Here is a 113,793-nt window from a genome sequence, read left to right as displayed (position 1 = left end):
TTGCTACCTGAGGTCGGCCACAGATGCGCCGCTAAACTTTTAAACTTTTAAATCTCTCAGTCCTGAAGATTACACTGGAACGCCTCGGAAAAGTATGTCTCCCTAACCACACCCAGAAGACACCAGAAGACAGCAGCGCTTAACGCTGCTGTTATGAGGCAGAAATAGGTGTTTTGTATTTTTATAAGATTGAAATAGTATAAAGTGTATCTCAGATTTCTGTGACTATCTGACACCAACTCCAAATAGAACAGTTCGTAAATTAAGCTGATCACAGACGTGTTGCTACTCCTGAGATAATCGCCTGATATGTAAGTTAGCCAGGTATATTTTCCGTACCACGCGTGAATATATTAATATGTCCATCTATTGTAAATACATTTATGTAGATTATTTTGTTTTAGTCATCATAATAAACATTAGGATTGTTTAATAATTTTTAACCGACTTCAAAAAGGAGGTGGTTATCAAATCGGCCGGTATCTTTTTTTTTTATGTATGTACACGAATTACTCCGCCGTTAGTGGACCGATTTTAATAATTCTTTTTTTATTGTGTATATATAGTCGGCGCTCATATTAGACACGCTGTTTACATCGTTATCCAACTAAATATATTGAGCGCCGACTTCACAAATATGTACTAAACCAACATTTATTTCAATTATTTTTTACTTTGTAGTGACATAGAAGTCGGTTGTATTTTTTGTTAAAAAAAAAATTAATTTATATCACGGCGTGCGTAAATGGACGTTTTACGCACGCTTTGCGTGCGCAAAACCCCCATTTCCGACCCCGTAATATAAAATTTTATACAACACGCGGACGAAAAATGTTTTTCTGACTCGTGTGATTGCAGTCCTCGCCTGCGGCTCGGCCTGCAAACTCACACTTGTCAGAAAAAAATTTTTCGTCCTCGTATTGTAATGTACTATTATAGGGTGAATAAGTAAGTTAACGGGTCTTAATTACCGTACATACACAACTTGTCAAATTTTAAAATAACCCTCTCACCAAAGAGTAAACATAGCTGCAATGAACATTGTGCATTTTCGACTTATTAACTTATTCACGCGTGGTACGGTTTTATAAAGGATAGGTCGGGTCTCGAAATCGTTTTAGCACCATTACCTAGCACTGCTATGACCTAAACGAATAAAAGATAGCAATGCTCCTTTGTACTTGAAATCAAACTCCGACACTATTTGGGTCAGTTAAAATATTCATACGCCATAATGACCACTTAAAATGCAGAGTATAAAATATGGATTGCATACTTGTACACGTATTATGCTTCTGTTATAAAAAAAGTTACTATTGCTACTTACTATATCACCTATCAATCAGCTTACATTCGATAAGAGAAGCGAACTCTTTGTCATCAACAAGTACACTTAAAAAGTACACACTCTTGCACTGTTCGATTTTTCACTTCGAATTAGTCCGAAAATTAGGGAAAACATGTAATGAAAGCTTACAACTGGCACTGAGACAACGTAACTTCACTAATAAAAAAATATATTAACTAATTGTTTACAAAAAAAATTTCGGCCCCACTCCATCCATCCACGAATTAATTATCATTTCCAATAACCGCGTCCATTGGCACTAATTAACACACATAATCCCGAGATTAAAATATAATTACCTTTTTAATTGTTTTACTAATTAAGAATATTAATAAACTTATGAATCATATCATTTAGGTCTTTTTCTTATCACGCGGATGTCTCTAATGATGCCTTGTGTCCGCGTGCCATTCTGACCTAAATGTTTAGCACTCGCATCTTATCATATCAAAGGTTTCTTTTTCCGTGGTCTCGGAACCAAAATAGTACATCGGTATTCCTTGCCTTATCCCTGTAGTTCCGGGACAAGAATAGGGCTACGGTATCCCCTGCCTGTCGTAAGAGGCGACTAAAAGGGGGCTTCTGGGGTCGTGGGTGGCAAGAGTGGGAGCTCGAACCACCCAGCCAACGGCCCCGGGAAGGACGGCGGTATGTGTGGTCGCATACCGTCGTATGCACCAGCACCGGTGCGGTGAGCGATAAGCTCACCTGGGCGGAGCCCGACGGGGCAATGCGCTAAGAGGACTCCGGTTGCGTTCCTTTGGAGATCCCGGAGTCCTCTACGCAGCGCTGAGGACGGCCACCGGGGGGGTTTTAGTGCGGTAAGAGTCCCACATAACCCTGTGTCGCTCCCAAGGCATCGGGTACCTTTTGAAGGTTTCCCCCTCGTCAACAAAAAAAAAAAAAAAAAAAAAAAAAAAAAAAAAAAAAAAAAAAAAAAAAAAAAAAAAAAAAAAAAAAAAAATTCCTTGCCTGTCGTAAGTGGCGACTAAAAGGGGGATTTCGGGATTACGGGCGGCAAGAGTGGGAACTCGAACAACAAAGCCAGCAACCCCGGGAAGGACGACGATAATATGTGCGGTGCACATCGTTGCAGTCACACGAAGGTGTGATGAACATAAATGCTCACTATGGCTAAACTCGACCCGGGCATCGCGCTCGCAGGGTTCCGGTTATGTCCGGTTAGGGATCACGAAGTCCTCCACCTAAACCTGAGCACGGCTACCCTATGGGGAGGGATGTTTAGTGGGTAAAAAACACCACATAACCGAATATCGTTTCCATGGTGTCGGACATCTTTTGAAAAAATCCCCTTGTCAAATATAAAGGGATATTCCTTAGAAATTCTATAAATAGTAATGGTAGGTACTCATAATATTCTCTAACTGTATAATAATTTTTCCGAGATATATAGATTATTTCAAGCCGGAATAAACCTGTTAAATCATCCAAATTTACATTTGCTTGCGATGGGTGTTAAATGTTAGAAATAGTTACGCCTACGTTGCTTAATCTCTTTTTCAATCCGTATTATTTATTCAGATTCGAGCATTTTTTATGAAAATCATAAATGACTTCATAGTACCACATATTCACATGATACGATCATCTGTACGCACACTTTTTACCCGACTGTCAAGGAAGGGTTTTGTTTTTCGCACGTATCTTGTATGTTCGTCTTTCTTTATTTGGTCGGATCTAACAAACGTCTAAATGAATGTCGACAATTAAGGTGACATTATATTCATCTCAACGACCCGAGTGTCCTTAGATAGGTGTTAGAAAAAAAATCAAAATGGCGGATTATTGGCACGAAATACTAAAACATTTAAAATTCTACCGCCCTTTTGAAAATTCTACCGCTGAGAGGGTAAAATAGGGAATGACAGTTTTTTTAAATCCTTTAATTTTGAATGAAACTACTATAAAATTAAGTATTTGGCTTTCTGGATAGGAACGAGGATACACCTATTTATTCCCTACCGAAAAATCAACCCCGTAGAGGTTAAAATAAGGGTTAAACGTTCATTTGAACAACCGTCAATTTTGAAGCAAACACTATGAAATTTCGTATCAGGCTTGTTGGATAAAAATAATGTAATTCTACCCCTAACGAGGTAAAGTAATTACTGGAACTTTGATTAACCGAAGTTATATATTTTAAATAGAGCGTAAATGGTGGATTTTTTTTGCGAAATAGTAACACGTTTTAAAAAAAGTTAAACAAACCTATCGAGGAGGGTATCAAAACAATCATTATATATACAAATATATAACACATCGAGATGACTGTCTGACTAAATGAGTAAGTTGCTGTGCCAGAGATCAACGCAAAGGGAAACCGCTGAACTTTAGTGTGCTGGAATTTTACACATAGGATCTTTATATAGCGTAAATGAGCTACGAGGATAAAATAGAATAACATTGTTTGAACATATTTTGTTTTTGAAGCCGATACCTACTGTGAACCTTTGTATCTAGCTTTCTGAATAAAAATACTGAAACGCCTATTTCACTGTTTTTTGAAATTCTACTTCAGCCTTTTTAGTGCAGTCGTATTTTTGATTGTTTTAATCAAATTACTTGTTGTAGCAACATATGACTTTATAGTATCACACATTCATATGATACGATCATCTGTACGCATACTATGTGTTCGAACTCGGAGAGAGGTGAGAGGGTTGAGGGGTTGTTACTAACCACACTTGAATAAAAAACACACTTTATGTTCTATTGAAAATATTTTAATAAATTTACAAGGGACCTCTTATAGTATCTACGAAAGGTTCTCAACAGCTGGATTCAACGGCTGTTTTCTCAGCGCCATGTAGCTTAATGTTACGGAACTATCATATACAAATTATTTGAATATTGAACATAAATTTGAATATTGAACACTATGTGTAGCTACATAGGTACATGTGTACTAAATGCGTGTCTCAGCCCAGGTAACCACTTGACATAAAAATGTAATCAAATATTATTCTTTGGTCAAGTTACTCGAGTGCCACGAAGTATGTTTAGGCGTAGTTTATTCAAAAAATAATTTACCTTTAAAGCTTATTCGATCTAATTTCAAACAATACTCGTATATGTTATCGTAGAAACAGTTAACAGTCAGTTTTTAATTTTCAAAAAACTAAAATTTAAGCCTAAAACTCTGAGCGTCATCTGAGCATAAGTATTTTTCAGTCATCATCATCCCCATTACTGTTCCACTGCTGGGCACGGGTCTCCTCTCATAATGAGAAGGATTAGGCCATATTCCACCGCACTGGCCAAGTGCGTATTGGTAGAATTCCCATACCTTTGAGATATTTTTTTTATAAATCTCTCAGGTATGCAGGTTTCCTCACGCTGTTTACCTTCACCGTTTAGCAAGTGATAATTAATTTCTAATACGCACATAACTTTGAAAAATCAGAGGTGTGTGCCTGGGATTTGAACCACGAACCCCTCGATCGAGAGGCCAAGTTTCTTAACCACTAGGCTATTACTGCTTATATATTTTTCAGTACTTGCTAGTTGCTAGTAATACTTTAATACTATAAACATGAATAAATAACTGAAAAGGGTCTTTCTTACAACATTCACGGGAATAAAGAGAATAAAGAGTAGCGCTGAATAACTTTCATTCAACAAACCTTTGCTGTGATGTAGGCATGTTTTTGGGCAAAAGTGCGAAAATTTGTAAGTATAAAATACATTTTATATTAGTAGCATAGCGCGGGTTCACACCTTTGGTGGGGGTTCAGTCTGCTACATTGAGGATTTAGTCGACAAAAAATAAGGTCACAAAAACAACATACAATAGTATCTAAAATTGTATCAGAGTTATATTTATGTAAATAGGATATACTATGCGTGTTCTTTGGGACACGGACACAAAGTAACTGAAATTGGGACAGTCCCATTAAGTTGATATATTTTTTGATGTTGATTAGATTTGTTTAAATCGTCTCCAAATTAAGTATGTAGTTATTTTATTAAATCAAGTAATTTAGCTTCGTAAATTAACTTCAAAGTACATATAATAAACATAAATTATGGAAAATGACATCCAAGCAGGTACCGAATTTAACTTAAACATTCAGATTTTTTCAGAAATCACAAGCAGAACGGCCAGATGGGGCAATCTGATTGGGAAATCTGGGCAATTGTTTTCTGTACCTTATGTGGAGCCTTAAAAACAATAATTAAGTATATTTAATAGAGGGTCTTCAAAAAAATGTGCAAAAAGAGCTCTCCTTCAAAGCCGGCGATGCATTGGCGACTCCTCTAGTGTTGCATATGTTGGCGTTCCTTAGGCGACGTTGACTACTTTCGATCAGTAGTACCCTTAGTATGAGATTTTATATTTTGACAAAAATGACTGTTTTTGTTTTTGTTTACGTATTTCCCACATATATTTCCAATCAGTTCTGATACAATCCGATAGGGGCGCTGATTTTTTTTTTATAATATAGGAGCAGCAGACGAGCATGCAGTCCACCTGATGGTAAGTGGCTACTGCCGCCCATGGATATCTGTAATCAACCCCAGATAGGATCAGATATTCCTACCTGAGGTCGGCCACAGATGCGCCGCTACCCCTGAGGACTAAGTTGGAACGCCTCGGAAAAGTATGCCTCCCTTACCACACCCTTCAAAACGGAACACAGCAGCGCCTAACACTGCTGTTATTAGGCAGAAATAGGTGTGGCGGTGGTGCCGCCGGAGTCGAACCACAAAGGGTTCTACCACCTTAGAAATGTATGGGCAAATACGTAAACAAATACCAAAACAGTTTCTTTTGTAAAATAATAGTTAAAAAAAACTAAAAAATACGCTTTTATAAAAATTTCGACCAAAAAATGAAAAATAAATAATAGTTTAAAAAAACTAAAAAAATACACTTTTTATAGAAATTCCAACTAAAAAGTAGAAAATATATTTTTTTAAATTTGAATTAAGAATAGTGTAAATAAGATAAAAATATTTTTTATTGTAAAAAGAGCGTGGGGTGCATGCATGGTGTCAATAGTTATAAATATTTTATTGATAGATATTGAGTAGAAGGATTATCATTTTGATAATATCTTAAAAAGCACCCCACGCTTTTTTTACAATAAAAAATATTTTTATCTTATTTACACTATTCTTAATTCAAATTTAAAAAAATATATTTTCTACTTTTTAGTTGGATTTTCTATAAAAAGTGTATTTTTTTAGTTTTTTTAAACTATTATTTATTTTTCATTTTTTGGTCGAAATTTTTATAAAAGCGTATTTTTTAGTTTTTTTTAACTATTATTTATTTTTCATTTTTAGTGATTATTTTAGCGATTATTTTAACGATTATTACGTAGCGTATTATCAAGTTTATCTTTCGAATCAGCATCAGCACCTTTGCTTAGCAGTGCAAAAATGAATATTGGGTCATTGTTTAACACAGCTCTATGAAGTGGTTTTTTACATTGGTGTTTATTTTTATTGTTAACGTGAAAATCCCAGAGGAGTTGTTGAATGACATCCGAATTGCCAATGCTAACTGCTTTCTTTCATAATTTATACCATATCCCAGGTCCTCTATCTTGGATAAAAGTAATCACGGAAAAAGGATGATGGAGCATCTTTTAAAAACAGGCGCTGATGGCAATACTCAAGAGAAAAACGGTCAACTGCTTTACATCTAGCCATTTCAAAAGGACGTCGTCCAATCATCGATTTAATATTACAGCATGATGATGTTAATATCAAAAATAATTCTAGAATTTTTTCTCTTTGTGTTGCTGCTGCCTGCAGAGATTTTAAAACTGTTAGTAGTTTAATTAATTTTTCAGCTCGAGTTAATAATATAAGTTGTGACTATGACGATGAGCTGAAATCATATATGCCTTTACATTTGGCAGCAAGAAATGGGAACAATGAAATAGTGGAAATCTTGTTAAAGGAAGGTGCAGATGTTGAAGTGCTGAATGAATAAGGATGATGAGACACCGCTTCATGATGCTATTAACAACGGACGCGTCGAAGTTGAGGTCAGGTCAGGTCAGGTCAGGTCAGGTCAGGTCAGGCCAGGCCAGGCCAGGCCAGGTCAGGTCAGGTCAGGTCAGATCAGGTCAGGTCAGGTCAGGTCAAAATATTGAATTGTCATCGGTCCTTAATAAGTATGCCAAATTTCAAGTTAATCCGACGTTTTGAAGGGGGTTAAAATCATGTTCAAAGATTCCGTTACATACTAACATACCAACATACATACGTCTGAAGCTAATAAAAGCGTATTAAAAACGTAAGAACTCATACTAAGGGTACAGGTAGCACGTCTGCTTTATCGTTAGGTTCAACGATAAAGCCTACAAAAATAATACACAAAAGAATTACATTAATGAACAAATGATTGATAAATAACGAATAATTGGAAAGAACAAATTTTATTTCCAATGTAGGTACACAACAATGGAAATAAAATTTGTCAACAGTATTAATTATCTCCGATTCCAGTCGAATCTGGTTTGATCATGTTTATTAATTTTCCGTTTTCCTTTTAGTATTCAGTTAATAAAATTTTGGTAAGGGAAATATACTTATCCCAGGTGTTCCCACTTAGTCCTCAGGGGTAACAAGAAATTTGTGTGACCTCAGGTAGGATTCCTATTTGGGGTTGATTACACATGTCCATGGGCACAAGCCACTTGCAACCAGGTGGACTTTCCAAACTCAATTATATAAAAAATACAGTTAGGTACATATAATAGTAACACTATATATATTATTTTTGTATTTTTTATTAGATTAATATTGTAAATAATTTAATATGTAATTAAAAATAGAAAAGAAATGGATTTAACATTAAAGTAACACTATTAGCTAATATTTATTTATTTTTTAACTAACATTTGCCTTTTATTGCTTACGACTTAAATATATTTCGAGCTGTGAGTGAAAGTTAATATTTATTAACAAATTGATAACATCTTCAGAAAGTGTTTTTCGTTTTTTATCGTGTCACTAATGTACCTACAAAGTTACAAGGGTATACACCCGCCATGCATAGTTCATGAAGCGATACGTAGGTGCTTTATTTTTTTACCTAATGGTCGCTACACACGTGATCGTAAGCCTGACAAACATTTCTGTCATATCAACTAACTATTTTTTTTAATTTTTATTAGCCGACTTTAAGAAAGAAGGTTCTGTATTCGAACGTTATGTATGTAGATATGTGGTAGAACCCTTTGTAGTTTGACTCCGGTGGCACCATCGCCACAACTATTTCTGCCTCAAAACAGCAGTGCTAAACGCTGCTGTGTTCTGGTTCGAAGGGTGTGGTAAGGGAGACATACTTTTCCGAGGCCTTCCAGCTTAGTCCTCATGGGTAGCGGCGTATCTGTGGCCGACCATGGTCCACGGGCAGCAATAGCCACTTACCATCAAGTGGATTGCATGCTCGTCTGCTACTTCTACATTACAAAAAAATGTATGCATGTTTGTATGCCCGCGATTTTCTCAAAAACTACACATCTAATTTAGATGGGGTTTTGATTATATTGCTTGTGTTTACAATTATTATAATTAGGTTAAAATTAAAATACAAGGTGGAAGACAAACAGGTCAAGCAGACAAAAAATAAAGAAGTCACGTGCGTTTAAGTAAATACCTACATTGTTGAGTGTAGACGATTTTAATTATTTCGTTATTATTACCCGACTGCCAAGGAAGGGTTATATTTTTCGCGCGTATCTTGTATGTTTGACTTTTTTTATTTGGTCGGATCTAACAAACGGCTGTATGAATTTCGACAATTAAGGTGTCATTATATTCGTCTCAATGACCCGAGTGTCCTTAGATAGGTGTTAAAAAAAAATTTAAATGTCGGAATTTTGGCGCGAAATAGTAACACATTTAAAAAAAGTTAACCTTACTCGATAGATTCAGAGTATCAAATGAAAGGAAATTAAACGGAGTTTTTAAAAACATATTTTTATATATGTAAAACAGCAAGGTTACTGACTGACTGACTAACTAAATGACTTTTTGATTTTTCAGAAATGTGCAGCCAAAATCGTCAGCCAAAAAAATAAGTACTAAGAAAGGCCTTTTGGAAATTTTACCCCTAAGAAGGTTTTTTTTTATAATATAGGAGTAGCAGACGAACATGCAGTCCACCTGATGGTAAGTGGCTACTGCCGCCCATGGACATCTGTAATCAACCCCAGATAGGTAGATATTCCTATCTGAGGTCGGCCACAGATGCGCCGCTACCCCTGAGGACTAAGATGGAACGCCTCTGAAAAGTCTGTCTCCCTTACCACATCCTTCAAACCGGAACACAGCAGTGCCTAACACTGAAGGTAGGAATAGGTAGAAATAGGTGTGGCGGTGGTGCCGCCGGAGTCGAACCACAAAGGGTTCTACCACCTTCAAAATAGGGGATGACAGTTTTTTGAAGATCCTTTAATTTTGAAGCAACTACCTACTATAAAATTTTGTATTTGGCTTTCTACATAGGAACAAAGACACACCTATTTATCCCATTCCGAAAAATCAACCCCGTAGAGGACAAAATAAGGGTTAAAAGTTCATTTGAACATCCGTGAATTTTGAAGCAAACACTATGAAATTTTTTATCTGGCTTGTTGGATAAAAATAATGAAATTATATCCCTAACGAGGTAAACTAACGACTGGAACTTTGAATTACTCTTACAGTTACAGTTATATCTTTTATAGAGCGTTAATAGTGGAGTTTTTTTTGCGAAATAGTAACTCGTCTTAAAAAAGTTAACCAAACCTATCGAGTAGGGTATCAAAAGAAAGGAAATTAAAAGGACACAGAAAATATATACGAGTATTTCAATTAATGTTTAGGCGATGATAGCAGTGCCCTAATCAAAAAACATATAAATATACTAGCTGACCCGGCAAACGTTGTGTTGCCATATAAATAAAAAAATGTTAAGGGTGAACAACCCTTATCACTTGGGGATATTAAAATAGATAGTAGATTCCCAGACCTACTGAATATGCATATAAAATTTGGTAAAAATCGGTAAAACCATTTCGGAGGAATACGGTAACTAACATTGTGACACGAGAATTTTATATATAAGATGTAGTCAGCAATGGACTTTATATTACTTATTTACCGTAGCTTTTTTTTGTGCAAAAGTTTGAAAATATATTCGTAAGTCTATATTTCCAAAAATATTCTTCTTATCAAATTGTTCCCTCATATGCTTGTCAAACCTATAATGGCATGTGTAATCGCTGTACTATACCAAAAATGTATAGCAATGACAGCTCCATTGCTGTGACCCCATTACTGCCTCGTGCCCGAGAAGACGCCTTGAAATTCAAATTCGTTTGTATCAAGTTAAAGAGAGAAGCAAAATTGTATGTGCTAGCAAGAAAAACTTTGTGATATGAGATAGGAATGTCTGAATCACACATTACACATTCACTGACATCTATATTCAATCTAACGAATAATTTTGAGTCATTGTAATTTAAATTTATATATACAGAGGCCTCGAATAAAAAACTACTGTAATGTTGTCTACTAAAGTTCGATATATAACCATTTCTGCCTAATAGAATTGTCAAATTTAGAACTTTAGTAATTAAATCTTATCTATTGCCACAAAATTTAACCCTAAAAATACAACGCAAGTAAATAAATAGGTATATATGATACGGAAATAGGTATATATGGACTGCTGTTTTTTGGCACAATTTAATCACTTAATTTTATTCTATATTTCCCTCATTTACGACTCTATTCTATTTAACGAATCGAACACAATACAAATTTACATAATTCACATTCACATCACGGCGGTTAAATGTAATTGAAAAATGATAAAATAATTTAAAAACCCTCGACTTAAATAATTTATGTGATGAGAGATAATAAACGTAAAAATAACGTAAAAAAAATTGTGAGCCGTCACGGGACGCCTGGCAGATGTGAAACATCGACATTATTTTGTAAAAGTAATATGCAGAAAAGAACATATTGTGATAGGAACTAAATATGTCAATATGATAAAATAAAATATTACGATGTTTTTCCAGATAACGATGACTATTTATTGAATAAACATTTATTTTCATTAAATAAAAAAAATTACGAATTTATTTCAAATCGTGACTACTTAATTCGTTTAATCAGTGACGCATGCGTCGCCACGCCAGAAATCGGATTTACGTGCGGCTATAGATGTTTCACATCAAAAACAGAGTATTCGTTTTCATAGCACGTCCCTAGCTTCTTACCTATTCGGTTCTCGATTATAAAGATGTAGCAATAACTTAGGTAGGTATTCAACTCCGTATGAACCTAATGAAAAACGCAATAAAATCCGTCAAGTGAGTTTCGATTACGAATTTTGATGGCAGTCTCAAAATTCTTAACCGAAACTGTCGAATAATCCCGTATAATTACACATCTTTAAGCGTACTCGAAACTAATATAGGTAATATTTTTAATGACTCCATATCCAGATACAAAATTTCATTTTATCATATTTTAACAATTTTAGAAAGTGTTTTTTTCCATAATGCTCTTAATGACACACTAATGGTAATTTGTCAAGCTTCCATTCCAGCTTACTAACGCCCAACAATCAGTCTACTACATTTCTGCCTACTAGAAATAGTAAAATTTCGATACTTGGTAAGCAAAAATTACACGGTGCAAAAAGAGCTCTCCACCATAGCCGGCGATGCATTAGCGACTCCTCTGGTAGCTATAGCAAATGTCTATAGGCGATGGTGACTGCTTTCCGTCAGGTAGCCCGTCTGCCTCATCGTTTAGGTATAAATATAAAAAGAAACATTTTACCTGTTTCATATGAGGGGTAAATACCTTTTCAATTCTAAAGGAAGTTGACTTACTTATACGATACCTTGAACTGTAATCCGATATGTGCCAGGAACAAATATTAGTTCTGCACTACAGTTCTTATAAAACGAAGCCCAAATGCAGAAGGAACGTTTGTTTACACATTTGTGTAAATATATTTATCACCACCACATGTTATTTATTATGTGAAAATGACCTCGTGTGAATGAATGTGGTGCATTTGGCAAGGATTTGTATTCTAGAAGGACATAAAATACATTTTTGTTTCATGATCATCATCAACTTATTACTGCCCCAATGCTAGGCACGGGTCTCCTGTCAGAATGTGAAGGATTAGGCCGTAGTACATCGCGCTAGCCAACCTACCTTTGAAAACTTTTTTTTTGACGACCCCCGTGTCGGAGCGGTTACCAAACCGGTCTGACGCGTAGAGGGCTCCGGGCTCAATACCCGTCTGACCGGGTATCTACCTAAATAATACCTACCTAAATGTCTAAATATCTACCTAAATGATGAAATTCTGTATGGGTCAGGTTAGTGTGTCAGTTTTGTTTTGTCACTTTGTTTGTGTCACGGCAACCACGGCACAGGAAAGCCTAGTGGGGCTATGAGTGTAGAAAGCGTTTATTTACGTCTTTATTTGCTTTGATTATGCCATTTTATATTATTATAAAATGGCATTATTATTGCTCGCGCACTTTTCATAATAAACTTTAGTGGCAATATTTTTGTTTCATAACAACTTTTTTGTAACAACAATTGCGCATATACAAATGTCAGGCGTTGTCTTATTGTCCAAACTTTAGGTAAATGTCACTTCAATGCGCCTGCGAAAAGATATCAACCTTTTAGGACAAGATTATTGGTGACAATGACATCGTTATTACCTTTTATTCCCCTTCTAATGGCGCCACGCCTTAAGCGTACTGTTTTATTGTCCATTTTAATCTATTAAGTATATTGTGTGAGTAATTATGTACACACAAAAGTATGATCTATGGTGTATTTTATTGTCTGAGGCGTCTACAAATTGTTTAATTATGTGTTTTAGCTCTTATTTTTCGGAACGTAAAATGGTTTAGAGTATATAACCACAATATTTACATTACATAAATATGCTAAGGGCTTGTTTACACCGGGTAGTATCGCCTGCAGCAAACTTCTTCGTCTGCTGAAGGTTAGTCTGAGCGACATTAAGTCGACTGTCACTTCCAACGAGCGACTGTACTGTTGCCTGCCTTAAAGGAAGTTCGGTTGACTGTCACTCACTACATCGCTCGACTAGTTGAAGGTAGTTGACGGTCGATTTTCGACTGAATTAAGGCCTCAAACGTCTGGATTACACTGGATTGCTAGGCATCTTCTGCGAGGAAGCGAATTTCCTGACGACCTGGTATACATACGTAAGCCCTAAATATTTCTAAGCTCGATATGATACGCGATACTAATATTAATATGCAGAAAAGCACAAACAACACAAAACCAAAGATACTATCGATAGATAGGTTTTTAACAGTCGGTTTTTTCACAATAATTCCTTATTTGTGAGATTGGTGTAACAAATGTCACTGCTGCTTTTTCCATCTTTCATTTGTTCTTATAGATGTCACAGTTGGACATTATGTACGGAGCTTTACACTTGTCGAGTTTTTTCAATTGAAACTGGTTTATTCTTGGCGAATATTTTTTAGATCGGGTAATTCTGATGATGCGTAATGCAAATTACATGGTGACCTACTTTTTATCATTTGTACTGCATCTTTATTTTTATAATACCTACTTGACCAACGGAATGTTACACTACATTGTCAGGGTTACCGATATAGATCTGGCTTCTGCTAAATACACACGAATTTGGCTCTTGTAATCTTGATACATCAAGATCTCGATTTTAAGATAAACAAGTTAATTCTTCTTATTTACGGAGTGAAGATTTTCGTGTTTCCAAAACAATGAAATTCGTCGTCCGTTGCGCAAAATTACACACATTCTTGTGATGTACGTATTCGCATACTCGTCTACAATTTATCTCGTGTTCACAGTCGGAATACCGCATATCTCTTGAATTTAATATTTACGATTCTGTTTGTTATAGATTCAACGTGCGGTGGTCCTACCTAGACAAATATTTGGTGACATCATATTGAGCCAACGGCTCCTCATCGGGAAATCAAGCATGCGCGACAAGATATTTGTACAAAGAGATGTTACCCTTAAAACGTAATAAATCTGGATTTTATTAAAAGTCTGCACTACGTGCTACTGTAGGACGTGCTGGCGTCATTCTGCCTTTTCGCTGAAACCTATAAATGGTAATCGGTCTAACCAATGTTTCGAAGGTCGAAATATAACTATGGAAGATGACATTTTGATTGATTTATACTTTACATTAAATAATACAAATCTAATCTATGCCGGCATTAATTTGTATATTTATTTTCACCCCTTCATGAGTTAAATTTAAAAATATTCCTGCAATTTCGCATATATTTTCACTTTAAAAATAGCAAAGCTATGAAATACCAAGGAATACGGCGGGGCCGCAAAAGAAGATAGGTAATAAAAACTAGTGATCATAAAAATGAGTGCATGTTATTCATATGAACTATGTTTAAATGTTTGTTATTTTGAACTAGACACGTGCCGCGTGAAAATTGTGTGTCCGACACAAGTATTATGCGACACAATTATAGAGATTTTACTAGCACCACTAGGTTTTGTTTTGTTTTGGGATAATTTCGTTACGTTAAAACGTTTGGTAAAGTATCGTAAATGTACTTAGTGCACCTCTTCTTCAGTATGTCAAGTTTTTTTTGAGGATTCTTATTTAGACGATGAAAGAACCACTTTACAAAATAATGCAAAATTCGTTATACCTATACGTTTATCAGCCCCCTAAACAAAACTCCTTCTACACTTTATTTGCGTGTCGAGTGTCAGAAGTACTATACGCATAGATAAATAGGCACCTCCTCAATAACATGATGTTTAATAAGTACATAATTATTGTTGTTCAGTTACAAAATAAAATTACCTTTTAAGCGTCTATTACTGCTTACACTATATAACATGACCTGAGTTCTAATACTATTTCGTTTTTACACCTTTTTCGATAGTGAATTGTATACATAATTATATGGATTATCTACACATAAGAATAAACCGGGATAAACTGTTCGCTGCTACGGCTTTGAAAACACGTGTATCCATTGCTAACACTATAATAAAATGATCAGTAATCTGTATATAACAAACTACCGAGCAGTAGCTACTTACGGCATATTACCGAGTTCTTCAACATTCCTTTAGAGTAGAGCTATAAATTTTATGGCTCCCTTAGAAAGTGGTATTACGCCGTGTCGTTACGTACACGTAACTGTGCTTGTTGTTGTCTGTCACAATTTAGTATATCTCGAGAATTATGCTCTTGCCCACTCACCCATGAAAAAAACGCTGTTACCCGCTCTCGGATTTAATCTCTTACTCGCCTCTAAGACGACCGCGTGGCGGAGCGGTCACCATGCCGGTCTGACGCGCAGAGGGTCCCGGGATCGATCCCTGGCCAGACCAATTTCTAAATGATGAATTTAGATTTCTGTTTCTGGGTCTGGGTGTTTCTGTATTTGTCTGTGTGTGTCCATGGCACCCACGATACAGGGAATACTAGTGTGGGGCTGTGAGTGTAGAAAGCGTAAAAAAAAGACATCCACAGAAACAAATAATTCTTCTGTGAACTCCGTGTTCGCCCATAAGCGTGTCTATTGTTCAATAACTATTACATAAATTAAATAACTTTCAATAACTAATAACTATTACCGAAACGGCACTAACCCGAAGTGCGTGGGTCGTCGCCACGCCGCCGCCGCGATGACGCATCGTCTCCACACATTGACACGTCAATACACAATATATCCCACGATGGCATACTTACATTTAAGTATGTAGTTTTCTCCTATTTTCCCGAATTAAATGGTATGTACCTATTATTTGTTTGAGTTCTATTTGCTCATTAAATATCAACTTACTCGTTATGAGATAACGTAAATAAATATATTATTTTACAACATTGTACATTTATACACAGAATTTCCTTTTATGTTGGCATAAGTCTTATGCCAACATAACGTCACTAGGTAACCTACAAATAACCAATTATTTTTCCGCTTTGTAATTTTATATCGACGCTATATAATTATAATGTCAACATAATAATGACATATACCTATCTACATTTTTTTGTATTTCGTTTATAATGTCAACATAATAATGACAATTATACCTATCTACATTTTTTTGTATTTCGTTTATCCAATTCATTCTATATATATAAAAATGAATGTTTGTCTGTATGTCCTTTATAGAATCGTAAACTATGCGTTTGATCATATGATGATCTTTAGCAAAGTTGTTGTGGATGAGCCCACGAAGGTAAGTTGGTACGACTAATTTTCGACAGATGACGCCACTGCCATTTCAATGAAGGTACAAATTTTCAAATGCATGTTATTTTTTTAAAAAACGCGGGTAAAGCCGCGGGCACTACTAGTCAATATTATCGAAATTGAAACACGAAACTCTTTCTTGTAACTTTGGAAGGTATTTTATCTACGGAAATGAAGACGCATAAAACCTTCACAGTACCTACATAACGACAAACATCTCGATTACGTAAGAATCCATTCAGATAACTGTTCGCATCGCAAGTTGAAGCTATGAATCCGTAGGCTTCGGAGGCAGTGTCGATGTCGCAAGACGTTCGTGTAGGTAGTATGCAACTTGAACTAGGGCTGCCGACCGTTCCTACAACACCTACCTACTTACTTTACATTTGTAAAAGAAATATAGAGCCGATACTTTAGAGTATTTTCAAATCAGATCGTTTTATTCGTAAATTTAAATTGTTTGCTTTATTTTTAGATATTTTTTTTAACTTTTAATTCAACAAAATTTATTATTTTACTGATAATAGTGGTAACCTGTAGCAGTATTATTTAACATAGCAACATAATAACATAATTTTTATACTATTTAACATAATGTTATTTTCACAGTTAAGACTTTCATGTTTGCGAACAACAATATTTTTGTAAGTAATTGGGAACCCTAGTATGGACGGCCGCGACCCCATCCCATCAGCCGGCTGTAATGAACAAGCAGACCACCACACTAGTAGTTCACCATAGAACGTCGCGCGCACTGCCGGCCGCTTTCCGCTAAGCGATCCCATGACTAATCCTCGTAGTTTTCCGATGTTAAATTTCATGGTACATCACGACAAGGCCTCTCGAGTATAATATTGTGTAAAGTTTGTTTTGTAATCGGTTGACGCCGCTGAATTTCAAGTTTGAACACAATGTACCTACGTTTGTGTGCGCGAAGAATTCATTAAGTAAATCGATCGTCGGATAGCCAAATCATCATTTTTGTTCAGTTTTCGTGTCAAGGGTACTGAATGACAATAGATTGTTTAGTTCTAATGACCTGCGTATGATTTTTGATCGGAAATTCATAAACTTGTGCGATACGCTCAATAAGTAAGTAACAATATTTTTTTGATTATCCAAAGTGTAATTGGAATTTTATAAAACATATAGGTATTATATTTAACGAGCTTTCATTGTGAATCTGCTGCGTGAACTCCCGCGCATAACACTTCAATTTAGTAATTTCCAAGAGTATTTATTAGAATCTAGGTACCAAAAATACTGGTCATTTATATTTTGATATCATTTAAATAAGTGTAAAATATGAAATAAATATAAGTTACATAACGATACTTTGTAAACACAATAATTGTGTTTACTAAATTATTTAGATATTTGTCGATATTATCTACACTAATATTATAAAGGGGAAAACTTTGTTTGTTTGGTTGTAATGAATAGGCTCAAAAACTACTGGACCGATTTTTAAAAAATTCTTTCACCATTCGAAAACTACATTATCCACGAGTAACATAGGCTATATTTTATATGAAATATATTTGATAAATAGATTGATTGAGGCGGTACAAAGATTGCCGGGTCAGCTAGTAATTATATAAAAAGAAATAAAATGATCACACTTTACATGTGAAACGTGAATGAACAAAAAATATTCTAGCCTATATATCCAAAACTGAAATGAACCACAATTAAATTAAATTAACAAAAAATAAATTTAACGTTTACAAATAGGTGCCTAATAGGATTCTTATATTCGCTTAGTGCTCGAAATTAGACCTTAAACAACAAATACCTATGTTTCCTCTTTTACTGATAACACTACATAGTAAATAAAAAAATGGTTACAAAATAAAAACATAAAATGAATAAACTGTTTTGTTTTCGCCTATTTATTTTATATTATTAGGTATATCCGAATACATGAGCAGGTAAAAAGATATAATTAATAATTCCTATTAATAATTAATTAATTAGAGGCAGACATAGATTAGTAAAGATTAGTAAAGATTACTCACTCCTAACAAGAAAATGTACCCAGTTTTGAGAATTGAAATAGTTACGTAAAAAAGTTTTGCCACGTCTCCGTGCTAAAATGTCCCTAAAATATTTGAAATAATTATTTATGTATTATGTAAATTACGCAGTATTACTTATTCATTCGTAAATTTTCTGTAAAAATGTTTTTATTTGTCAAGAATTAAAAAAAAGAACTTACTAATAAACCGTTTTTGGCTTCATTCAATTTCAAGGCGGCGAAGTATCTTTACTAATCTATGGAGGCAGACTATGAACAGACAGATTTGTTTTTGTTACATTGGAATTTGTAAATCATAAATTATAATCTTATACTTACCTACATGGCATAGTATCTATAATTACTGTCATGCCTCAATAATTATACCATATTAATACATAATATTAATTATTTATACGTAATCATGCATGTTGTTGTTTATATTTATAGAACTATGACGAGTTTACCCGATATCCGAATGACAATATTCATTAATTCATTCATTATGACCTCTTACGCTGGTGACTCATATTCGATTCCCATGTTGATAAATTATCACTTGCTTCAATCAGGAAACCTTATGAATTCAAAATCGTCGTATACTTATTATAGTAGAATACATAGTCTTAGATTTTTAACACGCTTTTATTAGCTTGGGTTGTATGTATGTATGTACATACCTACATAATAAATAGTATAATTGTGGAAAAAGTGTGGGGCGCTTTTCGAAAACCGATAAATGGAGTACCCCACGCTTTTTCACAATTATACTATTTACTGTTCCTTAATTGATTCCTAGATTGAAAATTATTTTCTACTTTTTAGTTGATTTTATTACAAAAGCGTGTTTTTTAGTTTTTTGAACTATATTTTTATATTTGAGCCAGAGCAGAGATCGTTAGGCAGACGTGCTATCTGATGGAAAGTAGTCAATATTTGCAACACCAGAAGAGTTGCAAATGCATAGTCGGCGTTGAAGGGGTTCTCTGTTTGCCCCTTTTTTAATAGTCCCATATCACAGTGAGGATACCTCAAAAGGAAGTTCATTCCACATCTTGCACGTTCGTAGCAAAAACGTCCCATTTATGTGTTCAGTAATCGAATTTTTCAGACGCACACCGAGACTAAACCGAGACCGAGACAGACACAATAATATTTTCTTACACAACCTGTTTTACTCATTTATATTTGCCTTAACACGATCGCGCCGACATGGGCCGTGCCTGTCAATAATATTAAATAGAAAAATATTATATTTCCTGCCACCGCCCATGTCTGGCACGTATGAACCTTAATCCTGACTTACCCCCGATACTTACATAATTTATTTCTACAAACGTTCAAAATTTGTCAATTTCTATTGTAATTTTATCTGTGGTATACAAAAATTGACTAAGATTAGTAACGGGTCCCAGTCAGCGCAATCTATGACTAACTCTCATTAATAATTTTAGCGGATTATGACGGAATATTCATCAATATATAAAAGTATTAATTTATGGACATTCGTTCATTACTTTATTGCCTTTAACATAACATAACAATAGTAGAATAATTTAATATAATATGCCACTTTGTTATAACTCTTTCAAACATACGACTTATTTAGTTTTTACATAACTTACACATGTTTCTATTAGCATCTTAATGGGTTTTAATTTAAATACAGTTTGAAGAAACCATTATTTTTAATATAACTCGTGCTTTTATGATAATTTACCGATAAGGTGTGAAGTCCTTAAAGAAAATAGAAGCGATTTAATTTATGTATTATATAAAAATATATAATTAAGAATGTATTTCTGTCGAATGTCTGTCTGTTTGTCATTTATGTCATTTATTACAGCATCATCACATCACCAGATCGCCATGAAACTTGCAGTCTTAAGTTTTAGAAAGTTTGTTAAATACACTCACGCGAAGGTTTCAGATTAAATGGTGCCTTATTATCGAATTCACACTAATTAAAAACAAAAAAAACCCTTCAGTTCATAAAAGACGTAACCCGATTTTATATCCGATAGGTGTCACTTTTGACAAGTTGTTTTTTTGTACTCCTGTACTAATTTAGATACTTAAAAGTTTCTATAGATACTAATGATCTGTGCTGTCATAATATTAATAATAAAATAATATATCGGATTGAATATAAAAATCCCTTTAATTTCCTGCTACGGCCTTGAGTGCGTGACACAAGCTAGGCATGATATCATCTTAGTTGCCGAGTACACAATAAATTATAGCGTAGTGCACATGAACACTCGAGAGACATTACGTAATAATAGCAAATAGCTATTTCATATAACTTTATTAGAGTAAGGAAAAAGTGAAGTCTTACTCATCGCTTCGTTTTGAACTTCCTTAATGTGGCTACGATAAATGTTAAATACAAATGTCACGTAAGGAAAGATTTGTTTTTTATAATATTGGAGTAGCAGACGAGCATGCAGTCCACCTGATGGTAAGTGGTCCCTGCCGCCCATGGACATCTGTAATCAACCCCAGATATAATTAGATATTCCTACCTGAGGTTGGCCACAGAGGCGCCGCTACCCCTGAGGACTACCACACCCTTCAAAACGTACACAGCAGCGCGTAACACTGCTTTTATTAGGCAGAGGTGTGGCGATGGTGCCACCGGAGTCGAACCACAAAGGGATCTACCCCTTTCATTTTCAATTTCCTTCATTCTTCAGTTATGCACTATCCATCAGACTTATCTCTGTGTTTACTTCTACCATAGACAAGTGTACGTGTGTGTATCGAGATTCGAGCAGACAAGCATCATGCGCGGCCGATTGTATAATCTCAACGAATGAACGGCGTGGACTATTCGTTCAAACTTAAATCAAATTTGATTTGAAAACTTACTTGATACTTGTTTGTGTTTAGTCGTAGTCTTACAATTTTAAATAAGGATTAAGGTATTAGTGATCCTGGTGGGATCCCATACGTATTTATATTGACGTTCAAAAAGAGTTCTGTAAAGAATCTACTTCGAGTAATTTAATTTATTTTATTTATTTATTTATTTATGCACACAAAATATAACATATAATAGAACTTATAATTAAAATTTAGTGCAAAGGCACTGCTTATGTCTTAAGAAATCTCTTCCAGCAGGCCTGCGATTGGAGATTGGTTAACGCCTGGTAGTAATGCGTGCACTTTCATATAATACATTATATGACTACTAATAAAATACATGAAAATATACCTATACGTTTATATTTTTAATTATATATATTTTTAATTCGATTTGATGAAATAATTACCCACGATACCGTCAGATTAAAAGTTTTAAACATTTATCTAGAATCGATGAGCAACACAATTTTAATAATTAACGAGGATTAATGATTTTCCTTGTGCTATTTTAGCGTGGTTTTTAGTTTTGAAATTATAATATCATTTTAGTATTTCATTTCAAATATCAGCTGTTGTCTAATCTCATCTCTTCAATACAACCTGCTTATTTATTTTATGTTCACGCAATAATGTAATTTGTGAGTCTATGTAAAGGTTGCTAACTAAATCCAACTGCTTTTTAAATGTCAAATCAAAAGAATGTTTTTCGGCAACTTTCCATTCTGCGATTGAGGTCAAATTTCCCAAGAGCCCAGAGCCCAAGCCTACCTAAACCTATGATTTAGTAAAGCATCGTAATAATTTACACTACCATTTATCTATTAAAATATAGTCAAATGAGGGAAACATGTAGCATTTGATTAATAAATTTGTATAATTTATTTTCGATACACATTTTCACAATTTCAATTAGACGTGATATACTATGAGTAAGTAGATGCTAAATGATACGAAATGAGGGAATAATTGGCTGAAAATGAATATAATATAGAATTTATTACAATTATGCGTGTATTATACCTACACGCCAGTTTTTCAGTTCATATAAATGTTATCGTTATATAATTATCCTAATGTACATAATTACATAGAGTGTATCTCAATTTTGCGCCCTTTATTAATATTCGATCCATCATCCGTTTTTCACTACCTAGGATCGATTTTTTTTTCAAATTGTATTGTATTGTATTGTATTGTGTATCTAATATGAAGGAAATGTCAAATTGTTAAACGATAGGCAACATATTTAATAAATTGAGATTGATTTTCAATAACGAGCGTAACAGTTCAATTGATTCGTGTTGACAACCAAAGTTAGATAGATGACGTCTGGAAAATATAGTAGGATAGAAGGTAGTATATTATAGTAGAAGGATATGTTTCGAACAATGCAATATAAGTATTAAATAAAGAGTGAGCTCATATAGATTCCAAAATAATATTAAATGTATTTTTGAACAGGCGATATTTTTGTGTTCTGAATTTTTATTTTAACTTACTTTTTTGCAAGGTGTTGAAATTAAAATAACAACCTTTTCAATCATACAAAATCATACCCTAGACAAATTGCATCCGTTCGTCAATTTCATAATTAAAATATTGAAAATTCTAAGCAAGTTGTTTTTCAAAATGAACAAATACGTTAAAACTACTTTCATTATCACTAAAATAAATTATACAACAAGCTTATCAAATACATAAATATGTAGGTAACTAAAGAAGGCAATTCTATTATCTGAAATGTAATTTGGTTAGTAGATGAGTACTCAGAATTCAAAGTATATAATTTTAAATTAAGTTGTTGTAATATGACAGAAATAATATACATGCAAACAGGCATATTTACCACGCTTTAATCAGCTTGACCTGTATGTATGTATGTATATAACGGAATCTTCTAACTCAATTTTGACCCACTTTGAACGGTCCGATTAATTTAAAAATTTAAACAATTATCAAGAACCGATGACAATACACGATTTAAATAATTTTATCTCATAGACCTCATTAGGATAGTCAGTATTCAGGATTAATGATTTTCCTTGTGCGAATTGAGCGTGGTTTTTAGTTCTTAAACTATAATTATTATTTATTATATAGGGGTAGCAAACTGAACACGGTAATAGATGCGTAGACCTCTAAGGGCTAAATCGGAATGCCTCGGGTAGGTATGTCGCCCTTACCCCACCTTCGAAACTGTTGCTACGAGTATGAGGCAGAAATAGTGTTGACGGTGGAGCCTCCAGAGTTAAACCACAAAGGGTTCAACCACCTTCCCTACATTGTGTGAAATAGCCACAACTGCCTATGGAGATTAAAGTTAAATAAAGTGAGCGATTTTATCCATCATCATGGAAGATTGTCAAGAAAAGACTAAAAATTATGAAAAAATCTCAGAAGACAGGCCTGGTCGTAAAAAATAGAAATAGCCAATGGAAATACGCAACGACTGCGAATCTTCGCTAGTCGAAGAGTAACCGTCAGAAGGAGTTTAGAACGCATTGAGTCCATGTAACCATGAACTTAAAACCAAAACACAGCAGTACATCACTGCAACGCAGAAAGGTGTGGCTATGAAGCCTTCTTTCGTAAAACACTATCTATCAATCATTGTCTCGGATCGTAATCAATATTGTATTATTAGCAATGAAATCCTACACGTATGAACCAAGTTCATTTTTTGTAATCTTCGAAACATGGGTACACAATTTCTGTAAATGGCTAGATAGATAGATAAATTATCATTTAAGTTTCTGGGTCAGGATGTTTGCGTATCTGCCTGTGTGTGTCCATACTCCATAGTACCGACTATACAGGGAATATTGTGTAGGGCTGTGTGTAGAAAACTTTTATAAAAAATCTTAATTAAGACCAGAGAAATAGGAAATATAACAAAACATGGACAGATGTAAGTCAAGAGGCTTTGTAGATTTGAATTTTGCGCTGTCGAGTTTAAAAGTTTTGATAACCCTTTTTCAAAAATTATAAATAATAATATTTGTATGACGATCTCTTTTCTCTTTATACTACTGATTAAATAGTTTACTTAGGGGTATGAAAAATAGATATTATCCGATTCTCGGACCTACTGAATATGCATATAAATTTTGGTGAAAATCGGCAAATCCGTTTCGGAGGAGTACGGTAACTAACATTGTGACACGAGAATTTTATATATAAGATTTCTCTTATGTTGTCGACAAAATGCACTCCCTCAGATGGCTACGAAGCTGATGTTAGGAAATACAACAGTCGTATACATGTATGTAATACATTTTTTAAATAGAGCCATTGCATTCACTTATTTCATTGGACAAATAGGATTTACAAATAGGCATAGGCTATACATATTTGTAAGTATCACACAAGTACGATTTTTTGTGTAGAATATTCGTGTAAGTATATTATTATGTATGTATGTATGTATTTTAAGTATTTATTATGAGATCAATAAACTCCAACACCGTTTGACGACACCATGAAAGTAAGCAGTTTTCAACGTTTTTTCAAGTAATACATATGGCTTAAAATGTGTTAATAATGTTAGTGATGTAACTAAATAAATGTCCATGCAATTGGTAAATTTTATTAATTTATTGTTCTAATCAAATACTTCAACAGAAGAAAACTTATTAGCACCTCTACATTTTCTTATTGATTTAAAGTATGTAATGTGAACACACCGTACACGTTAATAACATAATTTTGCCGAAAGATGTCATTGAAGTGAAAAATAATGTATGAACATAGTATGTTATCGTAATTAAAAATTACAATGACGTAAGTGCAAATACCAAGTAAAATAAAGAACATTTAAATTAGGCAACAAATCTTCAATTTCCAATCCGACATTGACATTACTTCGATGTGTAATGCATTATGCAATACGTGTGTTCGTGTGTAATCGTCTATCTTTTTGCGATGTTCCATCCGAAACACATCAATAGTATATAAGATAAGTCCGTATGATAAGACTGAAATAACAAACGAACATGCAGTCCACCTGGTGGTAAGAATGACTTCTTTGGAGTGACCTCCCATTTATGGATATTTTAATCAAATCCATATAGAACCGTATAAAAAAGGGACGCTGATTTGAAATGTATGGCCAAATACGTAAACAAATACAATAACAGTCATTTTTGTAAAAATATAAAAACTCATACTAACGCCACTTGTCCTCTGCACGTCCGTCACCCGAGCACCGTCATCCCGGCCGCCGATATTTCGAGTCGATCGGCGTGACCGGCACCGAGATTTTAACGGGCCGATATGCCGGCAATATAAAACACATTGGAACTTGTCCATACACTGCCGTCACACGCGTGACAGCTGCAACAAAATAAACCGCCGATATCGGTCGCAGTGGACAAACTATCGCCGTCACGACATATTAAAATCGGCCCGAAATAATCGCGTTCTTCACTGGTTTATAGAACTACATCTGAAGATACATAAGGATTATTCAGATTAGTACCGTTCTGTGCCTGACAATTTATGTATTTAACATAATTACAATTAAAACATTGTAACAATTATCTCAGTCACGAACTCACGAGTGTAACTGAAGATAAGATAATTAGTTTCTAGAGATCAAATACGTTATTAGGCCTTTTGAATTGTATGTTACATAACCTCAAACCTATAACGCCGGTTAGTAACAGGGAGATCAAACATATGTAACGTATGCCTACCATAAGTTAGTTATGATTAATTTTCGAAATTTGATAGTTTAGACAAAAATGACGAAAGAACAGAAAAGCTAAACTCGGATAAATTTGATTAAAAAGGGACGTAAATAAATAGAAAAAGATGAAACAGTTGAGTAAACTCTTCTCTTATATTTGACAACCATTTTGTTTTGTTTTAAACTTCAACGAATCCCAGGGCCAATTTACGCTCGTTAGTAATAATCAAGCTTAGCCAATTTTTGCCTAGAGAAGTTGAAAAATTGACAATTATTGCCTAAATAAATTGACATATTTCGAACTTTAGTAGGAAAGGTCTAACCAAATAGTACATAGAGTTTCGAAGTAATTCTTCTTCCAACTGTGTGTCTTACTTCTTTTAATTCCTTACTGCGATAATGCGTCAGAGGCGTTAAAAAGTACGACTATTTGAATAAGAATGCAGATAAGCGATAAAAGATAAGAATAAACTGTAAATATTTAACGTACGCTCAATGCAATCTTGGGCCAAACGGTTTCTAGCAATTGTTAACAAAAACAAATTGGTCGTGACGCTTCAGTAAGCGCAGATAAAACGTCAAGGTTGTATAAAAAATTATGACTTCTTAGATATAATTTAATAACATCGTATTGTCACAAAATAAAGTATTGTTGTGGTGAAATGAAACTATTCCATACCCTCATAACCTAATACAAAAATTGACAAAATTTGTCGAAAATGGATCAGTTATATCCCAGTTCTATTATTTATGTTTCAAAATTTGTCAAAGATGGATTATGACCCAGTTCTATTATTTATGTTTTTTATACTTATTCGAGTATTTTAAAAAGTTTTTAAGGGCGTGTGATGACGAAAATTCGCACCAGCACGGTGGACTAAGGCCTAAAAACTTATTCTGAAAGGAGACCCATGCCTAGCAGTGCGACAATAATGGGTTGACAATGATTTTTACGTCAAGAATGTACCTTCTGTATTTTAAAACGCCTCCATCCTCAAATTTAATTGTGAAGCTGATAAGTACTACGTGGTGGTTTTTCCATAAGTAGCAGAAGTAGTTCAAAATTTCAAAGAGCTACGTTCAAATTTAACCACTACTTTGAAATTATGAAGACAAACATTTTACAAATAAAATTCAATAATGATTCAAACATCTAATTTGTTTCAGAAAGTTGTTATTTCTGAGAAATACGACCAAATACCAATTATTATAAAATTCTGACTTAACAACATAGTTTATGTCATTCCCACAATTCAGACGAATCCATCGACACCTTATAATATGTTAAAATCCGTCAAGCCGGATATGGTGTGCCAAAAATGACACATACACACATACAAACAGCAGCATACTCTGCAGTCGGTTGAAAAAGTAATTCTACGTCTTATAATTGGTTATACCGTTATAGCGATGCACTATGGCAGTTCTCGTCTGAGAGGAAACCAGTGTGGAGACAGTAATGGATTACTAACGATGACACATCGATAGATACCATATCTTTTCTCATAAAAACACCTGGCTGTTCAATGAATACTCATATAGATAACTTATATCGATAACAAATAGTATTGATAAGAATATCGCGGCGCGCCCTCCAGAGTCCTTAAGTGTGTTTTTGTTCAGAACACCCTCATCTTTAGAGTAAAATTGTGATACATTACTCCCTATGTACTCGACTACCGCCCGTTTTATTTTAAGCAGAAATTGTCACATGTCGATCGTTGCTAAGAAAAGAATTGGGTAGAATTACTTCATTACTTACGAACCTGATTTACGTAAAATTCTGTCCAAATTTGGTGAGATATCGTCAAATTCATCATCACCAACTTATTACTGTCCCACTGCTGGGCACGGGTCTCCTCTCAAAATGAGAAGGATTAGGCCATAGTCCACCGCGCTGGCCAAGTACGTATTGGTAGACTTCACATACCTTTGAGATTATTTTTTTAATTTTTTAATCTCTCAGGTACGCAGGTTTCCTCGTGATGTTTTCCTTCACCGTTTAGCAAGTGATAATTAATTTCTAATACGCACATAACTTTGAAAAATAAGGTGCGTGCCTGGGATTTGAACCTCGGACCCCTCAATCGAGAAGCCGATTTTCTTAACCACTAGGCTATCACTGCCTAACTCGTAAAATTACATGCACTTACATATATAAGCCAAGAAAATAATACTACAAGTATACTTGTATAGTACTAATTTTGAAATAACAATATCCAAGCATTATGTAAATTATTTGTATAGATGTGTGACATCAGTGATGACTAATTTGACTAATCGGAGTACCGAAACATTCTGTCTCACTACTAATGAGGCGAACGAAGAATGTTTTGTAAATTTACCGCAACGATAAAATTATCGTTGTAATTTAAAATATGAAGTCATCGGAAATTACGTGGAAATAACATTTTACGATAAATGGGTGGATAATATTAATTAATTAATTAAATGGGAGTTGTACGTTAATCGTCTCATATTAGCTCATAATAATTTGGTCTGAAATAATACGATTTTGCGTTACGTTTTCAAAATAATACCACAGATACGAGTTGCGTATTTGTCACAGAACATGATCACAGGCATGGGCGCCGGCGGTCCCTGTAGTACCGGGATCAGAATAGGGCTACGGTATCCCCTGCCTGTCGTAGGAGTTGCGGGCGGCAAGAGTGGAAGCTCGAACCGTCCAGCAAGCGACCCCGGGAAGGCCGGCAATATGTATGGTCGCATACTGTCGTAAACAGCAGACGGCGTAGAGAGCGCCTGGGCTCACCTGGGCTGAGCCTGATGGGGCATCCCGTTCGGAGGACTCCGGTTGCGTTCCGTTGGAGATCCCGGAGTCCTTTTCGCAGCGCTGAGGATGGCCACCAGGGAGGTTTTAGTGCGGTAAAAATCCCACATAACCCCGTGTCGTTATACTGGGTACCTTTTGAAGGTTTCCGCCTCATAAACAAAAAGAAAAGGCATGGGCGCCGGCATGGGGGTGCACTTGCACCCACCTGGCCGAAAAGAAAGGAAGTAGACGTAGGCGCGATCGCAGCATAAAATTTGAGGGGGGGGGTCAGGGGGAAATTAGACCACTTTTTTTTAACCCGTTTTAAATTTATTAATTGTCTGAAACAATCTGACCAAGTGAGAGTCGGTTTTAGGGATGATAGGGCTTTGAGGGCAATGCATATAGAGATGCTTCATTACTTCATGCGACTTTATGAAAAACCACGTTCTAAATGGCTATAGATGTCTAATTGTCCATAGGCAGTAGTGACCACTTACCATCAAGCAGACTGCGTACTTGTTTACTATTTCACTATGATAACCAGCATGGGAACAAGAGCCACATTGGTCAAACGTGAATATTTCGATAGAAAATGTTGTCCTTTAAAAATAACGGTTTCTTTCTTTCTTTGTGGTGCAACGGGTTTATGATTCCAAATTAGTCAGTATTTCCATATTTCACACGTGTGGCTACGATATCTTGCATATTTGTTTAAAAGATATCGGTAAAAATGTACGTTGGTGATAACGATTGCACCGCCTGCATAATCCCTATTAAGTTTACTCTGGTCTGACGATTTTAATTGTAGAATCTATCGGGAATCTAAAAACCCGTTGAGTTCTGAGTGCATTGCCGAAATTTGGTAATACACTTCGTCCTTATTGATATATTATTTTATAAGTACGTGTAGCGAAAACTTTACATTAATTTTAAGGAAAATTGCGCGCACGGAGGCATGTAAAATTTGGCGTAGCTAAGAGAAGGAATGCAAAAAATATATATGAATAAATATAACAAAAATATTAAAATAAACACAATATTTTCTTTTGTATACGTTCATATGGACAATATAAAACACATAATGTCAACAATATTATACTCGTAATTTGTCGATGTAAAAAACGCGTAATTGCTTTTAAATGGAACTTAGTCAATTTTACCTCTTTTTTGCTATTTTACAAAATTTTAAAATTGGTTAAAAAATATCGAAATTTGTTTTTGATTCATGAACCTTATCTGAAATATATAGCATGCATTAAAATTCCTATTCAAATTACTCTTCGGTAACTCTAGTTATTATGCGTTTAAATTTTAATTTTAATTAGATAGGTCGAATATCGGTCTCTGTGATAAGCAACTAATTTGATAAAAAAAATATTACAAGAGGTAATACCCAGATAAACCAAAATGGGTAAATTGGTATAATACGGCTTTTTCCTTATTCCATACAAATAAATAATAATAAGCAACTATACAATGAGGTAAGAAATTCTTAATTCGCTTATTCCATAATTCTACAACGGTAGCCAATTATTCTAACTTTTGGTAATTTAAATTACCATTTCAAATTTAAAAACGAACTGTATTCAAATTATCTGTGACGTCATAATACGTATAAATAAACAAAATAGTAGCAGTCTTGTTAAATATCGTGACCGTGTGTAATAAAAAAAGAAATATGTAGTTTTAAAGACTAGGTTGTGTTGTCTACATAAAACATTACCATAGACTACTTGTAACAAAAATACTTCAAATTGACCTTTGAAATGTTCAATAAAAAAAACCCTTCGCGCACAGTGATACTCGTGTTTACGAACTACGCGACTGAACCGCGAGTCATAGGTCGCCTTCTGATGCTACTCTATTCATTCGTATCTACGAACGTATTCGTAAGGTATTCATTCATACCTGTTACATGAACGACAGTCTCTGTCGTCCACTGTCCTCGACTACCCCTTGTCTAAACGTCGGACAGAAATCTTCAGCGCTACGAACAGTCGCTCGTGTGTTACCTGCCTAAAATTTAAGTCAATCCCGCGCTTGATACACAACAAAAATTTTATAAAACTGATAACTTTTATAAAATTTATTAAGTCGTATTTCGAAGTAGTAGTACAATAAAGTGTTGTAATCTGTTAACGGGCTAACATGAACACCTGAGTCAACACTATCGTACGAGGTTAGCACAATAATTTTAAGTATCAGGTACATGCATCCACATAATATCTCTTACATAGTTATTTGTCATAACAGGAAATAAGGCTAATATTTATATAACGACGTTTTCTAGGGATCCGCACCCAAATGACTAAAACAAAACCGTATTCCTAAGCCTCCACTCTCCCTCCGTCTGTCCGTCTGTCACAGGACTCTACCTACTGAACCGTAATAGATACACTTTATTTTTTAAGCTATTGCATAGCTTTTATCGCGGGCTTTGAGCGCGGCGACCGAATCGAGAAATTCCGTAACGAAAATTAATAACACCTTTGTTGGATATCAAGTCTCCAGGCAACCGAGTTGTTGACTGTCAATAGATAAATCTATATATATATATAAGAGATTTCCACGTATATAGTCACTCATCACGATATCTCTGGAACCATTAGAGCTAAAGACTTGAAATTTGGTAGGAATATTCTTTTCACCGAGTAGAGGTCAGCTAAGAACGGATTTTACGAAATTCCACCCCCAAGAGGGGTTGCGGGGGTGTTAATTTAAAAAAAAACACATTTTAAAACTACAGCTCTTATAGGTATGAAACTTAGTCAGGATATTCTTTTTGGCATGTTTGAATTTACTAAAAACTAATTTTATGATATTCCACCCCCAGAGGGGAGTGCGGGGGCGTTGAAAATTAAAAAAAAATTATCTTCCAATCTATCGCTTTTAAAACTCTGAAACTTGACCAAAAAATTTTTTTAGCATCTATGAGTTTACTAAGAACGTTTATGGAAAATCTACCCTTAAGAAGGTAAAATAGGGGTGGAAACTTCGTTTAGAAGTCCGCGGCTTTTTAAGCAAAGTCTATGAAAATTGTTATTTGGCTTTCTGATTCAAAATACTCACACACCTATTCCACAGTTTTTGGAAAATCAACCATTAAGGTTGTTTAATAGGGGATGGAATTTTATTTTAAAATCCGTTTATTTGGAAACAAGGACTGTAACAATAGGATTTAGCTTTCTAGTACGGAATAATAGATCTTTTTTAACAACGTTTATGGAAAATCTACCCTTAAGAGGATAAAATAGAGGTAGAAACTCCGTTTAGGATTTCGTAGATTTTAGAGCAAATTCTATGTAATTTAGTATTCTGCTTTCTGATTGAAAATAATAGAACACCTTTTTCACCGTTTTTGAAAAATTCACCCTTAAGGACGTTTAATAGGGGGTGGAACTTTATTTTAAAAACCCGTTAATTTGGAAGCTAGGACTGTAAAAAATGGTAATTGGCTTTCTGGTTGGGAATGATAGAACTTTTTTAACACCATTTATGGAAAATCTACCCTTAAGAGGGTATAACAGGGGTAGAAACTTCGTTTACAAGTCCGCAGATTTTGAAGCAAAGTTTATGAAAATTGATATTTTGCTTTTTGGTTGTAAATATCATATATCACTTATTTTCCATTTTTTGAAAATCAACCCTTAAGGTCGTTAAATAGGGGTTGGAACTTTATTTTATAATCCGTTAATTTGGAAGCAACCACTATGAAAAATTATCATTAGACTCAATAAAGCATCTGAGTCACTGTTTTTTTTTAGATCAACCCTTAAGACAGCTATAAAAGGGTGTATGCATTATGCCTTTCTGTTTACACATCGTTTCAGCATTATTATTTCAGCATTTTTAGCAACTCAACAATCAACCCCATTAGGGTACTATTAGTAAAGAAAGTTTCTTTAAAAACCGTTATTGAAGTTACTTCCTTTGGCGTGTCTGAAAGAAGAACATAGAAGTGTAGGGCGAAATTCCACGGGCCGTCGTAACATATATTTTTAATGGGAATGTATTGCGCGTGCTGAAGTGCAGAACAGCGGTTTTTTAAGGTTTCGTACCTAAAGGATAAAAACGGAACCCTATTACTAAGACTAAGCTGTTTGTCCGTGTGTCACAGGGCTCTATCTCTGGAACTGTAATAGATAGACATTTGAAATTCTTACAGAGGATGCATAACTGTGGCCGCTATAACAACAAATAATAAAAATAAAAAAATTGAAAACAAAAAGGGGTCCCCATACAACACAAACTGCTATTCGCTATTTTTCCAACTAAGTTTTGAACCGTTAAAGGTAGACAGTTCAAATTTTCACAATGTATGTACTTTAATGGCTGCTGCAATATTAAATACTAGAAATTTAAAAAAATGAAAATTTTGGTAGTACGGAAGAACCCTCCAGGTGCGGGTTTGACTTGCACTTGGCCAATTATTAGTAACGCGCAGACCCGCGGGCCACAAGGGAAAGTCGCGGGTCACACACCACCCGTGGGTGGTTGGTGTTGAATATTGTCTTTCAGAAATTTGCTGATAAAGTATCTATTGATGCATATGTACATAGGAATGTTTTTGAAATTCTACTAAGGAGGTAAAATAAGTGTTATAATATGTATGTATATATACGGGAAATCTTTTAGGTTCGAAGTTCGAAACGTGAAATTTCAGATAACGTCTATTCAGACAAATACACGACAACGTTGAAGGGGTGCAAATTTCATATATGACAATGCGTAAGTTTTTGAATAAACTTAACATTTTGGTATACTGATTAGGTACATCGCAAATACTTTGGACACACTGCGTGCCAACATTTTGTCCTGCCGTGGGGTAGGGTTGTGGTGGGTATTCGTGGATTAGTGATGGTGATGTGGTAGATACATAGACCTAGAGGCTAGACATAGGCTACAGTATCCTCTCCTGTCGTACGAGACTAAAGGGGGACTTCTGGAGTTGCGGGCGGGAAGAATGGGATCTCTAACCGCCCAGCCAGAGACCCTGGAAAGAACCGCTGTATGTAAAGCCCCATATAACCCCATATAATATATATATGGACGGTTCGTATGGAATAGTTTAAATAATAATTATTATATCCTACATGAAACTTATATTTTAAAGAAAGTTTCATTACAGTCTACTAATTAGAGTTTTTGTGTATGTTTCTGAAGAAAGCTTGACCAATTTAGGTACACAGTGACGAAAAAAAAGCTTTTATTAATTAAATATTAATCCTACTTTATCGTTAAAATTGTTAGGTACAAATTTACGATTACAGTTGTTTGTATGTCATATAATATTGTTTTACGCGGGCGAAGCCGCGGGTTCTGCTAGTATGGATATAATTGAATAAAGAATTATTTTACATTCCTTATTATTTTATTTGATATTGGTGATGAGATGTCGAACGAACTAAAAAACAATAAGAAAATACGAGCCACATTATGTGGGTTAATGAAACGAACCGAAAATTACATTTCGGGAATAGAAAAAATTGACAATGAAGAAATAAATATACGACTGAATTCTTTACAAGAAAATTTGAACAAATACTACTACTACGCGATTCAAGAAAAAATTGAATGGCTTACAGAAGAAGAAAATTTAGAAGAGGAAATAAAATACAGGTACGAATTTGAAGAAATATATACAAAGCTAAAATTTAAATTTTTGAATGTACAAAAAGAAAAGAATCGGCTAATACCTGTATGTTCTTTTATATCGGCAAGACCGGAAGTTTATTTGATAAACTGTTAATTGTCAAGGCACGCTTGAGACGTACACCTAATACAAAAGGGTTATCACCTTATCAGTTAATGTTCGGCAGAGAGGTAAGAACCTATATGCATGCCTTATTTAAGAAATCCGCCCCACTATCCAGATTACATTACAATGCACCGCCAACGAAGGAGTTCGGACAAGGTCATAAGGTACAAGTCCACAGTTACACCAACCCAAGAGTTAAATGGGAGTTCGGAGTCGTCATCCGAAGATTAGGTAGACTCCATTATGAAGTCAGAACTGAAAATGGCATACTGGTGCGCCGTCACCTTGACCAAATGCTGCCGGCGCCCCAGGTGGTGTAAGTGAAAATAGCGGTGGAGGACTGTTGGATATCAAGTCTCCAGGTAACCGAGTTGTTGACTGTCAATAGAAAAATATGGATATAATTGAATAAAGTATTATTTTACATTCCTTATTATTTTATTTGATAACCTTAATTCGTCAACTTGAACACAGATGGCAGTAATACACATTTTTTTTATAATCCGTGCGGAAATCTTAAAATTGCGTGAAGTATGTTTTATATTCCCATTATAAAATTCAAAATTATATTACCACATTATCCAAATAATATGTTTTATCACCATAAGCTATGTTGAATTCTGGATTTATAAAATAACGTAAAAGAGTGTAATTAACACGCTTTTATTAGCTTCAGACGTATGTATGTTGGTATGTTAGTATGTTAGTATGTAACGGAATCTTTGAACAAGATTTTAACCCCCTTCAAAACGTCGGATTAACTCGAAATTTGGTATACTTATTAAGGACCGATGACAATTCAATATTTTAAACATTAATAGTTTTGTACCATTGTCCTTATCAACATCCTCTGGATTAACGATTTTCGAGGCGAGATTTTTCAAACACCTTCAGCAAAGTTCATCGCAACTTTAGATTGCAAATAATTATTGCTATTTAGTTTCAATAGGCGTAACTTTCATATCGTGATTTTTAGTTTAGAAAATAATAATGTTATTTCCCTATAACTCAAATGTTCTGAAACATATCTATAATGCGCTCTTGTAGAATGATTTTTAGGATTCCGTACTCAAAGGTTAAAACGAAACCCTCTGCGGTTTGTTCGTCTGTCGTTGGGCTTTATCTCTTAAATCGTAATAGATAGACACTTGATTTTTTTACAAACGATGAATAATGGTGGTCGCTATAACGAGAAATACTAAAAATTAATAAATAATTATAGTTCAAAAAACTAAAAAACACGCTTTTATGATAAAATCAACTAAAAAGTAGAAAATAATTTTCAATCTAAGAATCAATTAAGGAACAGTAAATAGTATAATTGTGGAAAAAGTGTGGGGTGCTTTTCGAACCTGATAAATGGAGCACCCCACACTTTTTCCACAATTATACTATTTACTGTTCCTTAATTGACTCTTAGATTGAAAATTATTTTCTACTTTTTAGTTGATTTTATCATAAAAGCGTGTTTTTTAGTTTTTTGAACTATAATTATTTATTTTTAAACGTACAATTACAACTGACAGACTTGACAGTACAAAATCAAAACGCCATTATGATTTATGGTACAAATAATTTGTGTACAAAGTGTTTTAAATATGAATAAACAAAGTGCATTTATTAATGAAGAAAGTCACGAAAAAATAGTGAAAGAAAATGAGTTAGAACTCTATATACATTCATTTTATTATTATTATCACAATTGCAGTATTATTTTTCGTTTTGTTAATTTATATATAATACTGCTATAAAGACGACCAAATTTTTTGATATTAAAATAAGCGATATTAAAAGTAGCCCTCTTTTATATATATACACACACACACATATAGTTTAAATTCTCAATATGTATGTATATATTTATATGTGTAAATAGTGGATAAAGATGTATTAATGTAAATGTTGATGATTATGGAAGAATATATTGTATTTCTGGAATTCCTTCTGAGCGTTTTCATAGCATAAAAAATGTTATGCAATAGCTTTACCGCGGCAGTCTCCGAGTGCCACACGTATTCTTTTTTAAAGTTTTTAGCTTTATCTGTTGAACCGTAATAGGTAGACAATCCAAATTTCCACAATGTACTAACTTTAATGGTTGCTATAATAACAAATATTAAAAATAAAAAATATGAACATTTTGGTGGTACGAAACCCTCCATATGCCAATTATTTCGATCCATTAAATATACGATTTATTAAATCGGTGGGTTTGATTATAAATGGCATGATATAAAAGAGCATGAGTTTAATATAATAAAACTCTTATAATATAATAAAAATGTTCGAATTTTGGGTGCAAGCAGTGTATTTATAAACACATTACGAGGAAAACTCAATACTCAATACGATTGTATCGCCTCTGGGATTTTGATACAGTTAACTATTGTATAAAATGAAATGGTAAAATAATTTATATCTTCAATATTAAACCAAATTACGTTAAATTTAAGTTACTGCCATGTTTATACGTGAGCCTATTAACCGCACATGGATTGAAGTCATAACTACTGTTCTTGAAGATTCAATGATGATAGCAAATATTACGTACTAGCTGCCCCAGCAAACTTTGTACCGCCTCAAAATCTATTTATCAAATATATTTCATATAAAATATAGCCTATGTTACTAGTGGATAATGTAGCTTTCGAATGGTGAAAGAATTTTTAAATCGGTCCAGTAGTTTTTGAGCCTATTCATTACAACCAAACAAACAAAGTTTTCCTCTTTATAATATTAGTGTAGATAAATTATAAAGGAGTTTCTCTAGGGTGGGGCCACCGACACCTATTGCTAGTATGAAGCAGTTCTGCAGAAGAATGTGACCTACATATATCTTAGGCCTCAGGGCAATGCAACTGTGATTGACTTCAGATAGAACCTGCCCAACATGAAGTCGGTCACAGATGTTCATGGGCGACAGTGACCATATACTATCGAGTAGACTGCTCGTTAACTACTTCAGTCTTATATGAAATATGTGATGGGGCGTTTCTATAAACGTGTGTATTATGTAGGTACATTTTTATTCTAATACGAAAATTTACCTTTTAATACGAAAATTCCAGACTGACTCAGCGAAGCGTGACTTCCTTAAGCTCATAATATACAACGATATATAATATATAATAATAGCTTCATAGTGAAATGTTATCGTTACCAAAATGTCCGGTGTTCCAAAGGTGTATCATTATCAACTATTTCCTTTTATAGCAGCGCATGAATAACTCCAACTTACCTACTTGTATATTATACAACCAACCAAGTGTATATTATATTTCTCCTACTATACATAGTTATTCAATTATGGAACAAAAATTGTTCTATTTTGCTCATAAATAAAGTTTATAACAAAAATAATTTAGATTAATATTTAAATATTTAAAGTTGAAATAAAAAACCCTTAATTTTAAGTAAGAAAACAGTTATTATTACTCAATTAAATGGTAATTAATTTTCATAGCGTATGACTTCGATAACTTAAATTAAAAATGTAAAATGGCTGAAGGACTACATCACCTTGATGTTCAAAATTTCCTGAACAATAAATCCTACATTTTAGCTTTGAAGCCACAGACCAAAAAACTGTAGCAATATAAAAAATAAAAGCATAACACAGAATATATAAATCACTCCAATATTTGAAGGTCCAGACAAATAACCATACATAAACATTCGCACATAGGATTCAAACTTATATCGACCTTCATTTTATTCCACGGTCGGTGCAGTTAATGGTTTTAATTGACTGATTTCATAAAACCGTGACAAAATTCACATAACCAGATGGCTGATAAGAATGAATCAATAGCCAATATCGTAAATAGGTACCTAATTTACTAAGAACGCCATACATTGTAGAGGAAGGAAACTAAACAGCTCATTCTAAAATTGACGGCGGTCGAAGTTAAGTGAACGGTATTTCGTTTGCTATAAAATATTTCAAACTAGCTGACCCGGCAAACTTTGTACCGCCTCAGAATCTATTTATGAAATATATTTCATATTTAATCACCTCTTAAACCTTCCCTGGACTTCCAAAAATTATTATAAACTAAAATTAGCCAAATCGGTCCAGCCGTTCTCGAGTTTCAGCGAAACTAACGAGCAGCAATTATTTTTTATATATATAGATTTATGATATTGGTAAACAATAACTGGACTTATTAAAATAAAATCTATTTTTTTACAGAATGGCGCCAGCACAAAAGAACGTTGATGTGATTGACGAAGCTGAACTAAAAATGGGACTTTTGAAAAACAATTACTTGTTAAAAAACGTTAAACAGTGTGAAAATAACAATACAGTGTTAGAAGAAAGTGAAAGTTTAAGTGAAAAAGTGCATGGTGACATTGATTTCGATATCGGCGCGTACGAAGCTATGGAATTCACACCGAGAATAAAGTGGCCCGATCTTATAGTACAAGTGTCGTTGCACTTGGTTTCTGTTTATGGACTGTATCTTATAGTAACGAACAAAGTTTACTTTTTAACTACTTTATTTGGTAAGTGTTTGTTTATTTATTTTTTACGCCTTTATTAGCTTGGGTTGTATCTATTTATGTATGTATGTAACGGAATCTTTGAACTCTGTATTTACCCACTTTGAACGGTCCGATTAATTTAAAATTTTGAACAATTATCAAGAACCGATGACAATACACGATTTTAATCATTTTATCGCATTCTCATCCCATCTCATCCCACTCTCATCAGGATCGTCAGTAATCAGAATTAACGACTTTTTCCTCGTGCGATTTTAGCGTGGTTTTTAGTTTTTAAACTATGTATAATTATTTTATTACACCATATACTCGTATGTACTCGTCGTATATACTCCTAACTCTGTTTATGCTTATTATTGAAAGAACCGATTACAAATGGTTTCAGACACAGCTGATTTTTATGTTTTATTTTATGGGTATGTTAAAGTCATGGGTTAGTTAGTCACGAGTATGTTAAATTTGGTTGGATTCCTATTTTATTAGTATTTGGTTTTAAATATGTAAAAACTGTAACATACCTATAAATACATGTAAGTAACGCAGAGTTACTACGTATACTATTGTGGAATAATTACAATAGTAGTTAGGTCATTTCCATTGTAAATAAACACGTAAGCTAGACAGATGACAATTGTTTTAAAATGACAGACAGTTCAATTGTATTCATTTGTATAGAAAAATCTTACTTAAATATTATTTACGTACCTACTTAGTAGCTAAGTTTTTTTAAACAACAATAAATTGACGACCCGCGTGGCGAAGCAGTCACCATACCGGTCTGACGCGCAGAGAGTCCAGGGTTCGATCCACGGCCAAACAGACATCTAAATGATGAATTTAGATTTCTGTTTCTGGGTCTGGGTGTTTGTATATTTGTCTAGGTGTGTGGCACCCACGACACAGGAAATCCTAGTGTGGGGCTGTGAGTGCAGAAAGCGTTTGTTATTTCCTATGTATATATTAGCTATGTTCAGTATATACACAGAAGCGATGTAAAGACGTGATCAAAGATTATTAGTAGTTAGGAAGCCATTAAAACACACCTGACGATCGCCGGACCTAAACAAACAGATAATATACACGTTGTAAATCAAACAAGAAGTGATCGTTAACTACAAGTACTACTTACTACCAGACACAGTGTGTGATATTAGATACAGGTGTGGGTGTGGTAAGGGAGGCATACTTTTCGGAGGCATTCCAGCTTAACGTTTGAAGGTGGTAGAACCCTTTGTGGTTCGACCCCGGCGGCACCACTTTTTCTGTGTCATAACAGCAGCGTTAAGCGTTAAGCTACTGTCTTCTGGTTTGAAGGGTGTGGTAAGGGAGACTTACTTTTTCGAAGCATTCCAGCTTAGTCCTCAGCGGCGCATCTGTGGCCAACCTCGGGTAGAAATCGCATCCTATCTGGGGTTGATTACAAATGTCCATGGGCGGTAGTAGCCACTTACCATCATATGAACTGTATGCTCGTCTGCTACTCCTATATTATAAGAAATACAGCGCTGTAGCACTTTCCAATAGAATTCCATATATAACATACGTGCATTATTGCTATATTAATTGTTTGTATTTTTTGTGCTTCTTTTACTCTACGGTTTCGAATAGTGTCAAGTAAAATATACCCATGTTTCTTAACGTAAAACGTAGATTTTCAATGATAACCTTTTTTATTTACCAGGATTAAATAATTCCTACTTCTCGACAAACAAGTCATTATTCTTTATAATATAAGAATACGATGCAAATTACTTAATTATAAATGGTTACGAAGACTATCAGAAAGATGACGTCCACATCAATGTAATTAAAATAATTTAGGTGCAACACGATTACCGATTAAATACAGTTTAAATCTGCGTATAGATCTAGTTAGGTTTAGCAGTAAACTCATTATTTGTTCGTTAACCATATCCAAAATTGACATGTAACTACCGGAACTTGTTTATTTCGGATATACAGACACATAAAATTACCCCATTTTGGCACACTTTCATGCTATAATAGTACAGTAGTATCTAGTATCTAAGGGCGTAAATCTCTTTGTGGTCAGAAGGCATCATCGCCTCACCTATTTCTGCCTTATAACAATGTAAAGTGATGTGTCTTCCAGTTTGTAGGGTGTTATAGAGGACACGCATATCTGATGCGTTCCAACTTAGTCTTCAAGGGTAACGACGCATATGTGGCTGACCTCATCTCAGCTAGGGGTTTAATACTAACTGGGGTTGATTACTCGAACTCACGAAACTCGAACGGCATTTAGATATACTGCATGCTCATTGACTACTATATTTTTAAAAATAAACAATATCACATGTACACAAATATAATATAGACGTATGCAAGTATGAATGTATGTATCTACAAATATACTAACTGTGTAACACTGTGTGTTCCACTGAGCCATATCTTATAAGAATACTAGCTGAACCGGCAAACGCTGTGTTGCCATATAAATAAAAAAATGTTAAGGGTGAACCCTTATCACTTAGGGGTATAAAAAATAGATAGTAGCCGATCCTCAGACCTACTGAATATGCGTATAAAATTTGGTGAAAATCGGTAAAGCCGTTCAGAGGTGTACGGTAACTAACATTGTGACGCGAGAATTTTATATATAAGATTATATCCACGTCAAAATGTGAAATGTGTAGTATGTCTATAGCAACATTTTGGTATGGTACGATAGAGTAGACGTAAATACAAAGGCATTTCAACTTATTAGCAACGCATGAATAACCTCATAAAGGATTCCTTTTGAGTTGCAAAATGTACACAATCACGAGCCTAATTGTCTTTTCATGGGAAAATATCGTGACTAACACACGTCTACTTTTAGTTTCTTCTACTTAATGTTGGCATAAAAAAATCCTTAAATAACTCTGTGTAAAAGTCTTATGACTGTTTTAGGATTCTAGGTATCGTGGGTGTCATGGAAACCGAAAAACATACACACCAAATCATACCAGAAATCTAAATTTATCATCATCATTGTCGGTCGTAACAGGCTAGCTACTTTTAGTAACGATTGGCAATTGGAGTCTTGACGACTGTCCATCATCAACCCATTACTGTCCCAAAGCTGGGTACGGGTCTCCTTTCAGCATGGAAAGGATTAGGCCGCAGTCCACCGCGCTGGCTAAGTGCAAAGTGGTAGACTTCACATACCTTCGAAAATTGTTCTTTTTTTTAAAGTGATACCCTAGTGGTTAAGAAACTCGGCAACTCGATCGAGGTCCGAGGTTCAAATCCTAGGCGTGCACCTCCGATTTATCAAAAGTGCGTATTAGAAATTAATTATCACTTGCTTTAGTGTTTAAACGGTGAAGGAAAACATCGTTAAGAAGCCTACATACCTGAGAGATTTATAAAAATATCTCAAAGCTATGTGAAGTCTACCAATACCCACTTGGCCAGCGTGGTGGACTATGGCCTAATCCTTCTCATTATGAGAGGAGACCCTTGCCCAGCAGTAGGACAATAATGGGTTGTTAATGATGATGATGATCTAGGTTTTTTTTTTTTTTTTTTTTTTTCGAGGGTAGGAGTGAAAATACCGACACGTCTTTTATACAGTTCCAAGTGTAATTTGAAATTTAAAAATATTTAAAACATTAATTTATGTGTAAATAATTGTTTGTGAGGGCTAAGTACCTACCAGCATTCACTCCTTATACACATTTCAAATAATATCACCCATTTCCTAATTCTTGACATAGTGAACATGGAGTCAGTCAAGGAATCACTTGTAGAGATGACAGAGCTCTTCAACAGCAGAATGAATGAGTTTCAGAAGGAATTAAAAAAGGCTAGTCCTGCTGTTGTGTCTACCACATCCTTGGCATCGGAGTTCACATCTTTCAAAACTTTTATTGTGACTGCTTTAAGCACCCTTCAACGTCAAGTTGAATTCCTGGGGCGCGAAATGGATCGAGCAGAAACTAGGGCACGCCGAAAGATGCTTCTGCTGCATGGTGTTCCTGAGGATGACTCTGAGGATACTTCTTCTATGGTTACCAGGATAGTGAGGGAAAAACTTAACATAGGAACATTCACATCGGCCTCCATTAGTCGTTGCCACCGTCTGGGTCGTCCCAATGATAAAAAACCGCGACCAGTTGTTGTGAAGTTTCGGGAGGCTCCTCTGCGCGACAAGGTATGGTTTGCAAAAACCAAACTTAAAGGTACGGGGATCACCTTGTCAGAATTTTTGACCAAAACAAGACACGCTGTATTTATGGAGGCTCGTAGGCGGCATGGTGTCAAGCAGTGCTGGACCCGCGACGGCCTTATCCATGTTCTGGCAGCGGATGGCTCTCGTCACCAAGTAGACAGCTTGGTGCGTCTTGATGCCATTCCCAAAGCGACTTCCCCGGTCCAGACGACAAGTGATGCACAAAAGCAGGATCGGATTGCTTCACGGCACAAGAGAACACAGAAGAAGTGATGATACGTATTGTTTTCTTTTATTTTTCCCATTACACTTTTTTATTTCTTCAACGTTTCCTAAACTTTTTCGCTGTTAAACTGTTTTTGTCACTTATTGTTATTGTTATTTGAAGACTGTATGCATTATCACTACTATAATACGTATTTTTTTATCATTGTATGCAATGTTTTGGTTTACTTCTACATTAATTTTCATACGAGGGTAACTTAAATGCAATAACCAAAACAACAAATAAATAATAACTCTTCGTTTTTTAGTTTTGACAATGACACTAATGCATTGACGCTGACTGCTGCCATTTGCCCCCGGCACAGTGACGTCTGTCAGCTGTCACATCCGACGTAGTGTTCACAGTCATAGACTGCGTTCCGTTTCTGTTAAGTCATTGTAATTGTGTTGTTAATTTTTTTTTTTCTTTTTGTTTTACTATTATTATTTTTCTTTTTTTTTAATATTATTTGTATAGCTGGTTGGTCTTAGACCTAACATATGTAGTTGTTTTTATTTATTATTATTCTTTTAATATTGTACTTTTTTTATTATTCGTAATTGTAAAAAAATATTTTTAATTTGTCATGTCAGCAACTAGTAGTAATAATAGTCTACCTTATGTATCCTTTTCTTCAACATCCGATGGGCTAAGCAGCGACGACAGTTTTCAAAGCAGTTCATCCCTACATACCACACTAGAAACTATTTTTTGCAATTCGCAGAAAAATTTCAATGTTTGTCACATTAATGCACAGAGTATTCCAGCACATTACCCCGATCTCATTAGTTCTTTTGATAGCAAAAATATTCATGCAGTTCTGGTTTCAGAATCCTGGTTGAAACCATGCCTTCCATCTACATCTTTCTCACTTCCAGGATTTCACTTGATTCGCAATGATCGCACTGGCCGGGGCGGTGGTGGTGTTGCTATTTATTTACGATCACACATCCCGTTTTCCATTCTACGTATGTCAACGTTGGCTCAATCTGGAAGTGAAGCGGAGTATCTCTTTGTCGAAGTTTTGTTTACCAATACAAAGTTACTCTTAGGAGTTTTTTATAGTCCTTCTTTAAACGTAGACTACTTCTCCACCCTGGAAAAAAATCTTGAAGATCTCTGTCCTATTTATTCTCACTCCATACTTATGGGAGATTTTAATACGTGCCTTCTTAAGAATGACATAAGAGCTACTCGACTGAAATCCTTAGCGGATGCAGCCAATTTACATATTCTTCCTCTCTCTGCGACTCACTCTTTTCCCAATTCTATCCCGTCACTTCTTGACTTGATATTTGTATCCTCTACTGACCATGTTTTTAAGCATGGTCAATGTGCTGCTGACGCCTTCTCTTATCATGACCTCATTTACTTGTCTTATAAATTAAAACCTCCCAAAGCTAAGTCAAGGATACTTCTTCGACGTAATTTCAAAAATATGGATATCGATGCTTTTCGGGCTGATATTGCTAAAGTCGATTGGAGCTCCATCTACAGCGCTGACACCGTCGACGAACAGGTGGCCATTTTTAACTCGCTTTTGGTGCAGATACTTGATTTGCATGCTCCTGTTCGTCCTGTTCGTGTCCGCCATCTTCCTGCTCCCTGGTTGACTGAGGAAATTAAAACATTAATTACTAAGAAAAACACTGCCAAAGCAAAATACAAGTCAGATCCCAGCAATAAAAATCACCTTAAGTATAAAATCATCAGGAATCGTTGCAATAAGGTGTGTAGAGATGCACAACGACGCTATATTCACAAGTCTGTTCAAGATACAGATTCTGCAAAGGTCTGGAAATTTCTTAGGTCGCTAGGAGTTGGGAAAGCACGTAATAATACTGTTCCTTGTAATATTAGCCTCAACTGTCTGAATCAGTTTTTCACAAATCTTTCTTGCATGGATAGCAATTTAAAACAAACTACTTTAAATACTCTTTCTATGTGTCCCGCTCCTGACTATCCTGCTTTTTCATTTAGTCTATTCGACAGTTGTGATGTTAAGAGAAGCATCCTCTCGATCCATTCAGATTCCGTAGGCAGTGATGGCATTAGTCGTAATATGATCATACCCGTCCTTGATCTTGTAGCTCCTGTCATTACACATATCCTTAACTTTTCAATTTCATGCCGGACATTCCCGTCAGCATGGAAAGATGCTCAAATTATTCCCTTACCTAAAAAGAATAGTCCTGTTTGTTGTTCCGATTTTCGTCCTATTTCCATTCTCCCATTCCTATCTAAAGTATTTGAGCGTCTCATATATCACCAGCTTAGTTCCTTTCTCTCCGCTCATAATATTCTAAATCCCTACCAATCTGGTTTCCGTCCCGGTCATAGTACGACTACTGCCTTACTGAAAGTCACGGACGACATCCGCTTAGGAATGGATAATAAGGAGGTGACAGTGTTGACGTTGCTTGACTTCAGCAATGCATTTAACACTGTTAATTTCGACGTGTTGCTTGCTACTTTACGATCTCTTAACATATCTCCGACTGCAATTGACTGGTTTCAGAGTTACTTGTATGGGCGCCGTCAGCGTACAATGATTAATGACGAACACTCAGCATGGTCGAACGTTGCTGCTGGCGTACCGCAAGGTGGCGTGTTGTCTTCTCTTCTCTTTTCTATTTATATCAATTCGATAACCCTTCACTTATCTTCACTCTACCACCTTTATGCCGATGATCTACAGATTTACTACAAATGCCCACCTCAGGACTTACCAAATGCCATCGGTGTTATAAATGCGGATCTGACTTCTATCTCAAACTGGTGCCAACTACATGGACTGAAAGTAAATGCTCAAAAAAACCAAGCCATTATCATCGGCAGCTCAAGATTACTGCAAAAGATTGATCTTGCTACCTTACCTCCAATCTTGTTCGATGGTGTCCAAGTTCCTCTAAAGGACACGGTAAAAAATTTGGGCATTTACTTGGATAGCTGTCTCTCTTGGACTCCTCAGATCAACGAGGTCAGTAGGAAAGTATTTTTGTCTTTGGGATCACTCCGGAGGCTCCGCAACTTTTTACCAATTTCGACCAAAATCTCCCTGTCTATGTCATTATTGCATCCTATCCTTGACTATGCAGATGTTTGCTATCTAGATCTAACCGAGGAGCAACTTAATAAGCTTGAGCGTATTCAAAATTTGTTTATCAGATTCATATTTGGAATTCGCAAGTATGATCACATTTCAGAGTATCGAAAGAAACTCAAGTGGCTCCCAATCCGTCTTCGTCGGAATACTCATATTCTTTCTGCTTTGTACTGCGTCTTGTTTAATTCAAACAGTCCCAATTACCTAAAGGATCGATTTCATTACCTGCATCTCTCTCACGACACACGCTTCCTTCGTTCCAATGAAAATCTATCACTTTCAAATCCTTGTTCTTCATCCTTCTTCGGCAGATCCTTCACTGCAGTGGCTGTGCGCCTATGGAATTCCTTACCACTTGTTATCCGTCGGGCACAGTCACTAGATTCTTTTAAAAGACAAGTAAAGGAATTCTACTTGACACGTTTACCTGCTGCATAAATAATAATTATTATTATTATTTGTATGTATTTACTTTATCGTTCTTTCCTATTCTCCGTATTACCACTATTTCTATCCCTTACTTTCTTCACCTTCTACACTAGCTGCTGATATGTTCAAAGATAATTTTCGAGTCGGTATGTATTACATTTGTACACCCCTACCTGTATTTCTTGCATATATATTGTTTTCTTTCAACAAATCTAAGGTTGTCTGGAAGAGATCGCTTTTAAGTGATAAGACCGCCTGTTGTACCGTTCATTATGTTTGTGTATATTTTTCATGTATTCTTTGGTGTACAATAAAGCATTTTTGTATTGTATTGTATTGTAGGTTTAAACTATCAGTCTGTAACCATGAGTGTAAGTGTAACTAACACCCAAACGTGTGCTGGGTGTCATGTTTGATCGTTGCATCTAGCTTTCGAAAGGCAGCTAAATCGTCAGCTAGGTCGCCAATGCTGAAAGAAGAATATCTGTTGGCACCCTTATAGTCAACCCATATAATTATATCCTCATAGACCGAACCAGAAAGCCTCAGTATATTCCATCGGGATGGTAGTTTATACACCGAGCTGGCCGTCATATAACGTACTTGCTATGATATTTTAAAGCACTTGTAGCTAAACAAAGCCATAACCAAATATTGAACCCTTCGCGATATAAATAATCAAAATAATTCTTAACATTATTAAAAACTAATATACCTACCGAGTGACGGATTTTCTACATATAAACATGGAATTTGAGTTTAGCTAAGCAAGGTAAAATAACCTATTAATGTTCATGAAAACTCCTTTTCCTTTTATTATGTTCTGTTCAATAACGTCTTTTCGTGCTTTTTCCTCTAGATTATAAAAGGAAAACAAATAATATTTTCATTTTCCTACTATTGTTTCAGCATTTGCAACAATATACACATCGGGGTTCGGTATAACAGCGGGCGTCCATAGGCTCTGGTCCCACAGAGCGTACAGAGCGCGGCTACCCCTCCGGATACTACTTGCGCTACTCTTCACTATAACAGGACAGGTAATCATAATAAATCTTTATATATATATTTCTTATGTGCGTGTGTATGTCAATGAACTCCTCCTAAACGACTGGACTGATTTTGATGAAATTTGTTGTGTGTGTTCAAGGGGACTTGAGAATGGTTTAGATTCACAATTTAGTCCGTGGGAAAAGGTTTTTTTAATTAATTTTTAATTCGTAAGTAGTTGTTGATTTTGGAATGTTTCATATTGGATTCGACAGACTTCGCTACCATCGCAGTTTCAAATATTCTATTTTTCAAAAAAGTAAGTTATAAGGGTTCACCCTTAACATTTTTTTAATTTATATGGCAACACAACGTTTGCCGGGTCAGCTAGTATTTTATATAATTTTTAAACATTATACAGGACCGAATTTAGGGGGCCCTGGAGCAACAAAAAAACGGAGGCCCCTAATTATTTTTTATCAAGGTTTTTCCCATTAACTCCACCTGCCCTCTCTCAAATGCGGCCCTATCGTTACATAATCCTTAATGATTCAGCTTTGACCACATCATTTAAATGCGATACCGTGGCTTTGTTGTAATGATGTGACAAACCAAAAATTAACTATGTACCATTAAACCTTAGCATATAAGCGCACATGTGCATGTTATGGCCGGTAGTTAGAAAGGCACATGATCTACTTTACTTATGTAAAATACGTCTAACTTTTAGTTATATTAAATATTTTTTATTTCAAGGCAAAAAATGCTTAAATACTAAAAATAATATTATTCTGGAATATCTAAATTCCACATATCCTATAACAGAAAATATATAATATATAAACTAAACAATCTGTGTTATCCAGAGTAATTTAAATAATCTTAAAGCGTTATATACCGTGAATTATTACGGTAATTACGTAAGTATGTAGTAGGAACTTGTTACACAAAATTTCGCCTATACCTTGAAGGTGGTAGAACCCTTTGTGGTTCGACTCCGGTGGCACCACCGCCAGACCTATATCTACCTAATAACAGCAGTGTTAGGCGCTGCTGTGTTCCGTTTTCGAAGGGTGGTAAGGGTGACAAACTTTTCCGAGGCGTTCTAGCTTAGTCCTCAGGGGTAGCGGCGCATCTGTGGCCGACTTAAGGTAGGAATATCTAATTCTATCTGGTGTTGATTACAGATGTCCATGGGCGGCAGTAGCCACTTACCATCAGGTGGACTGCATGTTCGTCTTCTGCTCCTATATTATAAAAAATAACCTACCCTGATACCCCGATTCATTGTATTCATTTACAAACATGGAGCGTTTATAATGTTAGATATCGCCGAGATTCATTATCACCTCGATTACTGCAATGAAGCACATGTTTTGTTATCTTGACTATCTGCTTTAATAATCGACTGACACTTATTCAGAATAGATAAGATACAATAGCGCCACAATAGTTCATGTCTATTATAAGCCTGTTAAGGCCCATTTTTTTTTTTTTTTTTGTTTACGAGGGGGAAACCTCCAAAAGGTACCCGGTGACGTGGGAGCGACGTAGGGTTATGTGGGATTCTTACCGCACTAAAACCCCCCCGGTGGCCGTCCTCCGCGCTGCGTAGAGGGCTCCGGGATCTCCAAAGGAACGCAACCGGAGCCCTCTTAGCGCGTTGCCCCGTCGGGCTCCGCCCTGGTGAGCTTGGCGCTCGCCACACCGTCTGGTGCGTACGACGGTATGCGACCACACATACCGCCGTCCTTCCCGGGGCCGCTGGCTGGGCGGTTCGAGCTCCCACTCTTGCCACCCGCAACCCCGGAAGCCCCCTTTTAGTCGCCTCTTACGACAGGCAGGAGATACCGTAGTCTTATTGTACTCCCGAAACTACAGGGACGAAGCCTGTTAGGGTCCTAGTAGATCTACTTTTAGCATCTATGCAGTATCACGTTTTGTCAACTTACATTCGATAGCGGCATTGAAAACGCGCGTTTTAGCGATTGCGTTTAAAAGTGGCTGCGACCGACGCTCAAACGCAGTCGTCGTGTGTCGTATGCAGCTTTTGATCGCTTCGCTTAGCTTTCGCTGATCGTTCATGCATTTTATATATGTATAATGCTAATTTAAATTTCCATAAATTGCAATAATTTCACTTAAGGACAGCATGCCCATTTAGAAGTGATACATCAACTCTTTTTATGCTCCACTGCTGGACACGGGATTTTCCCCACAATTGGGGTTAACCTGCAGCATACCCTACCTCAGTGCACCAATGCCTAATTTCTACCGGCCAACTGGGTTTAGATATTTTGAAATCACACTGAAGGCGTGTGATATAGTTTAAGGACTGCTATCCTATTATAACATTTTTTTTGAAGGTGGTAGAACCCTTAGGTTCGACTCCGACGGCACCACCGCCACACTTACACCTATTTCTACCTAATGACAACAGTGTTAAGCACTGCTGTGTTCTGGTTTGAAGGGTGTGGTAAGGGAGACATACTTTTCCGAGGCATTCCAGCTTAGTCCTCAGGAGTAGCGGCGCATCTGTGGCCGACCTCAGGTGGGAATATCTAATCCTATCTGGGGTTGATTACGGATGCCCATGGGCGGCAGTAGCCACTTACCATCAGGTGGACTGTATGCTCTACTGCTATTTCTATATTATAAAAAATAATAATTTTAACAATCGGAACGAACAGCTGATATATCTTCCGAAGTACGGAATCTCGCATGAAAGTACCATTAGCTGCAACCCATCCAACTACCGACCGCGCTTAACTTTGCTTAACTTTGTAAATCTTTGTGATCTACACAAGCCGCGGGGCTATATATACGTACATTCTAACAATCATAATATCCATGCCATAATATTACATCAATAACAGTAAAACGAACTGCAATTCGTTATGCACAAGTAATCAATTATTGTACCTACAATTATATTGTTTCATATATAAATAATTATATACTTTGTCAAAAGGCAAAATAAATAAATGCAAGGCCAGCTCTGGCGTTGTAGCCACAGCGATCAGTAAATAGAGTCAATTGTTCCTGTTAACCCTCGTTATTGGAACACTTCACAACGACCGCAGATACAAGTATAAAGTCGAAACTATTGAAATTTAACTACAGCGAGCTAAACAAACATTTGTTCATATCTTGATGTTAAATGTCTTTGATAGCCCAAAATTCTGGGAGAAAGTTTAATATCAGTCGTCGTCGACCCATTAATGTCCCACGGGCACGGGGACTCTCAGAGTGAGAGGGATCTAAGCCATAGTCCGCACTAAAACTCCCCTGGTGGCCGTCCGCGGCGCTGCGTAGAGGACTCCAGGATCTCCAACGGAACGCAACCGGAGTCCTCTTAGCGCTGTGCCCCGTCGGGCTCCGCCCAGATGAGCATGACGCTCGCCGCACCGTCTGGTGTGCACAATGGTATGCCGGGCAGTTCGGGCTCCCATTCTTGCCGTCCGAAACCCCGGAAGCCCCCTTTTACTCGTCTCTTACGACAGGCAGGGGAGCCCAATTCTGGTCCCCGAACTACTTTTTTTAAATAACTCTCAGGTGTGTAGGTTTCCTCACTTCCTTCACTGTTTAAGCAAGTGATAATTAATTTCTACTTCGACCGATTACACCCGAGTTTCAAACCGCTATCACTGCTGACAATACCACAAGGAACTCTTAAGCGTCAAACAAACATGTTATAATAATGATTACAAGCTTTTATTCGTATCATATTCAATTGAGGATGAAATCGTGCAACTGATTTTTAAACCAGTCAACCCCAAGGGATTGAACTGAAATTTTGCATTATGGTTTGCACATTTGGATTAGATGACAACGCATGATTAACTTAGTGACGTCATTTGAAATCCAATATGGTGGATGGCCCATGATGGCGGACCAATATGTTTTTATGCGGCCCCATAATAGAGATATCAAATCAGGGTTTTCTGATAAGTATATAAAAAAGATTGTTTGCAAAAACTTTTTATATACATATATTCAGCTTGGGACATCAAAGTCCACAGAAACCTTCTTCTTCAGTTACAAGATAAGAATACCGGCGAGTTAAATTCGGTTCATCATTTTAATTCATGACGTCAGCTGTTATTGAGAAAGCTAATTAAAGTTAATTTGCTTAATTGTTAAAAAGTTAATGAGAATCCTCAACTTTCTCAATTACAGTCAATTCGCTTCGTTTTAGTCAATATCGAATTTTGTTTTATCTCAATGTTATATTAGTAAGTTATAGTAGTAAAGTAATTTAGTTCTGAAATTACACACATTTCGATAGCCCATACCCAGTAGTAAGCTCGTATAGGGCTTGTGCAGGAACTTTTATTATGGGTTCAGTAAGAGGTATCAACCCAGAGATGCCTAATGCTAATGATTAGAACAATGATGATGTCGATAATATTGTTATAGTTTGTTAACAGACGATAGTTTTACATTAATAACGATGATGCTGATGATGATAATTATAGTCATAATATTGATGATAACTGTAGTTATAATAACTATGATGATGATAATAATAATTGTTATAATAACGGTAAAAGCTATATTAACGATAATGATGATGATAATGATACATTTACTTTCAGCGCGACATTTACACATGGGCATTGGACCACCGAGTGCACCACAAGTACTCGGAGAGCGTGGCGGATCCTCACGATGTCCGGCGAGGGTTCTGGTTTGCGCACGTGGGCTGGCTGGTCCTCACACCCCATCCCGCTGTAGAAGACCGACGCGTTGCCCTCCGCAAGACTTCCCTAGACCTCCTTGCTGATCCAGTCGTTAGGATACAGAAACTGTGAGTTAAATTTGCATGTGTTTTGTTTTTTGTCTGTGTGTTCCATGTGGTACAAAATAATCCAAGCCTTTCAGAGTTATGGGACAAAACTGGTACAACAAAGCTAGTAAAAGGATTTAAGAAGAAAAGTTTCAGCCATTCAATCAGTGACACTTTTGAACTTTTTTGTCATATGGTTTACATATTGTAGTATTTTATTATATTAAACATTAAGTAAATAAGTTTATTTTAATAAGGTATATATGCTCACCGATCTCTTGGATATTATTGTGAATGAACCCGTTGATTAATATCATTTTAATATATTCAACATTTATAAAGCGCTTCAGACAATTCTGGAGCGTAATATAAATTTCAAGGGAATCTTTTATTTTCACTTTCGTTTCATCCCTTTGGTCTGAATTAGCATTGCATATGAGTACCCGCATAGTTTGTAATTCTGCGAAAAAGTTGCTCAGTATAATACTTAAATAAATTTACCTCCCAGAGGTGCCATGTGTGAAACAATTTTTGAATGCTATCTACATGTATGTAGTATTCGGGATCTCGAAGTTAAAAACACTTATATTTCTTCGTATCCTATTATTTTCCACTCGTTCTATCCCTCGTTCTATCCCTCGTTCACACCACAGTCACCGCTCACTCCTTCCTGTCATTCAATCACTCAGACATCCACTTGCATTCCCTTTTACCTATTAATAATTCTATCTTCCCATTTAGACATTTATAATTTATACCAGCATGTTTCCGCAAAAATACTTGACTACTTCAGACATATAGCCATTTATATTGATGATTGATCATGAAGAATACCCGATGGACACTCCTTACTGAATATGATGTAATAGTGGGATGGTTAATATTTAAAAGAGTTGCGTTTGAACCTACATATATATTGTTTATCTTCTCCGCTGAAGCGTGCTTTAGTAAAATTACACAAGTAAATAGTCTCAGGCGTTACTTTGCAAAAATGTATGGTTTAAAGTTACGATGAAAACTTCACAACAATGGCGAAAGCGGTTTTATTGCAAAATACATAGTTTTTATCTTAACTTTAAAACTATACCTACTTATAATTTAAAACTAAGAGTGAGGCAAATAAGGGTGAGGATTTATCTACACATATCCGAATCCACAGATCCATTATATGTTTTAGTGGATCTTGAAAAGATCCTTTACCTAAGAATAACATAATATTTATAACTAAGAATGATAGCCCATAGCTCTTTCTGTCACCATCCTAAAACCTGAGGACCTTATATTACGCCTTAAAATTAAATAGACTATTTGTTTTTCTTTTCACCGACCAATTTCATAGACTACTTCCTAATGCGATCCACCATCTCTGCTCAGCTCTTGTAGCAAATATGTGGCCGTTGTTGCCAAGAAAGTACCCGACCGCTATAGGATATTGAAAGTTGTATCAGGCGACTACTCCTCCATCTGTATAATTTAACTGTCTTCTTTCATCTTGCTATCTATCATAACTTGCTATTTTGTATGTTTCAGAATATTCATTCCTTTGTTCGCACTTCTGAACGTGGTGATCCCGATGGCGATCCCAATGTACTTCTGGAACGAGACATTGGTGAACAGCTTTGTGGTGAGCTTCGTCACGAGGTTCACGGTCACACTAAACATCGCTTTCTGCGTAAATAGCTTCGCTCATCTATGGGGCAACAAGCCTTACGACAGGTTAATGATTTCCTTACTTTCACTTCCATTTAGTTCTTATAATCGTATCATCATCAACACATTACTGATAAGCACGCATCCAACATTGATAGGCACGGGTCTCTTCTCAAAATGATATAGGCTGTAGTCCAAGCCGGCCTCGTTATCCACACGTACTAAACCACAATAGACTTCACATACTTCATATACTTCCGCGCAATATTTTTCTTCAATAATTCATTAATTCTTATCGTTGGGCGTCTTTGAAGATACCTCTTAAATAGTAGTGACTGACCGATTTTTAATTTTTTTAATAAAGCTCTATTGACTCAGAAAAATTGATGTAACTTGTCCTAATGCTTCTTGAGTATGTAAATATTTAAATCCACGTAATTCTGTAAATTCACAGAAGTCTAAAAAAAGTTGTGGGTACAATTCCAGCCGAGACTAGTATGGTAACCGAAGGTTCGTTTTCGGTATTAAAATGTTTCATCCGTAAAATTACCAGCTAAATAGTCGCTTTTTAGCTAGACTTAAATATCAATGTATTTTTTCCAGGTTTATAAAGCCCGCGGAAAACAAGTTGGTTAGCTTAGCTGCACTGGGCGAAGGCTGGCACAACTACCACCACGCCTTCCCCTGGGACTATAGAACTTCCGAACTCGGGAGGCTGAACATATCGACCAAATTTATCGATATCTTTGCTAAGATTGGATGGGCTTACGATTGTGAGTTGAATGATTTATTTACGGTAATAATATTATTATCAGTACATAATATATTCTTAGTTACTTACTGTTTTATACATTTTGTTCATTAAATATAGTACATTACCATCTCATGTAAACATAAAGTGCCACTTTCATCTATTAGCCCTTAAAAGTAAGTATATTGCTAGTTCTAGCGCCCTAAAAAAAGAGGTTTTGCTGTAACCCCTGGACATACTCGTAACTGTGCATATTAGCGACCCCGTTAGTAAACTGCTCCCACCCAAACCCATACGTAGTCTTTAATGCCTAAGCAGTCACTGATAATGTCAGCGAGACTAACGGCAGTATTCATTCTAGAATAACTTTACCATGGCCATTACAGCACTGTAGGTACATTGTTCAAGTTGGTAAGGATCATATTGTTCTTTTTCTAACTTTTCCGTCATTAACTTTTTACAGTGAAAGCAGCAACTGCAGCAATGATCACAAACAGAGCCCTGAGGAGTGGTGACGGCAGCCTCGACACTTGGGATGAAACTGAGGAGCCCTATCCAACTTCACATTCAGATTAACGTGAGATAGCGTCTTAAATGATAAATTAATCATATTTACCTAATATAAGTGGATTATATTTGTCTAGCTTATGTATTTTTGGGTGTGATATAATAATGTTAAAGTGGAACAAATTTTGCATTAAATGTATATTTAAAGTATTATGTGTGATCGTGTATTTTGAATATTTCCAAAATGTTGAAGCGCTACCTCAGACTAGAGTTTCAGTCATAACATCAGCATCCGCTATAGCATGACTTTGAACTCTAGAATTACTTATTCTAGATCTATTACCACAGATTCAAATTAATAGGTTATTATTTGACTAGTAAGGGGCCGTTCAAGTATTACGTAAGCACATTTATTACAATTATTTACCCCCCATGCCCCTTTTTAGCAAAAGTGAGCTAAGCTGTTACCCCCTGCCCCATGTGATCATCATCTAGACTCCCCTGCCCCCCATGTCATCTAAAATAAGCTAAGCAAAGCACCCAATTAGTGCTCACGTAATACTTGAACGGCAAGTGCCAGTTTCAAAATATGTCAACAATGAGATTGATTTACCATTGAAATTTTACTTAATTTTTCACATAGTATCAGGTATATAAATTTCAATAAAGATACAAAAGATCTTCCAATATATGTAGCTACCATATTAAGTTTAAGTAAAAATATCTTCCAAAATATTGATATGATCATGATTGAGGTATAAGTTTGTCTGAAGATTAGTATTAGCTACATCGATATTTTCAAATAGCTTTTAGACATTTTAAGGCCACGAGAATGTCTATTGATTTAAATTTAAGCCTATAACCAAAGACAACACATACAATCACAATATGTAGTAACTAGCTGACCAGGCAAATGTTGTACCGCCTCAAAATCTATTTATCAAATATATTTCATATAAAATATAGCCTATGTTACTCGTGGATAATGTAGCTTTCGAATGGTGAAAGAATTTTTAAAATCGGTTCAGTAGTTTTTGAGCATATTCATTACAATCAAACAAACAAACAAAGTTTTCCTGTTTATAATATTAGTATAGACAAATGTCTGACACCTTTTAGGTAAAAGACTAGGCTATTCATTGAATGGCTAAACTTTACGCACATTCACAACACAACAGTCACCACATCTTGGTATACTGTTGCATCAGTTGTTTTTATTAATGTTACATATTTTTTATATTATTTTAATTTTTTAATTTATCATTCATCTACAAATGTGAAATACTTGATGTTTTGATAATGTCTTGGCAAATGAAACTTATTTGTGCGTAGAACAAAAAGTTGTTATTTTATTATTTATTATTTTTTGATTGAAACTCTTAAGATAAGGATAGTTATATAATATACTATCAGCTATTAGAAGACGAACGATAATAGATCTTAGTTTATTTGAACTACTTAATTCCTATAAGATTGGCATTATGAATGAATACCATCGTTATTCTGAATAGGAACTCTTTGCTAGTAGAGTAGAAATAGGTGATACTGTACTCCACCACTAGTGTCACCCCGATGAATCACAAAGGAGTTATTAAATACTTTTTTTCTAAAATGTAATTATTAAATAATTTTATTATAAGAATGCGCAAATTAACGATGTAAATGAGTACTTAAATATTTTAGCTACTGAATCATTACAATGAGGAACAATAATGAAACCATTGAACACGTTCGAATAAATATAATATTTCGAATAAAATGACTGTGTTTACACAATTCAAAAAAGTTATGTATCAACTACAAATGTGCGATTTAACTAAAACTAACTAGTAAAATGAAAACAGACAAGCTTCGCTTGAAGTTATAATGATAATTTTTTAATGATAATTTTAGTCAATCTCGTACACAATTGCGTCACTTAAGTATTTCTTAAAATAGTTTCTCTAAATGCTTCATAACTTTGTATTAACACCTTCATATATAAACTGTTGGTGGAAGGATAATAATTCAAAAGTTTAAAAACCAAAGTAAAAGTAAAATGCCCTATTTATTTTTTTATTTGGAAACTACGGTGTACCTATTGTATTTCTCTTATTAACGTCCTGAACATTCACGAAGGCTATTAAGGCTAGAGATCTCAAGCACAAGTTTAATAATAGAGATCATTCTCTTAGAAAGGAAAAGGAACAACTAATTCCATAACACAGATCTTTGATGCTACTAAGCTATTTTATTAATAAAGTTAAACGAGAATTCGTGGACCATATCGAATGTATTTCCCACATGCCGTACATTTCAATATAGGATAACAAAGGCTGCTCAAAGCTACCTGAAACTCACTAGGGCACTCGAATATAATCTTAATCTAACTTTAGTCAACTATAGTAATAATAGTGTACACCGAACTACGCTCCCTAACTGCTACCTCTATAAATGTAAATACCCGGACAGCAGTAGTTAGATTATTCGAAACATGAATTAAGGAATACCCTAGTGGAATGTGATATCGTAGCGTTAAATTCCGGATTTCGCATCCACAATTCAAATCCACAACGGTAAACGTCGAAACTGTAGTACTTAGACTGTAAATTGTAATAGTGAAGGAGGTACTAGTAATACTGACTTTAGCAGCAACAACTGTATAGTAAGGTAGTGGTTCAGTGACAAAAGGAACATGTACTTCCTCAAGAAAGAGTAAACTATTTTGTTAATAGTAATAAATTATAGTTTAAAAACTAAAAACCACGCTAAATTCGACAACCACAACCACAAGGAAAATCGTTTATCCTGAATACTGACGAGATCCTGAATGAGATAAAATTATTAAAATAGTAAATTGTCATCGGTCCTTGACAATTGTTCAAAATTTGAAATTAATCGGACCGTTCAAAGTGGGTAAAAATCGAGTTCAAAGATTCTGTTACATACATACAAACAAAGGTAAAAATATGCTTGTCTAGCGTACATGGTTTATATATAAAAAGATTTGAACTGTTCGAAGTATACATATTACACATATTATACATATTATGCATATACTCGTTACTAGCTAAATATGTACATTTAAAATTAAAAAACATTATTTATGGTACAAAACTTTTTTGAATGTGTAAGGAGTGTAAGTTTATGTGTGTAAGGAGAGGCTTTACATGTATGGATCGTAGGAAACATATTTTTAATGGAACCGAAAGAATTTAATGCCTGTATTACTAATTACTTACCCAGGATTTTAAAAATAAGAGTTTACAAATATATTTTTCTATCTAACAATTACAGTTGTATATATTGTGTTACAAAAATAATGGAAGCTAATACATACCTACTTTATTTTGTCACAAACACAATTTTTAATTTATGCATGTATTATTATTTCCATAAAAATAAATACCTACTAAGTTGATTGTTATAAACTACCCCTAAGATCGTTTAATCAAGCATTTATTTTTGCTATTAATTGTTAATGTTTTAATGTATTTGTTGTTGTTGCTTATAAACTTCTTATATTTTATATATTGTTTATATTATTGTTAATTTAGATAACTACTTTTCTTTGTTAAAATATTTTAGACATACGAGTACTTTGAAAATGTATAAATGTAGAAAAAGAAAAAAATATGTCTTATTACCTATGTGTTTTTTCTACGAAAGATGATGATTTTCAATCGATATCGTTTAGATTAGGACATAAAAAACTTAACTATATGCGTGAATTTATATATAAAATTTTATTGATGATGTAAAAAAAGCCTACATCTTGCACACAAAGTAAAACGCACATATTTCTTCATTCTTCTTCTAAATACCTTTTGTATTTTTATAAGTAATCAATCAAATTAATTCTTCCATGTACACATATAATATACCTAACTGCTTATAAAAGACACATATTTTTTGATGTGTGGATGTTAATTAGGTTCATTACAATTAAGTTTAAGATTGTAATTTGTATTTGTATTTCTTCCATACAAAATAATAATAATAATATACTTTAAAAACTGATTGAAATGATACATATAACGATATTAAAAAAAAAAACATTTTCTTTATTTCCCTATTTTTATAAAAGAATGATTCGATTTTTTTGCTTTTCTCCCAAAAGATATTTATAATATAAGAAGCTATAAAGACATATGCTATGTTTTAAAGCAGCCGTTATTTTTTGAGATCATGGCTTATTAATTTATTTGTCTATATTTCAATAGTAAATAAAATTTTGTTTTTTCCTATTCACAGTTTTACAAATAAGACAATTTGTAAAAATGTACCATATGAACCACCAATGCAATTATTTGTTCTAAAAAGAAATAAATTTTCAGTTATAAGAAGGTTTAAGCAAAGTGAATATTGTTAGATTTAAGTTTCAGTAAGTACAAATGCTATTAAAAATACCAATTCCTATTTAATCATCTATTTCACTTTAAAATATGTATTTTAAAGTTAATATAATTTGTTAAAGATGTCATCAAAAATGGTAAAATATACAGTGTTTTAACCTAAATAAATTAAATTTTGTTACTTGTGTATTATTTATTTTTGCCCTAATTATTCATATCTTGGATGCGCCGCTACCCCTGAGGACTAAGCTGTAACGCCTCGAAAAAGTCTGTCTCCCTTACAGCCTTCAACCGGAACACAGCAGCGCCTAACACTGCTGTTATTAGGTAGAAATAGGTGTGGCGGTGGTGCCGCTGGAGTCGAACAACAAAAGGTTCTACCACCTTCAAAATTTATTACATATTACATTTTTATTACATTACATTCTCATCCTCCTCAATCCTCAGGAGTTGCAACGCATTACCTGCTTCAGAGGAAACCCTGTTCTATGTATTCTTGGTTACATTCCGGAAGAACAAAAAAATAATGAATGAATGTAAACAAAGAAATATACCTATTTATAAAAGAAGAAGAATATAGAGATCTATAGAAGTAGTGTTTTGGCTCCATTCGAATTTATCTATCCCTGTGTCCCTTTCTATTATTATATGTTTCTATATTATATATATTTATATATTTCTATTATTATTATACAGGGAGTCCGGTCGTTGGTGTTAGAGATTTTAATGGTAAGTAGGTACCGTTAATTTTATCGATAAATTACCGATTATAAGCTACCATATCTGATGGTAGAATAATACAGGATGTGTACATTTTTAACATGAACTTGTGCAATTACCGGCTAGAAAAGTAGATTAAAAAAAAAACTTGTACGTTAGAGAAGTAGATAAAAAAATGTAAAGAAACCGTTCAATTTTTATTAACGGCTTTTTATTATCAGCTTTGTAACTTCTTTCAGAGATACGAGATTATTGCTCTATTTCTTATACTTTTGGATTTAGCCACGAAGGCCCACTTGATATTTCTGTATATAAGGTAAGAAGTGCGCCTATTTTCAAAAAGTTATATTTTCTCACTTTCGCAATTTTGCTTTGAAGATTCGAATAGAAACCTAGGTACCTACTTGATCTTTGTATAAACAAACTTGTAACAGTAGGTACATTAATAATATATTCATTTGTTAATTTGATACAAGTATTTACTGTTTACATACGTTCATTATACGTGTTATTCGGGTGTTTACTATTTACTATTTCGCGTAAGTTCTTTCCTGCCAATTCTCTCATCCGGTTTATTTAGAAAAGATTTTTCTAAAAAATAGAGATCTCTTGTAAGAGCCCCCTCAGTAATACAAATCACCACGATGATTTTTTAGGAGTAACAGACGCAGGCAATTGGATCCTTATGATCCACCTGAGGTACATGAGGTTGACCCCAGATGCCACGAGGACTAAGCTGGAACGCCTCGTATTAGTGTGTATAGCTTACATCCTTCAAACCAGAGTACAGCACCATTCAACACTGCTGTTATAAGGCAGAAATAAGAAACAGGTGCGGCGGTGGTCTCCGGGACCAAACCACTAACCGTTCTACGTTATTAACTCCTTGTATACAATCAGATGGCACGTCTGCCTTTTGGCTAGTAGTTAAAAATAAGTAACCCAGCAATAGAAAAGTCGTAAACCTCGCCTGTTTAGATTTGTTGCGGAAAAGGACTCTTTATGTTTACTGGGCTATAAAACGTATGCTGTAGACGGAAGAAAAACATGAAGCGCCTAACTAAAACATAACATAGAAATACTGATGCGAAGCGCATCTTTGTTATGTTATTCGGCAATTGTAAATCTCGACAAAAACATCAACAAGGATGTCTTAATATCCGATATTTTGTTATAGTCATTATTTTAATGCTCATTAAACAAATAAATTGTCCTATTAATATTAGAGAATACAAAGAAATCAAGGTAAGTCAATTTATAATATCTATACCTAAATCCTATTTATTCGTATTAAAAAAACATATAGACCTATTAACTTATAGACCTATTCCTTTCCAATTGTATCATTATTGAAGACAAACTACTTTGGACCCCCGATTGAGAAGGTTTCCAAAGCACTTAGTCATTACAACTTTTATTATAATATAGTTTATTCGGAGCAAATTGTTATTTGATGGCTATTTGGAACGATGGAAACTAATTTCAGCGCAACCAGGTGCCAATATTCCTGGAGAGACCCGCTAAACAAATAAACAAGACGGTTATAAATAAAGCAATTCAAATAATGTTATTCAAATAATATTTTTAACTGGCGTCAAAAAAAATACTTACTATTATTTCGATTTTTGTAATGTAGGTAAGAAGATCAGATACCTACCTACTTGCAGAAAATCTTCAAGGAGTAATATCTTGTATTAAAAATATACTAACTCCTAAATTAAAACTCCTAATTGGTCCTCCTATTTGAAATACCGATAATTAATTTTAAGTATGTAACTGAATTCAACATGTCAATTTTTTAATAAATAAAAATTCTTCATTTTTTGCGTCATTCGATTTACTCGTAGATGAAGATTATTAAATGTGTTTTGTTAATTTTTTTACGCCTTGGATATAAGAACCTAATATTAACAATTTTCTAGAAGCTCATCGAACCTTCTCTGTCATATTTGTACAGTTGAAATTACTATACTTATATTCTTATATTTCTTAAATAAGAAAGAAATCTATCAATAGACGCAGATGCGTGTATAAATACGTAAACTGCATATTCATCAGTAAAATCAATTACTAAAATTCACTAACAAAACCCAACTGAATCTATAATTCTCTTGGGATTGAAATTTTGGAAATAAGCACATTGGAAAATTTCCGATTTGCTTCAAACAGCTCAGCAGAGATTTTTTTGCAAAATAGACAGATCGCAGATCCACGGCAGTTGACGGTTCGAGTTCGAGCGTAGCACACGACGCTTACCGGTGCCGAGAACGCTCAGCGTAATATATTCCGATATCCGATAAAAACAATGTATGCTTAAGTGAACTTACTTGATACTTAAGTGATACTGATTCATATTTCAATGATACTGTCAACTTTGATATGTTCGAAAGAAAATTATGTTTCCTCTTTGGATGTACATTTTCGCTCATTATGTGGTAAGTTAGTCCGATGGATTACTTATATCATTTATAAAGTTAGTTTTTAGTATTTAGTAATATTTATATTAACTTGAGTTTATTCCAAGCGATAACGAATTTAGAAAAATAAGTTATGAATTGATGTTATCATAATAATATTCATATTATTTTATACTACAAATGAAGCAATCAGGCAATATGCTAGAGTAGGAAATATGCGTTTATACCTAATGTTTTTATAACACGATTGAAATATTTTCTTTTGTGTTTTTTCTGACTCAAAGTTCAAATACAAAGATGATTTGAGTTTTTTATAATTCGACAACTTAAGTACCTACCTATTGATACTTTGTTATTTAAGTATTCGTTAAATAAACAGTCTCATTTGTGTAATAGGAAGTAGGTATTGGTAATGAGGCCATGAATTAAGTACACTGCATTAATATTCTAGCCTAGGTTTACATATAATAAATTTTGGAATACCTAGAAATTTTATAATTTCGTTTATTCTGCGAAAATACTGCATTTCTATTGTATAGTTTTGAATAATTTGAATTTTTCGACTCTTTAATAAGCAACTAATTTAACCACATTTATTTAAGACTAGCTGACCCGGAAAAATTTGTACCGCCTAAAAATCTATTTATCAAATATATTTCATATATAATATAGCCTATGTTACTCGTGTATAATGTAGCTTACGAATGGTGAAAGAATTTTTAAAATCGGTTCAGTAGTTTTTGAGCCTATTCATTACAATCAAACAAACAAAGTTTTCCTCTTTATAATATTAGTGTAGATTTAACTACATAAAGAACTCTACATTTTTCAAAAACAATATATTATTTTTCCTTTTTAAGTTGACTTGCCATAAAAATGACTTACACGTGCTATTAAGAACATTAAACGTAAAGTAACTAAGTGTTTATGTTTATGTTTATGTATGTACCATTAATAAAATAATGATAAAAGAAACAATAAAATTAAACACAACAGTCGGTTGCAACAATTTCCTATTCATAATCACCGATATCTTGTGAATAGTCTGAAATACAACAAACATTACGCCAAATTTTGGTCTGCGATGTTAAATGTCTCGTCTTGTAATTGACAGATTAATCCCCCTTATCAAAAATCTATCTATCCAGTAATTGCCTACCAAACATCGACATTTGACAGTTTCTTCATACCAGTCATAGATAATTTTCGTTCTTTGATAATCAAAGCAGTGGATAGATTAATTATTGAAGAGTAACGGGTGGAAATATGTGGGCATATTTTGCTAATGGATTGCTAAGCCTTTCTGCGATCTAAACTGGAGTTTGTGGAGAGTTTCCGCGAGTTTACATTACCATAAATTGTCTGCCTTTTAGTAAAACTGTAATGTATTTGTTAGTGTGTTATAATTTATGGGTATGTCTCGAAATATTATCTTACACCAGTCTTTCAAATGTAATCCTCAAAGTAACAGCTATCTATCTATGAAGTAACAGATTTTTTTGACTAATTAAATCAGAATTCTACAGATTATCTAAAAATCAATGTCTGTAGATAAAAGTTATTATATAAAAATAAAGAAGTGTTATATAAATGTGTACCTACATTATATTTATGACAATATCATTGACCATGCACATCGTTAAAGCGGATTTAACCAAAAATACAGAAATGTGTAAATATATGTAGAAAATTGACCTACATTTTCTGACCATTCCAAACTTTAAAGCGAACGGAACAAAAAACATTTTTAAGTACATATCTCATATCAAAGAAAATCCCAACAGAATCAGGATAATTCTGAAATCTAAAAGTATTTCGTGTAAAGCAACATTTCTGTTAACAACTTTCAACAATTTAGTTAAGGAAAAAGAATTTCCATGCTTTACAAAGGGGATATAAAATGGACTGGGGACTTTAACTCGGAAATTTTCGTCTCCATATTCCTTAGAAAGGTGATGCTCCTTTTACCCGACTACGAATGGTAATAGTTAGGGTAATTTTTCTACCCGACTGCTAAGGAAGGGTTAGTCGAACTTATATTCGAGCAATTTTGCATACACGTTTGGTTTGGATGGAAATGCACGATTTTCTTAGTGACATCACTTTTGTATTTGTTATGCCATAGAATTAAATCCATTGTGAAAGTTTAAACTGTTTATCTATTAGACTATTACGGTTCGACAGATAAAGAGAACAACGCCGGAAAATAGCTATTTCTTTTATGGCGACACCAATTAATTTTCAAAATATTTTAGCAGTTTTTGTTACAGCGGCCACCATTATGCATTATCTGTGAAAAAATACGGTTCTAGAGATAAAGTCCTGTGTCAGACAGACAGATAGCGGAGGCTAAGTACCCTTTATACCCTTTGAGTACGGAACCCTAACAGTACGTACCTACCTAATTTGCCGCCAGAACTGCAGACCTTTGTTAGATAATATTTATAATGTTCCTCTAATTATTTGCGCCTCGCTAATACAATTTGTGACATTATAATGGTTCTTGTTAATCTATCACCTGAATAATTTGCATTATTCGACGAGTTTTTTTTTTTATAATTTTTTTATTGATACATTTTTAATTACTAACATACATTAAATGTTAAATATAAACTAAAAATGGAGTTATTTACAAAATATATACAAGAAAATTATAAATAAAATAAGCCATCTAAAATTGCCGTGTGAGGCATGGTTCCCAAAACGCTGGCGGCGTTTTCTTGCTGCACGGCAAGACTTAATCTTTGTGCAAAATAGCCGCCAGCTTTTTGGTCACCGGAAGCAGTGACAATGAGTTAACAATGAAACAGTAATTAAATTTGAATTACGTTTAGATTTTATGATAAAAGAAATAATTATTAGGTAACATAGGGGATGACACTAATGATATTGTTAAAAGTATAATAATATATTATACACATTGATCATGGAGATTCCTGAGTAGTTAGAACAATTAAAATTCCACGTGGCAAAGTAAACGATATGCGTTTTATTTTTAATTGATGTTCTTTAGTCGCCATTTTCCTGCACTGCTTATTGCATAACTTTATATACAAGTCATAGGTATTATAAAAACAAAAAAACGCTACTGCGTGCTAAAAATAAATATTTCAAAGGGGAAGTAATTTATTCATATCACTCCCACAATTTAGTCGAATCTAACGACACCTCATATTATGTTAAAATCCCTCAAGCCGTTCCAGCACCATAGAATAACACATACAAACGTTCGAAAAACATTACTTGTCGCAGTCGGGCAAAAGGAACTTAACCACAGAAAGATTACACAGTTACAAGTTAAATATAAATAAATTTGAACATACACAGTAATTTTACGAATATGTCTAAGAAGTAAGATAAATACGATTATTACTCTACGTTAGTATTGTCAAAGAAAACTTTGAATACTGTGCATTAGTAACAACTGCGCAGATCTACCTTAAGTCAGTACAAATCATTTTAACAAGGTTGTTAATTTTATAAGAAATTTTGTAATCAATTTACACTAAGTGTCCGATGAACCAGACTTGATTTTTTGAACGAATCTCAAATTCGGATGAAAGTATGGAAAAATTAAATCTAAAAATTTTCACACTCCTGAGACGAAATATAAAAAATATGCCTTATAACAAACTTAAGATATTTATAACGAGCTTAATAGTAGAAAATTATTTAAACGAAAAACATCAGTAGCATAGAAATAGGTGCAAATTAAAATGCAAATGCCAAATATAAGTGAGTAGACTGGCTAGACAGACAGTCCGTAATAAGAACATAATATCATAAACCATAATGTTGATCTAAAATTTATATTACACTGCATAATCATACATACATTAAGCAGTGTAGCGTAGTGGTTGATACTAGGATTGAGGTGTCCGAGGTTCAAATCCCAGACACGCCCCCTGATTGCTCAAAAAAAAACAAATTGGTTGTCTGTAAAGTCGGTTTACGGACGATAGATTTACGTGATAACGTCATAATCATTATTTTTTGTAATACAAAAAAAAAGTTCTTATTGATGCATTGTTAATTAAAAATTAATATAATAATTTTATAGTTGACATAACTATTACTATTCATAATATATATTAATTATTTTATTATTATTATTTTATTTTTTAATTATTTTTTAATTTATTTATTTATAATTAATATTATTAATTATTAATATTATCAATAATAATAATTTTATATAATTTGACATAAATATTTTTAAAACTGGTTATAAACATTAATTTTTAATTTTCAAATATTATTTACAGTTTTTTCAAATTTAATTTAAACAATTTGTTTAAATATAATCACAAATAATTAGTTATAGTCATATTATTATTTATTTATTATTAATCATATTACTCTTAAAATGGAAGAATTAATTACCTTTTTTGCCGCTATTCTGAGAAAAACAGTTAACTGAGGTGAATAAAATAAAGGAAATCAATTAAATCTTATCAAAATATAGAAATAAACACAAAACACGTTGTCGCGTATTCATCACTTGTTTACAAATAATAGCTTCCGTCGAGGTGAACGGAGGTTATTGTAAAAGCTCTCGAAGAAGCTCGCGTGGCAGCGTTCCAGTAGCAGAACTATTCTAACTGCTAGCTCTGACGTCACGCGAAAAGAAAGATATGTGTGTCACAAGCCAACGCTTAGGCCTCTATCGTTTGTTTTATCGCGCCTCTCTATCGCTTGTTGCGCGCTCTCGCTTGCACGCACAGGCTCAGGCGGAACGTTACTATTTTTCAATTTTACTGGTGATTATCAATTTATAAGACGTTATCACGTCAAAATGCGTATTAAAAATTCATTACACTTGCTTTAATGGTAAAGGAAAAACATCTCATTCAGATAACCTGCATTCCTGAGAGATTTTAGAAAAAAAACAAAGATTCTCAAAGATATGTGAAGTATTATCAGCCAGCGCAGTGGATTATTGCCTAACCCTTCTCATTCTGAGAGGAGACCCGTACCCAGCAGTTGACGACGACGATCACATACATACACATAAATTATTTGTATATCGAATACGACCCACGTTTTTATTTAGGACCCTACGTTTAAATTAATTTGCTTCTACCTTCATCAGGCTCTTGATCAAAGTAGAGCGAAATTGCCTTTAGCGCCGTTTGGTCGATGCTTTGATTTCAGGTTAATTGTTTTTTTGTTTTTTTTTTTTTATTAAATAAATAAAAAACACCATATCAAAAAGAACTGATATTTCAAAATTATATATTGTACTCAGTTAAAGTAAATAGCATATAATAAGTACGCGTAAAAATTATCTGGCATACTTATTGCCAGTTTTTATTTCATACTAAACACATGGCAGTGTGTCAGCTAAGTTCAAAAAATCATATTAATTTTGTACATTTTAAAAAGTGCCGCCCGTAACCCTCGCCAGAATATCATCATCAAACCATTACTACCCCACTGCTGGGCATGGGTCTTCTCTCAGAATGGATTAGGCCATAGTCCATCGCGCCGGCCAAGTGCGTATTGGTAGACTTCACATACTTTTAAAAACTTCTTTCTTTAAAAAAAATTCAGGTATGCAGATTTCCTCACGATATTTTTCTTCACCGCTTAAGCAAGTGATAACTTTGAAAAATCAGAGGTGCCTGGAATTTGAACCTCGGACCCCTCGATCAAGAGGCCGAGTTTCTTAACCACTAGGCTATCACAGCCAGCTCCGGTTGTGTTCCGTCGGAGATCCCGGAGTTCTCCAACAAGCGTTGAGGACGGCCACCGGGGGGGTTTTAGTGCGGTAAAAATTCCACATAACCCGGCGTCGCTCCCACGTCGTCGGGTACCTTTTGAAGGTTTCCCCCTCAAGAAAAAAAAAAAAAGGCTATCACAGCCAGGAAGTACCTTACATTTATTTCCGTTCCTAAACTACTTGGAACTGTAATGTTCTCTACTTGAACCTAAGTGTATGTTATACAATTTATACATGCTTGAACACGGGAATTTGGAAAACCACGAATTAGTAGTAAATTATCGGAAATTTACTAATGAATGTGGTGAATTTCCGGAAAATTGTGTAATACGAAATTTTTAACATTTAAAGCAACAGATATTAACGAGGCTACATAAACGAATTGTACCTTCCAATTTTACGTGCGCGTAAATTTAAATATTGGATGTTATATAAATGAAATGTTTGACGAACTGGCCAATTTACAAATATCGAGATTTTGAGTAGAATTACAAATTGGAATTTATTTCAAATTTAGACTCGTGTATAACGAGTATTATGATTCAAATATAGCAATTTATTTGTTTCGCACATTTATTTTTTCTCTGACTTTTGTAAAAAATCTCTTTCACATTCTACAAAATAAATTAACAAGTGTAACCTTTGTTAAACAATGCATTTTATGTATTATCTACCTTTTTTTTCTCTCGAGGGGGAAACCTTCAAAAGGTACCCGACGACGTGGGAGCGACGCCGAGTTATGTGGGATTTTTACCGCACTAAAACCCCCCCGGTGGCCGTCCTCAACGCTTGCCGCCCGCAACCCTGGAAGCCCCCTTTTAGTCGCCTCCTACGACATGCAGGGGATACCATAGACCTATTCTAGTCCCGGAACTACAGGGACAATGTATTATCTACCTAATGATAATAACCGTGACAGACGTCTTAACGTGCCCTTTGGAACACGGAAACGCAAATTAAGTATTAGCTACCAGTGCTCACCCACCCAATTCCAACAACGCTCGATACCTATTGTTTATCTTTGTAGATCAGTTATGACCTAAACAAGCTGCTGGGCTAAGCACGCTTCTCATTAAAATTAAGGGAGTTAACACTCGGGCAACACGAACTAAGACACGAGCGAATTTTCGTATCCAAGCATTCACTAGGAACAGGCAACGGCAGTCTGTCCTTGTAGTTCCGGGACTAGAATAGGGCTAAGGTATCCCCTGCCTGTCGTAAGAGGCGACTAAAAGGGGGCTTCCGGGGTTGCGGGCGCCAAGAGTGGGAGCTCGAACCGTCCAGTGTGTTACCCCGGGAAGGATGGCGGTATGTGTGGTCACATACCGTCGTAATCACCAGATGTTATGGGAGGAGCGAACGCTCCCCCAGGGCAGAGCCTGATCCGGGCATCGCGCTTAAAGGACTCCGGTTGTGTTCCGTCGGAGATCCCAGAGTTCTCCAACAAGCGCTGAGGCCGGCCATCGGGGGAATTTTAGTGCGGTAAAAATACTATATAACCCGGCGTCGCTCCCACTTCGTCGGGTACCTTTTGAGGGTTTCCCCCTCGAAAAAAAAGGCAGCGGCAGTCAGCGCCGATTTGCTGACATGTTGCGACAGTCAGTAACTGTCGCTCGTCTAGTAGCACCCTAAAACAATGTAAAATCGAAAGATATTTATAAGTGTAACTACATAGCAACGATTAGTACCTAAATATTCATATTTAATTGCTTATGCCTACCGGCCTGCAATTGCCTGCAAACAAGGACATGCAACAAGATACTTGCAAGTGTCGTATTATGCACCGTCATCAAAATGACAAAGCAATTCATTCAAATATTACTTAATAGAACACAAAAGAAATGCTGCTTGTGTTAATTTATTTTATTCGCTTCATAAATTATATTGTTTATTTGTAAACCTATAATTTACACACAAGGGAGAACGTGAACAATCGTACAAATTTATCGCAAACGAGAGCATTCAATACTGACAGTGGTTTTTATGAGAATAGAAGTGATAGCCTAGTGGTTAGAAACTCAGCCACACAATCGAAGGTGCGACATTCGAATCCCACACACGCACCTTGATTTTTCAAATTAATGTGCGTATTAGAAATTAGTTGGACAAAGTTGTGACACCTTTTATGAATGTGTCTATTACCGAACCATACATCAAAACCTATCTAGTAAGGGGTAATCTCTATTCAGATTTCAGATTAACCTTACTCTACAAAGCGCGGTATAGCCATAAAGCCAGATGAATGAAAATATTTTCTATTTCTATTTCGAATAAAAAAAATTGTTCATGCATTGCCGAGGTGTATACAGCCAGTACGTTTTATTTTATTTATTTACGTTAATTTAAACAAACACATCCGTATGATTTCACAAACAAATACTTTCAGCTTTTTCGATATTAAGATATATCAAAGTAAATGAATCACTGCAATGCAGTTGCATTGTGTGTGTGAATTATGTAATGTAACTTACATATTATGTGAATTGTTTATTATATACTCTCACTTTACATAAATTGTACTTCTTGGGACAAAGGTTTTAGCGCGGCGTATGGTAGGAGTTGATATGTTGAAATCGGCGTGTAAGGAAAAAGCATTATGTCCCCTCCATGTTCCATGTCCTCTTCCTTCATATATGTCTATTATATACAAACTAAAAAAATTAAATTTAGAAACTTTGTTCCTGGCCAGCGTCCCTCGACAGCATATCTAACTTTTTAGGGTTCCGCAAAAAAAGGCTAAAAACAGAAACCTATTACAAAGCCCCACTATCTGTTTTTCAAATGGCTCTATCTCTTGATATGAAATTGGGACACACTTAAAATTTTCACAACGTAAATATGTCTATAGCTCCTATGATAACGGGACCCTATTACTAAGCCGTCAGGTACAGGGTTCCATCTCTTGAACACAATAGATAGACAATTGACCACGGCAATGGCGACAATGGATCACCATTGTCGACTTGACTGAAAATATCGGCTTCTTGATTTGAAAGTCAATAAGCCGATATTGTCAGTTTTTTTGGTTTACATTTTTTACCGTAATAAGAAGAAACTCATTTTCACTACGTATGTTATGTTATTCTACAGCTGTTATGATAACAAATAGTTTAAAAAAATACGTACGGAAACCTCCGCGTGCGTTATATGATTTTAGACTATGTAACGGGTACTCACGATATGCGTTTTTTATTGCCGATATTTCGACCCAGTTGCAGTTGAAAAACGAACTAGACGTAGGGTAGATAGATTAATCTACCACTAGTACTTGTCAACGGTTTCTCCCCTCCACCTCAGTTTCGCCGTGACCACGATCCATGTCATCCATGCATGGGTCGAAATATCGGCAATAAAAAACGCATATCGTGAATACCCGTTACATAATAAAATATCTCCGCGTGCGTGTTGGCCAATTAGCCAATTTATTATTAATTTGAATGGTCACTTTTGTACACAAAGATTTAAATGTGTTGCGTTGAATTTCGTTGAAGTTAACATATTTTAATTAATAACAGTTACTTTCGACCTTTTTATTCACACTTGACATGTTTACTACATTTGTCATTTGTACGTTATTATTTGTGCCAATTAAAATTTTATAAAAAATCATTTTACAACGGCTTTCCTAAAGTAACATAACCGAGCTTTTCAAATAAACATTGGTTACACTATTTTAAATCGAATTTGATAACAATGTAAATCCATGCCTATTTTTGAGTACCTTACATCATTTTTTTCTATATTTTTTTCATGTGAAATTGATTATCACGGCAATGACACTTACCTAGATAAATTTTAATAATAAAACCAAATATGGAAATTAAAAAAATCGTCAAAATCGTTTCGGAGCCTTTTCGCAGAAACCAATTACAGACAAATATATATACAGAAGAATTAATCGTTTAAAGTATAGGATACAAGCACAATATAACCGTCAATGTAATGCAATAAAGCTATACTTGGAATATGTTCTACCCTTATCGTCGTAGGTTTATTGACATATACCCTTTAGGCGACAGACGAGCTACCTATATCCAGGAATTTCAATGTAAGCATTGTTGGAATAGGCGTTATACCTATACAAAGAGATTCCCCACACTGTGCCGGCTGGCCTGCTTTTACTATAACTGAGTTCCTTAGTATCTACCATAGTAAATAGTATGCTTCTGCTATAAAATAATTTTCTCTTACAAAGTTTAAAATTTTAATGAAAATTCCGTCCAAATAGATTTACCTACCGTTGCAATTAAGTTTTGCAGATAGCGTTTTTGTTTTTGTTTGTATAAAAATAACATAGTAATTATAATATCAGAAAACATACAGAAATATTGTTATTTACAAGGACGCTTACTTTTTATTTATCTTTCCGCGAATTCGTGGCTATGGCCAACATAAGATGTTGATAGGATACAAGTTACGAGAGAACATCATAACTTTTTGCTGCATACAAAACAAATTTATATTTAATCCCAAAACCGACTTAGACGCTAATTGCCGAACTGAAAAGTTTACATTACTTATGTAGCCCATGTCACACTCACAATTTAAATGACTGTCAAGCTGTTTAGGCTTCGGGCTGTAGAACGTGCTAAGAAAAAGCACATAGGCACATACATTTGCTCGAAAAACATTACAGCAGTCGGGTAGTAATAATAATAATATACATTATTGTACCCATAAGTAGAAATATACACAAGGAAATTTTAAAATTAAAAAAAAATACATTAGGCGGCCTTATCGCTAATCAGCGATCTCTTCCAGGCAACCTACTGGTTCGGAGTTAAAGTAGAAAGAAATAGAATAATAGGTAGGGTGCAAATAACAGTTGTAAGGAATAAGATACAAATTTTGGAACAAATTAGTGAAAGTATTTGAAAGAAAGGAGAGAGATTTAATAGAGTTGTGACAGAATAAATAAACAAAGAAGTAAAGTTAAACAATAATTTAAACTATTACTTAAATAGAGTCTTCGTAAATAGAGTCATAATAATAAATACTATTACTGTTACCGCGCTCATGGTTTATGTCATTATTAATCTATTCGTTCATTTATTTTTATAAAGTTCAAAAAAGGAGGAGGTTCTTTATCTAGCGCTGCGTAAAAACGCCTCCCGTTTAAGATCAATTCCCATAATAGTTCCCAATATAACTCTGTGTTATTTTTTGTTAGATCGGTTTCCGTTATTGTACAATTAAAAATATGTTTCATGTCTATTTATACATTTATTGGTTATTTTTCATTCATTTTATTATACAGGGTGAGTTTTTCAAACGGGCCATCAGGGCCAAATCCGAAACTATAAGGATTAGCGAAAAATGCTGAAAGGAGTTACGAGGCCGATTATGATAAAAATTAAAACTACATTATTACTTTTTTAAAATAACTTTTTTCCTAGCCGGGAATCGAACGAGTTCATTTTGAAAAAAATACACCCTCTATATTATTCCACTGTCTGATAGTGTTGCTTATAGGGATCAAAATCTGGGAAGTAATGTTATGTGACAAATTAAAGGAAAAGGAAAATTTTGAAGAAAATACCTATTTTTCCATACATTAGCATACTAATCCTCAAGGATTATACATATATATAGTTACCGTACTCCTCCGGAACGGCTTTACCGATCTTCACCAAATTTTTATACATTTTCAGTAGGTCTGAGAATCGGCTACTATATGTTTTTCATACCCCTAAGTGATAAGGGTTTTTCACCATTAACATTTTTGATGTGAAACATCTATAGCCGCACGTAAAACCGATTTCTGGCGTGGCGACGCATGCCATGCGCAATCGACTGTGCGATAATTAAGTAGTCCCGATTTGAAATAAATTCGTAAATTTTTGTATTTAATGAAAATAAATGTTTATTCAATAAATAGTCATCGTTATCTGGAAAAAAATCGTAATATTTTATTTTATCATTATGACATATTTAGTTCCTATCATAATATGTTCTTTTCTGCATATTACTTTTACAAAATAATGTCGATGTTTCACATCTGCCAGGCGTCCCCTGACGGCTCACATTTTTTTTTATTTATATGACAACACAACGTTTGCCGGGTCAGCTAGTTTTTAATATAAAATGTTTAACCTTCATCTTTACACGATATCAAAAGATTGAACATAAACCTTTTTAACCGACTTCATTAACAAGTACTTTTCAACGCAATAACTGTCTTATAGTAATAGTTGTAAATCATGACTGGAACTTATAAACTATACTATCCTTAGCCCGCGATGTCCTACATGAACACTGAATTTCTACAGTTTGATAATTGTAATAGTTAATAATTAACTATTAATTATTAATAGTCATTATAGTGTAATAGCCATTTTGCCGAAGCTCAGGCCATTCTCATTCATTCAATTTAAAAAAGCAGCAATGGCCAAATGGTTTAGAAACTCAGCCCCTCGAGGGATCCGAGGTTCAAATCCTAGTTCACCTCTGATTTTTCAAAGTTATGTGCGTATTAGAAATTAACTATCACTTTCTTAAAACGGTGAAGGAAAACATCGTGAGGAAACCTGCATGCCTGAGAGATTTATATAAAAAACATCTCAAAGGTATGTGAAGTCTACCAATACCCACTTGGCCAGCGCGGTGGACCATGGCCTAATCCTTCTCATCCTAAAAGGAATCCCGTACCCAACAGTGAGACAATAATGGGTTGATGATGAATAGTTAATTAAAAGTGGTGGAACGCCCTGTGCCTCGACACCGGCGGCATCACTGCCACACCTATTTCTGCCTAATAACAGCAGTGTTAAGCGCTGCTGTGTTCTGATCTGAAGAATGTGGTAGAAGAGACTTTTCCAAAGCATTCAGTAGTCCTCAGGGGTAACGGCGCATCTGTGACCGACCTCAGGTTGAAATATCTAATCCTATCTGGGGTTGATTACGTATGCTCACCCATTGGCAGCTGTAGCCACTTACTATCAGGTTAACAGCATGCTCGTCTGTTACAACAATCTTTTTAAAAAACTCCAATCTTTTTTTAATTGATAACGTAGTTAGAAAACAAAATCAACGGTTAACACTCCGACAACACTGCTGAACTTATATACATTTTAAATTTTAATATACATTTTTACCAGCAATCGGACGAACTGAATTTTTTTTGAATAATACGAAAATTGCGATATAACTGGCAATCAGCCGGCGTAGAGCCAATAAAAAGGTTTTTTTGTTAAGAGTTTTAACATTGTACAGTCAGCTTCAATAGAAGATTAACAGATGAAATATATTTCAAAAATAGCTTTACACCCAAGCGATCACAATTAGGTTAACACCCGTAATGTCACAATTTGATTAACATCGTAAAGTGTCAAAAGTAGGTATACACTAGCGCGTCAAATGCTATTTTTGAAATCTTCATCTACTCGTATTAACCTATTGTTGAAGCTGACTGTACACATCATTATTTTACAATTTTGCAAAATAACAAGATTTATAGTCTTGGTGACAGATAGAGACATGTGTACAAAGAATTAAAAGTTAGTTCTCGGGGATAACGAATTATCTGCAGGAGAGATCAGGTAGTACTTTAATCCTATCTGGCGTTCTGGGGTAGTGGCCACTTCTACTGGTACAATATTATAACCACACATAAAAATATTCACAAACAGTAATTCAGATACATATTTTAGTAATTATGGGCCTGTTTTCCATATTTGGCAAAGGGAGATCTCCCGCCGGGCTAGGTGATCATGGCCGGGGAGCGACCGCGCTCCAACAGTCTCAGTTCGGAGCTTGTATATATGCAGGATATTTAGAAAACTTCGATAGCGTGATTCAGACTACTCGTGGCGCCATCTCTTGTCGAGTAGCGGGAGGTCGCCACACATATAAATGGCAAGGTATCTCAAATATGTAACCAAAGATACCTTCACGCACGAACTATTTTCCTTCACAGCTGTACCAAATTACAAACAAAATTACTCGTACCTACACCCAGTACCTAGATCCTGATCCCTAGAAATATCTAATGCATTAAATCATGAACTGACATATTTTTGCGAGGAGATATAATTATAGTTCACATACGCACACATTCACATTTATATGAAAGTCATTTTTTTATAATAAAGGAATAACAGACGAGCATGAAGTCTACCTGATGGTAAGTGGCTACTGCCGCCCATGGACATCTGTAATCAACCCCAGATAGGATTAAATATTTCTACCTGAGGTCACCACAGATGCGCCGCTACCCCTGAGGACTAAGCTGGAACGCCTCGGAAAAGTATGTCTCCACACCCTTCAAAACGGAACACAGCAGCCCCTAGCACTGTTGTTATTAGGCAGAAATAGAAGCATGCACGTTACGGTGTCCCGTACAAATTTTTTTCGATTCTCTTAACAGCAGAACCCTCAAAAGTTGCGTAATTGAGCGTAGATTAATAAAAAAATAATAAAAGAATTATAAAACTACATCTTTAGCGCTCTACCTTCTAGCTTCAAAGTTTTGCGAAATTGACATTTTTTGGTGATATTTCGCTCTTCATTGTTACTGTTCCTTAACTTGATTTTAAACATTTATTTACTTTATTTTCTATATTGGGGTAATACAAACACGACGTTTTGATTTGCTTATAATAAGCCATTACCAGCGACTTTGCATTTGTTAGGATTTAATCAGCAAATCCTCATATTTCCACAAGATTTTCGTTTTTACTCGCGAGGGTTTTCTTTGTGGCAAAAACAATTGTTATACCATATTTGCTGTTTATACTATGTTAGGACCATACTGAGAACTTGATGATCGGCAGCTACCAACTATATAGGGACATCCAACTACCTTTGCGTGTCATCTGGAGAGCTCTACCTAACTTTGAAGTTTTATAAACTTTACATTTTTACAGACACGCAACAAACATCTATCAACCGTACACAATTTAGTTTATAATCAATAACAATAACATAAAATAAAAAAGTATTCTACCCAGAAATTGTGCTTGATTTTACAACATACCTATCAATAATAAAGCCATCTATATTAAAAAAAATAATTATTATTAATTATTATTTATTTATATTATTATTATTTATTTTAAAAAATATTATCATTATCTATTTTAAAAAATAAAATTTTAGCACATAAGTAGCACTTATCATCATCATCAGCAACCCATTACTGTCCCACTACTTATATCAGTAGAACTTATATCATAGTTAAATGGCACAGATCGAAACTAGTGGGCAACAGTTGCGGTTGTTTCATTATTACCATGCTCAGTCAGCATTATAATGGTTGCGTATGGTTCGATTTGTTCCATACAAATTAAAGATACCGACTAATATAATATAAATGTTGTTCATGCCTATAATTGGCACTCATACGAACCTTATATTATTAATACTACTATAGTGTACTTCTAAGTACTATATAATGTATTGTGTGTGTTGCTGTTGGCATGTAAATAAATAAATAAATAAATATATAAGAAGCTATATTTACACTTTAGGAGGCCTCTGTTACCAGTTATACATTTATTTCTCTTCACGCGTCTTCATTTTAAATATGTTAAAGAACGTTTATATAACCTGAAGCTCCACACAATATTTTGGTATAAACTCTAGTAAAGAACTTTACTTATTGCGGTTTAAATATCCTAGGTTTAGTGCAACTTTAAGCTTATCTAGTCTTTTTTATTCTTCGCAATACCAGTTATCGAAAGTAGTCGCTATTATCAAACAACATAGTGAAAAGCATGTTTTCTTCGCATACAAATAAAAACATTTCTATCGACAATAGAATCGACGATAGAACTCAGATTTTTGGGTTAAAATCAAGAGTAGATCCGGTGAAATCTTATATGGTTACACATTACGTTCAAGAAAATATTCCACATGTATTTGAAAACAATTACATAGTTCGTTGCGATTGGAAATAGTGGTTTACTGCGGTGGCTTATAATTTGCCTGACTTGCCGAACTACATGTTAATGTAGATATAAAGATGACAATTATCTTTGTGAAACATATCCATTTGAATCAACTGGACGTTGTTCTCTAGACCTGGATAAATGTCCCACTCGAGATGGCTTCTTCTGTTAATATAATAGCAACTCATCACTAATGTCATACTGAGATTTTACATTGACCATTTATTTTATTATACGTCGTTAAAATATACGCCCGATTTTATTTCTTATCAAGAGAAAGACTTCTTCTTTTACCTTTGGATTTTTACTGAAAAAGCTGAGTTCTGTTATTGATTACTTTATCGAAAGAAATTCTTTTTCTGTGCATTATTTGTACATTTTCTAGGAGCTGAAGTAGAACCATATTACATTGTATATACTCTCAATTTTACACAAAAATCTGAGTTCTCTCGTGGATTCAATGGACGAAAGGAATAATTTTGTGACAACATTTTTGTAAGTACATTGTATGATGATAAAGACTACATTGGGGAGTTAGTATTGCGAAGAATAATAAAAACGGGATAAAATTAAAGTGGTACTAAGCGCAGGATATTAAAATGGCAATGAATCAACTTCTCTGCTAGATAATATTACATCGAAATAATTGTATGTCTCGAGCGCCAGGTAAAAAATGGCCGGTTCTTCAACATATTTTTAACACGGATCTTCAACTCATGTTATGGCTTAAGAGCTCTAATTTTGTTTATATGATATTTTCCCTGTCACATGCAATCTATAAAGATATAACAGGTAACAGCAGCCTCACAAAGTGTAACTATGACGAAGTTACAATATCGAGCAAAAATACCAAATCTTGGACACAAAAATAAATTTCAATATCAAGTATTTGTTATTAATTATAAGCTCTTTATTGTTTTTATCGTTTTATTGTCTTTTTCTATTAATTTTATTACAAAAAGACTCCTTAAACGTGATATTTTTTTATTATTGTAGGTGTCTGTTAAAATGAAAAATTTATAAAACTTCATGGCTCGGTAGAGCCCTCAAGATGACATGCAATTGTATTTTTTTTACTTTATCTGTAATCTGTGTAAAATTACGCAACTTTTGACACCTCTGCTCATAGTGTAGCTCAAAAATTTTTTTTCATACAAGGACGGGACCCCCCCCCCCCCCCCCCAATGCACGTAGCCCACCTGGTGATAGGAAACAACTTACAATTCTGCGTTTAGCAAACTCAATTTCAGTCTCAATTTCACTACTTGTAATGCAGGTGTATTACACATCCCGCCTGAACACATGTAATATTTATCTATGTCAAATATACAGGGATTTTAAAAGCTAAATGCAGTTACACATGAGGACATTTTGCAGCTATTTCGTAGCGTGTTTCGTGAACGCACATCAGTACCCTTAGTATGACTTTTTACGTTTTTACAAAAATGACTGTTTTTGTATTTGTTTACGTATTATCCCATACATTTCCAATCCGCGCCCCTAGAGGCCTGTATCAGAACTGTATGGGAAATACGTAAACAAATACAAACACAGTCATTTTTGTAAAAACGTAAAAACTCATACTAAGGGTACTGAATCGCTATAACGCGCGACAATTTCGGGCAACATCGGATAGAGAGTGGAGTGATGCGATGGTATCACGAAAGTATCGCACTCTTTTGCGCTTATATCGCTACTTTTTTTTATAATATAGGAGTAGCAGACGAGCATGCAGTCCACCTGATGGTAAGTGGCTATTGCCGCCCATGGACATCTGTAATCAAACCCAGATAGGACCAGAAATTCCTACCTGAGGTCGGCAACAGATGCGCCGCTACCCCTGAGGACTAAGCTGGAACGCCTCGGAAAAGTATGTCTCCCTTACCACACCCTTCAAAACGGAACACAGCAGCGCTTAACACTGCTGTTATTAGGCAGAAATAGGTGTGGCGGTGGTGCCGCCCGAGTGGGACTACTCACAATACCTACTGCATGGCTGCATAAAGTCATCGTGCATAACCGCACTAAGACTTTCTTAGTACAAACTACATTTAAATAGTTATAATGCAAATGACTAAGGAGAAATGTAACATTAATTCAAGAAGAGACGTATAATTATAAATTTTACTAGTTGCTGTTATTGTGGTGTGAGATTTCGTAATCGCAGATTGTAACATAATGTAATGCACAAATTCAAAACCAGTGTTACCGCCTTAGAGATAGATTTTCTAAAAACGTTGAAACAATTAAATTATTTATAGCCCAAATACAATTTTTTTTTTATAATGCTTGCTTAAAAATTAATATCAAAACATGTTTTATTAAATAAACACGTTGCAACATTTTTTACGGTACTAGGTTCTAGGAAGTTTGGTCCCTGTAGTTCCGGGACCAGAATAGGGCTATCTCCTGCCTGTCGTAAGAGGCGACTAAAAGGGGCTGCCGGGGTTGCGAGTCGTAAGAGTGGGAGCTCGAACCGCCCGGACAGCGACCCCGGGAAGGACGGCGGTATGTGTGGTCGCATACCGTTGTGCACACCAGACGGTGTGGCGAGCGTCACGCTCGCCTGGGAGGAGCCCGATGGGGCAACGCTCTAAGAGGACTCCGGTTGCGTCCCCCTGGAGATCCCGGAGTCCTCTACGCAGCACAGAGGACGGCCACCGGGGGGGTTTTAGTGCGGTACGAATCCCACATAACCCCGTGCCGCTCCCACGGTACAGGGTACCTTTTGAAGGCTTCCCCCTCGTAACCAAAAAAAAAAAAGGTTCTAGGAAGTTTAGGCTCTGCCATAACGTTTTATCTTACATGAAAACAAACGATGAATTGGAATAAATATTTAATTGCTTACTTAATTACTGTGTGGTGACCTCCCGCTACTCGCCAAGAGATGGCGCCACGAGTATTCTGAACACGCTATCGAAGTTTTCTAAATATCTGGCATATATAAAAGTACCGAACTGAGACTGTCGGAGCACGGACGCTCCCCGGACGTGATCACCTAGCCCGGCGGTAGATCTCCCTTTACCAAAACTGCCGATAATTATAAATAGTCAATCAAACTATTTATTTTTTTGAGACTTTAGTTGTAAAAAAACACCAGATGCAAGATCGTCTTATTTCGAATAGCTAGGTACAAGATCACCATATTTATTCTCACTTTTTTGAAGATATTGTGAGCAAAAACATTCTTTACACTATTACATTCTTTATAAACATAAAAAGATTCTTCAAAGAACTTAATGGAGTATGCCAAGCCTCCTCGTCACAGAGAAAATGTAATTACAAGTAATAATAATAATAATACTCTTTATTGTACCCAGATATAGAACATAAAATAAAAACATACAATTTAGGACGACACAAACTGTAAAGTGTGGAAGTGTTGTTTGAGGTAGGGAGGCGCAGTTGGATTAAATAGTAAACAATAGAGAAGAGATAGAATGTGAGCATTCCGGCGAAGGCGAATTGGGAGCCACTTGAGTTAAGTGCGATATTCAGAGATATGGTCATATTTTCGTAATCCAAATATGAACCGTATACACAAATTTTGAAGACGCTCAAGCTTACTCGTATCTAATTGCTCCTCGGTAATGTCAGGATAACACACATCAGCGTAGTCAAGTATAGGTAGAAGTAATGATTGTGCAAGCGTTATTTTAGTGGGAATAGGTAAAACATTACTCAACCTACGAAGAGAGCCCACTGCAGAAAACAGCTTTTTACTAACCTCCGTGATCTGCGGTATCCATGAGAAGTGTTGGTCCATGTATATACCCTGATTTTTCACCGTATTACTGTAAGGAATAATAACGTTATCCAGAGTTATTGGTGGTAGCAGGTTCCAGTCGATTCTAGAGGTCAGTCGCGAACTCCCTATAATAATAGTCTGCGATTTGGAGGCATTTAACTTAAGGCCATGTGTCTTACTCCAAGTCGAAACATGAGTCAGATCAGTGTTAACAATTTTGATGGCGCAGTGCAAGTTGCTCAAATTTGCTTGACTGTAAATTTGAAGATCGTCTGCATAAAGATGGGAGAGAGAAGTGAGGTGGAGACTAATAGAATTTATGAAGATAGCAAACAGAAGTGGAGACAACACGCCACCTTGCGGTACACCGGCAGACTCGACCAGTTGGAAAATTTGTCATCGATTTGAATACGCTGTCGGCGACCATACAAGTAACTATGAAACCAATCAATCACCGTCGGAGATATGTAACGAGAACGCAAAACCCCTATGAGGACATCCCCTATGAGATAACTGGATTGAACAGACGTTTTAACACCGGTTTTGTCATTTTGCTCATTTTTTATGTTGCACTTATATAGTGCAAGGTGTCAGCGTGGATTTACCCGCGTTAAACAAGATAACATGACTTATGTACCCGAAACCCTATGTACCCTAAATTTCGCCTGAAAGCAAATGACGATCGTATGTTGGCTTTGTTCACATGTTTTAATATCGCTTCTGTCAAGTCATTCCAATCGTGATAACTTTTAAACTATTCCTTCAAATTATTTAGTGTAAGAAACAGAGTTTATCGACATCAAATTTCGAAGTTTATAAAGGTATTTATTTTGGTAAGAGTTAAGTAAATACTGCTCGTATAATATAATTGTAATATAATAACACATTATTTTTCACGCATTAAAATAATTTTGTTTATATTATAAATATGAGGTGGCATAGACGTTAAAATACATACTTAAACAGTTAGTAGCTGTTGTAATATATTTAATGTATTGCATGAAATGTAATATACATAATGTTACAGTAGAGCCGCGATAAATCAGTTCCTAAATACCTACTTAGACGGACTTTATTTATCCAACATGCCAAATATTCGCAAATGTATGATGTGAGAGGTGACCGTACCTACCTACATATTGGTCGTATGGATTTCATCGTGAGATTATTAAGTTGTCGGATTATAAGGCACTTTTAAAAAAAATCAGGACTTATCAAATTTCATTTTTACTCCATATTTACCTACTAAAGATTTAGTTATAGATATATGATGATATAAGGTGGATTGATTATTAATAACGGACGTATTTCGTTGATCCGACACCGCCTAACAAAACCATTGCCGTGGATCTACTTTATAAAGTAAAAACTGTAAAGAGTGTACTTACAACGTGATTCGTGAATAACGCTCACGTTTTGGAGTAAAAAAAATAATCTTGGACGTGACTGAAAACAATTATATTTTAATATTAATGTTACTTATATAATTGTACAGCGCTGAGGTACATAAATAGCTGCATAGTTAACTATAAACTACACTAAACACTTCTATTATTCGTTATTAAATACTTTAATTATAATCTATTTATATAATAATCTTTAATATAATTATGTACTTAAGAAGTTGAATGATTCTCAAAGATTTCCCTATTAACTTTACATCGGGTAAATAAATTTATAAATAAATAAATAAGTTTCATTATCGCATACTAATTTTACAATCTTTACAAAAACATTTAAGTCATTTAAAATGGTTTTTTCGCACTTCGCTAGTCCACTACCTAAGATCGTATAGATAATTGCTATTGATGGAAGCTAAATAACTAGATACATGATTGAGGAACTTGCAGAATTTCCTTATATACTAGGTAATTACAATAATAATATCTACTATGGAATTGTGAGCAACACTGGCAGTTACAAGATCAGCAAAAAATACGCATTTTAGTCGATAACCATTATTAGACGAGTAAAAACTGAAGAGTTAGTCCTTGAATTATAAATAAATAGAATCGTATAGTCATCGTTAATTCAATAGAGCAAACTTTTTCTAAACTCATACCAGGATTTGCAAAAAAACAAACAGGTTTTCAAAAACCTAAACAAATATATATATATCAAGTTAACGCCCCGTCGAAGCATACTTAATTTAAAAGTTAAGTAGTATTAAAGTAAATAAAACATTTTTATTATCGATCTTATAGATAGATATCTAATTATCTTTTACGGTGCTATAGACGTATTCGTAAATACACAAATGACAGATATAAACTTAATAATACTAATTATCGAGTTTTCAATCTTAACGAATTACACAATAGCCTATCAGATTCAGATTTATCGTATAGATGCAAACACTTCCAAATACGAATAAAACTGACGTGAAGGGATTGCAAATATATGTGATCATATGGTCTTCTTGGTATTCATTATAATTCAATCTGATCTTTTTAGGGTTTCGTGTCCAAAATATAACAACTGGGCCCTATTAGGAAGCATTCGCTGCTTGTCTCTTGCTTTATAAAACACACATCAAAAATAAAAATGCGCCTAATGATACTATTACAAGGAGAAAATGTCACACCGGCTAAGGTGCCTCCGGAGTTAAAACACGAAAGTTTCTTCTTTTTAAAACACGAAAAATTTGTCTTGTAAATCTTCTAAACAGTAATGAAAATAGCTTTAAATGTGTTGTAGAAAAAAAACATAACCAAACGTATAGGGTTTTTTATAAAAGGATTCTCAAAAAAGTTTTCCAATCTGCACTTGCCCTGTAGAATATGATCTCCCAACACTGAGACAGTAATGGTGAGACAGATGCAAAACCGATATCGTAGAGCGTGATGTAAATACAACATAGAACTAGCCATTTTGTTTCTTATCGCAAAACGTCGCAAGATAAATAGAAAAAAAACTCTCTCAGATAACAACTATTAAGTCAGCTTAAACAGTCATTAATATATTTACGAAATGAACTTTTAACCTGCAAATTTAGCAAAGACTGGTTAATTTAAATACAATTACAACGCAATGACTATTTGAATTGTTAATACTTCAGATATTTATTTGACAGTTTAAAAATACCTACTTGTGTCTCATTAAATATGCTTCACGTTGTAAATAATACCTATTAATGTTAAACTAATCCGTCCCATTACTGTCGCACCAGACATATCTGCTTTCAGATTAAGAAGGACTTACTTAGGCCATCCACATCAGCTAGTTCCAGATTGGTAGACATCACACATCATTAAGAAGTTAAGCAGAATTCATATGAGAGAGCGTTTCGTCGCGATGTTTTCTTTTACTTTAAAAGCACATGATTTGTTCATTTATAATACTCGTGTAACCTCCATAAATCAGAAATACGTGCGTGAGATTGAATCTTGAACCAACGAAAGAGACAAAATTTTTACTACTGAGCTATTACTACTCAAAATATTTTTTTTAACAAAAAAATACAACCGTCTTCTATGTCACTACAAAGTAAAAAATAATTGAAATAAATGTTGGTTTAGTACATATTTCTGAAGTCGGCGCTCATATTAGACACGCTGTTTACATCGTTATCCAACGAAATATATTAGTGATGACATAATAACATTTATATTAATACAATATGAAATTGTATAAACGTGATCATGAATTAAGATAAGGTCTGAATTGACATTGATTGGAACCCCCGCCTGCTCGCTTAGTTTTATATTATCTTATTTATTCCAACCTAACCTAACTAAATAGTCAATGATGAACTGGCTTTGCAATTTCATTAGAACCTACACCAAATATCTTCAAACACAACTCAATTATTCCCATCGGTTGAGGAGTTACATATTTTGTCTCCTAGCCACATTATCAGACCCTTAAATAGTCAATGATGAACTGGCTTTGCAATTTCATTAGAACCTACACCAAATATTTTCAAACAAAACTCAATTATACTCATCGGTTGAGGAGTTACATATTTTGTCTCCAGAACCCATTCTGATCCTCATCATATTTAAGTTGACCAACTTGTAGCAATTGTCTACACACGAAATTAAAGGCATTAACACGTTAACAGTGGACCTACAATATATGAAAAGAACCCCTCACGTGTAAATGCGTTTTGAGAAAATATGATAAGCAAAGTGTATATTATATGACACCTTATAATAAATATTTAATTAAAACTACCCTTCTTATGTTTTTTTTAATTTTTTTAATGACCCACATGTGGTGCACTCACGTACGAACTAAAAATTAATTGCCTCTCATTTTAAATACGCATGTGTAGGGTGAAAAGTGAACGTATAATAAAACGCGTTAGGAGGCGTTTTATTACATACACATACACGATGCAGCTCCTACTCCAGGACCATCGATGAGAACACATTCTACTTCCAGTTCCTCATCCACTTCCAGGCATAGCCTAACAAAAATTCCGAGAAAAACGGACAAAATAATAAGAAAACGTTACGTTGGTTGTTATAAAGCCATGATTGAAGGAGGCAGTTCTGCTTCCGAGGCTCGAAGTAAAACAAAGAAAACTTATACTGAATGTATTCAATGCAAAAAAGCTCTCTGCCTACCGTGCTATAACGTTTGTCATTAAACTATTTTTTTGTTGATTCTTGGTTAATTCTCTTCATTTTTTTAATTGTTTCTTTATCATTTTTACTTACTCATTTAAATCATTTGATTACAAAAGATATATCTATGTTTTATTTTTATTCTAATAGTACAAAATGCATTGATTTATTTTATTAACTTTAAAAATTTATTACTTGCCAACCCTATGAGAATATCCCCTGGTTGTTGCGCCATTTTTTTTTACATTTCAGTGTTGATACGTGTATGTAATGAAAACTAAAACAAATCACACGTGTAGACTATGAAAACGATTCTAATTTGTATAGAGCTGTGGCCCACATGTGGTGCACGCACGTATCAGAGTGACTTAAAAATGACCCACATGTGGGGCATTCACTGTGAACGTGTTAAAATAGGTTCATAAACGGCGAAATTATGGCTGTTATGTTTACATGGGTGGAGGACTTCCCCTCATTTTCTTCAGAACCCATCGATGGATCTTTACCATATTTAAATGGGACCAACTTCCAGCTCGTCTCTACACAATAAAAAAAGAATTATTAAAATCCGTTCACTAACGGCGGAGTAATTCGTGTATTATAGGGTGTCCCAAAAAAATCAAAGTTGTTATTTTTTAACGCATACCTTCTTATTTATTTCCTTTTATGTTAAAACACATGTAAATAAAGTATTTTGCAATTTAAGCCATGGGAACCCGTGCCGACTTGCATCTGAACATTTCAATATTGGCTCTAGTAGAGCCAACACACGCCTAAAATTTTAGAGCGCTCAAAACTTCTCATTGTTACGTTATTTAAAAGTATTTGCATTAATGAGTAGATAAGAGTTTATATACGAGTAAATTTTATGATTACATAATCATATTATATACTATAGAAGAGCCGAAAAATAGCCACAATGCAGACGACCCACTGTGCTCGGTTTGCCATTTTTCATCCTACATAAAATACGATGTCATTGGGACCTTTTCTCTTGTGCCAATGATATTTTATTATTTAATGAATAATTACTTTAAATAAGTAAAGATTCTTCGGTTTTTGAATCGTTGTTGTAACATTGGGTATTGATTTAAAAATATTTAAAAATACTTTGCTCTCGTATTGGGTCAATCAGAAAAACATCTAATAACTAATTCAGAGCACATATTAATGGTCAAGTTCTTACAGTATTGTTTCATAAAAATAATGATAAAGATAACTCTTCTTACTAATAAATAATTTAAATAAAATAGGCTTATATCGAATATCCACCCGATGGTTGCTGATATTTGTAAAAAATCTTAAAAAGTTCCAGAAATGTGCCAGTTTTTATGTTTTTATGTTAGTAAATAAAAACCGAGAGATAAGGAGTAAACTATTTGACGCACAGACGTTTACTAATTGCAAAAACGTGTATTAACTGTGTGTACGATACATAATGACTTTGTTTGTCGTAGATCTGGCATATCTTTGCGACAAAAGCGACATTCCTATAAAAGCATTGCCATTTGAAATAATTGAAAGCTTAGGAAATGAAGAATACTAAAACTATTTTGAAATCTGCTTTACATAACTATATTAACATTTTAACACGCTTTTATTAGCTTGGGTTGTATGTTTGTATGTATGTATGTACGTAACAGTAACGGAATCTTTGAACCCGATTTCTATCCACTTTGAACGTTCAGTTTAATTCCAAATTTTGAAAAAATATCAAAAACCGATGACAATACACGATTTTAATAATTTTGTACCATTGTCCTTATCAACATCCTCAGGATTAACGATTTTCGAGGCGAGAGAAAGCGCCTTAAGGAGAGTTCAGGCAAAGTTACTAGATTGATTTTTAGTTTTGAAAAATAACAATGTTATTTCCCTATAACTCAAATGTACTGAAACATATCTATAATGCCATCTTGTAGAATGATTTTTAGGATTCCGTACTCAAAGGATAAAACGAAACCCTCCGCTGCCTGTTCGTGAGTCACAGGGCTTTTATGATATCACTGTTTTTGAACTATATTTATTTTATTTTATCTTTAACAACGTGAACATGATCGAAATGTAAAAATAATGAGGACAAAATAGGACATCTTAAGAAGAACTATTATGTTTTAAGATTCGTTAATATCTTTATATTACATACTATCACTTAGATTGAGTTTAACTTATTTTAAATATTATAATTTATATTAATGAGTCCATATTTATGAGAACACTTATGGACTGTCTGTAAAAGAAGAAAGTCCTCGGATAGATCCAAACCTATCCTAGAGAACTTCCTGAATAGAGGGTCCTGAACTTTCTGGGTTATACAATTAAAAAGAAGCTTATTTTATATGTTATTGTATTATTTATTAACCAAAATATTGTAAACAATTTAGATTCTTCATTTCTGAGGAAAGTATGAATAATAACTATCAAATAATAGCATTCAGTTTTTAGAGAGATATGTTCCAACTTTGTGAACTAATATTTTATTTCTAAATGTTAAAATACTATTAAAATAATTAGCAGTTTGAGCTATTTATGCTGAACGAGTGATTAAATTAATGAATAATTTTTATGGTGTGAATTAAACCAATTTTTATTACTTGATGATATACATACAAATATGGAGCGATTTTCTGACTATAATTGGAAAACTTTAACGACATATATTATTGTGTCGGACATGTTATTTTTATATACATTAATAATAAATAATACATATTTTTAAACATTTGGATGTTATTCAGGTAAGGAAACATAAATTTGAAAATCAGTCCATAGCAACCCCAGTACAAATTCTCAAGTTATACTTTGACATCAAGTCGGCACGGGTTCCCGTTATCCTATCGCAATCATATTTTATATTTAAATGTTTAAGGTCCAAAGGAAAAAAAATAACGGGTATGTGTGTCAAAATTTGCAAAAAAAAATTCTCCATACTAGCTTGGGACACCCTCTGTACATACATAAAAAAGATACCGGCCGAATTGATAACCACCTCCTTTTTGAAGTCGGTTAAAAACTGACATTTTATTGCGTGTTTTGGGTACCTAATCCTTTTCTCGAAACCCAAATCAATTTTAATGAGAGTTTCAGTCCTAAAACTATTCCAGTATTGATCTTATTCCATTATTCTACCTGAAATTACTTTAGTCTTGATCTACCCTTAATAAAGGGCAAACATAAACCAATAAATTAACTCTTTTGAGACCGAGGGTAGAACGAACTCTAATATATCTTTATTACTGTTCAGAAGCTAAGTATTGTCCACGTGAAAGTGCTAGTCCACTGTGAATATAGAAATGAATCGCGTCGTGAAAATTGTATATCTACACCTGCTCGCAACAACTTCAGAACGGACTAGCAGTTTGGCGCGGACTATACCTACTTAATTTACTATCTAAAGAATATTTCGGAAAGTAAATAAAGTTAAAAACATTTTTAACTTTAAATCAAATATCAAATACTATATTTACTTTTCGATATTTGGTTTAGCGAGTACATGACGTACTTAAGTTTAAGTTTTTACTACCGAGGCGCCTAACCTTTATAACCTTTAACCTCAGTCTTATACGGCTTCCGACCGATTCCGATGTACAATAATTTCAATTATTATTGTGTATTCTATATACTTATACAACATACACACTTATATTTCAACTATTGATAGCGATAATGTGATCTAAGGAACCACAATATGCATTACATCCATAAACTTAGAATTTTTCGTGACATCCTAAATCTAAATCATGAGAGGTCCAAATCCAGAACAAATATTGAATTTATTATTTAGAAGCCATTTAGAAGCATAGATATAGATATCTCTCCGCCTTGTAATTGAAGGAAGCCATTAAATGACTTAAACGGCTAACAATTCTGTCAGCCGTTAAATGGCTGTCATGGTGTAATATACATGGAATAATGCCGACATGCACAGTTAAGACACGAAATTGAAGAAAAAGTGCGAAGAAATATCGTGTGATTCGTAAATGATCTAAACTACATTTTGATGAAAAAACTAAATTTTTTTAATATTTTCAAACACGAAAACAGATGACAATGACAATTGTCAAAAGGTTACATTTCCTTCTCAGAATAACAATACTAGATTTTCTTGTTAGGAGCGAGTAATTTTTAATCTATGTTTAGAAGGTATGAAAATGAAATGAATTAATAAGAATCCACCCAAATTGTTATCCTTTGATTTGAAAGAGTTTTCGAAACGCTATCCACATTGAATCTAGTTCAATAGCTACGCTCATTCTCTAGCCAAGTTAATAGGTACTAGTATATAGGTAGGTACTCGTTTTTATGCATATTAATGTCCGACGTGCCCGAGCGCAAACGAGTTTTATGTTTAGGATTTTGTTCCAAAAGGGTAAAAACGGGACCCTATTACTAAACCTCCGCTGACCGTAATAAATACACACATCCGATTTAGAATGTAGACCAATGAAATCAAAATTAAAGATTGATATTCATGTATGGACAAGAAAACAATATTTTTTACTTTTGCACTTTATCTATTAAACTGTCATAGGTAAATACTTTAAATTTTCAAAATGCATGTGCCACTATACATCCTGTGACAACAAATCTTTAAATGAAAATGTGGTGGTACCTACGGTATCCTCCGTGTGCGAATTTTACTCGCACTCGGCCAATTGGTTTTTATTTAAATCATTCCCAATCTTTCGTGCATTCCCAATTATTGCAGTTTTACTTTGCTCCACCAGTTTCAATAAGCAATTTTGACGTTTGTCTTAGTCGTAGTAGAAGTCTTAGCGATTCAAACTTAAATATTACTTTAATTGGACTCCGACTCTTGAACTACTTTACATATTCGATTTTAGGTTAATCAGGGTTTAATTATTACATTTTAATATCAATAAAAAGTCGGAGTTGGATCCGAATTCGTCTTATTTTTATGGAAAATATTTTAGATATTTGGAATAGTGATTTATGTAGTAGAGTACCAGGGTTGAAAAGAAAGGTAGAAGGGTGATCAAGTAACCAACCCCAAGCGCCACTTTTGCAGTGGGCAAATTTCATATCTTTATTGATGCTTAAAATGAAATATATTATTATACTTATGATATTAACTGCACAAATCGAAACTAAGAGACAGAAGCTTCCTACATTTTTTAAAAGAATTGTTTATAAAATATTTTTCTCTGAAGAACAACCTCCTTTCCGAGCTGTTCCCTACGCGACAAATTAGCCTCTGCCCCGGGGCGGCTGCGACGTTCTGTCCTACTGACTCAAAAATAACATGAAACAAACATTAATTTATAACAACAAAATTTCATTGCAAGTAGTTGCATTTAATTTTAGGTAATATTCGTACGTAAATCGTGATATTTGGTGTATCTTTATAATAATATTATTTTATATATAACTAGCTGGACCGGCAAACGTTGAGTTGTCATATAAATAAAAAAATGTTAAGGGTGAACAACCCTTATCACTTAGGGGTATGAAAAATATATAGTAGCCGGTTCTCGGAACTATTGAATATACATATAAAATTTGGTGAAAATCGGTAAAACCGTTTAATCCGTAAAGGAAGAATACGGTAACTAACATTGTGACACGAGAATTTTATATATAAGATTTGGAAGTAACACTGGCGTAATAGTACGTCCTCAACACCTATATGTAGGTACTACTCCTACTACTATTGCTTTCGTTCAAATCACCGACAAAAAAATATCATAGCATCCCAAGGTAATTTTAGCAAAAACTGGAAGAAGTGTGCTAAAATCAACCTCACAAAACTGCTATTCTCAAAGCCATTACATTTTATTGACCATAAAACGAATGTTACCGAAAGACAAAGTCTGGCCTAATCACAACACATTTTAACGTATTCTGTGAAATATTACAGGGATCTTTGAATAAGGAAAAAGAATCAGAACAATTATTGTTATTAAAGTCAAGATCAACTGCAAGGCTTTGCAACTTTATTATTACGTTCAGTCGTTCATCTTTCTAATAAAGAAGAATAGCTACTATTACTAAAATTCCATTTTATGTTTATTTTTAGGTTTTTTAGCACTACCCATAAAGGGTAACTTTTGTAATAAAAAAAACTTGTAGTATAAGACATAACAAAATTTTATTCTCCAAATATTACTCGAATATAAATCGATGAATTAAATTATTAAGGCAATTTAGTCAAATTCCTTTTAAAAATAAAATATACCTAAAATGCGATTTAAATTTAATTGCAATTACACCGTTAATCACGCAACATAATGAATATATTTTTTTTATTTTTCACCTGATTCTGACTTATTGTGACTGTAAAAGCTCCCAGGTTATTGTATAAAGGTTGTTGTAAACCTGACTTGCTTATTACTTTAATTTATTTTCTTCAGTTAGGGTTTTACTTATTTTTGGAGTTGTTTGCAGTTTATAGAATCTCGATGCCTCACATGATGTGAGGCAACATGTACCTTTGCTAATTAAAGAAACAAAAATAAAAATAAACCTAATCTTAATGAAATACGATATGGTGGTGTACAATGTAACAAAGTAAAAAAGCTAATTCTACATCGAAACGCATATTTTGTACAATTAAAAATAACAGTAATAAATGCAACTTTAGCAAAAATACTTATTGTAACAGCATTCTTGCTAAGCTATTGTCATGCCATTAATTACCCAATTACATCGAGCCGTGTAATCAATTGGTATCAAAATGCCAAGACGTTCGCGTTTTGTGGGTAAATAGGACTTTGCACTGGTTAGGTATAAATTCAACAAAAGGTGTTTAATTAATTTCCTACAATTCTGATTGAGAAACGTTAACGCATTTCATTTTTAACTGGGACAAATGTTGCCAAATCCGTATTTGACATAGATAATTGTTTTATTATCCTGCGTGATGTGTTCTTTCGAATCAATATACAATTACGAATAAGTAGATTCCATTACATGAAATTGGGTAACCTCACTTTTTTTTTTGTTGACGAGTCGGAAGCCGAGGGGGAAACCCCCCCGATGGCCGTCTTCGGCGCTGCGTAGAGGACTCCGGGATCTCCAACGGATCGCAACCGCGCCACTTGGCGCGTTGCCCCGTCGGGCTCCGCCCAGGTGAGCTTGAAACTCACCACACCATCTGGTGTTTACGACGGTATTCGACCACACATATCGCCGTCCATCCCGGGGTTGCTGGCCGGGTGGTTCGAGCTCCCACTCTTGCCGCCCGCAACCCCGGAGACCCCCTTTTAGTTGCCTCTTACGACAGGCAGGGGATACCGTAGCCCTATTCTGGTCCCGTAACTACAGGGACATGGGTAACCTCACTTAACAACAGATTAACTACGTGCACCTTTGTAGGCGGCGGAGATTTACTTCATGATTTATTTCGCAGCAATTTTGTCGCGGGTACATCGAACGCTGGAGGTCAGGTTTCGCAGAAAGCCACCCTTTCTCAGTCCCATAATACCACGACGGTGACACTTTATTATATCCAAGAAAAGTTAATAGAAATAAAATGCAGTCGTATACAGCGATTACTTTCAAGCAACCTAACAGTCTAGTATTAGTTTAAAGATGGTATAAGTATAAACCTTATAGAAGATAGACAGAACAAAAATAGACGTAAACGTCATAAAAATAAGGCTAAGTAATTCCTTAGAATTCCTTAGTAAAAAAGCCCAATTTCATTAATTTACAAAAATAATACTTCGCGTGTTTCACGACATCTGATTGACATTATTCCTCAATTAAATGTCAATCTCCACAATTCTTGCCCCAGCTGCTTTGTCAACAATATTGAGGGCATCTTTCTTGTCGTTCGTGTTGACGCCCGTTGCACGCATCATACTACACGGGTATGTGGATGACGCTACTTATATATAGAAACTACGTACTATATGCTTGTAAACTAGAAATAGGAAGAAACGTTCAAAAAGTACTCGGTGCCTTAGTAGTCATACAGGGTTATGTGAGTTTCTTACCCGAACCCCCTAAAGTCCCCCCAATCTACTAAAACCTTTCGGTAATTGTACTCAGCGCTGCGAAGAGGACTCTGGGATATCTAAAAAATGCAACCGAATTCGAGCCTCCACCGGCCGCCCCGATCCACCGGCAACCCCAAAAGACAACTTGTAGGCGCCTTTTATGACAGAAACCAAATACTGGTAGCCTGGAGTCTTCTGGTCTTGGAACTACAGGGACTGCCACTTGTATCCTCACGTTGCCAATCTTGTCCCGAGAGGACTGACCCACGTTAATTTTTATGAGTGCGTGAGACACTTGGGGGCGTAAATCTTACAGAAATACAGTAAAAAAAACATATTATGTTATACGTACTCGTATATACCAATCATATATCTCAACTTTTTTTTTTTATAATATAGGAGTATCAGACGAGCATGCAGTCCACCTGATGGTAAGGGGCTACTGCCGCCCATGGACATCTGTAATCAACCCCAGATAAGATTAGATATTCCTACCTGAGGTCGGCCACAGATGCGCCGCTACCCCTGAGGACTAAGCTGGAACGCCTCGGAAAAGTATGTCTCCTTTACCACACCCTTCTAAACGGAACACAGCAGCGCCTAACACTGCTGTTATTAGGCAGACATAGGTGTGGCGGTGGTGCCGCCGGATTCGAACCACAAAGGGTTCTACCACCTTCTAAACTGACAGCTTTTTATGAAAAATCACGGTATGCATTTGACGCCCTATAATTCCATGGAAGAATATCTTAAAAACCTTTGTCCTTATTAGGTCGACGAGGCTAATTATTAAACTAGACCAGTCTAAGCGACAAATTAAGTAATTAAAGTTTATATGTATAGCGTGCAACTTATAATGTGTATGGTACCTACTTTGAATTAATTTTGTAATCAAATCAATAAGGCAAACAAAATACGAGTAGTGTGGTATTTCTATGCGAAAACGTATCGTTTAGTACTGCGTATCTATAATACTATGTCCTTTATGTTTCGTTCTAAATAAAGTAAAATAAAAATAAATCTCCAGTATAGATAATTGTTATTTTACAACACAAACTAACCTGGGAAGGAGCGTTGACCGCACTGCAAACAACAACAACACTCGACGGAAGTGTTGAAATGAAATCCATTCCACTACTTCGTAGCGAAGTCAGTAAAGTATAAATAAAGTTAATCGAAACAAATCTTGAAGCTGAAAATATAAAAGGAAAGCATTATGTATACAATTCATCCATAGTGTACGGTGAATTGTCTAAGTCTGATTACATGAACACAGTGGATGAGAGTGTCAATGAACTGACTTCGATGAAATGAAGAATACTCGTACACAGAAACTTTAAAGAAATTACCGAATTTTGTAAGAAAGCTTTACATTTTTAATTTAATTATTTTATCTTGTTATCTTCTAGGTAGAATTATATTTATTAAAGTTTACATTAATCAACTTATATATATTATTAAATAAAATTGCAAGTAGTACATTATGTATGTATAATGTATGATACGTTATCATAGGTTGATTCACCGTTGTTCATATTTTTAACACGCTTTTATTAGCTTGGGTTGTATGTATGTATGTAACGGAATCTTAGAACCCGATTTCTATCCACTTTGAACGTCCAGTTTAATTCAAAAATTTGAAGAATTATCAATAACCAATGACAATACACGATTTTAATAATTTTGTACCATTGTCCTTATCAACATCCTCAGGATTAACGATTTTCGAGGCGAGATTGTTTGAGCGCCTAAGAGAAAGTTCATCGCAAATTTACTATAACAATTATTGCTTTTTAGTTTCAATAACTTTTATAGCATGTTTTTAGTTTTTAAACTATATTTATTTTATTTAATAATTTTAACACGGCTCTACGTTCTACATACAAAGTACAGACACACAGTTAGTTTATTTCTTGGATTTATAATGAAACTTACAGACTATCGCATTATATCTAAATATAGTAATGCAAAATTAATACTTAGCATATTATAAAACCAACATAAATGTAAATGAGAGTAAAAATGACTTAAGACGGGAAAAATAATAAGAACAGGTTTATTTCATTTACATGTAACAGTTATATTAACCTAACTACCTGTACCTAACTTTTTATATAAAAGGGAACAGTACCTTGACCAGAAGTCGATCATATTTACACTTAAGCTAGTTAAGGTTGAAAGGATCTCTGATAATAGCGGAAAAACGCTGCTAAGTATAAAGTAATAGATAAGAGGTAATAGATAGCGAATTCTCTGCACTAATAAATGAATAACCGATCATAAATTTAAGGTAAGTATAATCTTTACTAATATTATAAATCCGAAAGTAACTCTGTCTGTCTGTCTGGTTGTCTCTTCTTCACGCCTAAACCACTGAACCGATTTTAATTAAATTGTATACAAAGATAGTCTGAGACCCGAGAAAGGACATTGAATAGTTTTTATCCCGGAAATCCCACGGGAACTAGGGATGGCGATCTAAGATATATTAATCGGAGAATCTCTCTTTGGACCCAAAACATCGATTATTTTAATCGATATTAGTAAGGATTGAATCGTAAACTATGCATTTGATCAAGTGATGATCTTTAGCAGAGTTGAAGGTACGAATTTACAGTTTTATGTGTGTTAGTATGTTATATTATTTTCTTTTAAACGCGGGCGAAGTCGCGGGTAAAAACTAGTAAAATATAAAAACATTAAATACAAAAAATATTATTGAGGTAACTATCATGAGGTTAATCTAATTATAATAAAATAATATAAAACATTAAATACAAAATAAATAATTGCGGTAACTATCAACCTCATGATATTCGTATCGTATTCGTATCGGTAGCTAAGCGAAGCTTGCAATATCGACGTAATGAGGTGCGCATAACAGCGGTAATGGATATTGACCCATATTGGTAGAGATTGATTACCCTGAAATTTGTGGATCAAATATACACTCACCATCAGAAATAGGTTAAATAACTTTTGTATCTGGGTCAAGTAGGTGATCAAGTATGAAATAAGTTGATGGATGTGTGAGTAATGACTCCCATTTACAAGTATTGACCCAATCTTGTCGATACTCCACAAATGTTTGGGTACTCTTCGGTGTTCGACCTACTCGGCCGCTTTTTTATTATTCGGTATTCGGCCGAATGTACCATGCTATTCAACCGAATAATGTACACCAAGTCATGAAAAAAATTAGCACTTATTACTCATCAATGTACTCACAGTTTATAAGAACAAAACATTACATCTAATAATTAGAATATAGGTATAAGTTTTAAGTTATGGACTTATGATGAATGAAAACAATATTTTCAGCCTTTGTAGGGCAGCAATCGATTGCCATTTTCCTCATAAACTGTACCCACTTCTGCAAATAGCCTCGAACTGTTGGTATAAGCAGCTATTTACGAATGTTCCATTAAATATTTGCATCGCCTTTAGCATGACTGATTCTTCAATATTCGACAGAATCACTAGTAGTAGCATCTACAACAAGAATTAGTCACCTAAAGTATTAGTCACCTGATCCTCGAAACCCTTTAATCCAGAACACATCACCGCGATCATAGAAAAGAAAAGCAAGACCGCGATCAACTCGCAAAATTGCTAAAGTTTCATTCGATTGATGCGCTGCACTCTGTGGTCTGTTCAAAACTTAATATGTAAATCTTGAAGTAAAATTTCTTCATTAAATCCGTATTTTCGTGTCGTGGCATAAAATTCTCTAGAATTCAACAATATATTTATAAAAATAATGTCATGAAATTGTTGTAGGTGTACGAACGCCTGACGGAAAAATAAAGCCAAATAATTAAAATGAAAAGTTCATACTTTGAATTCATTTTTGTGTAGGTGTTGTCGTCATTTAAATTATTGTTTTCAATTAACCCATAAGGCCTATACTTTGATTCATAATTAGGTGTCCAAAATGTAAACAAAGGTGTTGACCTATCAAGAAAATACGTTAGAAATGGTAGTTTTTATTTTTGTCGATATTTAAGTAATACAACAATAATAAAATAATAATCTAAATAAATTAAGATTAAGTCACATTTTCTAATATTTATATCACCTCAATTTCGTTCCATACAGTAATAATAATAAAAAACAAAGTTTATGGTAGAAAATTAAAATGTGATAATGGTAACACAATCGGAATCCAAGACATTTCTTGTGCTGTCATTTTTAGTTTCGTAACTGATATTATTCATTTTCGTGATTGTGATCAAACTCTAATGTTTTCTCGTTTACATAATGCGTTTGTTAAATTGTGTATATTTGTTAAATTTTCGTTTTTTGTTGAGTTTCTTAAAGTTTGTGTTTCTTGTTAATTTTGACAGTGACATTTCTTTGTTTACCTTTTCGACACCTAATTATGAATCAGACTATAGTTAAAATTGCCCACCCACTAGGCACCCATTGGGCAGTCGAATCAGACTGAAGATAGCGGTTAGAACTTGGGTTTCCAATCCAGTACCCTTACCATGAGTTTTTACGTTTTGCCAAATATGACTGTTTTGGTATTTGTTTACGTATTGGCCCATACTATTTCCAAGTTCCGCTAGGGGCGCTGATTGGAAATTGTATGGGTAAATACGTAAACAAATACCAAAACAGTCATATTTGTCAAAACGTAAATACTCAAGGTAAGGGTACAGGGGTCCGAGTTTCAAATCCTATGCACGTAACTTAAATATTTTTAAGTCATGTTAGGAATTAATTCCTAATAAGTTTAGATAATAATGGTTTCCGCAGAATATTTTCTTTAAATAGCGAGTGATATATTAGTTCTAAAACGAATATACCTTTTACTCAGTATAACAATCTAATAAACTACTGTATGTCCCATTACAAAAAAGATTTTTAAAACGAGATTTATTGCAAAACCGTAAAAGAATTACACAAAATCAGATAACATAAATGTCGTAAAATAACATTTAACTGACCTGGTAATGTAAATGTTGACAATCACGATTGAAATCAGTAAAAAGGATTATAAAGGTTTTAATACGATCCAAATTAATAAAATATACATTTAAGGTGTATTTATGAAAGCAACTGGCCCAATTTGGCACATAAAATAAATTGGAATATACACAACATTAAATAAATTGGACAATTCCGTTATTGGAGCACTTGGACAGAATAACAAATGTATGGATTTGTATGATATTAAGCTATCGGTATTCTAATGTAATTTTTTTAATGGCAAGAAGATATAAACAACGCCATTCCAGTTACATTTGGATCTGTTTACGAATGTATGCATATGAATGTAACTGCCTGTTTTGATGGTACTCAAAGTAGGTAGTTATTTTCTTTTTCACGAGAGAATATCATAAGCAAACGTAATACTCTGAAGACTATGTTTTTATAGAAGGTATTATTTAACCACAATTTGTCTCATATTCAACTACAGATTTGTCCAAGGATCCAAAGATTTGTTTTCTGATTTATGTTTGATGTATGATTCATGTTATATTTTGGTGATAAATAAAAATATTTCCTAGAGAATTTACTGATTCAATATGACTTTCAGAAACACAAATACACAAGTTTAATCTACAAACTTTTTATTAACTAATTTTATTAAAATAAAATATTATACGAAAGTAGTACATTTTAAACTGTACCAAAAAAGAAAACGGCTGAGCTTTTTTACGCCCCTTCAGTTCGCATCATTTTTTATTATTATTTTTTTATAATATAGGAGCAGCAGACGAGCATGCAGTCCACCTGATGGTAAGTGGCTACTACCACCCATGGACATCTGTAATCAACCCCAGATGGTATTAGATATTCCTACCTGAGGTCGGCCACAGATGTGCTGCTACCCCTGAGGACTAAGCTGGAACGCCTCGGAAAAGTCTGTCTCCCTTACCACACCCTTCAAACCGGAACACAGCAGCGCCTAACACTGCTGTTATTAGGTAGAAATAACTGGCGGTGGTGCTGCCGGAGTCGAACCACAAAGGGTTCTACCACCTTCGATAAAATAAAATTGTACAAGTTCTAAAGCGTTTAATTTAGTAAATAAGAGTACCAACACTACGTTTTTATCACATTTATATGAATTAGGTTGCATCGTTGAAAAGGTAAAGTTCAAATGGCCGAGCTAAAACGGGTAACTATCGTAAAAAATATATTTCAATGAAGCCTTTTTATACCCATCCCGAAAAAGAAAACTGAAGCGGTTATATACTTTAAAAACAAAAATAAAAGCTTCATTGAAGTATAGACGTTACAACACAGGGTGACAAACAACATACCTACCTAACATTTCTTAATAAGGTTGGAGTAGAAAAGTAGGTGATGTCCACACTTTTTATTAAGCCCTCATATAACAGCGATTCCACTTCAAATCGATCATAGAAACGATCTAACTCCTGAAGAAAACATTGGCCGCCTATTTAAGCCGCCGCACATTAACCCCCAAAATACATATACAAATACATACTTTACACAAATTTAAAGTTGAATAGTGAAAATAATCGAACGGTTGTTTATTTTGTTCCAGATACTACAGTGAACATCTTGAGGACCTGTGGCTGTACCGAACATCGTGATAAAACAGCCGCTGGATAAATGAAAATATGGACATGAGTTCTATAAATAATGTAACAAGTAATAGTACAACGCCCGACTTGTCAGGCTCGGTGGATCCCACTGCCATCTTTGGGCCACAACGCGACTCTCTGTACCTCGTCGTACCCATCACTATACTTTATTCACTCATATTTGTAACAGGGGTCATTGGTAATATATTTACCTGTATAGTAATTATAAGAAACAAAAGCATGCATACAGCAACAAATTACTATCTATTTAGTTTAGCTATATCAGACCTCCTATTACTAATAAGTGGGATGCCACAAGAGATGTACTCAATATGGTCGAAGTGGCCTTACATATTTGGGCATACGTTTTGTGTAATTCGTGGACTAGCAGCAGAAACATCGACGTATGCGAGTGTAATGACAATCACTTTGTTCACCATTGAGAGGTACTTGGCTATATGCCATCCATTCTTGTCTCACCAGATGTCTAAGCTGTCTCGAGCCATAAGACATGTCATTCTGTTATGGATAGCGTCCTTCGGATTGGCTTTACCACAAGCTTTACAATTTGGTATACGAGTCCACAAAGGGGTGACAATGTGCTTACAAACACGGGTGATTATTAAGCATTCATTCGAAATATCTACATTCTTTTTCTTCTTGACGCCAATGATTGTAATCACAGTTCTGTACACACTCATTGGAATAAGACTAAATAAGACCAATACATGCAAAGAGAACCAAGAACATAAAACAAGCGGGAGAAGTATAGGAGCATTTAACAGAATAACAAGGAAAAATAACACACAATCCACAAAGAGAGTTGTTAAAATGCTTGGTGAGTTTACGTTGGAGTAATATTTGCCCTCCAGTGATAAGATCGTAATACTTACTACACGGGTATATGTTTATTTTATATTTAAAATAATATAAAACAATGAGAATTCAGCAAGAAAATTTTCAAAAATTGTAAATTGTATTGAAATGATCAAAAAATCGCAGACTAAAAATTAGAGATGCGCCGAATATTCGTTTGGTATTCGGTATTCGGCGTAATCGGCATTTTTTTTGCTATTTGTATTCGGCCGAATTATTCGGTTTTGGTGCCGAATATATTCGGTTCAAGTATTTCTATTTTCTTGTGTACACGACGTGGTACAGGACTAAAACACAAGATTTCTTACGTAAGATTTTTGTTTATTACAAGTCGAACTCAAATCCTATGAAGAATGTGTTGAATAAAGCTAATAAAATAAAGCGATTAAACTATAAATCAACATTTATTTTGATACCTGAAGTCAACACATTTATTACTTAATCTATAGTTAGTATAGTGAACATTTATTTTAAATCTTAAATCAGTATATATTTTTAAAACTCAAATCAACATTTTAAAGTGTTAATGAACACACATAATTGATGAACTAACAATAAAGAAATGGTTAACCGAATAATTCGGCCGAATATTCGGTTCGGTAAAAGTTAAACCAAATATTATTCGGTATTCGGTTATTCGGTGAAACAACTATTCGGCGCATCTCTACTAAAAATCATTCAGTTTTCTTTATAATGTCCTGTGTTTACGACAAATGGTTTAAATGTTACATTTTAAAAATATTTCTTTCAACGTATAATATCATCGACGTTAGAATCGTAATCCTTTTTTATTTATAATAAAAAAAAAACTTTTACAGTTGCAGTGGTGATTGCGTTTTTCATCTGTTGGGCGCCGTTCCACGCTCAGAGACTTGTCGCAATCTATGGAACGAGAGAGAACCATCATGCTAAGTCTCCTGTACTACTATCCGTGTACTACTTTATGACTTACATCTCTGGAGTGTTCTACTATGTGTCTACTTGCATCAATCCAATATTCTATCACATCATGTCCAATAAATTCAGAGATGCCTTTAAGGTTAGTCTCTTATTTAATTTAATTTATTTATTGTTGAATCTATATGCCGTTCTCCACTACTATAGCAAGTCTTATATAACTTCTATCTTTGTTTAATGGGAGGTATTTTTATTAATTTATTACTCTGTTTAATAACAATAATTTAATATTATTTGTTATTGAGTAAGACAACTCAGTGTAGCATTAAATTTCAAATTTAAATAAATTTAATTTCAATGATTCGTTTTTTTATGTCTTGACAAATTTTTAATCATTTACATTTTAATATACTTACCTTAACGATGTTTTGTCTTCTTTTTTTTCATATTGTTCTGTTGATATAAATAATTAATTATATTTTAAATTCGTGATATTAGATTTTTAATAGACTGTTATTATGATAATAGTACTCCTGCTAGCTATGTTACTCGCTTTCTGTATTTGCATGCTGTCTTCATCTATAATTGTAATGACACTTACCTTTTCACTGTATTAATGATTGTTGCTATTATTTGGTGCACGTTATGTTGGTGATCATGAATAAATAAATAAGCATTTACTAAAACTATAAAGTGTGTACCCCGTATACCAGATATCAAGTAAATGGGGAAAAGCAATATTTTTTAGATATTTTTCAAGCACTAATTTAATATTTTCATTAATATTTACATGTTGAATCATTATATACTTAAATTTTAGTGATTTCGGACTGTCATTAAATTAGTTATTAGTGAAATAAAATTAAATGTCACATCTCTATACTGTAGGTTAATTCAGTAACAACCAATTATATCCTTAATTATTGTTATTATTTTATCACAAACATAATTAGTGATTATCATACCTTAATCTATAATTGTTCTCCTGTTTAAAACCACCATTATCTGTCTGTATTTGAGACCTTGCAAAATATATCTGTTTATATCTTACGACATATGGAATATGAATATTACAGAATACGATGATGCAGTGTTGCTGCCAGAAAGCAAACGCACAAAGATGTTCCTACACTACAGTACAGTTATCCAAAAATCGTACCTCGAGCGGAACACTCAACTCTGGTAAAATCATTATTACTTTTATCAAAGCACCACGAATATCTTGATACAGTAAATATAAATTCTTCCGATTTAGTAAAAAACCTGATAAACTTCAACCAACTGAGCAGATTTTCTTTAATCATCGCTAAGAACATTTCCGGTCTAGTCACCTTTCAGACAGACATTATCTCTCTCAATCGTGAAATCATGCCATGCCATCGGAGTCCATTAATGTCAGGGGTTAGATTTTGCTACTATAAACTCTCTCATGATAGTGTAGTTTACTTATTGATGACCAAATTATTTCTTTTAGCTAACCCCATTATGTTTCATTTATTTTTACTTAATAAATAAATAATAATTAATGTAATATCTCGTGAAAATGTTATAGGAATGGGATTTTTTACTATGTTAATTACTATCATGCTTACAGGGGCCCTGAGGAATCAGTCAACGACTTTGACCCGCGGGGACATGGACTACACCGCGAGTCTCAAAGAAAGCAACTCAAAAAGAAGCCATTTATGGATTATGTGTGATAAATGCAAAAAGTCACTACCAACTGCAAATCATGCTATCCAGTCTAAGTGTTACCATCAGCAGTCCTTGAAACCGTGTTTGGAAACAACATTTGTACAGAGAAAATAAATATGTTAAATATTGTAAAAATAAATATTTTAATGAAATTATATTTGTGCCAAATAACATATTATATCAGCAATAAATTCGATGAATAAAGCTAGCGAATACCTTTTACACGGATTCGAAATAAACCGAATTTATACTTTTGTTGTACCCCTGTTCTTATAACTACATATTTATGCAAAAATTGGAACAAACTATTTTTTTTTACTTTTAAGATAATTTGAATTATTCCACATAAAAATAATTGATATAAGAATAATAATAAAATGTACGTAATTTTAAAGCTAAACAGGGTGAATTAAAGTAAGAAAATGAGCTGATGAACGGTAAAGACCAGACAATGACAACTTATGTGCTTAGTAAATAATTTCATTGTATTAAAAATAAAATAAGTATACATTATAATATTATATTGTTAAAAAAACACTCACCGATTTGCGATGTAAAAATACCGATTATTTACGTATAAAAAGCTGCAACAATTTATGCGCAAAAACAAATAACGTCGCAGTTCCATTTCATTTGTTTTTTTTTTTTGCACGTTCATTTCACATTTTTATATTTTTTTAAGAAAACTAGTGCCAGTGTTAAATATAAAAATTGTAATTAAAAATATATTTATAAATTGCGTTGCAATATAATAATTCAAATAACGAAATATAAAAATAATATTTTAAGCCATTATTAAATAATATTGTAATTTTAGGAACTTGTATAAAATATTATAAGTTATACACAACTTTATGTAATAAATGATAATGAAAAGAACTAAAAACAATGATGTAACTAAAACACTATTTTCATTTAAATACGTAAGATATTTAACTGTTGTTAAATATGGGAAGGTACACATCTTTCCCTAACTACTTTTTATATAAAAGAGACTGGGGAGGAATTAGGAATTTAGGAAGGTAATATCCTTCATGTATCCGTCTTTGTAAGCGGTACATAATTCAATAGAAAACATCGGTAGAGTACCTCAAAGGATTCTATTAATGGTTTTTTGAAAGAGAATTTAATGTACAAAAATATTTATAAACTATTTAAAAACCTTCTGAGTCTGGTTGAGTAATCATCACAGAGCCTAAACTACTGAAGCTAAAATCATGAAATTTAGAATATAGGTTCATTTTATGTTTTATGGTATAAAAAGGGATTTTACCACCACTGAGAAAGGATTTTGTAATATTCCACTCCTTACGGTTGAAAGTTTGTTTAAAAGTCCGACGACTTTAAGGCATACTATAAAAAATTGTATTTGGCTTTGTAGTTTAAAATAATAAAACATCTATTTCACTTTTATTAGTATCGCAGTGGTATCAATCTTATTAACGCTTTCTACACTCACAGCCCCACACTAGGATTTCCTGTATCGTGGGTGCCATGGACACACACAAACACCCAGACCCAGAAACAGAAATCTAAATTCATCATTTAGATATCTGTCTGGCCGGGGATCGAACCCGGGACCCTCTGCGCGTCAGACCGGTATGGAGATATTTGTACCGTGGGTATGGTGACCGCTCCGCCACGCGGGTCGTCCCGTCGTATTTAATTTTTAAACCGCAAATTTTGAAAATTAGTACCTATTTGACTTAATATAAGTTATGTACCTAACACACGTTTCACCGTTCCTAGGAAATTAATCCATGTCCCCAAAAGGTTCATGTTTTTTTTTAAATCAGCGTCTTCCCAAATCTACCACCGATATGGATATTCCTTATGTTCTATATGTTCCTTAACATTGATAAGTGATAACAATAGTTTTTAAAAATTCCACCCTGAACGGGGTAAAGTGGAAGGTTATGTGAAGTCTGGTAGTTTATAATTATAAATTTGAAATTTAAATATTACCAATTTTATTATATTATATGTGGATGGTTTTTTATTATATTAATTTTAAAATACTTGCCATTTATTGTGCATCTTATTGCTGTAAATAATATGATGTAATTATTATATTTATATTGTATATGTTAATTAGGGATTTTAGCGTAACTACAATTTACTTATTTGACATAATTCATTGCTTTTTGATATTTTCTTCTTAACAAATATAATAAAGCTCATGAGATTGTTTACACACGATAATCTCTGACAGTATTAGTGAGAGTTAAAGAAGTCTTCTTAAATTTTATAAGCAGTAGCATATTTTATTGAAAAGGATTTCTGATAACAGTTCATAATAATCTGTAACCTGGAGCTTAAAATCCACCTTGATACAGAAGGGTGAACCTTGATACTATTAAATGGTAATTTATTTATATACTAATAGACTTTAAGGGCGTTTGTCCAGCGCTGCCGTCACCGGACCGTCACCGAGAACGAGATGACAGCGCCGAAGTAGCGGTACATACAGTTACTATAGCCGCATGTCCACCGCACGTCCGTCACTTCATATTAAAATCGGCCCGAAATAATCTCGTTCTCGATGAAGATTCGATGACGTTGGCGGTGGACAAACCGCCTAAGATGTACATACTATTATCGTTACCTTGTTAATTATAAGAATAATAAAAATATATAAATTTGTAAATTCTAATTAAGAATGTATATTTGTATATATGTTTTATGGCGTTAACGTACGTTATTTTATTTTAAAAAATATTTTTAAAATTGAAATAAAAAAAATTATGATCTGAGGTCGTATATAGGTATAGTGAGCGCCAAACTGCAAGTCCATTCTGAAGTTGTTGCGAGCTGGTGTAGCCAAACAATTTGTTATGGCGACGCGATTCATTTCTACTCGTATATTCAGAGCGGACTAGCAGGTTTACGCGGACAATATTTACATACTTAGTATGCGATACGTAATGCAACGATGACTTAAAGAAACGAGCTTAATTATATAACGAGAACGCATTCGGAAACTATTTCGCTCTTATACTTTACATCCAAATTTATCAACAAGGAAATGACAATTAAATTTTATCGATATTTTGCTATAAATACTCGTACATACAATTTCGAATTATATTGGGGTCTTACCTATTATGAATTCTAGAGAAATGAAATATAGTTACTCAACATGACAATGTGATCAGGCCGTGCTGTGTTAGCGGTTTAATTAGGAATGTCTAAGGATATGAATTTTCAGGCTGTTTGTCAGTCCCTTCACGCGCGGAGTCGAACCACATTTAAAGGGTAGGATATGCAAAATTAATATTTCCTACGTAAAATTTCAAGTCGCAATTTCCGTCGCAAAATTGCAGTTTCTTTATTTTTGAAATAAAACAGGTATACCGAGTTCGTGCTCGGAGGCGACTGAATATTGCTCTGAAAGTTCTCATAAAGCCGGGCAAGGGTGCAATTAATATTAGGGTTTTTGTAAATGTAACTTCTAAATATCTAAAAACCTATAAATTAGGTAAGTACACATTTTTGTTAGTTACCGAATAACAGAAACAATAGAGTTCGTATGACAATTAAAATCCATGGCTGTAAATTTTAACGTATGTTGTTTACATGTTTAAATAAATGGTGTTCATAAATATTTACTTTGTTTACTTTTTCTACCCGTTTATGTAAAATTATAAGTAGTCACTGTGACTAACTTCTGCAATCTTGTAAAAACAAGCCGACAGTACTTACAAATTTTGAAGGTGGTAGAACCTTTGTGGTTCGACTCCGGCGGCACCACCGCCACACCATTTCTGCCTAATAACAGCAGTGTTAGGCGCTGCTGTGTTCCGTTTTGAAGGGTTTGAGACATACTTTTCTGAGGCATTTCAGCTCAGTCCTCAGGGTTAGCGGAGCCTCTGTGGCCGACCTCAGGTAGGAATATCTAATCCTATCTGGGGTTGATTACAGATGTCTACGGGCGGCAGTAGCCACTTACCATCAGGTGGACTGCATGCTCGTCTGCTACTCCCATATAATAAAAAAATAGATAAGAGTTTTTAAGTAATAAGCATTATATACTTTTTATAATACCGACATAAGTATCAAAAGAGGATGCAATCCGCCTGAGAGTATGTGGCTACCCACAGCCTTCCATATACTTCTGTTGGCAATCAACCCCGGAAAAAACTACTGCTCACGCGGGGTCCACACTCCAAACAGACATCCCACAATACAGTAATCTAACTAAATCCATTACCTACTTTTTATAACAAAGGATTACAAAATCTCTGACCATGTGGACCGATGTGGACACATACGACTCAGCTCCGGTCGGAGTGGCACAGATTAGGAGAGTCCTATGACCAGCTGTGGACTTATGTCCACATCATTATGTGAGATTATTCTCATTGTTATTAGCTCTGCAGTTGTATGTTTAGTCTTCTTTAGCTTTTTTTTAAATAGGTGAATATAAATATGGATATCCCAAAACGGATTTTTAAATAATTTTGTTTATTTATGATAGTAGACGCACATATGTTTGATGTTACGGATGCCTATAGAAATAATGACGGTAACAAAGTTCTTGTATGTGAGTATTATCAATATACAGGCACTTTGTTTTTTTATCAGTACTTCAATGTTCTATATAGCTATCGGGTATCCAATTCACCCGATATAAAGTAATGGACACCTGCCATCTAATCTCTAAAGTACGTTGGTCCTAATTGATTATTTTATGTCAGAAAAAAACATTTGGAATGTTAAATGGTCCCAAACACAAATGGACATCTGTAATCAACTATTCACGTAAATATATGAATAAAAACTAGCTTCCTAACTCCGAAAATAATATAGGATAATAAAGAACAATTGGATGCAGATAAACAACGGGTTTTCCTTTTATTATGTAACGGGTACTCATGATATGCGTTTTTTATATAGATTAATCTATCTACCCTACGTCTAGTTCGTTTTTCTTTTCTAGGTTTCATATCACGACACACAACACTGACAATATCCTTACGCACCGTACTTTGCACTATTTGTGACTTGCATAAACTAACCACTGGATTCCACGTTTGGGCTAACTTAAAACCATCTTCTCTATTGAAGTTCCTAGGATGTTTCTTGATCTCTATTGCTTCTCTTACTAAACGAGGAAAGTAATGACGCTCAGTGGAGATCACCTGAGGTTTGTGTAATTCAATCCAGTGGTTACAACCTGAACTGAGGATGTGTTCGGCTACCGCAGATTTCTTAGGGTCATTATTTTTGACTGCGCTGATATGTTCCTTAATGCGTTGTGATATGGCTCGTTTTGTCTGCCCAATATACGAGCTACCACAACTACAGTCAACCTTATAGACCCCTGGGCACTGGTATGGAATAGTATCCTTGGGGGAACGAAGATAGGCCGCGAGCTTTTTAAAAGGCGTAAATATACTTTTTATGTTATATTTTCGATCTAAAATCCTCCCTATCTTATCCGTGACACCTTTCACATACGGGAAATATGCGGAATGCCTTTCTACTACGCTGGTGGTGTTATGATTCCGTTCAGTTCGTTTGGCTATAGTTGCGTGGCCATTGAGACGCAGGACCTTCTCCAGGTGTTCCAACTCCTGCGCCAAATGATCATTGTCACATAATTCATAGGCCCGATTCGTGAGGGACTTTGTAACCGAAGCTAAGTGTCTGGGGTGGTGGTGTGAAGTGCCGTGTAAGTATCTATCCGTGTGAGTAGGTTTCCGGTAAACTGCGTGACTAAATGTACCATCAGGGCGGGCCTCTAATGCGACATCCAAGAATGCCAACTTCCCATTGTCCTCCATTTCGCAAGTGAATTTTATACTGGCATGTACAGAGTTCAGATAATCTAAATAACTTCCTACCTGTCCTCCTGTTATGATGGCAAAGATGTCATCTACATATCTTCTCCAAACTCTAACGCAATTGGGCCCAGTAGCAATGGCTGTCCCCTCGAAATATTCCATCCATATGTTTGCGACTACTGGAGCGACTGGACTACCCATGGCTACACCATTTATTTGAAGAAAATATTTACCGTTATACAGAAAGTAACCAGACCGGAGACAGTGTTCTAATAATTTGACGTAATCTGTGTGCATATTATTATTACGAAGAACATCAGTAACTACCCGTAGACATTCAGTGATTGGAACGTTTGTAAACAAAGATTCAACATCAAAACTAACCATACAATCACTTTTTTCTAACTTAATGTCTTTTACGATACTCACGAAATGCCGGGAATCCTTTATGTAAGATGTTGTCCTACCTACCAGCGGCTGCAGCACTCCCGCTACATGTTTTGCAAGTTCGTACGTAGGGGAGTCAATTTGACTGACTTATAGGTCTTAAAGGAACGCCGGGTTTGTGAACTTTTGGTAGGCCATAAAGTTTAGGTGGTTGTACTATACGGGGTTTAAGTAAGTATTTAACTGTATCCTCCCCTAATATAGACTGACATTCCTGAACAATTTTACGTGCATGTCGTGTCACTCTAGCAGTCGGGTCGTAATTGACTACTTGGTAAGTGGAGGTGTCGCATAAAAGGTTTGCAATTTTCTGCTCGTAATCCGCACTATTTAAAACGACCGTCGCATTGCCCTTATCTGACTTTAAAATGATAATGTTTTTGTTGTCACGTAACTCCCTAATCGCCGACCGTTCTTCGGGTTTTACGTTGGATGATGGAGGTTTCGACTGCCTTAGTATGATGGAGACATCTTGTCTGAGAGCCTCAGCGTCATTTGGTGGTATTTTATTTCTATTAATAGACTCCTCGATGTTTCCAATTATCTTTTCATACGGGATATGCTTCGGTGTCGGTCCAAAATTGAGCCCTTTGTTCAGTACATTTAAGGCGGCGGTAGATAGTTATGCGTTTGACAAATTAATCACATTTTTAGAAATATCAACTTTTCCGAGGGTATTACGATCTTGTTGTTTTTGAAGTACCTCCAACTTGTGATTATGTTTTTGTTGACATAATTCTGCGGTACGTTTAGATTGTAGAAAAGTGATACGATCAATCAGGTCGAACACATCCTTGTCAAACACTGCACTGCAATCCTGATGTACGGAACAACTCACACTGAATACTGTCCAACATAAATGATTATTTCGGATTTGTTTCCGTAACAGTTTCACACTCGCGGTACGTAGAATGGACTCGGATCCTCGTATATCATTGCGCGGCCTAATTCTAACACATTTCGGTATAACATTTAAGTCCCGACACTTTGTTAAGAACGTTATTGACGCACAGGTAACTTCACGTTTTTACTGATGTTCTTCGTAATAATAATATGCACACAGATTACGTCAAATTATTAGAACACTGTCTCCGGTCTGGTTACTTTCTGTATAACGGTAAATATTTTCTTCAAATAAATGGTGTAATCATGGGTAGTCCAGTCGCTCCAGTAGTCGCAAACATATGGATGGAATATTTCGAGGGGATAGCCATTGCTACTGGGCCCAATTGCGTTAGAGTTTGGAGAAGATATGTAGATGACATCTTTGCCATCATAACAGGAGGACAGGTAGGAAGTTACTTAGATTATCTGAACTCTGTACATGCCAGTATAAAATTCACTTGCGAAATGGAGGACAATGGGAAGTTGGCATTCTTGGATGTCGCATTAGAGGCCCGCCCTGATGGTACATTTAGTCACGCAGTTTACCGGAAACCTACTCACACGGATAGATACTTACACGGCACTTCACACCACCACCCGAGACACTTAGCTTCGGTTGCAAAGTCCCTCACGAACCGGGCCTATGAATTATGTGACAATGATCATTTGGCGCAGGAGTTGGAACACCTGGAGAAGGTCCTGCGTCTCAATGGCCACGCAACTATAGCCAAACGAACTGAACGGAATCATAACACCACCAGCGTAGTAGAAAGGCATTCCGCATATTTCCCGCATGTGAAAGGTGTCACGGATAAGATAGGGAGGATTTTAGATCGAAAATATAACATAAAAAGTATATTTACGCCTTTTAAAAAGCTCGCGGCCTATCTTCGTTCCCCCAAGGATACTATTCCATACCAGTGCCCAGGGGTCTATAAGGTTGACTGTAGTTGTGGTAGCTCGTATATTGGGCAAACAAAACGAGCCATATCACAACGCATTAAGGAACATATCAGCGCAGTCAAAAATAATGACCCTAAGAAATCTGCGGTAGCCGAACACATCCTCAGTTCAGGTTGTAACCACTGGATTGAATTACACAAACCTCAGGTGATCTCCACTGAGCGTCATTACTTTCCTCGTTTAGTAAGAGAAGCAATAGAGATCAAAAAAACGTCATAGGAACTTCAATAGAGAAGATGGTTTTAAGTTAGCCCAAACGTGGAATCCAGTGGTTAGTTTATGCAAGTCACAAATAGTGCAAAGTACGGTGCGTAAGGATATTGTCAGTGTTGTGTGTCGTGATATGAAACCTAGAAAAGAAAAACGAACTAGACGTAGGGTAGATAGATTAATCTATCACTAGTACTTGT

General features: G+C 34.6%; 3 protein-coding genes across 3 annotated transcripts; all 3 read left to right on the top strand.

Moving 5' to 3' along the window:
• Nucleotides 1-17,348: 17,348 nt before the first annotated feature.
• On the top strand, nt 17,349-56,346 carry LOC140749504 (acyl-CoA Delta-9 desaturase). Its single transcript, XM_073082575.1, has 7 exons — nt 17,349-17,727; nt 38,934-39,247; nt 48,134-48,264; nt 52,813-53,024; nt 54,534-54,719; nt 55,257-55,426; nt 55,868-56,346. The coding sequence occupies exons 1-7, from the start codon at nt 17,681-17,683 to the stop codon at nt 55,978-55,980; spliced, it is 1,173 nt and encodes a 390-aa protein (XP_072938676.1). The 5' UTR covers nt 17,349-17,680; the 3' UTR covers nt 55,981-56,346.
• On the top strand, nt 42,786-47,535 carry LOC140749505 (uncharacterized). The gene has a single exon (XM_073082576.1). It carries the CDS (start codon nt 42,975-42,977, stop codon nt 43,695-43,697), a length of 723 nt encoding a protein of 240 aa, XP_072938677.1. The 5' UTR covers nt 42,786-42,974; the 3' UTR covers nt 43,698-47,535.
• A 6,855-nt stretch (nt 56,347-63,201) lies between the features above and the next one.
• Dhr-1 (diapause hormone receptor-1) lies at nt 63,202-107,321 on the top strand. The gene is made up of 5 exons (XM_073082966.1): nt 63,202-63,400; nt 101,795-102,672; nt 103,529-103,749; nt 104,684-104,789; nt 105,202-107,321. The coding sequence occupies exons 2-5, from the start codon at nt 101,871-101,873 to the stop codon at nt 105,414-105,416; spliced, it is 1,344 nt and encodes a 447-aa protein (XP_072939067.1). The 5' UTR covers nt 63,202-63,400; nt 101,795-101,870; the 3' UTR covers nt 105,417-107,321.
• Nucleotides 107,322-113,793: the final 6,472 nt, after the last annotated feature.

This window comes from Epargyreus clarus, unplaced genomic scaffold (genome assembly GCF_041222505.1).
Source record: "Epargyreus clarus isolate Ecla_fem2 unplaced genomic scaffold, WU_Ecla_fem_2.2 ptg000018l, whole genome shotgun sequence".
In the NCBI taxonomy this organism is placed as follows: Eukaryota; Metazoa; Arthropoda; class Insecta; order Lepidoptera; family Hesperiidae; genus Epargyreus; species Epargyreus clarus.
This window is presented reverse-complemented; position numbering and strand designations above follow the sequence as displayed.

Bases quoted from the DNA above. Each gene is read 5' to 3' on its own strand.
- Dhr-1 (XM_073082966.1), top strand. From the start codon at position 101,871: ATGGACATGAGTTCTATAAATAATGTAACAAGTAATAGTACAACGCCC. The intron at 103,750-104,683 runs GTTAGTCTCTTA...TGAATATTACAG, and splicing joins AATTCAGAGATGCCTTTAAG to AATACGATGATGCAGTGTTG. The intron at 104,790-105,201 runs GTAAAATCATTA...TCATGCTTACAG, and splicing joins GAGCGGAACACTCAACTCTG to GGGCCCTGAGGAATCAGTCA.
- LOC140749505 (XM_073082576.1), top strand. From the start codon at position 42,975: ATGGAGTCAGTCAAGGAATCACTTGTAGAGATGACAGAGCTCTTCAAC.
- LOC140749504 (XM_073082575.1), top strand. From the start codon at position 17,681: ATGATTTTTGATCGGAAATTCATAAACTTGTGCGATACGCTCAATAA. The intron at 39,248-48,133 runs GTAAGTGTTTGT...CTATTGTTTCAG, and splicing joins CTTTTTAACTACTTTATTTG to CATTTGCAACAATATACACA. The intron at 55,427-55,867 runs GTGAGTTGAATG...AACTTTTTACAG, and splicing joins GATTGGATGGGCTTACGATT to TGAAAGCAGCAACTGCAGCA.